The sequence below is a fragment of the Struthio camelus genome, chromosome 2 (genome assembly GCF_040807025.1).
Source record: "Struthio camelus isolate bStrCam1 chromosome 2, bStrCam1.hap1, whole genome shotgun sequence".
Classification (NCBI taxonomy): Eukaryota; Metazoa; Chordata; class Aves; order Struthioniformes; family Struthionidae; genus Struthio; species Struthio camelus.
The window spans coordinates 47,704,451-47,845,317 of record NC_090943.1 but is presented as its reverse complement, the minus strand read 5'-3'; the positions used below and the strand labels follow the sequence as shown (position 1 = coordinate 47,845,317).

At 43.5% G+C, this 140,867-nt stretch overlaps 2 protein-coding genes across 10 annotated transcripts; one reads left to right on the top strand and one right to left on the bottom strand.

Moving 5' to 3' along the window:
* The first annotated feature begins 34,175 nt into the window (after positions 1-34,175).
* Positions 34,176-96,348, top strand: TRIM71 (tripartite motif containing 71). The gene is made up of 6 exons (XM_068935527.1): positions 34,176-34,198; positions 34,347-34,465; positions 34,606-35,538; positions 75,000-75,167; positions 85,373-85,507; positions 88,456-96,348. Exons 3-6 carry the CDS (start codon positions 34,648-34,650, stop codon positions 89,905-89,907), a joined length of 2,646 nt encoding a protein of 881 aa, XP_068791628.1. The 5' UTR covers positions 34,176-34,198; positions 34,347-34,465; positions 34,606-34,647; the 3' UTR covers positions 89,908-96,348.
* Positions 96,349-100,596: 4,248 nt separating this feature from the next.
* On the bottom strand, positions 100,597-139,213 carry CNOT10 (CCR4-NOT transcription complex subunit 10). 9 transcript variants are annotated; one of them, XM_068935522.1, is made up of 21 exons: positions 138,481-138,726; positions 137,201-137,348; positions 136,827-137,038; positions 133,258-133,352; positions 130,408-130,569; positions 129,772-129,922; positions 128,657-128,802; positions 127,679-127,765; positions 126,958-127,041; positions 125,836-125,953; positions 124,152-124,301; positions 122,820-123,022; positions 118,861-118,982; positions 118,018-118,194; positions 115,365-115,445; positions 108,368-108,481; positions 106,329-106,459; positions 105,518-105,553; positions 105,304-105,431; positions 102,672-102,747; positions 100,597-100,889 (listed from the first exon to the last, which is right to left on the bottom strand). In XM_068935522.1, exons 6-21 carry the CDS (start codon positions 129,899-129,901, stop codon positions 100,735-100,737), a joined length of 1,938 nt encoding a protein of 645 aa, XP_068791623.1. In that variant the 5' UTR covers positions 129,902-129,922; positions 130,408-130,569; positions 133,258-133,352; positions 136,827-137,038; positions 137,201-137,348; positions 138,481-138,726; the 3' UTR covers positions 100,597-100,734. The 9 variants fall into 9 exon arrangements, with proteins under 9 accessions (XP_068791623.1, XP_068791622.1, XP_068791626.1 ...); XM_068935521.1 differs by having other exon boundaries at positions 136,827-137,041; positions 138,481-138,695; XM_068935525.1 differs by lacking the exons at positions 136,827-137,038; positions 138,481-138,726 and adding an exon at positions 138,999-139,114.
* Between the last annotated feature and the right edge of the window lie 1,654 nt (positions 139,214-140,867).

Sequence of the window (140,867 nt, the reverse complement as noted above, 5' to 3'; positions counted from 1 at the left end):
GCAGTCCCTGCCAGCCTGAAAGTACCTGAAGCGCTGGTGAAAGGGCTGCTTGCTCGAGTAGAGAGAGTAGTATCTATCTCATGGATGGACATCAAGAGGGCCATAGTCTGTTTCCAGCTCTGCTATTAACTAATCCCAGCCCAAGGCATATTATAAACAATTTACCCAGAAAATCTGTGTGCAGGGGCAGCACATAGGCAACTCATTAAGGCCATGGAGCGGGTCAGCGACAGAGACAGGAGCAATGCATGTCTTTTTCCCAGTACTATCTTCACTGCCCTTCACCAGCTCTCCTAACCAAAGCCCACAGGGGCTGCTCACCCCAGCTCGCCTGGCTGAAACCATGATGCAATTTCTCCTCACACTCTGCACCTTGAACCATTTTGTCTGGTACCTGAAGGCCTGCAGCTGCCAGTTGCTCCCCCTCGGGTGGGTACAAGCCTGCAAGGGGAAGTGGTTTCCCACTAGACACCCCTAGCCATGACTGTCCCCTGTGTTCACTCACACTTCATCTCTGTAGGTTTGCAGTTTCTCCAGGTCTTTTACAATTCATTTTCTACTACCAAGTAACAGCAGTGATATTCATGAAACAGCATCCCTAAAGCGCAGTAGTATTGGTGGAGGACAAAAGAAAATGTGTCATAGCAAGCAGTGAGGCTGACTGCAGAGACCCAGCTTTTCCTTAATACTCATCACCCTCTGAGAAGCCCCAATTTAGTATGTTCTCTGCACTGTCACTTTCTGGCATCCTTTCTGCAGACAGCTTTGGACAAGTTAGCTCCTCCTTTGCTTTTGTAGGTTTTTGACTTCTTTATATATGTTTCTATCCTTCGGCTCGCACCTGTCGGGGGCCTGTCAGGGCCGGCTGGCATAGCAAGGTGAGAGTCTCATTTGCTGAAACCAGCATTTTCTGCTATTGCCCTTCAGGCACTTTTCACACCTTTCTGCGGTCCTACAGGGAGCGCAGGGGAGACAGGGCTGTTTGGCGCAGAGGTGCCCACATAGTCAGTGAGGACACGTTCTCTGAAACGGCCATGCTGGAAGGACGGCCTCTGCTCCACAGGCGCGTGGTGCGGGGCAGTGTGAATATCCCATGTTACCATTAACCCAATGTGTTGCTTTCCTCAAATTAGAGCATGGCAAATGCGGCAGGACTGTTCCCATGGTCCAAACGTGAACGTTATTCCTCTTCAGTAACCATGGCAAAGCAAGGTGTTTATACACCCCTTCACTGGGGCTTTCCCCTTAGGACCATGGTGGGTCATGCTGGTGGGCTTCAGTGTGCTAAGTCACAGTTCAGGACTTACTGTTCAGGGACTGCTGTGCCTCCATTAACTAGTAAAATAAATTATATTCTGTCATTTTTTTTTGTAGTGCATTCAAAGAGAGAAATATCTGGGTTATCTGTATACGCTGATGATTGAGGCTTGCATTTAGTCTGTCCTGATGAACTCCTAGGGCTTTTTTTAAATACATAATAGAAAATGCCTATTTTTAACTTTTTAAAAAATTTATTTTAAAGGTAAATCTATTTAGAGGTGTGGTCTAATTCAGAATGAATCTCTAAAGCCTTTTAACAAAGGAAAACACGGTTGAGAGCTGAAGCTCTGTCCTCCTGGAGAAGCAGCCCAGCAAGTGTGATGAAAGATATTCCACTGGGGGATTTCTGACACACGCTGGCCATAGATTTCTGGTATTTATTATAGAGCGAAGGGAAGCAAAAGCTCAAGGGAAAACAAAAATCTAGGTCTGCCTCTGGTTATTATAAACTGAGAATTGATAGGCATTCTCAATTGCCTGTTGCTAAGCAGCCAAGAGAATTGGTTGACCATACTCGGGTCCTTTTTTCAAAAAAAAGCCAAGCTGAAAGCTGTGTGTGTGTGTGTGTGTGTGTGTGTGTGTGTGCGTGTGCGTGTGTGTTTTAGGAGTAAATGAAATAATGTGTGTATATTGTATTAGAGTACAGAGCCTCAATATTTCTTTTGATGAATGTGTTTCTGAGGTGTTATGATGTGAGTGGTAAGAATCAAGTTAGGTCTTAGATGGACAGAATAATCTCTGCTTTAAAATAGAAAGAAAGAAAGAGACAAAAGAGAGAGAGACTCTGTCATGTCAGCAAAGTCAAACAACTCTTTCTTGGTTTTCAAGGGTCCCTTTAGGACTTGATCCTGCATTCCCCGTCCAGGCCCTGAGAACTTCTGTGCTGATGGTCACAGGGGATCAATTTCCTGGGGGAACTAATTAGTTCCTCTCCCAGTCAGGGATGCTGAAGTGGTTTCGAGCATTTTGTCAAAATGCTGATTTGCAAAACAGCCGGAAAGACTGGAGACCCCACATGCCAAATTCCTACTGATGCTAATCCCAGCTTTCTTCTTCCCAGAGCTGTGGGAAAGGCAAGACACAAAACTCACTGGGTAAAGTAGAATATGCCCAAGTCTTGCCAGCCCCAGCTGCTGCCGCCGTCCTAGAGGAGAAAGCGCTGCCCGGCGAGGGGCTGAAGGCCAAGCCAGGGAGCCGGGCAGGGAGCTGGGCGGAAAGGACACCCCCAGCACTGAAACGACTTGCTGTCGCTCTGCTCTTTCCCCTCTAGCTCTCTTGACGGTTGGATTGCTGGAGTGTAAGAAAAACAGTGTTTGCTTGTCAAAAGAGTCAGCCTGAATGCTAGTTTTTTTCTTTTGCTTTTTCTATTGCTCAGCTAAACTAAAACGGTAGAAGAAAACAGACATTATGCACATTGTAGGGGCTTATCAGGCCAGATTTGGGAGCCAGCTTCGTTATAACCACCTATGATTATTTCACTCCCTTTTTGTTGTTTCTACAAACATGCTTAAATAGAAGGAAAACACAGCTTAGATTATTTTGAAATAATCATTCTCCAAATCGACCACTTCTTTGTTCCACCTCTGATATCCCCAAGCCACTCCTCTGCTTGGGTACCTTCCACATAGTCCAACATGAATCGAAAGTTTACACAGAATTATCTAAATAGGGGACAAACGCCCAGAAGTAACCATGCTCATTTCCAATCCGGTCTTGTCTTCTTTCTCCTGCGCCGCCAGGATCGAATCCCCTTGGAAGCTGCTCTCTGTTAAAGGCTGCTCCTGTATGAAGTGCACCTCAGCGGTGCATGTTGAAAACTCGAGGCCCGCGATCAAAGACAACAAGTGGCCACGGGGGTCGTCTCAGCTTATCGGTGCTCTGGCTGCATCTATTTGCTTGTCCCAAGCCTGCCGCCACAGCCTTCCCAGCGAGGCATCCAGCACCTGCAAAACCCCAAACAGCAGCATCAGCAAAATGGCTGCTGGCCCAGGAGCGGGTCTCATCCCGGGCAAGGTGGCCGCAACACAGCCCAGGTTTACGTGCATGCAAGCGGTATATACAGGGGGATGGAAAACAGGAGCCGCACTGTTGTGCAAGGTCAAGCCACCCCTGGCCCCGCTTCTTCCCCAAGAATGGGCCTAAAAATAGATGTAATCAGGTTTCAAAGAGGACAAGAAATGAAAAGGTCGAGTGTCACGACCTTAGACATATTCTGAGGCTGCTTTTCTCCCCAGCTTGGCTTTCCTTTGCTGGGCCTCCGGCAGCCGTTTCCGGTCCAGAAGTGGCTCGGCCGCGCACCCTCGGTCTTGGCCGTGAGCAGCCAGTCTCTTGCTGGGGGTTTTGTTTCTTTTTACTTCCCCTCTCCCCGTCTGTCTTCCTGCCGCCTGCGACCGGCTCCTTCCTCACTCAAGAAAAAAAAAAAAACCCCTGCGGCACGGGTGCCCTGGGCTGCCGAGGCTACACAGTCTCTCCATCCCTCACTTTTAGCAAAGACTGTCCATCCATCTGTCCATCCACCCCACCCTCCCCCCACAAGGCGGTGGGGCACTTTTCGCGGCTGACCCTCAGCACTCAGGCTCGCTCCAGAGCTGGTCTGGTTTTGGGGCGCTGGAGCTCCACTTTGTGCCCGATGGAGAGGCACAAAGTGGTTTTCTTTGGCGAGCCCACAAGGGTTAGGTTTCCGCGGACGGCCCGGGAGCCCTCTGGGCCAGACAGCTGAGCGGGCTCCTGCAGCCGTGCTGCCCCGTCTTATTTTGTTCAAATCACAAGATAATAAAGTGACGTGTTTCATGCAGGGAACTCAAGACCCACAGCTGGGAGTGTAGAGGATGTAGGGTCTTTGGAATTACCATTTCATTTTTCCCAGCTGGTGAAAAATGCTTCCATCCTCCTCCTTTTTTCACCCTGCTCAGATAACTTTTTAAAATTTTGCAATTTTTTTTTTTTTAACCTTATACGTGCTCTGTGCAGGCATGAGTTAGAATTCATGCCTTGCCCTGGGTTTCTTTCTGAAGCAGCACAGTGAAGGGCGTAACATCAGCCAGCTGGGTCCAACCAAAAAGCCACTCACACCCGCTCTCTGCCTCCACCCGCAGCCAGTCCCAGATGGCCAGAGACAGGGATAGGAGCAGGGCGAGGATGCGGTTATATGGCCCCAGAATAGTCTCCGGCCTCCAGCGTCTGTGGCTCATAAAAGTGGCAACAGAAGACAGCATATTTCACCGTTAATCAGTTTGCGGTGGGCTGGCGGGACAGCAAATACACGCGCTGTGTTTTCCATTTGCAGATCTTCACGTTTCCTCTTGAAAGCATCTCACTCAGTGATTTGATTTTGCTGCAGTAGGAGAATATAATAGTGCGAGAAGAAAATTCCTCAGGCACCAGCAGTTCGCTGCAGGGCTGAGGATCAGATAAAACCTCCGCCGCGTCCTGACCTCTGCCTGGAGACCGAGGGCCCCCAGTGCTCGCCGATGGGGATGGGTGAAGCTCCCTCGCTGCTGCTGACGCTATGATACAATGTTTGGTGATACAAAGAGCCAAGGAATGTACTTTGGGGGACTCCATCTCAAAGATGTGGAAAATCCACTGGAGCCAAAGAAAACACGAGAAAGCAGCTCTCTGCCGTGGTGGTGTCTCCAACAATGCAAATTGGTTGGTGGAGTTCCCAAAACCAGACCACAGGTTTAGCAAGTTTGATGCATCTGTAAATCCATCTCTTCTCTTTACTCTCCCTCCGTCTCACCGCTCTGGTGTTGCTTTCTCTGACTTTTCATGTTTCTCCCATGTAATCTCATTAATAGCTGATCTTGTGTCTTAAAAAGCCAGCCTCTAGAGTCCGATAATTATGTGGGAACGGTTTCTTTTTGTATGCTCGGGCTCTTTTTTTTTTTTTTTTTTTTGTACATTTCTAGCCAGGTGAAATGTCCTACTACTCTCTTCCCAAGATTGGAAACATCCAGCAATTTACCTTGGAAGGTAAAGATAGCCCCTGTGCTTTTCCACTGAAAAATAAAATGCATTTTAATTGCATTAACTGCTGCTTGTGAATATATACACATATTCTAAGGGCAAAACATGACATATTAAATAAACTAAAAGATTTTGGAGGCTGTTCTGACTGCTTGACACAGCCAGCAGCGTAGCGCTCTGTCTTTGGTGCTTTGCTGTCCCCCGAGGCTTTGTCCTAGTCCCCTCCTTTTATCCTAAAAAGCTCCAGCCTCCACGTACCCAGCGCTTCGCTCTCGCTTGCCGGTGCTGCAAACCAACTCCTGCGCCCTGCATGCCGGCACCGTAGCTTACAAAACGCAGCGGACGATTTCAAAGATGGGCGTCTCCATCCCAGTCCACCCGTTTTTGCCCAAAGTAACTGCGGCGCACGGCGCGGTGGTGGCCGTCGCAGAGGAAGGTTCTCCTTCGTTCTCCAGGACCACGAGGAGCCTGGTCCTGCCGCAGCAAGAGCGCTGGCCACGGGCCAAGGGCCCTCACCAATATTCCCCTTCGGCTGGATCCGGCCATGGCTGAGGTCCCCACAGAGCCCCCTTTTCCCCCGGAAGGCCTTGGCCCCGCTCTCACGCCCGCGGAAAGGCAGCCCTCTGCGCCTGCCTTTCCCTGCTGACCAGCGAGAGCTGCCAGCGGCGTTACCAACCAAGGTTAAAGCGGCTGCGATAGACAATAGCCAGAGGCCGGCCACGGCGGCCCACCACAGCCCTGCGCTTCTGGAGGAGAACGCGCAGAAACGGCAGCGCCGTACCGCCGGGAGGGAAACGGCGCTGGGTATAAAGGCAGAGTCTGCTGAAAGGGGAAAAAAAATCTTGATTTTAGTCAGTCTAGAGATTACATCGCACATTGGTTTCTTGCACATCCTTGAACAAACTTGCTCGTTCCCGGTGCCGTGATGGTTTGCTGGCTTAGCATATCCTGTGACAGCAGCCCTACGACACTGCTTAGCAGGAAATGCTGTTTTTGTGATTGAATTCTTGGAGCTGGGGGGGGGGGGATGTTATCACAAACTCTCCTTCTGACCAGTGTGGGGCCAACAGCAGCGCAATGTCTTGTCGGCCGCGTGACTGCCAAGCACATAGGGCTGAGTTAGCGCCGGGAGTCATGGGATTATCATGTGTCTGGTCTTGAACCAGATTGATGCAAGCATAAATCATGACTTCTCCTAAAAGTTACTAAAAAGTTTCCTGAAAGTCTGCTTGCTCATGCAAGTAAAACCTCTCCCTATGTCCTACTGAACAGAGCATCTTGTCCAGCTTGGCTGTGGACACAGAGCTCATGTGAGGAGTCCGGACTCAACCTCATGGTGCTTGGCATGACCTTGCCCAGCGGACAAAGAGCCATACGGGTGAGCCGAATGTGTGATGTTTTCCTCAAGGTTTTTTCCACAGCATTGACTGGCCTTGACCAGATGCTTGGAGCTACTTAGAGGCAGCAGCAAGAGCCTTGCGTAGCATACGGCAAGGGAATAAGAAAACAGCAGTGTGGTGCGGTGGATCCTGGTGTACAAAGCAGATGCCCATGGTGCGCACTGGTATAAACCCTGTGTCAGGGCTGCTGACAAATGCAGCAGAAGTTGCCCATGCCTGTGCCCCATCTGCTTCGAATTTGTGCTCCAAGTAGCACAATTACGCAGAGAGAGGATCGGTGGCCTGAGCGACAAATTGAATCGGCCTGTCCTGTCGCTCAGCCCAGGGCCTCTACCAAGAGGTTTTCCTACCTCCTCTTATTCTTCTAGTGAGTGCTGAAAATGAAAACTTTCCAAGAGCAGCCTGGTTTAGATAAGACTGAAAAAGCTGATGGTGCAGGATAAGGGATAAATTGTGCTGGCTCAAGGAGAATCCGGTGCACTTTTTCTGAAAGACTGGATTGTGAAAAACACTGATTCCTCACAGCATTTTGGCACGAACTCCTTAAGCTCCACCAGCTTCCCAAACTATTAGTTTTGCATCAGCTGTCCTTGAGAAATTTCATATTTCAGCAGCTGAGTGGTGCTGCACAGAGTGTGGCAGTTGCTGTGGCAGATGGAGTTAAATTAGTTGATCTGTCGTAACCGTGATTTTCAGACTCTTACTGCCTCCGACACTTCAAGCTGCGACTTGGGTCATGAGCTATCAGCCAGGGTGCCGTTTTTCCTACTGAACTGTTTGCATTTGTAGAACAGCAGATTAAAAGCAATGCCCTGGGGCCAGAGGCTTGTCTTCATAGGTTATGTCGCACAAAGAACATATGCCGGCTGAATTCCTCCTGGTTTTGCAATCACTCCACTTAAGTGAGCGCTAATGCCTGTATGTGTGGCTTTACCTATAGTAAAGATGAGGTATCCTTCTTCTTGGTCTCTGGCTAGATTGCTTTTCTCCTGGAAGGGTGTTTGAATCATGCCTGTGGGCAGTGACAAAGCAGCGATACCTGTCTAGGTAGTCTGCCCCTGTCTCCGTACCCTCCTGGAGGCAATTCAGCCTTCTCATGAGCACACACCCTTGCTAAGCAAATTAGAATGTGACTTGGTGAAGCTTAGTTGCTCACATTGGAAAAGAGGAATTGGGCAAAGGTTTCGTAGTGAATTGTGTTTAAGAGAAAGGGAGAAGCCAGAGAGAGATAAACATTTGGTACGAGTGACACATGCCAACACTTGATGGAGAGGTGTGATACCTCTGAAACCTGCAGCTCTTGTGTCTGCTGCTTTGCCATTTGACTTAGACATGAGGGGGCTTTCCTCCAGTCTGCAGAAGTGGGATTATCTCCCCTGATGTCGGGCACCTATAGAACAGCACTAGTTACCTGAGACCGTATAAGCAGTGGAGGAATCTGCTCTTTCCAGATATGATTCATCAGGACTTGGCAGCTTTGGTAAAACTGCCAGCAGGAGCAGGGTCAGTCATGCTGTGGTTTCTTGACATGGACACTTTTGTAATTCACAATGCAGCAAACTGATGCCTCCAAGATGTGCTCACTCCAGCAAGACAGACCTAACACTTTAACTTATGCTTTGGTGTATGCTGCTGAATTATCAGGAAAACTTCTTGCCTGGGTGTTCTCAGAAAGTGCAGAATACCTCCCAAGGAGGATGGCAGGCATGTGCCTTGCTGAGCTGTTCAAAGTGAACTGGGGGAGGGAAGAAAAATGTATAGCAGAAAGTAAAAGAAAGGCCATGGTGGGTCAGATCCAATATGTCTCCTCGTCCCAAACCTCCCTCTAGCAACAGCAAGTTGCAGATCTTTAAAGAAAGTTGAGAAACACCATAAATATAAAGTGCTCTTGTGTTTCAGCAAATCTATAAGTTGCAGGGGAAAATCATATATGAGATCTGTTCTAACTCTTATTTTTGGGATGCATGAATATGAGGAGATTTTTGTTTCAAATCCACGAGCTATTTAGCTGCTAAACGGGCTCTTTCAGCAAGATGGCGTTATCACCGTAGGCAGATCTTCTACGTGGCTTTCCAAGCGCCAGCCACGAAAGGGCAGCCTGCCAGCCCATCTGAATCCAGCCAGGAAGCCTACGAATTACCACTCGAGAAGTCGCACTAACTCTAGTTTCCTAGTGGTTACATTAATGGTTGCAACATTGACCACAGGGTGAGCGGCGCGTGTTCCTCTGTGGTGGGAAAGTCAGGTTACACCGGACCCCGGCCGGCTGTGCCGGGAGGGATGCTGCGATCCTCAAGAGACCCCAGGGAGCTTCAGCTTTGGCAGGGGCAGAGGCCACGTTTTGTTTTGTTTTGTTTTTAAATCCCACTTTCAGTGATATACAGGCAGGTAGCGACTCTTGCTGCCGTCAGCACAGGGGTTGTGCCCACTATTCGGCGGACTAGTTTTGTGTAAAATGCGCTCACCCACACAAGTGGGGAGGACCGCCTGGCAAAAACTCTCCGTTTCAGGCCCGGCTTTGGGAACCGTCGCGGGCGCCCCTCCGCGTTGGCCGCCTGCTGCCGCAACCCGTCCGCGGGTCAAGGGCAGGACGCGGCCGCCCTGCGGGGCCGGGGGCTGTAAACCACACCGGCGACCGCCTGCTTGCTTTAACTCGCTGAGCTGGTGGTAGGAGAGAAAGGGAGAACTTGGGGCAGCCTAATCCGGCATTAAAGTCCTCGCTAATTCTCTGCTTCCTGCGGATACCTGAGACGCGGGGCGGGCGCGCGTGGGGGCCGGCGGCTGCGCTCCCAGTTGGCTCCAACAGCTGCAGGGATCTTCTGTATTCGTCCCTGGCAAGGTACCGCTTGTGTGCGATGGACCCCGCCGTGCTGGATTTCGACTCCTCAGGAGCCAGCCCAGATGAGCAAAGGGTTTCTGGGTGGAATGAAAGGCGATATTTTGAGCAAACATCCCTCCTTCATGCCAGGTGGGAGATGCTAAATCTGTTTCCCTCCACTAGCTTTGTTTGGGAGGAGGGAGACATGGTTATAGGGAAACGTAGCCCCTGAGCTAGGAGTCAGGAGAAACACTCCTGTTGTCTGGAAAACCCTGCACTGGGGACGCAGGAAGAAGGCAGGTAAGTCCTGTCCCATGCAGGGACTGGAGCAGGGCTTATTTTTGGGCGGTTGATCAGGAGATTCTTTCCCTGGTTTCTGCCAATGACAAGGGAAACTGCTGAGACCATGAAATGATATAAAGAAACCCAAAGCCAATCTTAAATGTGTGATTATAAAGTAGTAGCGCTTTCTGGGTCACTGCTTTCTAGATTTAGATCCCTATAATGTGGGGACACACCTATCCAGACCAAAAATACCAGTAATATGAATTGATCGGAAAAAAAATCAAACAGATACAAAGCCTAAAAAGGAGAAAAGACATAGTAATAATGTGCTTTACCTTTCCCTGTTTTCTTGGGTTTATAGACCTACTGAGGCTAAAGCAGCTTTCAAAGTGCTTCAACAAATCAAAGGACTAAAAATAACACAAATGATTAACTCATCCAACTGTGTATTCACAGGTAATGCTTACGTTCAAAATAATAGGATCACGACTGGGTTTTTAAAATCCTTGCTGTGTTGTTTAAGTACACCATAGATTGTGGTTAGCATATATATCTATATACTTCATTAACTTTGCTTTCTACCCTTTGCATTGATTTTTTTTTCTATTTTTATTTTCTGCTGCTTGGAGAATGAAACCAGCCAGCCCAAATATGCTTTCCAGTTCTTCTGCCCCAGCACAAGGCAGCTGGGCCAGTCTTCAGTAGTGCATGTAGATGAAGTCAGGGGCTTTGCTCAGCCCAAGGGGCAGGCGTTCAGGTTTCAGCCTAGAAGACCCTTGTGAAGGGCAAGGAGCGGAGAGCAGAGTTTTAGCTTGACTCTCACGAGCTTCACTACCTGGCTCAAGTGCAGAGTTGCAGAGTGCCCTTGGGGAGACCATGTCCAAAGTCCTGGGCTACAGTTCCCCATCTGTGAAGTGGGGATAATGTTTCCGACACTCACGTGGCTGTTGGGAGGATGATGACTATTAATGGCCATGAGAAGCTCAACCGTTGCAGAGATGTGGCCCTTATAAGGGCTGCTGTCTCCCTCTTGAGAGAAAAGGCTTAAATAAAATCAGCTGTCTCCACTGGTATTAAATGTTACCGCCATTTGTCTTTTGGATGACTTGGTGTAATCTTTCTCCTTTTAGAACTAAAATTGCATTTTAAAGCTCTAAAATGAAATTCGACCTTCACAACTTGGCCAGACTCCTTGAAAATATGGGTTAGAGCTTGCATTTGATTTTCTTCTCACCATCCTAGCCACGACTGGATTTAAAAGCACAAATGCCAGCCATGAACATTCAAATAAAAGGGACTCTGGAATCCGACGTAAAATGGAGCTGTCATTTGGAAGCTGTACTACAAATTGCTGGTTACCCTGTTTCAAAGTAATAAAACACAGATAGTTTTAGTCAAGAAGTTAAATTAGTTCATGAGCTGCTGGCCCAACACAGCTAGTTTCGTACCCCTGGCTGCTATTCCAGACTGCAGCTTAACCCAACTGTTTATGTGAAGATGCCCTATTGGGATAACACAGTGAATCCAGCCAATGTTGCGGAGATGAATGCCTTTATTCTTCTTGAAATAAAAATGGTGTCATGGGATCTTTCATCCCTCCCTGCAGACAGAAGCTTGATTTTAAAATGCCATCTGAGGGATCACATCACTAGAAGCACATATTACTTCCTAACTCAGTGCTCGGGTGTTGACAGAACGCAATAAAGTGTCCTCAGCCGTGACATGCTGCTAGATGTCGTGTCCCTGAGGCAGATATAACGCTGAGCACCCAGGCGTCTGTGGCGCAGCACCAGAGAACTGGGCTGTGCACCCCCTCCACCGGCACGGCAGAATTGTGCCCCTTCGCTGGAGAGATTTTTCTACTTTATTTGATACAAATATTGTTTTATAAGGAGCTAATGAACTTGAAACTTCCCCACTGCAGCATATTACCGAGCTTGGTTTTTGACAGTGTAATTTAGTTTTTCCCTATACACAACGCTATTTTTCAGACACACTCAGTATTTCAAGTGTAAAGTTCCTTGTTAAGCAGAACGATCCCCATAATTTATCTACTATTTAAACTGTCTCTTGAAATATGTTTGCTTAATGGTGTCAGCAACCTCCAGCACTGGGATCCCCATTTAACAAATTTGGCATCGCATACCCAAGGAGGGCTGGAGCCTGGAGCAGCAGCAGAGCCTCAGACCCTGGCAAAGCCTGGCTGTTTGGTCCTGCTCTTCGCAGAGAAATGTGGGGCAGCGGATGCCACCACTGCCTTCATCCAGTGCTGGTGGCATGGTCGTGGCAGGACTGTCTCTCTAGCGCTCCTGCCCAAGCCCCAGCCTCCTCTGCCCCCTTGCCGTGCCAGGACCTGGTGTACCTGACTAACGGCATTTAATCCTGCATGATGCTGAGGAGCCTGAGCATTTGCTCAGCTTCACCTGGTGTTTGCAGTGAAGCCTCCTGTCGACTTCAGGTTAACCAAGAGCCTGCAGCTGTGGCAACACCATTGTTTAAGAAAAATCAAACAGAATGCTGAAACCAGTGTAGTGCTGCTGAGCCTTTCTGGGAGATTCTCCCCTGCTCATCCTTCTGCTCTACAAGTAGCCGTTTCTAACTAAGCTCTTCAGGTGCAGACCTTGTTGTCCTTGTTGTTGTGGGACGCCCTCCCACACGTGTGGACCTGTGAGGGCAGAGACAGCACTTGGTGTCCCAGGGGCCTGGCATCCCTACTTGATGCCACTCCAGTCACGGAGACCTCTGCCTTGGAGGGCAAGAAGACACATCCTGCCAGCGGGTTGCCTGTGGCTGCAGGATGGACCTCCAGGCAGTGGAAGGGGCAGGAAGATCTAGACTGGCTCCTCACTCAGCAGAGACCACAGAAATCTCCTGGGGTCACTCATTTTTGCTATGAGCTCCCACAGAGTTTCTTGATGGAGGAGAGAAGTGTTTTATGGTTAAGAAGAAGCTAAAAGGGGTTGCACAGGGAGTGAGAGGGGCTTAACTGGCTGGAGTGGGGTTGCCCTGAGGAGAGCTGATCTGGGATGGGTATCCAGAGTGGTGCCCCGAGGTGAACGGTCGCCCAGAGGTGGCCCACTTCAATAATAAGCACTTGGAGATGAGAAGTGCTAAGTGGGATTTAGTGGCTTGCGACTTCCTCATCTTTGGAAAATGGTCAGCTTGGAGGAATGAAGTGCGTGGCCAGTTACACTTGCAGCAGCAGGGACATTTTTCCCCGACGTTGATAAAACACATTTTTTGAGCCTGGCTCCATTTCCTTCCCCCTCTGTTGTCCAGTGAGTCTCAGAGATGGGTAACACAGTGCAGTGGGGACACTTGGGCACAAGGTAAAAGTGACTTCAGCCACGACATGGAAACTTCAACTGCATTCAAGATGTGTAGCAGTCCTCCCCACGCACACACACACATCGTTCCTGGTGTTTTGCCCTTGGAGCCCATGGCTCTTAGAGCAAATCCCTTTTCTGTTCCTGCATCCATACCCCAGCTCTTTGAGGGAATTCGTGGTTTTAACGTTAGCTCCAGGCTACTCTTTTAGCATGCAGCAGCCTGGCCTCGGCAGGCCTCAGGGGCAGCTGTGCTCTGTAAAGACTCTCTCAGGTGCCCGGGGAGATGATGTTTCATGACAATAAGGGAGCTGAGTAAGAAAATTCTCCATTAAAAAGCCACACTCTTCCCTGATTTGCTATCTTTACAAAGAAGATGGAAAAGTCAATAAAATAAGTAAACAGGCACATTTGTGAGGCACTGAATGGGGGGGGGGAGGAGCTGAGCTGAGTGGGGAGATGACTCTTCAGAGTATTACCATTGGAAAGGGTTTTTAATGACATGGCACAAGCTCCTCGAGAGCACATGAAATCAGGCGGGGTGAAGGGGATTTGGTTCAGAATAAAACAAATTGCTGTGTTCATAGGCCCTGGGCAGCACTTCTGTAAGCAGGGAAACCCACTGGGCAGGGAGCAATAAACCTGCACATTTTTGTGCACGGAGGCTGCAGGGACACTTTTCCATCGCCCGCTTGCTCCTGCGCAGCCTGGATTGGCCCGCAGGAGCCAAAGGGCAACTTTTGCTCCAGGTCTGGTCCCAGAAACAGCTCCGTGCAAAGCGTGCTGGCAGCAACCAAGGCTGCAGGCTCCCCTCCGCACTCCTACAACTGGTTTTGCTGAAACACAACCCTCATTTTAAATCAGCTGCAGTGAAACGGAAGGCTTTGAGAAAACAAACTCCCTCCAAACATATCCTTAACTTCATTTCCTCTGATGGCTCTCCATGTTTCTGTGCTAGGTTTCATGGGTCACTCTGTATTTTTTTTCTTCTTCTAATTTTAATTCTTGTCCCACCAGGGGTTGTTCTTTCATAGGATCCCAACCACGAATTCTCAGATGGCAATGCGAGCTGAGAGGGGAACTTGACTGTGCTCTCTCTTTCTTTTTCTTTTCTTCCTTTTCTCTTTTTTTAATTTTTCAGCTGACTTCTAACGTAGCCCATATTTTATTCATTTAGGAGGATTATTTTACACCACAAAGAAAAGTAGATTGGCTGGCTGGTTGGCTGGTCTGTAATCATGCTAAAAAGATTAGAAACAATAATAAATAGTTTTTCTTAAACTCTTTTTCCACCAAACTCCCCTTCTTTCGAAATATAGCCATTTGAACATCGTTTATTTATCATGTTTTCAAAAACACAGTCACTAACTCACTCATCTAACTTATCTCTTCTCTTCTCACAAAGGCAGCAACACTCAGTGTCCTAAATACAAGACAGGGATCCTCTTGCCCTAGTTCAGCCGGAGTAAGAAACGCAGAGCCTGGCGTTGTTTCTTTCAGAGTTGTCTTTGGGATCAGACTGGCAGGAGGAACCTGAGGGACAGGTCAGCCCCCGCTTTCTGGTTTCGGCTGTCCTTGCAAGGCCGAGCAGGCCGGGGGCTCCCACGGCTGCTTTTCCTGTCTCAGGCACTCACCCAGCAACGCTTCGGGGTCGGTGTACGGGAACATGCAACCCGTGGCTCGCTAGGCATCGTTAACAGGGTCGTCGTTACTCTAAGGCGAAGGATTAAATGATTCATTGCCAAAAATCTGTTCTCGGACATAGTAGTCAACCCGGATGCTCTGGTAGGATCGTCAGCTCCGCCGGCTGGAGTTGGTGTTTGGCCGTCCAGCCTTTCTTCACAGCGCTCTCCTCCTCCTTCCTCTCGCAGTCAAGCCCCAGAGGCTGACAAGGACTCTCTCAGAAGAAAGCAGCACAGAGAAACCCTGCTTTTCCATATTTGGAGTAACAAAAGGAAGGCCTGAAAGTGTGCTGCGCTCTTCCCCTGCCCCGACGCAGCAGTAGCAAGCCCAGACCTTCCTTGTGCCTTCTCCACCTCTCGACGTGAGGGACCACCGTAAAAAAACAACTCAGCCTACAAGTCCTTCCCAAGCCCAGGGCCACTGACCCTCCCGGGGCCTGACCGCAGACCGTTTACCAGCAAGTCCGAGTATCTCTGGCCAGCAAGAGTGCGCAGCAAAGCCAGCGCCCCCCAGCCTGTAGCAGAAGCAGGGTTTGGCCCTGCAGAAGTGGGCCCAGCCTCGGGCCAAGCGGCCGCAGCGCTCCCTCGCTCGCCCCCTTCACCGCCCAGCCCGCAGAAGGGCGAAGGAAACAGCTGTGTGATGAGGTAACCAGCCGCTGGGTGCCACTCTTGTCCTACCTAAACCCAGCTGACCCCGAAAGAGTTGCTGAGGTTGGTGGGGGTGGGGGGGAACAAACCCAAAAGCAGCTTTTGGGGACTGCAGTACATAGGCAGCCCCTCTCCGCTGGGCAAAGGCCGCCCTGCGTCCCCGCTGCCCTGGCCCGCCTTGCCGAAAGGGACCTCGCTCTCGTACAAACACGTCCCCCTGGGCATCGCCGAAGCCGAGAGCCGCGCGGCGGTGAAGAGCGTGCCAGCAAGCCACCGCGCAGCTGAGCGGCGTTGGTGTGACGGCCAGACGGACGGGAGCTCCCCTCCGGCTCTCCAGGCGCGAGTGAACGTGTTGGAGCTTCACACGTTAAGAGTTAACCCCGGCGTAATTTTCTCCGTGGGTCTGCCGACGCTTTGCCTCCACGTGGGCGAGTCTCCCCACGGAGCCGAGGAGACGGCTGAGCGAGGGGAAATGATTTTGGTCATCCCCCACGCGGCGCGCGGCGCCACGGGGCGACGTTTCCCTTACGGAGAGGTTCGCGCACGCCGTTGCTGTCCCTGGGGGCCATCGCGTGGTCGGGGCTGTGGGAGGAGGCAGGTATCAGCCAAGATGATTTCTGGCGGTCCACCCTTTTTGGTTGCGTTTTGTGGGACTGGGGATCGGTTACGGACCCTTGAGCGCCTTAGTGACATATGTACAAAACGGGTGTAAAAACAGCCCTTTACTACACGAGCGTTCACAGATTAGTGTTTGTGGTGCGCGTAGGTAGTCACGCTCGACATCCAGCTGTGCACAGATCCAGCTGCTCCGCGGCAGACACTGCCAGCCCCCATGCAAGCACCATCAGCTTCACACCTCGTATTTTCTGCGTGCAATTTGCATGTCTGTGTGTCTTCTGCCTTTTAAACGCATCCGAGCACTCTGCAGTCACTAACCTTCATCACCGCCACAGGGTACATGCTATCCCAGCCCTTCAGCCGTGGGAAGGGAGACTTGGAGAAAGTAGGCAACTTTGCCCAGGGATCTGTTGCAGTGGTCCAGGTTTTCCCATCTTTGCCCCATTAAAAATGTAGACTGCGACATGGGAAATGCTGGTCGAGAGTCCTAGCCAAACCGTGTGCCTAAACCCTGCCAGAGTTATGCACAAGGCAAAGCTGAAAGCCCTTAGCCCAAGCTCTATGTAGAGCATGTAGGTGCTTTACACCCATTGGTTGCAATAGGAGTTGGATACTGAAGTATCTTTGTGGATCTGAGTATTAGATTATATTTTAAAAAGAGGGAAGAGAAGGAGAAGGCGGCTAATGCAGATTTTGAAACTTTTAATTTGGTAGCATCATTTTTATGGTATATTTTCATAAACTGAGTTCATTTTGTTCCTCTGGTAATTGTAGCTATTGCATTTTTTCATATTTTTATTGGATGGAATGAACTTTTAAATGTAAAACACTGAATTGTGTAGCGTCAGGATAATAACGTCTTTCCATATTACTGTGGTTGTTTATTTTTAAGCTGACAAAAAACAGATTTTGGCAACTATTAGCAAGCACAGGATAGTGGCAGGAGCAGTTGGGCAATGTACTAGCTCATCTCTATTTAAAAATACATAATTGGGACTTCAAAATTAGAATCCACTGAAATATTGAGAAAGGAATTCATACTGCAAGTGTCAAACAATTTCACGTGAGAGTTGCTGGTGACGTCCAGCTGTATGCGTAGAAGTTTCCGATTATTTAGTACATTTACACTGACAGTTTCCAGAGAACAGAAGATACAAGACATGGGCCTGACTAAGTAAACACAGGCTTCAGATTTAACATCTACTGAAAAATTCATTAGGTACCCACCTACCTGTTTGACCCCCAGGCCCATTAACGCCAGAGTGAAAGCCCCACTAAGCACCTCTCCATGCAGACTTCAGAGGCAGCGTTTCTTCTTGTGCCACATGGTTCCCCTGTAAAGGAAGCCACATCCCACGTGCGCACAGCGGCAATGTCCTCGCAACCGGCAGTCACCAACATGGGCCCAGCGCTCCCTTCCTTGAAGATATTGCCCATCACCCAACTATGCATTGCTCTGGTGTGGGCCTACAGTTGCAATGATTCAAATTAGCCTGATCTCACACAGAAGCAGCGTCAGCAGACATAAATCCAGCATGAAGCCTACCTGTGCAAAATTAACCTGTTTTAAAGCTTTTTGGAAAAAAAAAAAAAGATCCACAAGATTGAGTTTATGGGAGACTGGAACTTTGCTGCAAGTGACTGCAGTGTTTTTGACGCAGTTTGAGGAGTCGGAAAGCTGGATTTACCATATAGTCCAAATACAGCCCAGGTGGGAGTTTTGCCATTTATTGCCCTGGGACTATAAATCAGACCATGGACTACCTCCAAATTGCTCATTCTTGTATGGTCATCATGAACCTGAAACAGGTTTATGTGCTTTAATACTGAGCAGCTAGTACTCTAGCAAGACAGGCCAAAGAGCATTTATTATCCAAAACCCAGGAACTATCTGTACAGATTTCAGTCATATTCAAAACACACAATTAGGCTTTCTATTGATTTTTGGTAATTAGAATCTTCCCAAATATCTCTGAGCATTTTCATTGCTTTGTAGATTTTCACCAAATAGTTTAGACAAATTATTTTCAGCAGATGGCTTGTTATGAATAGCTTGTGAATTTTTCACTTTGACATCTGTACTGTGTTTATTGGGTGCTTTAATCAGTTCTCGGGCTGAATGACTGAAATGTTTGCAAGGGGAAAAAAATGAACGCAGGATCCCAAATAAAAAACAGTGCATTGCAAGGACAAACATTTTAAGCTGACTGTACTCACAAACACTTTCAGAGACTCCCGGTGATCATTGACTGTTTTATGGATGCTGGATGTCTTGATGAATGTACATCTGCAAATCAAATTCATGTTGCTTATTCAAAAATGTAATTGTGAACCTCTTTTCATTATTTAGCAGCCGCATTATTTAGTCAGGACTCATTAGCAGAATTTTAGTTTCAATGAGTTGTATTTTAACCTTGTGCTCAATCCGTACTGTCTTGATGCTGATGTGAAGGTATTGTTAAGCAGAGCTGCACATCAAAAAGAGCTACTTTTATCTCCCTGCTTTGTCTTTCTCAAAGTAACATTGGAAGATAAGGTTATATATTCATTCTTTGATCAGTAATCTCCTTTGCTTGAATGGTGACCACAAAGGATAAGTATGCATTGAACAAAAGTTCAAATGATCAGCACATGATTACAGTTATGGAGTTAGATTTCAGAATGGAGAAATTTGAACAGAAAGCTAAAAACCCCAGAACAGTGTGGAGGGTGGAAAGGAGGGATAAAGGGCCAGTATAAAAAAACTTCAAACGTCTTCAATAGGGCAAAAACATGAAAGAAGCATATGCGTTTGCTGATGAGAACTAGCATATTCTTGCTTAGTTGCATCCTCTCCTACCTAAAAATAGTTTAGTAAGAAAATCACACTAATAGGTAGCAAACTGCTGGGACAGGGACGGTCTCTGTGGTACGTTCATGTGGCACCTGGCACAAAGGGGTCCTGGCAAAGAGTAAATAAAAACAGCATTGGGCAGAGCGGCAGGAGGCTTTCTCAGGACGCGCCTTTCTTGCACTGGCCGCCACCGCGCCACGCCAGAGCCCATCACCTCGGCCACTGCCGAGCCGAGGGGGTGTCCGTGAGCCACGGCCAGCCTCAGCTTCCTTGAAAGGCTTGGGATTTCCTATTCTGCACTGCCATCCCAGTGGTAAATAATAAACCCCTGAATAATTCATAACCAGTCAGTAATATCTTAAATAATTTAACGAACAATTTGTCGGCTTCCCTGGTGAGAGGAGATGCTGGCTCAAGCGCAGCTGAGAGCAGTTTCGCGTCTGCCCCCCTCCCCAAAGCACGCCACCGTTAGCCATCTCCTACTATAAACGCCTGGCACGCGGGGTCCCCTCTCCCGTGCGCTGACCTCGGCCACGAGGCCCCAGCTGCTCAGCTCACTAATGCTGCTTTCCTCCGACCTGGCCTCCTCGCAGAGCGGCGCGGGTCCCTCCGTCCCTGGGAGCCCGTCTCGCCGTCCAAGCTGCGGCACCGAAGGACGGCGGCAGCCTCAGGCGGCCGGCGAGTCAAAGGGCCACTCCTTCCCCGCGGTCCCCGCAGCAAGTCCCGACAGGACGGATGTTATCGGCCAGAGGCAGGGAGAAGTCCTGGGAGCAACGCTTAGTTCAGAGACCGGCATCAGAAGATAAAACTCCGAGAGATCAAACACGCTCGAGCCAAAAGCAGTAGCTGTACTCGGTTGGAGTCCGGGCGGTCTCGAACGTAATCCTGGCACCACGCACCCACAAACAGTGCCTGGGCGAAGTCAGCCAAGCCAAGCGCACCAGGGGCTTGAAATCACACGCGTACTTAAGATTGTAATTGAGCAAAGCACTTAAAGAAAACAGGGCTTAAAGAACACGTTAGGCATAAGGAATAAGTCAGAGAGAAGCACCGGTTTTATTATTATTAAATTTTAAAATAGGACCGTGCTCTTATCTGCAAGTCGTTCCATCCTGCTGAGCGATACAGTCCCCCATGCTCAGGCTTTTTCAGGAGAAGATATTGTATTGGCTTCAGTGAAGTTATTCCGGCAGAACATACGGTTCCTCACAGCATCACTGTTCCCCAAAAGGCCCTTCAGCTAAGGCATTTGCCACGTATAAACATGTATTTTAATTTAAGATGTGAATGTTGAACTGTGCGCTCGGGCTGTAGCATGTGCACACGCAGCTCTGACCACAGCCGATGCCCATGGAGAAGAAGCCAGAGGGTGCTGCCAGCTGCCCAGCTACCAGATGCCTTGCAGATGCCCTCAGCGTAGCTGAGGGCCTGGGGCTGGTGCCAGCACACAGCCCATTACTGCTGCCATGACGTCCAGGCTGCACTTTGGGGTAAGAGCCCAGGCGTTTTGCAGCACCTGCTCTCAGGGAACTGTCTAGCCCAGAAAAGCAGGTGAGACCTGAGCCGAGGCATTCACACTCTGCAAACACGGCTGCAGCTAATTGGCATGGCGTTGTGCTTTCAAAAGCGACCAGAGCAAGGCTTAGGAGCTTCACCTGTCCCCACACAGGTGTAAACTCCTGAGAATTAAATCACCTTGAAATTTCCCTCTCAGCTTAAAAGTTGCTTTGGCACTTTTGAGAATTTGACTCAGGACCAGAAGTGCCTATTCCCAGGCCTTGGTAACAACAAAGAGACAAGCCTTTCCTCATGCAGGAGGTGCTCATCCACAGCCTGTGGGGAGGTCTCTGAGACCTGACTTGTCCTGAGGATGCCCTGGACACTGGGCCTGACCCTCATGGGAAATGGCTGGAGCTGAAGCAGTTCCTGGAGCTTTCTTTGAAGCAAAGGACTTAGACTTTGTCCTGTAATGTTATGTTTTCTGTTAAGGGGTGACACCTAAATTCACAATAATTAGTATGTTTGTCAGCACAGGCTCAGTCTGTCATTTGCCAATGGAGGGGGTGAGCTCCTTCAGGAGCTTCTGAAGGATCTCAGAAATATATGCTCTTGCTCACCAGACTGCTCACCCACAAACACAAATGTGTTATTATCTTCATGGAAGTGCTCTTGCAGCCCTCAGTTCCTGCTGTCTCTCTCCAGTCTTGCTGAAGTTTCTTCTCTGATAGATTTTACTGTGCTTAGGAGGATCCCAACACTGCAAACACTGCATAACAGCAAGGCTGTCCCAAGACTCAGTCTTGTTTTGCAATTACAACAGTTTTTGTCTTCCTTGTTAAGTGGCCCTTCCTCATCCCTGTAGGTTTTTCCCTCTCAATAATCCCAGAGCCTTTTGCCAAAGATACCAGCTCATGCACTTGGTTGATGTCAGGAGAACTGTCAGTTATTGCATGGGCAGAACTCAGCCTTCTGGGAGACGCAATACATTATTCATCATCTTCTGAAGATCATCTAAAGGTCAGGCTATTTTGGCCTCAAGGTGGATAAGGTATGAATTCAGCCTCGTGTACTATCTACCGCAGTTTCTATACCCAAAAGCCTGAGGTGTTATGCAATCCACTTTTATCAGAAACCTGTAAAGCAGAGATGGCTTCATAGCTTTGCAGATCGCTGTTGTTGGGATCAGATAATTATTTATGGTTTTTCAGAGACACTCTCAGCCTATCAGGTCAGTAGAGAATCAGCACTTCAGGCTTTGCTAAAAGGTAATGCTCTTCAGTCTAGCTGCTGAGGAACTACTGTTGCTAGTTTTTCACCTACCATTTGGATATGCACAGTGAGAAAACAAAGGTTCAACGAAACTTCATCAAAAAAGACAAATATAAGAATTCAGTTCAGAGCAGCTACGCGCCAGGGCCATCATGGCAAGATACCTAAAGGCAGTCCAAGCAAGGCAGATATTGCCTAAACTCTCAGCTACTACAGTCAGGACCAGGTAATTTAATTTTCCTGAGATACCCAGGTTCCTGGAGGTGCTCAGTGTCCTGGGACTTCTGTTTTGACAGTCACATAGTTAATTGTCCCCCAATCATGCTTCTAACCAATATTCAAAGTATCTTTGGAAGGTATTTAATATTCTGGGAAGTTTAAAACATTTCCATCTTAAAAATAAAATGTAATTCCCCAGTTAGATGGAAGCTTTTAGGGTGCTGTGTCAAGTAATATCAAGACTTGATACAAAACCAATCCAAAAATATGAAGGCTTGCCGTATCTGTGATTTAAGAAGACAAAGACTGGAAGGAGATTGGTTCCGGTATATCTATTTTCAAGCAGAAATATTATTTGTATCCAGGAAATACAAAACACTCCCTGGTATCTTCATAAATACCACACTGTTCTCCATCTGCTCTGTCACTGCCTTTGTTTTTAGTAACAAAGGTAGTCACACTAGAAGAGCTTAGATTAGACCAAATTCTCATCCCAAATTGTTTCTCTCACTCACTCTGCAACATACATGCAAAAAAAAAAAAAAAAAGAATACGAGGTATGATAGAAACTGAAACACACCAGGGTACTAACTCTAGCAATGGTGTAGGATAATGTGTCTTTTCCTTCTGCCTGAGGAGCATCTGTAAGTAGTTGGTCTCGTTAGTCTCATATGTAGTGTTGGAAAAATAGATTATAACACCATGGATTGATCACGGAGAGTTCCCTGCAATGTTCTGTAATTTTAATTGCAGTCATTAATTCTCCCTGTCCTGTGTTGTCCTCTACAAGCAGTATTTGGAGCTTTGCTGCGTTGCCATTTTTCAGGCTGCGCAATGCTAGCTGTGATGCTGTGAGCAGTGGCTTCTCCAGTAGTAGCTATCACATTGCACAGGGATATTCACTTGCTCCTTTTATTTTACTTGAAGGCTGCTTTGTTCACACATCAACTTCAACCAGGTTTGTGTTTGATCTGTTCATTGATGCCTGACTTGAAGTGTGCTATTAGCCTCTTTCCATGTACTATCCTGTTCGGATTTGGCTGGTGAGACATAAACCATGATATCGTTTCCACTCTCTGCTTGGATAAGTGAAAAGTACACCTGGCCCTGCTGGAAAATGCAATACATATGCATGTACACCACTGCTGGTGAAGGGCATCAGTGTCTCCCACACCCTCTCTTAGAAACATACTGAATTGTATGCAATTATGCTGGGGACGGTTCTGCTGCCTCCAGCATCAGATGCGAGTGCAGGCTGGGTGCTGCGGGACATCCCAAGTCATGAATTACCTGGTGCCATCCTAACTCGCTGTGTGAGCGCTCTCAGTCTGTATAAACTGGGATGCTTTTACTCCACAGCAGCAACTGCAACTACCATTTGAGAGAAAGGCAGACTTCACCTGGTCTGGCAAGAACTGCAACACAGGTGCTCTGTATTTAACTGATGTCTCATTTCCTGGATTGTGTATGGGGACATGGCACCATCCGCCCAAGCTGTGATGTGCTCTGGCACACAGCTTCCTGCCAGCTGGCAGCTGAGGAGTGACCTACTGAAAATAGACTTGGAAAAGGCTCATCCATTGCCTTCTTTCCTCACTCTTGGCTGGCCAGGTCTGCTCTCAGGGTGCCTGGCTCACTGAGCCCAGTGGCATAGGCCGGGGGAGAGAGGTAATCCCCACCCTGGAGGAGGGTCAAGCTAGTGACCACATGGGAAAGCTGGATGTACACCAGTCCATGGGACCAGATGGGATGAGGAGGGGAACCTCACGGAGTTCAACAGGGATACAGTCAAAGTCCTGCACCTTGCCTGGTGCAGGTCCTCGCAGCAGGGGTAATCAACTAACTAGGCAGCAGCTGTGCTAAAGAAGGTCCTAGGGGTCGTGGTGAGCAACCAGCTGAACGTGAGCCAGCTGGGTGCCCTTGCAGGGAGGAAGGCTAACTCTGTGCCAGGTTGGATTAGCAAGAGTACAGCCAGCAGGTCAAGAGAAATGGTCCTTCCCCTCTGTTCAGCACTCGTGAGAGCATACCTGGAGTGTCCAGTGCTGGGCTCCCAGGACAAGGAAGATAGGGACAGACCGGAGCAAGTCCAGCAGATGGTCACTAAGATGGTTAGAGGACTGGAGCATGAAGAGAGGCTAAGGCAACTGGGTTTATTTAGCCTGGAGAAGATTGAAAGGCCAATAGGCAGCAGCCACAAGCTGCAGAAAGGGAAATCCTACCTGGACATAAGGAAAAAGCTCTTCACTGCAAGAGGAGAGTCAGATGTGGGAACAGGGGCACTGAAGAACCTCCATCCACAGAGATTTTCAAAACCCTCCTGGTAGCCTTTGCCCTGTCTGTTATAAATGCAGCAGCCACCCCTCCAGGGGCTGCAGGAGATAAACACTTTCACCTGGCTCATTCTTAAATGCCGAACGGGAGCCAGAGCAACAAAAAGTACCATTTACCGAGTGAAGACCTGACACCTGTTAGGAAAAGAGAAGCTGTGACCTGCCTGACAGCAGCGTAAGGCCAGGAAAAGCAGTGCCTGGGGATGAGGCAGCACGTGCTCTCATCACCTTGCTATGGGCTTTATGAAACGACTGAGAAAGCTGCTAGTGGCCACAGTCAAGTTGGAATTTGTCCTTGAGTGAAGTCAATAAGAAGGAAAAAAAAAACCTAACAGTGCTGCCCAGTTTACACCCTCAAATCGCCTGAGGCAGTCTAACAGCTCATTGCCAAACAGGAGAGGGTTTGTCCAGCTCCAAGGACCCAACTGTCTCCTGCTCTCCCGGCTCCCTGATCCAAATTATTTTTACCCAAAAGAAGCTAACAACATATGCAGGCCAAATTGGTCTCGGCTTTTTGCACCACAGCCTAGAAGGCTGCTTTCCTACCCCTGCAAAATAACTGCTGCAAATCAATCCTTCAAAAGTTTCCTAGTCCAGTCTCCAAGTCACTTACCTTTGATTATTTCTAGTTCCACCGCATAGTCCATCATGTCTCAAGGCTGTGGGACAAGAGCCAGGAGTCCTACAGTGCAACTGCTCACTTGATTCCTTGGGTGTCTTCCCTGCTGATACATAGCAGAGTTTGGCAACTAATCTATATATAGCCGAGCCCCACAGGCTAGACACAATGGCTGCATTCAGCGTGCATGCATGATGATGTCAGCAGTGGCTCTTTAATTGCATCATGGGAAGTGAGGGGAGAAAAGAATTGCAGGAGAAAGCAAGGGGGCCCCTTGCCCCTCCACTTTACATAATTTCCTTCGCCGCCAGATGGGAAGGCATGGGAATGCTGTCCCCGCATCTCGGCAGCTCCCTCGCCTCAGCCTGGCACGGCCACATCTGTTTCCCTGATTTCCTACGCCTCTGATCTTCTTTACCTGCCCGCACCCCACCATCTTGGGAGAGCTTCCTGAGATGCTGCTCCTGCCATTGGATTTGGCTTCCTGAGGCTCATTCCCTCCTTCCTTATTTTTACTTTGCCGGTTTGCAGCCGCATCCAAAGGGTGGTAGCTCTGAAACCCTGAGGAAGGGTAGGGTCTGCGCTGCCGAGCCTGCACAACCGCCTTAGCTGCCTTTCCTTTAAACAAATGCGCATCTGTACTGTGAGGCAGCGGTTCACAAAAGGGGCTGTCAGGCTCAGCGCAACGCCACAGCTCTGGGGCCAGCAAACAGAAGACGTACAAATTTCTCTTCCCAGTAGCCATCCGTCACAGTAAATGTATGTGGTTTTCGTTTGAAAGGAGAGACAACGCTCTGCTTTAGTAACTGGGAAAGAAATTCAGTGGCGCAGAGTTCCCCTGCTTGAGACCTACAAACATCAGGCAAATCTGGGTGTCCGGGCCCGACAGTTTTGAAATTTCCCTGACTCATTGCCTTCCCTTTAACGTTCTTGCTCTTGCAAACAGTATCTGTGGTATCCTCCATTTTAAGAAAGCTTCCCTTTGTCTTATTCCCTGGCCTGTTTATAGCCCCTGTGGCAGAGGTATACTGGAACAGATTTATACCAATAGGCGCACGGCACTTCTGCGCGCAGAAGCGAGGCGTGCTGCAAAGGGACATTTAATAGCTTCCAAGAAACATGAGGTTCCTTGGGGCACATTTTCTGGGAGGAGGCTCTAACCCAGGGGGATGCAGCCGTGTGTTTTCCCAGCGGCACGTGAGAGGGGCTTTGTGTTGTGACATGAGTAATTGGCTGCCTTTGTAAGTGCACTTTTACAAAGGGCTGCACGGGTGCCGCCGGGGTCCCACGTAGGAGAGATGACAGTCCCTGCGTAGCGCCGGGGACCTCCAGCCGCTCCCACCGCCGGGGGAGGCTGCCCAAGCAAGAGCTTCTCAGCTGCCTCGCGGAGCAGCGAGGAGGGGAAAGGCCCCTTCACGGGTCACGTCACGCTCCCAGAGACCTCGCAGAGGGGCCGGGATCGGAGACTCCGACCTCTCGCCTCTCTGGCGAGCATACGAATGCCTCATCCTGTAACCTGAGTCTGGAGCAACTCCATGGCACAAGGTAGCAAAAGCTTCCTCTGAGTCTGTCTGACAGCTTTGCCTACAGGAAAGGCAATTATAACCATAATAAACACTCAAGTGAACCAGAAGCTTCAGTTCTCACCCTGCGTGGCTGCTTGTTCGCTCTCATAAAGGAGCATATTACCACTGCATGTACTGTCACTGCCAGCATTCGTTTCAACATATAAAACCCCGCAAATTTCAGGTCCAGATTACCTCAAAGACTGTTTCCTCCTGAGGCCGTTGCAAAAATACCTCCTGTTTTCTCTCTTGGCATTGAAGTTACACCTCTGGAACCAACCTGCCTCGGTCAGAGCAGCTGCGGTGGAGAGTAGCACCTGAATGCAGGTCAAGATTAGCGCTACACTTGCTCCCACGTGACCCAAAATCACATGAAGGCCTGTCACACCGTCTCCGGGCTGTGGTTTGCCAATGCTCATGGAGTAACGTTGCACGGCCCTGAGGGAGAAGCGGTCTGCCTAGGTCCGCAGGGCGGTCACGAGGAGGCACAAGGCACTGGGCAGCACATAAACGCAGCCAGCCTTAAGATATCGATGATGTCTCCTTGCAAACAGCTGAAGGGCTTGAAGATACTAGCGTCCCTCTGGACAGACTATACAAGCACCTTATCCTTTCCCGCACAAGGTCAGCCATCATCGTGCCAGAGCGCGTTAGGGGACACTCACTTGTCCCATTTTAGGGGCTGTACCGGGGGTTGGTAATGAATAGCTGAGGGTGCCAAGGGCTTCCAGCCCCTGCAGCCAGATCTGGAGGGGAACAGCTGCCCGCTCCCTGAGTTTACACAGCTGTGGGGAAGCGTTAGCAGCTGACAAGTTATTCTCCCTTAAGCGTTAGCGTATACCACCTCTAGCAGTTAGAAGCACTCCCCCAACTGAGTAAAAGGATCTTGCGGATGTGAACAAGAACGAAGGTAAGGGTGACTTCTGAGTTACAGCTGAGTTAACAGTGCAGAGAGGATAAATGCTAACTGAGGTATGGGAGCAGCAGCAATGTCATGAAACAGGAGACTAATAACAAAACATTTGCAATTATTAGCCCATAATGTTGGCACCTGCTTTCCACCTCCAGCTGCTCAAAGAGCTTGCATTTCTTGACCTGCGGAGCATGTTTACAAGACATGTCTACTCTGCCAAGCCTTTTCCTGAAGGGAGAAGTGATCTAATGGGACATTTCTTTGAAGGTGAGCCTGAGAGCCTTTGATACTTTTCCAGCATTAGTTTTTACATGTGTTTTATGAAGTCCAACATCCAGTCACTGAAGTCACTTTCCTATGCCCCAAAACCTGGATTTAGACCATACTCAAGGATAGGCATCAAGTTTGAGAGCTGTGACAGGGTTTAGGGCAGAGTCAGGGTGAGAAGAACAGACATTTGCATCTTCTGGCTTTGAGCCTATCCTGGAAGGCAATAGTTGCACTCTCATCATCAGAAAGTAAAGCCAACACAAGTGCTTAGTTTAATGGGAGATTTGACTGAACAGATGATGAATGCAGAAGAGATTTGAGAAGTCTGGAAGAAGCAACTGTAGTTTTAGAGATAGCGCTATCGAGGACTAAAGGTGTCATAAGTCCTTGTTATACTAAATCACGCTAAACAGTTAGAACAGGACAATTTTCAGCCAGGATTTCTGAAAGGAGTAAGAATGAATCATGATGCACGGGGGGAAAAAAAAAAAAGTCACTTAGTTACCTCTCAGGTGAGTACCAAGTGGCAGGAGAGCTAGACGGAGACTAAAGCACAAGAGGTGCCCTGGGAGACTCCATAGTTATAAGCAACCCTGGGAGACTCCATAGTTATAAGCAAAACACCCTTTCTTTAGCACATCCAAAAATGATACCTCTGCATCAGCAGCCTTTAGAGCTCTGTGCAGCTGGGGAAAATGGTAGGGTTTTGCTTCTCTCTGGGAATGGAGAGTGGAAGACTGATCCCTAAACCTGTCTCCGGCCTTAAAAGCAATGTCAGCTGTTAGAGTGCAAGACCCCTGCTTCCCAAAGCCAGCCCTTGAGGGGAATAAGGCTTCAAAGTTGCATGCACACCAACAAGCTCTGTAGATTTCGCTTGTACATGTGTATCGGGGGAGGCTATCGCTGTTCCCCTCTGGATCCCATCACATCCTAACAAGCACATCTTTAAACTCAAGGTGACCCTGCTGTAGGGGAGATGGATGGGTGGAGGAGGGAGTGTCAAGAGCATGAATTAATATGCTGTGCAAGCTAGTTCCTGATGATTTATACCATAGGGACAACACTTACTGCTTCTTTGCTCCCCAGCCCTCCACCCTGCTCCAGATCCAACATACCATATAGGAGCAACAGAAAGCTCAGCAACACATGCAGAAAGTTTAACTTACTACTGTACTTACTAATGGATCCAATGACAGATATACGGTTGAGCGAGAGTCAGTATGCAAGAGCAGGCATGGCAAATTTGGAATCTGAGGCAAATTTAGAAGTTTGTGCTTGCAAGAGGAAAAATGAGAAAATCAAAAAAAAAAAAAAAAGGCACAAATCAGAGCTAAAGTGGCTGGACTTAAGTGGTGCAGTTGTCCACGTAGTCTAACTGTGCTGAAAGCCAAAGAAAAGATGGATATTCCTCTGAGTGTCGTGAATAAGTTGCTAACACTGAGCTAAAAAACAACAAAACCTTCCTGTCTTTCATTTATCTGGGACTATTTGACATATGCGAAATCCCCAAAGACTATGCCAGCATCAAGGTCTTGCCTAAGCCTTTGCCTGCAGAGAGCTCTGTTGGAAGTGCTCCCTTCAGACATCGACTGGCCAGATGAGTTTGTGAGCCTGGGAGACAACGATCCACACAGGATGCAGTACCATCCCTTGTCCCTCTTGGTAGCTATTAACAAATAAACATGGAAGAGGATTCCTGAGGAAAACAGGACAGGCTGAGCTGCAGGTCTTTATAATCACTAGAAAATACTATGCAGAAATGATGAACTACTGTCCTGGCTTTTTATGTCTGCAGACTTCTTTTGGGATAGCATGACTGGAGATGGGAGTACTTTCTGGGGCTTTACATGCAAAACAGCAACAATGACAACCAAAGTTCAGTCCTGTATGTTTATTATTATCAGTGTACGTTCAGGGACTTGAGTCACCAGCTACTCAGTTACTTCTGTTCACAAGCCCAACCTGCTTTGAGCTGGCACGCTGCCTTACTGCTGCACGTAACCGGGCAAAATTATCTGGCTGCTGGACCATTTTACACAGGTGGTATAAGGGAGAGCTCCTTATGTTTGCCTCTAAAATTACAGTAAAATATCCCCAAACCCACAATTACTGTACCTGGTTCTAGTTAACAAAGCTTTTAACCTTCAGACCCCGGGCTTTTCCAGCTGTATTGCTTTTGGCAGGAACACAGTTCGTTTGTCCTGTAGTGCTGCTGGCAGAAAGCAGATGCTTTCCTTCAAGTAAATGAAGCTTCTCAGTACGGACAGTGGAAAGCACATCCCGACATTTGAAGCAGATGCTAGAGAGTGACTCAGGTGCGGTCTTCTGTCCCAGTGTCCTATTTTCCACTGAAATAAAGGAGGCGGAAGGAGGGGAAAAAAAACCCACAAAAACCAGAAAAACATTTAAATGCACAGTTCACCTGCAGGGACTGGACAGTTAGTCAAGGACAGACAAACACAGATTTTTCCAACTAGATGGAAGTTGGCCCATATTGTCAGAGGTATTTTGGTGCTAGTTAGGTGTCTCTGAGGATCTGGACCATTGTGTCCAGGTTTTAACATTATCAAAATCTTTTAACATTCAATATTTTAACATAGCTGTATGATCGTGACACTGTTACGATTTTTAACACACTTTCAGTGATGTACTTGCATTTAGCAAAAACTGCATATGGTATCAAATTCAGACTAGCAACAGCATATGAATGGAGGACAAAAGAAAGATGAGAGAAATGGGAGGGAAAAACACTGGAGAGAAGGCAATAAATGAGAGAAATCTCACCAGAGTAACACAAAGGTGAATGAGCAGAGAACGCAGAGAGATGCCGCCAAAACTCACGTAAGCAGTAAGATTTCATTTATTTGACACTGAGAGACAATAGTCCTGCTAACCAGGATAGCTATTGTTCTTTTGTTTTTAAAAAACAAAAAGGGTAAATGCAAGGTACTAGCTTCCCAGGGAAAAATTACAAAAATAAGTTCTCACCCTGCTGTTTACCAAGGAACCTGAAGATTCTCATACTTCAGCTATCACCCTTGTGCTGTTACTCACCAGTGTGTTTGTTCGGTTAGAAAGCCAGTGAAATATATTGCAGCCTTGTTCTATCTGAGGAAAGCTAAGGGGTTTTGTTTGTTTGTTTGTTTGTTTTTTAACAGAATGGAGTTAATTCCATCAAGTCAATGCACCAAGCAGAAAACGCACAATGCTATCTGCTGTGCAGTTGAGCACGCAGGTGCTCCAGTGGCTAATGTTTCAGAACTGAGTGCGATATTGGTATATTCCCTTCAGCTGTAGTTCAGTTTTTTTTCACAATGAAGACGGAAAGCCATCCAGAATCGAAACAAGCCACTAAATGTTGCTTTCCTTCAGAGGTAGGTGGAAGGAGGAGAAAAGAAGACCCTAAACTTAGAAAGACAGAGGTGCTCAAATATGAGGATGATAGCTGGAGAATAAGGACCCACTGTTCAGAGACACTGACTTGCTTATAGGCTTTTACAAGCTCCAGGAGGTGTAAGCTGTGAGCTGTAAACAAGGTTCAGGAGCTTTGGCACAAATACAGTGGAGCCTGTCAGCAGCAAGGACCTTCCTCAGCATAGAGGTAGCCTCGTGAAGCCATTAGAGACATTCGAAGCATGGAAGCGCAGAATTTTCCTTTTCAGTCCGTTAGCTGAAAAGCAAACAGCTGTCACAGGGGAAGGCAGGGGTGACAGATACGCCCGGAGGTATGCATCTGGGGACTTCTGCCCAATTCCAATATTTCTGAACGCAGATGATGACAGTTTCTATTGAGGGAGCTGGTGGAAACCGTTATCTGGGGAACTCGAGCAGATCAACCTTGCATTTGTTGTCCAGGGAGTTACCGTTCTTTACAGCGAAGTGGCTTCATCTGGAAGAAAGACAAACTCTGCAGCATCATAATCCTCTGCAACAACCACAGTACAAAGAAATGGAGCCGAGTCAAGGCTCAATTATTTTTTTTAACCTTTGCTAGTCAAAGCTGTGGTGGGTTTCACCTGCCTGCTCAAATGTGGACATATGCATATGTACTATAAAGAACACTGCCCCAAGCCAAATCCTTTACTGATACATAAGGCAAGTTCCCAGCTTAATATACTACCACTGAAGGGCATAATAAATATTCACACTTGTTTATAACTTAATGTACATTAGGTGCCCCCCTCACTTCTTCACCTATTCCCATTGCTTGGTCTGGTGTAAGAACACTTGCACTCTTGAGTTTCTCCGTTCTCAGAAAGGCTTTTGGAGACATCCTCACTATTCAGTACCTGCCAGTAAAAGACAAAAGAGGTTTTTATTTTAAAAGTAGACAATTTAAGTCAGTGCATAATTATTTGTACATCTAAGGCCTAAGCAGAGGAGAAACATTATTCAGCATGTTTCAATAGCCTGCTTTTCTTTTCTGTGTTTTTCCTTGCTTATTATCATTTGCTGTTAGATCTTTATAAATACTCATTTGTTTTGAGTTTATTTTGCTTAGATACAATGCTTTCATTTACTGTTCTGAATGTACCCTTCCCTACTTTCAGTGTTCTCCTTTCCAATCCCTATGCCGGTTTCGTGTTTTTAAACTTTGCAGTATTTCCAGGCTCCTTGTTACGGGTAAAACGCCGTGCATCCTCGTTTGCTAGTACAACTCATACCAAAACAAGAGGTTGGCTATTCAGTCATTCTGAGCCACCGCTGCAGCTGCAACTTTGCTTTTAGCAGTTTCGGAGCGTTTAATTAAAACAAAATAATTGTTTTTTTTTTCCTTCTAAAAGTGTGGTTTTGCAACCAAACAATAGGATCGACGCTCATTTTTTGCTAACTTCACCGCGTCAGTTTAAAGGAGAGGAAACGCCTGTCCCTGGCTAGCAGCAACCACCCCTCCTGTGCAAAAGCAAAACCAGCAACAGCCAGAGCGGCACAGAGACGAGCGGGAGAAGGGGCGCGAGAAAACAATTAACCGAGCGAGTTAACGTTGAAAGCGCCAAGAGCGCCCCGGTGCTCCCGCCGCGCGGCCGGAAAGCGCCCCGGTGCTCGCGCCCCAAACCTCAAAAGCGCGGAAAAAACCCGGCTGGGAAGCGCCGGGGCGCGCCCAGCCGCGGGGGCTCCCGGCGCCGGGGGGGGGGGGGCGGGGGGGGCTGGTGTTTCCTGCCCGCGCCGCCCCGCCGCCCCGGCGGAAGTCAGCCCGCGCCGTCGGAGCTTAAAAGGCTCCGGCACGCCGCGCCGCCCCAGTGCCCGGCGGCCGCAGCGGGGCCAGAGCAGCGCCGCCGCCAGCCCCCGCGGGCCGCGCCGGGCCATGCGCTCCCCCGCGCCCTGAGGCCAGGGCCGGGCGGCCCGGCTCAGCCCAGTCCCGTCCCGTCCCAGTCCCGTCCCGTCCCGTCCCTCCGCGGCGCGATGGCTCTGCCCGGATCCCACGCCGCCCGGGACGGCGCTGCCGCATCAGTGAGTAATTCCTGCTAATTCACCCCCCGGGGGCCGGTGGGCTCCGGCTCGGCGGATCGCGGGGGAGGCGGGCGTTTTGCTTTTTTTTCCTGCCTTTTTTTTTTTCTTCTCCTCCTCCCTCCCCCTCTTTGGGTTTTATATTATTTTTGTTTTCTCAATAAAACACCACGCGAAGAGGCGAGATGACAAAGGAAATGTGATCCTAGGCGCTGCAGGGGCTCAGAGCGAGCGAGAACCGGAGAGGAGGAGGAGGAGGGGGCGAGCGTAGCGCTCTCGGATAGCATTGCACAGCGGCTCCAATTTGTGCGAGCGAATATAATACACCCCCCATGAATAATTCAGGGCGGCCGGCGGGGACCTGCCGCTGCTCCTCTGCTCGGCCGCAGCAGCGTGTGCGAGCCGGGCCGAGCCCGCGGCGCTGAACCGGGCCGAGCCGGGCACCGCGTGCGGCAGGGCCGCTGCCGGGCTCGGCGCTGCCCGCCGCAGCACGGCGTCCAGCAGGAGCCGGGACTCTTGAGCAGCGCCGGGGGCTGCCCTCGCTAGCCATCCCCGGAGCCGGATCCCTTTTCTTCCCTTCCCATCTCCTCCTCCTCTGTGTCCCGCCAGCGTGAGGCTCTGCCGCTGGGGTGGGCACCAACGCCGCCCTCCATCCCCACCCCCCAGTCATGCGGTGGTGGAGCAGGCGTCGGCGGGGGAGGACTGGAGCCGGAGAAGTCTGCCTGGCCACTGTGTTTCAGTGCCTCTCTCTCTCCTAGAGCTGCCCTGGATTGCAAAACCGGGGAGGGGGAACTGAGCCGAGATTTCCCCTTCCCCCCCGACAAGCACAGGTTTAAAGGCAAAGAGGAGGAGGAGGAGAGGGGGGGGGAAACGAAAAATCAAAAACCCAACGCCCCAAGAAGACAGAGTGAAACTTGAGTTTAAGCCGGCTTCCCCCGCCCGCGTCCTCGCCGCTCGGCCCCTCCGAGCCCGGCCGGGGACTTGCACTGCCGCCCCGACCCCTCCTCCGGCCCTGCTGCGACCCGGAGCCGAGCCCGGCGGACGGAGAGGTCCGGCCCCGCTGGATGCGATTGGCGCCCATGCACTTTCTGTTTAGGAAGAAGACAAGTAACCAAACCACGTTGTCAAACTGCTGACCCAAGGGGGAAATGAGAAGACTGTGTCAGGTATTGACTAATCTGGGAATCGATACAATTTGTCTAATGCAACGGGGGATCGGGGGTTAAGTACATGGAGGGGAAGAGGATCCATTTGCTGAGAGAGAACGGGACGGCTACACCTTGATACCAAAAATAAAATCCCCCACCCCCCCAGCAGCGAGGTACGAGGCGAGGACCCAGCTCCCTGCGGACCGCCGGATCGATGACACCGTATTTGCAAAACCGGCCAATCGATCCCACTTGGCAAAACGACTAATCGATGCCAGCTTGCTCGTAAGCCGTTTGCAAAACTACGTTCTCCCCTCTCGGCTCCGAGCACCCCCCCCCCGCCTCCTCCTTCCCCCCCTCCCCACTTTTTGGGGTGAGGGGGCCCATACATTTTCTTCCCCCCTCCTCCTCCTCCTCCTCCACAGCATCCTGCCTCCCCTCCACCCCCCGCGCCAGGCCCGTCGCAAATGGCTTCGTTTCCCGAGTCTGACTTCCAGATCTGCCCGCTGTGCAAGGAGATGTGCGGCTCGCCGGCCCCCCTCTCCTCCAACTCCTCCACCTCGTCGTCCTCCTCGCAGACCTCCGGCTCCTCGGGCGGCGGCGGCGGCGGCGGCTCCTCCTGCGGGGCCCCGCCGCGGCGGCTCCACGTCCTGCCCTGCCTGCACGCCTTCTGCCGCCAGTGCCTGGAGGCGCAGCGGCACCCCGGCGCGGGGGACGCGCTCAAGCTGCGCTGCCCCATCTGCGACCAGAAGGTGGTGATCTCGGAGCCCTCGGGCATGGACGCGTTGCCCTCTTCCAACTTCCTTCTCAGCAACCTGCTGGACGTCGTCGTCGTGGCCGCCGCCGCCGCCGACGAGCAGAAAAACGGCCGCGCCGCCGGTTCCGGCCCGGCCGCCGGCTCCGGTGGTAACAACCGCCACCACGGCCGCCCGCCGCCGCCGCACCGCGCCGGCTCCTCGCCCGCCGCCGCCGCCGCTGCCTCCGCGCCCTCCTCGACGTCGGCGTCGTCGGCGGGCGGCTCGGCGGCGGCGGCGCTGCTGCTGCGGCGGCCGCACAGCCGGCAGGGCGAGCCGCGCTGCAGCTCCTGCGACGAGGGCAACGCGGCCAGCTCCCGCTGCCTCGACTGCCAGGAGCACCTGTGCGACAACTGCGTGCGGGCGCACCAGCGCGTCCGCCTCACCAAGGACCACTTCATCGAGCGCTTCGCCGCCGCCGCCACCGCCGCCGCTGCCGCCGGCCCCGCCGTCGCCGGCCCGGCCGCGCCGCTCGCCCTCAGCCCGCCCTACCCCGCCTCGCCCTACAACATCCTCTCCGTCTTCCCCGACCGGGCCAGCTACTGCCAGCACCACGACGACGAGGTGAGTCCGCGCCGCGGACGGCGAGCGGTGACCGCCGACCCCCGCGGTGCAGCCGGGGCTTCTCGCCCGGGCGCCAGAGGGGCCCCCGCCCGCCCCGGCCCCCAGGGGCGGCGAGGCGAGGCGGCTCCCTCCGCCCGCCGAGCTCGCCGGCGGCGGCTTCTCCTCAGCCTGCCCGGGCGGGGGGAGGGGCTCCGCCTAGCGCCCCCCCCCCCCCCCCCGTAACGGCCGGTAACGGTCAGCGCGGGGCCGCCTCGGGTGAGGCCGCGGGCGGGTGTGCGGCGAGGCGGCGGCGCCCCCCGCGCTGCCTGGGAGGAGGAGGAGGTGGTGGTGGTGGTGAGTGGCCGCGGGGCCGCCTCCCGCTCGCCGGCGGGGTGGTGCTGGGCGGGGAAGGGGCGCTGGGGCGGCCCCGGGCCCGGGGGTGCCTTGGTCTGGCTGCCGCTGGGCTCGCCTCCCTCACGGAGGCAGTAAATCGGCAAAGAGCTTCCCCCCCCCCCCCCCCCCCCGTCCGTGCTGGCTGCATCCCCTGCTTTCGGCTAACGCTTCAGCCGCCCCTGTGGTACAAAGGAGAGCTTTAACATGAAAATAGGAACTTGGTGTCGGCAGCTTGTTTTGTTTTGTTCTGTTGCTTCCCTGTAGTCTTTATTTTAGAAATACGATTCTTGAGTATTGTTTCGCAGATCTAGAAGCGAGGCTGCTGCTGCTTCAAAATGTGCTGAAAGTGTCTTAAGTCTCACTGGGACGTAGTTTCTCGCTGTGGTCCTTAGGGACTTGGTTTTCATCCGAAACTGGTCAGTGGCGCTCTGCTTGTCCCCCTTTAGTTACGGGGGTCGAAACAGGGTGCCCTTGGTGGGATTTTTCGAGACCTTGGTTGTGCGGGGTGGTTTGCTCCCAGTATGGGATAGGACAGCAAACAAACTGCTTTAGAGGAGAAGCTCCTTGTCTGAAGATAGAACAGGAGAAGAAAACTTCCTGTCGGGTGGATGCTTAATTAGTACGTAAAACCACTTAACCTAGTGAAATGTACTGACATCTTTAATTTCAGTTTGCAAGGACAGTTTTCCTAACTCTTGTTATGCTACTGTAACAATTTTCTAGAAAACCTGCAAGAGCGGGGTTTTTTCCTCACTCGTTAGCAACAGAGAACAGAATGTGTGTATTTGGTGGGGGAAAAAAAAAACCCTTTAAAATAGGTTGGGGGAATGCTTGAGGGACAGGAATCGGGGGGGGGGAGGGGGAAATCTCATAAGCAGTTGGGTGGCTTACAGCCTTTTCCGCTTTAAGTATCTTTTTAGTAGTGGACCACCTAAAGAACACATGTAAAAGCGAGTGCTGGAATGGAATTAATTATGCCAAACAATTATATTTCTCCATTTTTGGTCTACAGTTTTGGACGTGTGGTATTGGCTAAGAAGCTTTGAGTTCTTTTGTTATCAGTGCAGTCTGTCATAAAACTTGCTATTGAAGTGTATCAAGTGAAATAAGGGGGAGAGGTTGCTAGCTGTACAGCTTCTCTAGAAGTAACTTGTAAAATAATTAAACAAGCTATTTTAGTTTTTTTTTTTTTCCCCGTTTCAAAAGGGTGCTTGGAAAAGGGGAAATGTCTTTTTAAGATTAGGTTGGGATGTCCTCTTAAAACTGCCTACTCTTAAAACAAGACTTGAGCCTTCCCCTGGGTTGAGAAAAGATTTTTATTGTGCAAATTAATGATCTACTGTTTTTTGCTTGGTGAGTTTTGGTGGTTCCTTAATGTGGGTGTGCCCGATCGGTATTTGCAAGTCTTTATTAACTCGGTGGGAGACTTTTGGGAAGAACTTATTGACTGTGATAGTTAGACTTACAGTAAACTGTTCCTAACTTTTGCTAAAAATCAGCAAGATGTGCAATTTTTGAGGAAAGGGTGGCTGCAAAACAGTGAGGGTTATTGCTTGTTTAATTCTAAATGCTATTTACAGCCTCGTAAAAGGAATACTAATAGAAAGGCAGCCTTCTGAGAGAGTGCTTAAATGATACACTAAATACTTTGCTTTTACACCATTAGACAGCTAAACTAACCTACAAAGCAAGGCTGGAGTGGCAGCTTGAAACCTTAATCACAGTAGTTACAAATGGTGAGTCTGTTCAATATAGAAGTGGAAAAAAAGCTGGTGTTTGGTCACAGAGCAGGACAGTCCATTCGTGTTATGAAGGTGAGTTGAAGCACAGGCAGATCTAAGCTATGAGTTGCTGCAACTACTTCTCAAATGCAGAGCTCTCCTTCCCCAGGATCTGTTCTGTTCCCCCACCCTGTCTGAGATAGGCTCCAAGGAGCTTGACTGACCCTGTTCCTAGGGCTTCTCTGAGCTGTAGCAGCCAGCTTCCTTCTGTTCTCTGCCTCTTCTTCTAGCACCCAATACTCTGTCCTTCAAACATTTGCCACCTTTCGGCTCTTGCCGATTCTCTGATTTTCCTGGGTCTTTACTCCCAACCTCCGGGGAAGCACTGTCCGCTCCCTCCTCTCCCCCCTCCTCTGCTCCCATTTTGAGACTCCCTTGGGTGAAAGAGAATAGCACTGTGGATGGTTAGGTTTTTGAGTATTTCAAGTCTCAAAACAAGCCTACAAGTACAGATTTGCAAAATCTGCATGGCTGCTCATCCTTTCAGTACAGAGAAAGGAAGATTTAAACTCTTTACTGGAATATATTGAGCCTTTTCTTTAGTTGAGTTGCTGTTGACTCATGTGAAGCAACACTAACCTGTTGTGTGCTATGAGTACGCGCACGTTCATCATTGACAACTTGGCAGCAATATTGGCTGATACTGTAATGGCAAGCATTAAAGAATATGGAACTCTGGGCACTGTTTTCAGGGTTGATAAGGTCTGGGCATACTACAGTGATCTGTGAAAGGAAAGAAGGTGAAGGCTGTATATTCCTGCAAAAAGGCAAAGGCCGGTCTTCCTATTCCTGTCGTAGAGCTACTGTTAAAACCTGGGTCATTTGCTTGCCATTTGAGACCTCACTGTCTGATGATAGTCTCCTCTCTTGGACTGGAAGAGAGAGCACCTCTATGTTTCTTTTCATAGAATTGTCAATAGCGACTGCAAGCCAAAATAAATGCCTAGAAAACATTGCAACTGCTGTAAGCTACTTACAGGTCCGATAGATGAAACTGCTTGCATTCAAATGACTGCTGTTACAAAAATGGAACAGACAACATGTCTTCAGTTAAATAATGTGGGGTTTCCCTTTATGCAGATTCTCATCTGCTAGATGTTTTAGTTAATATCGCTTTTTTGGTAGCAGTGGTGATGATAAAACGCTTTAGTAGCAGACTTCTAATCCTTTTTAGGGCAAGTGCCAGAGTTGCCAAATTGACAGTGAACTTACTGGCCTGTGATCCCTTAGTATGAGAACTAAGGACTGTGGCCTCACAGATTCCATTTTACAAGTAATTCAGGGACCACAAGGCAAAACGCAGTAACACAGAGGCTCACAGCCACTGCAAGAAAGGAGTTTTTGATTCTTTCTCTCCTTGCCCTTAGCAACACTTAACTTCTCCTTTGGTTGCTTCAGTTCCAGCTTTGGCCAGATTCTTTACTGATCGGATTGGATCACAAACTCATTATGAAGTTTCTTGTCAGATCAATAAGTTGAATTGGCTCATGGAGGTATCAGTGTGCATATGGGCAGAACTGGATGGAATTGCACAGAATGCTGTTGGTTTCATATTTTGATATCTATGCTAGTTCAGTTTCTGTGCACTAAAATGAAGATCCTACCCTCAGGTTACCTGGTAATCCGCTCTCCCATTTTGTCAGCGGTTTGCATGTGAGAGGCAATTCAACTTGGATGCAGAACTGTCAGTTGTGAAAACTCAACTTTTTCTACCTTCCTTCTCCCCCCCCCCCCCCCAAAAAAAAATGTTTAGAATCACCTATACTAAGTTACTGTTGAAAAGGAACGAATGAACTTGTTAAACTGATTTTTAAGAGTACCTGTTTCTAGCTATTTTGAATCCTAGTGTTGCAAATATTCTTCAACTTACTGTCTTTTTTGTAGTCTAAAAATCATACTTTGTCTTACAGACAGAAGACAACTTTTGAAAGTTAGCTCTGTCCCTTACACATACATAACTCAACTCTTAGCTCAACTGAAGGCTACTAATCAAATGCCTTGACTAAATTTGCTAATTGAATTTATGCCGAAGAGACTTTGATGTAGGGTAAAGCTCTCGTTTCACAATAGTCGTGAGCTGCTGTCCTAACATCTCATGGCTGCTGAAGGAAAGGGATATTGCTTCTTGCTGCCTTTTCCCTGGGCTTGATTATGTGCTACTCAGTCTGGTAGAAAGCAACTTATCTCCTTTCCCCTTCTTCTGGACTTAGTATAAACTTATTTAAATAAAATCTGGCCGAAATGGAACTGATATGAGGAAAAAGAAGGAACTGTGTGCCTAGGAATGAATCATAGTTATGGCTTGCCATTGCGGCCAAACTCTCAACTTTGCATGATGATGTTTTTGCATGGTCTACCTGAAAGTCTCACCAAGACGATTGGCTAGCATAAAGGGAATGTGTCTGTGTCCACGCTTGTCTGTCTTGTAGAGAAGATTTGTTTGTTTAACTGCAGTATGTGGTACATCATGCAGCATCTTGCTGCTCCTTTCTTCTAATGCTTAGATTTTTTTTTTTTTTTTCTCTGAACTAAATGATTAAAATCTTTAGGAGTGCATCCTGCAGACACCGGTCTTAATATACAACATTGTATTGTGTTGCAGTTGTTGTGGTTGCTATAGCTTCAGCTCAATAGGAGAACTTATACTGGAAATAAACATTTGTCTAGATCATGTATACTTAAGTTTTGCATATACTTTGTCAGTTAACTGTATGCAGATGCACCTTTCATGTATCATACTTGACTGTGTCTTGATATCAGAAGGCACGTGCAATTCCCAATCTGAAAACAAAACCTTGAATTCAGTTGCTGATGCTCCTTTGTAGGTGTCTCTTCTCCCCCCTCCCCCCCCCCGTCCCCCCCCAAATGAAGAAAGCAAGACTCTCGAGTTGCTTCCTACATGCATGGTCTGTATAAGATGAACTTAACATCTTCTGAGTGAGGAAGGGTTTTAATCTCTAATTTCACAGTACTTCTTGGTTCTTTTTGCTTCCCCACACAAAATCTTAAGATGTTTGGTGCTAAGCAGGTTACCTCCTAGAGTAGTCTGCCTTGCTGTCTTCTTCCCTGATACCCCTTTCCCTAGCATGCCATTGTAACTCCTGTCACTTCCCTGGATGTAAAGGCATCCTGCTTCTGTTCTGTAAGGCAGAACACAAATTTTACTGGTCTTGAAACAGAATTTTAATATCACAGTGGACAGAAGCAAACCTTTCCCTTCTCCCTCCAGCTCTGATATCACTGACATTCAAGTATTCTCAACATCTTAGGGTGAATATCACCAGGAAAAGCTTCACTGTAATCCAATATCATTATAGTATTGGCTTAATTAAGCATGGATTCAGACCGTATCAGCAAGTAAAAGTTGGAAGCAACAGAATTACCTTGGTTTTCCAGTTGACTTTTCTTTATGGTCTGTTTTACTTGGAGAATATTTTCTACTGTACTGATACTCTTGGTTTCTGAAATTTATATGCTGACTATAGTGCAAATTTTTGAGATTGTAATACTTTGTCTTGAGAAAGTAGGACCGGAGATGTGCATGCAATAAACATGAAGCTGCTGTATAATAAGAATTTAATTTTCCTTTCTTATTACTTCATTTTTGCCAATACCATAATGTCTTATATAAGATATGCTTCATCTTGTGGCTTTAAAAGAGGCTGACTTGTGAATTTTGTCTCACGCTTTGTGTAGGAGTTTATCCTTTCACCTTAGTCTTCGGAGCATATAAACGTGTCTGCTAGACCATGCTTCCTTAGAGGGAAAACTACTTAGTTCCACCCTCTTAAAGTTAAGAGGTATCGTTCCTCTTTCAAAACTGTCTTGACCTCATCTCTTCCTAGCTCTTCTCCCATACTCACTTACTGGAAAAGTTGCTGGTGTCTTTCCATCCGACAAAGAATTGTGCCACATTGGGAGTGCAGATCTTAAGCTGTAGGAACAATGCACTGAAGGCAAGGCTAATGTTACAACAGATAAGATTTCAGAGAAGGGGATTATTGTCTTTAGCCATAATCCACTTTCAATATAGCAGTTCCAAATGTAATCTTGGATCATAATTATGTAGTACATAATTTGTATTAACTTCTACACTATCACTCAGGTCCTCATAAAATGTAAAAATATTGGATGCAAAGGGGACTACTGGTTGACAGCGTAAATATTGGTTAATGTAACAATATCCTGGATTTCAAAAAATATTAGACCTATGTCCTTGTACTAGATGTTCTTGTGCATGGACTCAGCTGCAGCTCTTCTGTGGACTGTTCAGTGCTTTCCCTGACTGTTCAAGGGACACATGGGTGGGATGGGTATTGTCTGTCCTCCTCTAATGCATTGCATATGTGCATCCAAAATCAACTTAGAAACTCACAGGAATAGAACAAAAACGTATCAAAGGATTGGAGCACTTCTGTCTGCTGACTTTCGGTTTTCCATCTTGAGTTTAAAATCGTCTTTCCAGTGCAGTATTGTTTTGAATAACTTTATCTGTGTCCTCCTTTCCCCTTCCATCTTACAGAAGCAAAATTTTAAGTGGAAAGGAGTAAGAGTTCTTTATTTTTCTTTTCTTAACAGGCTTTTGACTTGGAACTATTTGTCCCTGCTCTACTACCCCTCAACAAAATAACAAGTTGCCAACACTGGAGTCTGTAGCTAATAATCTCTCGTTTAAGAATTAGAAATGGTAGTTGCTTTGAATGGTTTGGCTTTTCAGCATGGAAGGGAGTAAACTCTAGTAAACTTGCTCTGGAGATGTGGCTCGTTTATGTATGTGTCTTCTGTGTTGTCATGCTGTGGTTGTCTTCTGGATACGTGTACAATATTGACAGTTCTTCATAGAAATCAATTCATAGTTAAATGTTCAGCTGTAAGAAATGAGCTCCCAAGTCTTCTAACTGATTATTATTTCACCTGAGTGTATAACATGCATTTCTGAAAAATCAGACTGGGAGCTTGTTGGGGTGGTGTCTGATCAGAAGTTTTCCTATGCATGTAGGTGAAATTTTTGATATGACTAAGACTTTAGCCGAGAGATTTTGTTTGGGGGAGGGGGAGTCTCTAAATCGGAAGCTTTTCATTTTACAGTTCAGTATGCTGTGCTATGCCTTCACACTGGTGCTGACTTTGAGGAAAATGGCTTATCTTCTAGCGCTAGGAAAGCAGCTTGAGACAATCTCTAAACTTGTCTCACTAGCAGTGATGAAAATCAGTCTGAAGAGTTGTTTCAGAATTGAATATTTAAAATGGTGGAGGAGAGAGAACTATGCCGTGAATGCTATTGTGGAAATAGTCTGTAATGACAAAAGAGAAGTAGTCTCTGCTGACAGAAGACAAACATATGGAATACCTTAAAGTCACTTCTGAAAGGAACAAACTAATCCAACCAAAGGCTGCTGTCCTTCTATAATTACCTTGGTAGCTGCATCTCTTTCTCTGCTGTCAGTTACTATGGTATAATCCTCACTAACTAAGATCACATATAAGTAATCGCCAAGGCTGCTTGCAGTACCAGTATTTTCCAGGACTGTCGAAATCCAGACTGCCTGCTCTTGGATCAGAGTCCCTTTAGGGGGAGAAGGGTGAATGCTGTTCTCCGTGAGCTAAAGGTAATAGCTAAATTTCCTGTGTTGCGTCCTTTCTCCCCCTCTTCCCCCCCCCCCCCCCTCCTTTTAGCACTGGATTTCATATGTAGTCAAAATATCTAAAGGTGTCTGGTCAAGTTTGCTAAACCATATCTCTTCTAGTTGTTTGCTGGTATTACATATCCATCCGATACATTTTGTGGATAGCCAGTGTTTTTAAACTACCATCTACGGTAAATACTTCCTTTCCCTGCTTAAGGTTTACGATGTACATGATTTCTAAATGCTGCGTTCAGCTAGATTAAGGGGCTGGCAGGGACTTGTAAGACTCGGCATCCGAGAATCCTGTTTAAATTTGATTTCTGATGTCACAGCATGCTGCTGTATCTTCCCCTCATCTCCTGTTGTCTTGTGTGTTTTTTGGTTTTGTTTGGGGGTGGGTGGGGGGAGTAATTCTGTTTATATGATTAGATACTTGCTGTCCAGAGTGGCAAACACACTAGAAGAGTAATCTTATGCAGGCTTTTGTTCAGCTGCTCTTGGTTAACAAAAAGCAAACTATTGTTTAGGGAAAATGTCAGCTACCAGACTTCAAATGCCCCCTCCCCTTTCCATTCAGTGGTCTGACAACTGTCTGACAGTACAAGTGGCATGAGTAAAGCTTACAATATAAAAATCTCTAGCCTTAAATCTTTGGCGTAAGCAAAACTTGAAAGCTGTCTGCATTATAGATGCCTTTAAGCTTTGTAATCCAACTTCGTGCTGCGTCAAGGGGTTCGAGAATACTATTCTCTTATGAGGCTTGGTAGTACGGACTGTGAATAGGCAGTGAACTAGTAAGTACTGCTCCTTGTTAACCTGACAAGGTTACTACTCCTGATCTTCTGTAACTTTGAATAATGTCAGGTCAGGTGATTTCAGGGTATGAGAGATAAAGATCCCTTGGCTTCTAGGGTCTTGCTATTACTCTGTCTTTCTGTGGTTTGGAAGTCAACTGTGTAATTCTAAAACACTAAGTAGGGTGTATATATGTATGTGTACATGGGTATGTGTGTGTCTATATGAAGCTGTAGGAATCCCTTACTTTGAGGAAGGGTTTGTTACAGAACTAAAGGAATCATCATGCTTCCAAGCCTTTATTTTCCCTTTAAAAGTAATGTTGGTAAAGAGTTAAATTCCCCCCTGTAGCCCACCCCGCCCCCACTGCTATATATGGTGTGCCCAGAGGCACTGGAGATTTAATACATTGAAGTTGGAGCGTGAAGGGGGTCTGCAGGCTGCTAGACAAAGTCACTCAAATTTCAAGAATACTTGATCCATACAAGGATGTTACTTGAGAAAGGCATGACTTCTCTGTAAGAAGCTAGTTGCCAAATGAGCTGACTGAATGTATCCTAAACCAAAGGTTTTTTTTGCGGCTAGATGAGCAAATGAGAAACCAGATTTTCTTTAATTGATAACTGATAGGCAAGCTAGCCAAAGCTGTTGCCAGAACCATCTCTCTGCAGAGAACAATGTAACCATTTGTAGGGGAAAATTAAGTTGCACTTCTCACACTGGAGTGTTTTCAAGTTATGGAAACTGTTGTGCAGATGACTTAATTCTGTACTGAACTGTAGATTGAATATAAGGCTGAACAAATGGCAAATACCATTTTTCCCCCCTTCTAGTTAATATAGAAACAGCTGCAACATGACACAAAGGTGTCCCAACACAATGTATTTGGTATCAACTTCTGTTGAAAGCTTTTTTTAAGTGGAGAAGGAAAAATACCTTTTGGGCAGAAAGGAAGGGACTGTTTGTGGCTCTTTTGTTTTGTTTTTTTCTTTTTAATGCAGAGCTAGAGATGTTAGGCAATGGTATAGAGTGGATTCTACCCTGAAAGAAATAACCGAAATATTATTAATTAGCTAGAGAACTGCCGGAGATGTAGCGCAAAGGAACTATGGAAGTAGTGAAGTCCCAGAGTCCTCCCAGTGCTGCTCTTGTACTTAATACAGTGATAACTTTTTAATAAAAATACATATTTTCTTGAACTATCCTGGAACTCTTGATTAGTTTAGAACTAGAAATTAGGAGTTAGGTTAGGCTTAGAAATAGTGGCTACTGACCAAATGCCCAGGAAAGTAACAATGTGACCTTTCCTTGATTTCCTAAGGAAGAGAGCTGCTGCTCTTCTTTAGACAATATATATTTTAAACTGACAGTGCTGTTTCCTGATAGCTCTTGCTCTTTTAGCATTACCTGTTTTCTCAAGCACTTTGAGCCTCTTACTAAAGCAGAGATGGCCAACATAAGACCTTTTAGTTATCTGTTGCTGAAGCATGGCTCCTTTACTTGAGGTACACTGCATCACTGTTGGTGTGACTGTTAACGTGGAGGTCTGTGGGCAGTCTAAGCAGTTTGCAAGTAAGTGGAAGCAAGCCTGGAAGGTCTTGAGAGCAGATTTCCACTACGTGTCCAGCACGTTTGTCCTGGAAGGCCAGCTTCTCTGAGCTGTGGGCCACTCCTGAGAGGCCTTCTTGCCAGGAACAGCCCGCAAATGTATACAAACTTGATATACTTAATGGGAGAGTTTGTAGACGACCAAAGTCTGTAGTCTACAATCAAGTTTGTAGACTAGTCAAAACAAGCACTATTTTATCTTCGTGTTACTGCCTCTCTGGCAAAGGGGATACTGTCTTGTCTTTGCATCTTGTCAAAAAGTGGTTCAGTAAATACCTTTGAAAATCTGAACTATTCTCTAAACAGTAGCAGCTGTGTCAAGCCGGACTAATTTACTAGAGCACGTCTGATTCTGTATGTGTTTGTAGCAAAGAAAAAGGGAAAACCTCCCAGGCAAATGTTCATGTGAGCCTGAATGGGGGGGACTTGCATTCTCCTTGGAGGGGCTGCTTTGCTCTTAGGGTGAAGCAAGGTGACTGACTCTTTGGGGGGATTATTTGCAAAATACCTGTTTAAGCATTGACTGTAGACACCTTCTTTTCTCCTTCTTTAGCTCTTCTTGACCCTCCTTAATTAGGAGAGAGCCTGTTGTGCACAAAATGCTTAGCCACCTGAGAATTACCAGTGTTGACATCTTGCATTGTTGTCATTTAGCTTCAGAGCTGAACAGTTAGCTGAAATGGATGGGAGTGGTTTTAGTCTTAAAATAATACTTCTGAGGAGCAATTGTAGGCTTTGGTTGCATACAGTGATATTAGCTGTAACTGGCAAATTCCTTTATGATCTAGGAAGACAGCTGCTCTTTAGAAGAACTAGACAAAATCTGCAGGAAGTTCTGTGGCAGCGTAGTTAAAATTGACACGGTACGCACTCATCCCTTTGCATGAGCCTTTGGCATTGACTGGATATAGGTGAGGTCAGCGTGTCTTCGGAAAGACTTGCGGAGTAGTTGGGCTGGCTGGCTGCTTAAGGTTGTAGTGGCATACTGTACACTCGGACTTGGATTAGTGCCAAAGGCTGCTTTTACACCTGACTGCTTTCTTGTCAGTTCTTTCACTACTGCACCTATGCTTATGAATCAGTGACGCGAGTTCAAGTAGTACATGATTACTGATAGTATTTACTAGTGTTCTTGTCCTGGTCATGCCAAAAAAGCTTTGTAGGAATAGGAGAGCCTTAGTTTAAAAGTGCCAATGTTAACATGAAGCTTACTTTGTGCTGAAACAATTTCGCTTTGGTCTATGCTTTCAGTTTACAGCTTCATTTTCATATTTTTCAGTCCTTAGACACTGAACAGACTCTGTCCCTTTTCTGTTAAAAGGACCATAATTTTTACAGATGTCACTTATCTTGTTAAACTACTCCCTAGCTTTTTCATTGTAAATACAATTCAAGGTTAGTGTCTTCATTCTGTAAACAGTGTCACTTCTGAAACTGATTTTTTTTTTTTTTTCTTAAGGTCAGGCTACACCATTTAGTGAAGAATGAGGCTGCTACTAAGGAGCTCAAGCTGCTGAATGCGACTTTCTGTACCTGGATCCCACCTGGGGTCCTCACATCATTTGAGTGGATTCATTAGGGGGAAGCGGTGACACAAGTGTTTGTGCAGGCAAAGCAAGATGGAGAAAGCTTAAACAGAACCAGCCAGTTGCCTCTGTACCTTTAGCATGGACGTACAATATAGCTGTATTGGAAGAAAACACAAAGCTCTGTGGTATGCAGTTCTAGAGTTACTTGTGCACAAGGTGTCTTTCCATTTTAATTTATTTATGTCCTGAATTAGGACCTCTTTCAGGCTTTTCCATGCTGTCTTAAACTCTTCCTAACATTATTTTTTTAATATCAACATGACTAGAAGAGACGAAAAGCAAAACACATAAGTAAAATGGTGTCTGAAGTTTAAGTTTCCCTTAATGACATCCAAGGAGGGGAAAAAAATGGGAACTCTTCTAATAAGCTGGGGGTAGATGGGAAAGGAAGTGTTGTATGTAAAAGTGAAAACAAATGCTAAAAAAGAGGGTAGTGATGCTTGTCAGGTGAGGTTGCTATGTGCTATTCAAATATTTTAACACCAGATGAGAGATTCACTAGTTTGATAGGCTGTTTTGGGAATCTTGTTTACTTCAGATGTTCCTTAGCATGTGAAAGAACAGTTACCTTCTTTCAGAAATGCATATGCATTTGTGTATGGCTTACATTGGGATGAATCTGCTGAACCACTTACAATAAGTGTTTGATTCTGGTTGAAGTACTCAAATTTGAAGCAAGAATAGCTTTGGGGGAACTGACAGCGTTCAGTTTATTCCTTGCTTTGAGAACTAGCATCTCATTCCATGTTGTGGTTTATGGTTTCATTACAGGCAAAGCTTGTTGGTATAAATTTTCCCAAGTTGTGTGTAAAGAAATAGTTGCCAACTGTATTTAGTAGATTCTCGTTTTGGATATAGGTTGGCAATTCTTCCTTTTGGCTCCTGTGGCAGAGGTTCTTTGACCACTGGGTAGTCTCTCGCCGTAAGGACAGAAGGTAGGGGAAAATATTCAAGGTTAGTTCCACAGTAGTAGATCTGGTAACTTATTTGAGATGCACGTTTTTTGATGAACTAGCCCATGCCTTTTGTGCAGCATGACGTGGAAGGATGTAGAATGCTGAACTTGGGATCTCGAAAAGGAAATTCATCTCTTCGGAGACCTCTGTCTGACCTAGGCAAACTGCTGCCACCAGCTCACTAAGAGCAAATGGCTGTTGCTGAAAGATACTCTCCTAAAGAAGTGACTCTCAGTGTCCTGGTGTGGAGGTTGTTGTTCCCCCCCCCCCCCCCTCCCTTTTTATCCCTGTCTTGCTCTGGGTGAGGGAGAAATTCCTGCCAAATATGTATGGCACGGCTCTTTTTCTACAATTAGGTAGAAATGCTTTCAAAATGGAAGGTCTTATAAATCAAAGTTTAAACCAAAAAGAAACAACCAAACAAATTCTCCAAACACCCAGCTCTCATGTGGTCAAAGAAACCACTTCCCTGAGTAAGCTGACTTGTTTCACGTTTGATCCCATATGGAGTTACGGAGGGAAACCATTCCTTGAGTGCTTTTGTTAAATAAAGCTGTTGCCATGAATTAAGCAACACTGCCCTGGAATGTTTCTGATCATGGTCTTGCAGAGCTTGTGACCTTTGCACTGAACATGTGAACTGAAACTTCATCTTCTAGTGTTCAATAACCACGTTAAAAATTCAGAGGTGAGGCAGCCTTGGGATTTCCTTAGGATAGCTTAAATGCTGAGTGAAGTTTAAGTACTGATTGATACAGCTATTCCTTTTTTGTTGTAAATCTAAGTCAGAATGAAAAAGCTAAACTTTACACCTAGTAGGTGATGGACGGAGCATTGCACACTGCTCTTAGTTTTGACCAAATTCAAATTTAAAAAAAAAAAAGTTGATAGTGTTGAAATCTGAATTCTTTGGAATTGGGGAAAGAGGGTCAAGTTAGGTTATCGGTCTGTTTCTGATAACTCTTCATGCCAGCTTCCCTAAAGTTATTTCACATAATGCTGCTTCAGTGTTGCCTATGCTGTATGGGGTAGCTATGATTAAACCTTAATTCAGGAAGACTCCCTGACTGAGAGGGAAGTTATGCTTCTACCTGAATGCCTTTATTGCTGTAAGCCGCCTTGTCTCTTCCTGTAAACATTGTGTTGTGCTGGCACAAACATATGTCTGCACAGTGAACCTGATTTCTGAAAGTGGGTGGGAGAAAGGCGATTTCTTCAGCCAGTCAATCTGCCAAATATAAAACTAGCCTTGAGGAACATTCCTGATACTGGTTCTTACTGTAACAAGCCAATCCAAGTGGGAGCTGAAAAGACTTCATGATTAAAATCTGCCCAAGTGAGGGAGAAGTCTGTCTTCTGAGTCCACTAAACACAATTTCTGCAGGAATAGAAACTTGAGAAAGAGACAAAGTGCTTATGAGATTATTAAAGGACATCAGTGGTTGGGAGTGGGATTGCCCAGCATGTTGGCAAAAACATGCTGACCTCTACATTAGCTAATGGTATTAATTTCTTGATTTGTAACTTATACTCCATGATGAGAAATATCTGTTCAGAAATCACAGCTCAAAAACACTCTCCCAAAAGCAGTCGTCTCCCTTTTTCCTGACCTGTTCTCCTCCTCCCCCCCCCCCCCCAAAAAAAAAAAAGTATGGGGTGTAGGAGTGGAAGTCTGGGTGGAAAAGCAGCTTTGCCCTGTTGTATGCATCCCTATTGTATGCAATTTCAAAGCTGAGGCAGACATAAATCCCAATTTCTTGTTCCTTTGAATGGACTTTCAAGCCTGTAACTTGAGTTGGTGGTTTTGGGGGGAGTCTCTTGTGAGAGCTGTTGTAGAATAGAACCTGAGCCCAATAGAACCAGGGCCCAAGAGAGAATCAGGATAAGCCTGGCTTCCCTTCAGTAAGGAAAAGAAGGGAGCTCTGGGATGCTGGTCTGTGCTGCCATGGCTGTTATTTTGATATTGTGAAATTCTCTGTCCTGTAGAAAAAGAGAAACTGAGGATTCTCCTTATTATTCTGATAAAAAATTGGAGGGGAGAGAAAAAAGGTTTTCTGAAACCGCTTAGAAGTGTACTGTAGCCAATGCAAATGGGGTTTCACTGTGCAAGCTGTAATAATGGTCTTGCAGCTTCCTTTTTGCAGACTTAAAGTGAGGAAATGGAAAAGGCTGAAAGATGTTATATAAGTTTTACTAAGCTTTCCCTCACATCTTGACTTTTTGGAAGCACTGTTAATTGCCTAGCTTTATGAATCATACAAGGTTTAAAAGAGCTCTGAAATTTCCTTCTTGAATTGAAATGGCAATAGTTATGACAGTCCCAGAGGTTCCTAAAATTGCTATATTAAGTTTAATAGCAAAAAATCAAGGTATGTTGTGTTTAATTTTGGCATACACATTCAAGGCGTATTATGTAGAGCACTGATGCTGTGTCCTTAATGCAAGTGCTATTTAATGTCTATTCTCCAGGATCTTTAAGTATTATTGCAGAATCAATCAGATTGTGTAAGTGCTAGTAGTGACTGATTTTAAAATGGAGGTTTGCTGGAGGGGAAAGGATTGGCAAAGAGGGTGTATGAGAGATGTCTGAAAATTACTACTTTCTTCAGTATTTTCGTAGTGAAAGATTCATTGGGATAAATCTGAACTAAATAATTATGTTTTAATTTGTGATGAAAGTGAACAGATGACAAACTTCAAAATTGCTTACAGCTATTATGATGGCTAAGTATTTTGAATGGAGGAACAAACAAAAACCCCTACCTTAAGGTTTTTTGGTCTTTTTTTTTTTTTTTTTTTTTGAAAACACTTAAGAGTTTTTAACATCTCAAAACATGTTTGACCTCCCCACCCTTAAGCCATTTTGACACTCTTTACCATTGCATTTCAACAGGAAAGAAAGATCCTTTTTATAGCCAAATGGCTTCCTCTTCTCTTCTCCCTCTTTTCCCTTCCATCCCCCACCCAAGAGTGCCTTTCTAGTGTTCAGGCTTCAGCTGCTGCCTGGATACTGGCTACATCTGTCTTGTTTAGATGGTCCTGGGGAAAAACAGCACAAATGTGACCGGAGGGCCAACAGCGTGATATGTTTCTTCTCAAATGTGAAAGGAAGACCTACACTTGCTTCTGCCTATCTGTTTCCCTAAACCATTTTTTTAATCAATCATAGCCAGGGCTGGGAAATGCCTGCCTCCCTCCCTCCCACCCCCCCAAAGGAAGAAATGGGCTCTTCATTTTAGAGGTCTAACAAGTTAAACACAGTGGTGTTCACAGCATTGCTTCCACAACTTCTAAACTGATGAAATAAACCCCTTTATTGGCTATTGCTTGAAGAAAGCCACTGGGGGCCGTTACAAATGGAATAAAGTGTTGCTCTAGATAAACTTTGGAGGCTTGCTGCTCCATGAAATACTTGTGCTGAGAGCAAACTGGACTTCTTAACGCAAGTACAAAGGGTTAGGATTAAAACTGATTTTGATCTGAGCAGTGCTTGGTGTTTGGGGATCATGGTATAAGAAGATAGTGACTGTCAAGAAAAGAATAACTATGTGAGGCTGATAGAGGACAGTAGTTCCTTCCTGTTCTGGGAGGTGAATTTTCTGGTTTTAAGCGTAGGAATAAAATCTGGAACAACGATAATCTGCAGCAGTTAGGAATGCCGTTGTAATCCTGGGGGAAGGGTGGGTTTGTTTGTTTGTTTTTTAAGGTAATCTGCTTGGGTTTGGTAGGGTGGTTATGGGACTCAACTCTCTTTGTAAAACTCTGTGATAGCTGAAATTAACTTGCTCGCCTGAAAGTCATCTTGTTACATGCAAAACAGAAGAGAGCCAGTCTCGTACCTTGGCGTCTCAGCTTGCATGTTTCAGTCTAGGTGCTAGCATTTATGTAGCAGTCACTGCACTTCACCCTTTTTTCTCCTTTCCTCCCCCCCCCCCCCACCCTTCCCCTGGTAGTATGCATTATAATAAATAGCAGAGAACAGAAGAAGGCAATAGCAGCAGTTGAAATAGTTCTTATACAAGAACTAATGTTACTCCCTTCCTTTAAAAATGGTCACATAATACAGGGTTAGAGCCTTCCATATACATCCAACAACCTGTTCGTTGGCCTCATTTTTGAGTAGGGCCATAAACTATGGTTATAGCTGTCTGAAGTGTGTTGTTGTGTTTTAAAGCTTCATGGAATAAGGATGGAATAAGAACCTATGGTTAGGAGATGCAGCACTGACTAGTTTGCATCGTACTGGTGTGGCAGAGCTGCCTAAGAACTCAGTACTCTAAATATTGTGGAAACCATTGCTAGCATGAGACTTTCAGGTTTCATTTCAGCATTTCCTCTGCAGTAGCGGTGCTTGAACTTTGGAATCCACTTTCCCTGCTTTTGTGTAGGGAGCGGAGCAAAATGGATGTTTGCACTTAACTCAGCACGTGCACTGAGCTTCAGATAACAATTTGGCTTTTAAAACATCTTTGTATTTGGCATGTTGAATCAGCTTGACAGGGCTGTCCTGCGTATTAGCATACTAGAGGTACAGAAAGGGTTAGGGAGTCCTACTTACCTGTCCAACTAGCAGGTGCTTTGGCTTTCATTAACTGTATGTTGCTGAAAACTGTTTTGTGATTCATGGGGAGATGCGTAACCTAGCTCTGAGGATTTTCAGGCTTGCTTTTTAGGAACAAAGACTCAGAAATTTGTGACTAGGATGTATTAAGATAGACTGCACGTTAAGGAAACAGACTGACTGCCTTAAGTGTGTGTGTGTGGATGGTGTGGTGTTTTGTTTGTTTTTGAACATGTGCTGCAGAATTTGTCATAGAATGTGTAGCTTAGGCCTAAAGCTGAATTTTTTTTATTGGTTTCCCTAGGGAAACATGGATTAAATAGAGTCAAAAATACTAAATTCACCTTTTGTGAATCCAATTCCCTATCTCCGTAACTTGAAGGGGCAAACTGCAATTTCACATTCATTGATTTTAATAAACACTACTGTCTACTGAGTCTCAGCAGACCCGAAAGAGATCACAAGGCAGAATAGTCTGTGCCTGCTTAACTGTGCCTATACTGGTGGGATTTAAGTACTGGCATAAACTATAACATGTATGCTAGTTGGATTTTTATGTCTTAACCAGAAGAGCTGTGGAGTCCACTGAGTCTGAAGTTGCTTGTAAATAAACTGTAGTTTTTGTCTTGAGACTGTTCCTAAGAGGTGTGAATTTTCCTTGCCAAAATGAGCTGTTAATGCCAAAGACCTCCCCAGTTTTGAACCTGAATGCACTCTGCTTTACAAGCTGTGGCTCTCCCCTGCAGAAAAATAGTGGGACAGGAAAAAGGAGTGCAGATTAAAATAGTGCATATTAAAAGGATTAGCCCTGCGCTTCTATTCTCAATTTAATAGAAACTGAGAAAAGAGATCTTATTTGGAGCTTGTGACTTACTGAGATGTGCTATGAGGATTTGCCTCTTCTAATGGCGCTTTGCTGCACAAACCTGCATTCGGCTAGGCCTTTGCTCTGTGTGCAGCCCTCTCCTGCTCCCTTGGAGTAGGAGGAGGGGTTCAATGCCCAGGCTACCAGAGAAGTGGACCTGCGGGATAAAAGTGCTTTCAGGGTTAGTATATACAGAAGTCGCTCATGATTTGAAGGAACCCTGCTGGCATTACTGACTGCCTGTGTTGGGAAGCAGTAATATGAATCTGCCATTTTTACTTCTGGTCATTGGGAGCTGAGGTTTGGCCTCTCCAGACTGCCCTGAAAGCCTCTAATTCATCAAAATGGAGGCTGTTTGCTGGTACAAAGGCAGTCGGCAATGCTGCCGGAGGGCGTTCCCTCCCCACTGCTTGGCTCCTTCGGGCTGTGGTTCTGCAGTGGTCTCAGCGGGTGAAGCATGCGCTGCTGCAGGGAGGAGGGGCAAGCTGGCCCCTCTTACCCTTCCGCTGTCTGTTCCCACCACTTGCCTTTCGGTTGGTACCGATCTTTACACCTGTAGTAGTATTCCTTATTATTTTCCCACAATGATAAAGTGAGCCGTGTGGGGAAAGAGCTGACTTGGGAGCTTAACTTTGTTCTTTATGGATTATGGACAAGTTCAGGGTGGTTTTCAGCCAGATCAGGTCTCTGATGGCATTACAAGGTGCTAATGCTTGCATTAGGGAGGTCACCAGGAAGTTGGGGGGGCTGCTGCTGGGACAGCTGCTTTTTTCCTTAAGTATGAAGATTTGTTGGGTTAGCCTTGAACCAGTTCTGAAACCTCAACTGCCTATTTACAAATACGTATTTGTGAGGCCAATGTGTGAACTGCATTGAGACTAGATAAGTGTTTTGTGTAAGTTCTTCTGATCTCTTTCAAAGTAGAACTCATTTTCCCTGACTGCTTCCACAGTGCCACGCTAGGAACTATAACGCTGACTAAACTGGAGGGGAGAAACAGCATGGGATTGGGATAATTACCTGGAGTAGTCACTCAAGTTTGCGTTGCTGCTCTATTTGGTACAACGCAACCACAGCATTAAAAAGCTGATATTTTTACGTTGGACTGAGAGGTGTGTGAGGTTTAAAGTATTGCCTGCAGTGAATCTGCTCAGTTGTCTTGTGTTCTTCTCTGGGCTATTAAACTATGCAGTTTACAGAAGAGCCCTCTTTATCAAGAGGGAGCATTGGTGTACTGTATGAATTGAACACAAAGTCAGTGTTACAACTGAAACTTGTAGTGGTGGCTTCTTTCCTCCTTTCTGAGTTTACTGTGGCCTTCTATAAACGCTAAAAATGCAGCTCTTGTACATTTTTTGATTTGGTAGATTGCTTGTAATCTTTTACCTTTCAGATTTTCTGCTTGTGTGTGGCACCACGAGTTCTTTCACCTGTCTTCTAATTCAACTCTCCTCCTCCTGCCTCCAAATCTGGCTTTAGTGAACAAATGTAACTTTGGGCTAAGTGAAGAATATTAATGTACAGTGTAACTGGGGCTTCTGTTCACTGTAAGGGTCTTTTGACCTGCTTGTTAGTGGGGGCATTGTTCTGGTAAGCCATTCCAGGGCCCATCCTGCCAGTCTTCTGCACAGGATTAATCATTTCCTCTTGACCTCCTGCTCTCTTTTCCTAACATGTTGCATTGATCAGAATCCTTAACTTGCAAGTTTGCTCCTGTTTTAAAAAAAAAAAAAAAAAAATCAGGGGGGTGGGGAGGAAGGAATGCAAAGAAATTGGATATAATGTCTGCTGTTAACATTCTTAGTAAGTTTCCCCCCCCACACCCCCTTCTTGACTCCTCCCCTCTTCCCCCAAGAAAAGAAATCCCTTCCTGGTCTGTATTAGCTCCAGATCTCAAGCATCTTGAGTGCTTCTGTTTCACTGGAATTACTTTTTTTGAGCATGCAACTTCCTGCAAGATCAGCTTTGCTTATAAAGGTCACATTTGAAAGCCTCAGCTAGGGAGAGCTCTAGCTACTGATCTACTAGGTTATAGAACACTATATTCATCTTCTGTCTCTGCAGCACTTCCACTATAGGTAAGCCAGCATCAAGAATACCGCATGTAACTCTCATTTCAGTCCCTTATTTCAGTCCCTTTTTTTTTAATGCCGGTAGAGAAAGACATTTATGAGATTGTGTAGGGTACCTTTTAGTAGAGAAAACTCATGTTTGTTTTGCTGACAACATCTTTGTTACCCTTTTAAGGGAGCTGCAGACCTTAAGATGCAAAGGTCTGCTGGCAGCCAGCCCCAGGCTCTGGGGCAAAAAGGAATACTTGTTGTGTTTGGGTCATCAGAGGGTCCCTGTCCTTCCCATACTGCAAGCAGCTGGCAGTTCAACCAAACTTCTGAAGAGCAGACCCCTCAAAAGACTTCCAATTCACTTTCTGTCTATGAGCTAGTACTTCTGAATTACTGTGTCCCAGGGTGACCTGGCTTTTGAGAAGGTTGTTGCTACAGCTGTGCTTCCTCTTCTAATAGCAACTCTAGGGCTGAAGAAAGCCAGTGGGGTAAAATCGGAGGTCTCCTCCTCTCCTTGTCAAACCTCTTTCCAAGGGGCTGTACTTTATAGGTGGTCTTCTGCTCTCGGCCCTTTAGAGGGAAAGCATCTCGGTGCTTGCTTTCTACCAAGCAGGAAAGAAGGCATGGTAGAGTTTAAATGGTTTATTTGCAGGGTGTATCGGTCTGCCTTGTATCACTGAACAGTGATGCTACCTGATAAGTCTCTCATTCTAGTTTTATTGCCGAAGATCTCACTTGATTTAAGTGCTAGACACTTGTGTCTGATCCCAGGTTTTATTTGTACTCAGGTTTAGACCCTCTGGGGAAGTAGCTCCAAATGAGACTGAGCATGTGGCTGACATAACAGACCTGAATATGCACTTCTGGAATGGCGGAGATGACACTTAGAAGTGGATCAGGAGCTGGAAAGCATGGGATGTGGTTCTCCTAGCAAAAACAGTTTGGAAACTGTGCTTCTAGGGGAACTGTTACTTTCGTGAAGCAGGGGGAGGCAGCCTGATTAGAAAGTCCATCCACTAAGCTCATGGAGTCTGCTGTGGCTGAAATGACAATAGCTCTGTGTTCTTGAAACTGTGGGGGTTATTAGCTTTTGTTAGTTATTCACTTTAGAGGAATCTCCAAATTCCATTTTGCTTCCTGCCCTGAGGTAGGGTTATGGGATCATCCTCCTAGTAAGGAAACTACCACCGCGATGACTGGTGATGTGCCCTCTCGCTTCCCAGAGAGCAGTGTGTTAACACCAAAGCAAAAAGACCATGTTACGAAAATACTCGTTGCTTTGTGAACATACCCAAAGGAGTTGGGCACAAGAGAGCTTTGCACAAAAACACCTCTGTAGAGGAGGAAGTGGGCCTGCTGCATGCTTGGTACTAGACCAAGTAAAATAAAATCTACCTGCTCTGAAGGAGAGTTCAAGCTGATGGTTTCAGCACTATGCATACAAGGGCTAGGCTAGGGGAGCCATATACTTCTCCTGTTTGCTATCCTAGAAGGTGTTACTTTTAGCCCTGCCTAAGACCTTGCATTAACGAGTTGTTTTTGCTGCTGTTGGCCACCACACCCGAACATCCAGGCTATTGTCCCAGGGTTTTGCTGCTGGCTGTTGTGCTCCCCACCAGCTCCCCTAGCATCTGGCTCCAGTGATAAGAGGCACAGTAGCAAAGATGTGGAGGAACAAGCAGTCACGAAGGAGGGCCTCTTGGTCACCCCTGGTCTAACTCCCAAAGGTCTGCCTTCCTCTCTCCAGCCTCTGTTTTAGAAGGCTACAAAATCCCTTACTGTCCTTAGGTGATAGCAAATGGACCCCTTCAGTTAGGGTGTGGAGGGGGATAGTTGCATAACACCCTATGCCCTTTTCATGCATTATCTTGATTGAACTGTATTGGTAGTTATTGCCCTTCTCAATGCAAGAATTCCATGGCCTACTGCCTCCTTAAAAAAAACTTGCCCTTCTGTGTGTGCAAATATACATACTGTGTTTTCAAACTGAGACTAGATATTTGAGAAAATCATTACATCAGTGATTCTCTGGGGGTTTCTTCTGAACAGCTCAAAGTTTGGGAAAGGTTTTTTTCCTGTGAACTAAGAGTCCTGGCTCTGATCATGATCCACTCCTAGCAATGAGAATGGAGGCCATATGGAAAACACATTTTTTTCTAGAACAAGCAGAAGTTATTTTTCATGTGGCAGCCAGAGTAGGGCTGAGGCAAGATCAGGGCTAGTCAGTCACCTGTATGATTGCTGTCTTGTTCCCCTCCAGTGCCAGGTTCATGTTTGGGAGCAAATGGCCACCTGTAGTGCTGGTCAGGGTTAGGCCACTGGTTGTGGTCCAGAGGGCATGCTTCTGAGCCCCTGCAGAGATTTTGGGCGTAGGCTTGCCTTATTTGTAGCTCAAATGATAAACAGAACTCCCCATTCAGGAAAGGGGGTGTTGGGGTAGCTGGATTTCACAGGTTTTCATGGCAGAAGTTGGGTCAGTGTGATGCTGAAATCCAGAAATAGCCTTATTTATCCCATCCTAAGCTAACACGAGCTGGTGACTGACCTGTTTGTATGAGAAAACCATTAACAGGACTCCAAGTTTAGAAAACAGGAATGTGGAGAATGGCTATTTTTAGCAAGGCCTATTTCTAGCTTTAAGGCTTTGCACCTTTTGCACCCCTCTCAGGACTGTAAAAAAGGAAGGCAGAGCAGCAACAGCCATAAGCATTCACTTTTTCCGTTAAGTTGTAGCTTGCCGATCTAATGCAAACCCTGGGACCTTTCTTCTCCTTAGAAAGAAGTCTACAGTGGCAGAACTTGCCCTCCACCTAGGAGCCAGTGGCCTTAAGTAGGTTGCATGAAGCGAACGTAACACTTTGTGGTGTCTCAATAATGAATTTGAGGTTGTGCTGATGTAGATAAATTAGAATGCTGAACAAGCAAACAGCCCTTAATTTTTCTCTGAAGGGTCTTGATGAGGAAGTGTGAGTAGTTAAGCCTCTGTAACCTAAGGTTTCTGGCATGTTATTCAGCTTTTTCAATGCTACCCAAATTGGGTGCTCCCGGAAAGGGTTAAGATAAAGTTTAAGATAAACTACCCATCTGTATCTTTCACTGCTTGCTAACTGGACAAACTTGGAAGTTGATTCCGCTAAGACATTACTTACCCGTATTGCTATTCCGTGTTCTGTTTTGGTAGCATTCATTATTAAAGCAGGTCTAGGAAATACTCTTCCACTGATTTGAGCATTATGACATTAGGTCCTTTTAGAGTGTGCCAATCTGTATGTTCAGAATGGGTTTTATTGGGCTATCTGATCTTGAGTGGGAAGACCATTATTCTGCCCATTCTTAGTCACTAAGATACTTGTTTAGTACCATGTACTTTTCACCTTGGCAGTGAAAATCCTAACTGTGAAACAACCAGGTGGCTAGCCAGACCAGAGCTCAGCATGTTCAACTCTGATATTCAGCAGAGCTGTGTATAAGGACCGGCTCGGGAGCTATTGCCAGAGGGTAGTAGTAGATGAAACTTAAGACCATAGAGGCAAAAGGGACAAAATGACAAACTGGCCTTTGTGTTCTGTCTTTGCTACCTCTGCTGTGTGAAACTAATTAATAGGAAAACAAGCTGACTAAATGCAGTGTTCTGGTCTTTCCTATTCTGAGAAGATCTCTATCTCAAATATAGTGTTTAAAAACAAACAACTAAAACTCTTTAAAAATGTAATTTACTGAAAACTTAACTTATTCCCAGAAATATAGTATTCTAGTATTCTCTAAAACACACTCATTATGTTCTTAAACTCCACTTACTCTCCCTGCTAGATGAATAAGTTACCTAAAATGGTTCAAGTTTGCTTGAACCATTTTTGCTTTAAAGTCTGATAATTTCATATTCACTAATTACATTTTCAGCTTGTGCAGATTTTGGTCTGGAGAGATTGAAAGGCTAGTTTAATTTTTGCCTGCAAGATCTAGCCCCCCCCCCCCCCCCATCTCAAGGATAATATTCCACTGTGCCAGATTGCCCATATTGCTTGGACCACTTCTTACAAAATCAAAGGTCAACTCCATGCCTTGGTGGCAGCTGGGAAACTAATGATTTAATGCTGCTTTGACCTTTGGCTTCCTAGTCCGTTTGAGTCTGACCCAATGTTTTAATTTTCCAATACTGCTGGGCAGTTGGCTTTTGTCTGTTTCCAGATGTAACTTGCATATTGAGGCCTGTTACTGAAGTGAGAACAAAACAACAAAACCTCTTGGCCTAAAAGGGAAAGAAAAAAAAAAAACAGCACCTAAATTTTAAGCTACAAAATGCAGCTGTCCAGTTAATTTTTCAACAGCCATCAATGTTTGGTTTATAAGGGCAAAAATTTGAATATTTGTCTAGTGTTTAAATCTAGATTTGAAGTATTTGAACCAGTCTCTCTGAAATGCCGTTTTTCACAGGTCTATTTAAAAAAAAAAAAAAAAAAGGTAACTGAGTAAAAACAGTAGCTCTTTCCCCTTGTACCCTTGATCTCTCCAAATCAGTATTTTTTTTCTTGTATTTATTGGGGGAAAAAAGTCTATCCTGTTTTATCTGATACTGGGAAATATACGAGAAACATACCACGGTAGGTTTTGGAAAATGCATGTGCTTACTATAGATAGGGGAAAGAAGCAAAGTGGGGTGGAAGGCAGTGGTTGACTTAGCCTTTCAGTGCGATTAGGAGGGGTTTACAGTGCAACATTTGATCAAGGGCCAGAGTTCTTTGTCATGAGTTTTTGACATACGCAAGGTGAAAACTGCATCACGTTTCTTTAGAACCATTGCATCAGCTACAGTTTAAATTTGCTATTAATGGTGTGATAATGATGGGGTAAGTACCCTAAGGTGACTCGCCTTTGTTGAATGAAAAGATTACTGATGGTTTGTAAAGATCCCCCTTGAGTACTGATGTACATATGGAAACTCCTCGTGGGCTGAATGTGCAAATCTCTTGGTTTTTGTCTGGTGTGTCTGCCTATCAAGTACCCCTCTGACTTGATTCTTGCCTGAACTCCAGTGCAGCTCTGAAAGGTCAGCTCATACCCGGTCTTGTGTGCAAGAGGTTAGTTTTGCGGAGCAGATGGGCTCCTAAAACTTTTATGGTCTCCAGTCAAATCACCTCAAGCTGTAATCTCATTAAATCTTAAGTAAATCAGTGGGTCTGGTTATTACTTGAAAGGGGAGTCACAGGAAGCGATGTTCCTGATGCAGTAGGTCTGTCTTGGTACTGAGCTACCAGAGGTACTTGCCTGTGTGTGGTTCTTTAAGTTGCTCCATTAGCTCGATAGTAAGGGAGGGAGGAAGGGTGCAGCAAGTTAACCTTTTGGTAGAGGGCGAAGGTAGAAAGCTTTTCCACAAATCCTTATTGTGGGATTGTGTTAACAGATGGATTTTTAATTCTCCTTTGCACTTTGACTATACACACCCATGCTAATAGGCACTTGTGTTTTAGAACAAATTATCATAATACTTTATTTAGAAATGATATGCTTAACCCTATGCACACGGTTGCTGAAAGAACTGGATGACAACACTGACCAGAAGACTCTTGTGAAATCTGCCCTTCCTCCTCTCTCAGCTGTTTGTCATCTTTGGGAGCTCAGGAAGAATAGCCTAGAGGTAGAGGAAGACAGGTAGATTCCTTGAAGGTCTTTGACCAACACACAGGGCTCAATAAGTTAATACTTTCGTGCTTCAGTATCTGGTTAAACATGTTTTCTCTTTTCTGCTTGGATTGCAGAAAATGTTATTTTGTCCACCACCTCACTAAATTAAAAAAAAAAAAAACCCTCTATACCTTCTTCAAAAGTGTACCTTCTTGGCAAGCAGGAGAAATGTAGGACTAGCATAGCAATACATTAAAAATAAACAGAAGTTAAGCCACGATAATTTAACTTCTGTTTTAGAGATAGTTGCATTTGTCAAAACATTGGTAACTGAATACCAATTATGCCTTGCTAAAATGCAAGACTTATGTGTACATAAGAGCATTCATAAAAACTTCCTGCTGATTGTGCGGAGGTAGTAAAATTTCTTCTGCCTTGCCTACCTGCTTCCTCCCTCAGGGGGAAATCCCTACCTTGTGTAAACGTAGTCTTTTGGAAATTGTGTACCTAAACTGCAGTTGAACTCCTGCCAGCGCTTGTCAAAAACAGCTTACTTCTAATGTAGATGTTCAAGTTGCATTTTCACATGCTTTCACTGCTAGAAAGATCTCTTCCTTTAAGAATGTGTAATATATGCATAACGAGACAGCATTGTTTTTGTCATGGAATAGCCTCCTTTTCTTTTCTTTTTTTTTTTTTTGTAGTAAGACTAGTGCATCTCAAGGCTTTTGAGGCAAGGATTTAGGTTTTAGCCATCCCTTCCCCCTCTCCTTTTACTGAAGTGAGTCACATTTTACTCTTCCCCTCACCCCTTTAGCTCAGCCTGGATAGCCTTTGTTTTGTTCTTTATATTTACATTTGTCCTTATTTAAAAGCTCAAACAAAGCTACAGTTGAAGCTTTTAGTATAATGCCAACTTCCCAGCACAATACAGAAGCAATCTAAAAGTTACCTGGAACAACTGATGGTACTATTGAAAAGCGGGTCCTTTCACCTAAGGATGTAAGGTATTTAAGTATTTTAAGTCCAAAACCTTTTCAGATCCTTAAAAGGTCCTTGCATTGTGATGCTGAAGCATGACAGGGTGGCAACAAACCTGTTTTGGTTTGGTTAGGCCAAAACTATAAAGCTACACAAATGAATATGTCTGGCAGTATGAATACATATGTAGAATATTTGACCCCTGGGGGGGGCCTATGGAACAGGTTAAGATGACGAACATACGTATATGAATCTTATTTAAGTTAAGCTTTGTGGCTGGGATGAAGGATTGAATACCGTTACTCTCCCAAAACTGAACCTACTACTGAATAACTGTATCTATGGGCACAATAACAAAATGCAGTTATTAGTGTTCCTCGTGGATCGTTTGTAGGCACTTTGTTTCAAATGTACTCTGCAGGCTGAAGGCGTTATTCCAGTTCTCCTTCTATTGTCATTTAATTGAATGACTGTTCATCCTGGAACTCTTATCTCTTCCCTCCTTTCTTTTTCAAATTCAAATAGAAAGAAACAGCCTTAACCCTCCATGAGGAAAAGGGCTATTATGGTAGCACACTTAAAAAAAGATGATAATTATTGTTTGCCAAAAGTACACTTCACAGCACTTAAATCTGTGAAAGAAAATGTCTCCTGGGTACAAAATACTTTGTCAGGAAAGCCACAGGGTTTGAAATTTGGTAACTTCTGTTTTTCACCAGTTTGGAAACGGTGCAGAACGTGGTGAGTATGTAATTTAGTGCTCTGAAACTTCTGAGGTCCTACTTCTATTCTGTGACCACAGAAATAAGCAGATCTCCATCAGGGACAAACACTGAAGACTTGTCCTAAATCTCTAGGTGGAAATATAGATTTCTCTAGTTCTGTGTTAAGAGTGTACAAACAGATTTATCTGTTGTTCGTTCTTTTATATAATGAAGGTGATAGAATTATTCTGAGTAAACATTTCTGACTTCCAGGAACAGATCTCCTTATTGTTAGATCTGTTTTTCTTCTATGATTTACAGTACCTTTTTGGCAGCAATTGCAGAGCTGTCATTATATGATAGATGGACAAGAAATTTACTCATTGACTCGCAAGGGATTAAAGAGTAACCTGCAGTGATGTTTGTTATATGATTATTGAAATGCCCTGGGCCTGTTAAGACAGTTAGGTCTTCCAAAACAAACATTAAATGTTAGAGTTCAGTTAGAAGTAATGGTGCACCAGCGCGCATAGGAAAACACTTTCCTGAGGAGTCTTTCATAAAACATGATGGTATAATCCTCCTTAAAATTAAGAGGAATTGTAACAAGCATATTGATCTGATAAGTTTGGTCTTGATGCTCTATTACAAGGATTCTCAAGGAGAATGTTGCTTCTGTGAATAAAATGGATACTTGGGGCTATATGCTAAGAGCAGATAACAATTATTTGACATGGTACAACTTGATGTTGATAGTAAATTACTCCCATACAGTATCTCTATAGAATGCCTTTGGAAACTGCTGCCTTACTCTAGAGCGTAGCGCTTTTTTCTTTCAATGAAATCCAAATTGCTTTTTGCTTCACCAAGATTCCACAATTAATGATGAGGAATCCTAACTGAAACCTCAACATATCATAATTTTTATTTCTGCTCTGAAATGAGTACTTAGCTAGCAGAATTTTTATGCTAGCATTTTTAGCGTGTGGGTGTCTGACTTGGTGTGGAGGCAGCCCTTGAATACTTTTTGGGAAGGCTTCTTCCAGATGTCTGTTAGCCACTCTTGGGTTTAGCAAAGAAAACTAAGTTCCTTCAAAGGCCTTATCCAGTGAGGAGTTCATGTGTGGGTATATAACTGTTGTAAAAATAGCGAATGAGACAGCATGAGGCAAGACGAGCAGCTAAGGCAAAGAACAGAACTGTATGTGTGGCAGCAGGAGAAGCAAGCTCCTTACTGCATTTCAGAAGAGCAGGCCCATTCAGTGCTGCCTTTGTACTTTCCAGAAAACCTGCTCCATGCAAGCAGTAACTAAAAAATATTGCAATATAAAACACTTTGAATGGATTTATATGTCAGTTTTTCCAGACAACTGGCTTGCTTGTGTTGCCTAATAAAATGTTGTAGTTGGTCATATTTGCTGTGACCTGAGTTTGGTGCGCATATGGCACCAGTGGTATACTGGCTGTGTTTAATAGGCATGGGTTGTTTCACCTTCCCCCCCCCCCCCCACCCCAAACAGCTCCTGCTGCTGTGGGGGTCAGTATCGTGGCTGTTCTTGTTACAGTTTTCTTTTGAAGAGCAGAAGAGGTGAAAGGCAGAAGCAGGAGTAACATCTAGATTGCTGTTCCCTGCCTAATACTGAGTCTGTAGCAGCAGCCAATGTCTAACGCTTGGGGATGGGGGTGGTTCTGTCAATGTCCCCCCATACGCATACACTAAGTGGGCAGTTTCTCACTGGGAGGATTTCCTTCTTCATATCCCAGGTGATCACTTTATGCCCTAAAGCATGAACTTGCAGTACTGTTCTTTGTGTTTATTCTACATAGGTGCAACTTGCATAGGGTTATAATAAGGTTCTGTTTCTAAATCTAAATTGATAAAGGTATCTTATTTTTGTATGTGCAAGGGTATTTATGAGTCTTACCACAAGGCATCATTGCAAGCAGGCTAATCCCTTCAGTAATTGGTATCTGAGTGATATTAGCTTGTATAATACTAGGTAAGCCTCCGCTCTGAGGAACCGATACTGGAACTGGGGGAGGGACAGTGTCTTGTACAAATACATGTAGTGATATTGCCTACTAGGCTGTTACTCAAAGGGGAATTACCAGAGCCTAGTACTAGTGGTGCTGGATACACTTTAACTGCTTAATTTTGCTAAGTGTATGTCAGTAGTTCTCCTTTAGCAAGGGCTTTGAGATTGGTTAGCTGAGAAGTTGATGTCTTTTTTTTTTCTCCCCTTCCTAACACTAATCCTCCTTTAAAAAGGTGTCTAGATACCCTTTTATTCTGTGAAGATTATGTAATGTTACTAAAACCAATTTTTTCTAAATGAAGAAACCAGAATAGAGGGAAATCTTCCCCCAAATAGAGTATGTGCTTTCTAGGTAGAAATTAAAGATGTTATGCTACCGTATAATTGAAAGCTTTGAGAGAGAGATTTTCATATGGAATTGCAATTGATTTTAAAAGTATTGAATACTTTCAAGCACTGTTTTCTACTAATTGTTCTGGATTCTTGTCCTCTGCCTCTGTTGCTACAGGTAAGACCACAGAAGCAAGGGGAAACAACTGTATGATAAAGCTGTAAAGTGGGCTAGGAAGTCAAATAGGGATGGGAGTTTAATTTCTTCATTTTGTAGTAGTCTCTGGTTGCTACATGATTTTTAACCTGTAATTCAAACTGTAACACTTTAACTGTTGGATGTTTTCAAATGTGGAAATGCTTATTTACAACATTCTCTTCTGCCGTGCAACAAACAAGTACTAGATGCTGTGACCGAAGCAGTACACAGTGTGAAAGAGTGCAAGGGCTAAGTTCACAAGCAGGAAACGATTCATGTAGTAAAGGGTTCTTCTGAACAAAGATTTCTGGTATTCTGTCAGAAACAAAGACCTGAGGTGGAATCTGTTGGTGTTAAAATCCATGAGGCCACAGTTTCTCTGGGCAAACTTGTGAGATAAAGGAAGCTTAGGCTCCTTAGCAGAAAGAAAACAAGAAGAAATCTGTTCTTTGGTTTTTCTTCCCTAACAGATGAGTATTATACAAATTCAAGATATCTAGTCTGGTATACTCCCTGCCCCCCCCAGTGAAAGTGTTTAGGTTCTGATGCTCTCTAGAAATATTAATGGGAGTTTATTGCATAACTCGGACTTGGTTTGCCAAAGTAAATTTCTTAGGTAGTGATGGCTTGACTACAGACCAGCTCTAGAAGAAAATTAATCTTATGAGAGTTGTTTGTGCTGGGTTCAGCAAGTTGATCTGACAGTGCACAGTCCATCAGCTTAACCCAGTTGTGAAGCAACATCTCTGTTTTTGTCGCGTACCCATGTCAGTCCATTCCCTCACCTTTATCAAGTCCAGAGGAGTAAGGTTCACCTCCAGTATACTGGAGACAATGATATTTTCTAGATATTTGTTTGCAAGGCATGCAGTGGCATCCTTGCTGTCAGCTTTCCATATTAAGGTCAACAGTTGCCCAGGAGGTGAGCAGGTACAGCATCCTTTGCAGTGGTGTAGGAACAGGACAGAGCTGAGAAACACAGAGATGAGAGGTGAGGCCTGTACTAATGTTACCAGCAAGTGAGGAGCCTTAAGTGTCCCTGTTTCTCTTCTAACTCTTCCTGCGCATAGAGAGGAAAAAAAATATATTAAAAGCTCAAGTGTTGAGAGCTGTGCAGGAAATGGGAAAATGTGTTACAAAGAGTTGGTAGAGATGTTGAGATTGTGTTGTCTCTAAACAAAACTCTGCCATGTGGAATAACAAAATCATAATCAGTCCATTGACCCATTACAGCATCACTGAAATCATGGTCAGCCTTTGGCTCAGAACCACAAGACACTATATACTTCTGAGAGAGCTGAAGAGTTAGGGGAGCTCGGTGGATAGTTTGCTTGGGCTTAGACAGTGGCTTGGACAGGTTCGCCTGAAAGTAAATCAGGGTCCTGACACAATCTAATATTAGCTTCTACAGCAGACTGACCCGCTTCCTTGAACTGTTGAATGTTTAGATTGACCCACAAGCCTTTCTGCCAAGACCACCCTGCTGCTATTTGTGTCACATAGATTTGGCATAGAAGCTGCATTTAAACAGCTAGAGAGTTGCATTTTGAAGCACAGGCTGGTCTCCCCTGTTGAAAGCTCTATAATAGAGCCAACTTCTTATCATCGCTGGTCCTATTAGCTACTGATACTATTGCATCTTCCTATAGATAGGCTTTTTACCTACTTTAGCCCTGAAGCAGATGCTATGATTTTTAAAACAAAAAGAATATGGATTTTCTTCCCCCAAACCATTTGTTTAAAAGAAAATCACTAAATGTAGACTTAACAGTATGCCGTATCTACGTGATAGCCCATTGTGGAATAATTATACCTGTGCTGCCTCAGTATTAGCATTAGAAGTGTATTGGATCTTGCTTATATGTATTTGGGAAGAAGTGGAGCAATGGGTTTATAAGAGGAGGATGCAAATTGTGCTTTCCAGTCCATCAGCCACCAGAATCTTTGAGATAACTGGGCCATCTGATCTAATGTATTAAGTTGCACCCAAGAGCTTTAAGAAAGCAAGTTGATGAGGTGTTAATCGTCAAATGCCAGGTAAATTCCCGATGAGTTGTGCACTGCTAGACCTCTCCATTTCTGGAATAGATGAACTTCAGGTGGTGGAGATGCTGCTGAAAGAAATGCCGAGGATGCTGCAGTTCCAGGGCTTCAGGTGGGTGGCTGAAACCAGGAGCTATATATAGCCATTACGTGAAGTTCTCCTTTTGAGATTTCAATCCTAAACAAAGAGGGTGGAATTTCATAATATACTGCAGCTAGCAGCTCCTTAAACCAACTTTGTCCAAGCCATGACTTCCTGTCTTCTAGCCACAGTTCACAGCCTGTTGTCACACCATTAGAGTGATACTGTGTGGCCTTCACAGCAAGGTGGATCTCCCAAAGATTTGGATTAGAAGTGACACTGCAAAGTTGTAACTGCCTCTGCATTGGCAAAGATGATTGAAATGGTGTTTGTTGCACTCCCAGCTGTTACTAAATAGTGGGTTTTCTGAATTCTATTAATGAGAAGCTATCTTGAATTCTGTCAGTGCACTTAAAAATACACCTTCCAAAAAAGTTTGCTTTTAATCTAGATTATTTGGCTGATCCACATTGTCATGTCCCTACTCTCCAAAATGTGCAACTGTTCCTAATGTTTTATCGCAGCAGGATAATACAAGGTAAGAATCAAGAATCTTGAGGGTAATCTGGTTTAACAGCCTGTTCAGTTTACCAGGCTCGGCTCTGGTTAGGTATCATTCTCCCAGTTAGAACTTGAAGCAGACATCATCAACTGGAAGTAAGATAAAGATTTCTTACTGTGAAGTTGGCTAAGCACCAGAACTCGACCATGTGGCTTCATGTTGCAGCTCAGCTGATTTAATGGGTAGTCCTCATCTGAAAACCTCTCTCCCTGACCTCAGTTGAGGATTTCTATCTCGTCCCTTGTGCTGGCTCTACTGCTCTTCTGATCCCAGGGTCAGCTGATTGAGGTAACTCCTTTTCTAATGTTAGTCTCCTGCTGTTTGTAGAGACCCCCCAGTCTGCTTGTGGGAGCAGTGAAGGAGAGGAAGTGGGAATGGGCTGTGAAGGAGGAAGGCAGGAAGTGTAGAACTTCCCTTTAGAGTAGCTACCAGGTCAGTTTAGTTTTAAGGTGAAATCACAGCCTTGAGCTGTGGATTCACGTTTGGGGCAGTGCTGCTTACATTCAGGTCTTGTAAGTGAGCTTCCTCTCCCACTTCTCTGACTGTTCAGTCTTACCTTGATGTTACCACCTGTACTGGGCCAGGGCAACTACCTTTGTAGCTGAGAAATGGAAACAGTTCCATCTGGAATATCTGGAGAAGGACGGACATCAGCGTTAGCGCTGAAAAAAACCCAAAGCTTATGTAATGCACTACAACTTTATTTTCTGCTTGCATGAGTCTTGAAGGCATCCATTATCCAGGCTTTTTTTATTCAATATGGACTAAGGGAATGAAACTAAGCCTAATAGGACTGAATGATCCTCTTGCCCTTGAACGTATGAAAGGACCAAGAATCTTCTCGGTTCCTCCAAGTTGCTGCAGAGAGGGGATAAATAGCAAATTGGTGTCCATGAATTCCACTTGATAAACCTCATTCTGTGCACACTGCATACCCTGTAAGAAAGGGCTGTAATACTGAAAGGTGCCTGCATTCTTGTAGAAGTTTTGTTGGACAGACATTGACCCTAATTTCGGAATGAATTCTTTGGTCTGCTGTGGAGACCCTTCTGGAGCGGGTGTACTCTCTTCCATTACTGTTGAATGCAGTCGTGAGCATTTGGTATTAAGCCAGGCTCTTCTACACCAGAGCTTTTCATCCATGTGTACATTCAAAAAGAATAACTTCTTCGTTAACTGGGGGAAGAGGGGGAGAGGAGCTGGAATCCTAGGTTTTTAAGTATGCCTGAAAGCTAAAACAGTATTTTGGGTGCAGGGGGAAGTAGCCTGTAGTTCTGGTGTGTATCATATGGCTTGCTCAAGTCTTCAAGATCTATATTTAGAGTTAAAATTTTGAGTTATGTATCAGTGCAGGAGTTAAAGTTCCTAAAATGCTACTCTGATTATGGTGACAACTAAGTTAATTGTCACAAGTTGTCCTTAAAGTGGAAATTCAGGGCCAGCTTCCTACAGAGTAAAAATTACCTCTTTCCAATTAAACTCTGCAATGACCATCTGCCCCAGACACTGAACCAGTCATCTTGAGTGGTGCGTTTATATGTTGCTTGAAAAAGGGAAATGTGCTGCTTGAATGATGCAGGGAAGCAGGTTCTTCTCCCACTAGTTTAGAAAACAGTGGGGAGAAAGGGGGAGAGAAATTCATTAGAAAATGAGTTTATGCTAAATTCATAAAGAGTCTAAGCCTTTCAAACCTCAGCAGCTTTGTTTGGTAGTACGTGTTATTGTCAAGGGAATTAGATAATAAAACACCTTTGTTAGTAGAAAACTAGATTGGCTAGTGGTGGGTTTTTTGTTCGTTTGTTTTTTGCCATAAACTCAAAATAACTGACACAAGCCAAATTGAGATTCTTTTCTTTCAAAAACAAAACCTGGGAAGCTACTGTTCTGCTTTTTTCGGTTTATCCAAGACTCGTAGGTAGTTCTCAGAGAACTGGGCACTTCAAAATCTGTCTTTGTGTTACACACTATTAACACCGTAGGCTTAAATAAAATCTTTACAAGATACTGAAATGTCATGGCAGAAAATAAATGCTGGAACACTGCTTAGATTCCTTTTGTTTATTGACATCTGCATGCGTGTATGCTCTTAAATATGCTCTAAAGTGAGAAGAATCAAGTGTTTGCTGCAAGCTGAGAGGAGAAAAGGGCACTGTTAATACTGCTGAAAGGAGGTTTATTTAAACATAGGTTAAGGATAAGCCTCCTCAACTGCTGTTTTCCCTGAATTTTCTTCTGTCATGGTGCCTACTACATTCCATTGCTTTTGTCTGGGCTTGGTATTTGGGAAATTTTGGTGAGGGCTGGGAGGTGGGAGGGGGGTGTGCTAGAAGCTGGTCAGCAGTGCGGAGGGGAGCACTGGTGTGGGAATTGTGGAGTGGGGTCAGGGTTTAACTTTAGTGGCCATTCATCAGATGATGATTGATTGCTGTGCAGTCCCAGGGGACGTTTAACAACATCTCCACCCATCCCCCTGCCCCCTTTGAAAGCAGATGGACCAAAAAATGGGGAGAGCGACACCCAGGAATTCCTGCTGTTGTAAAATGTTTTTACGGTACACTGTACAGCCTTTCCTGAAGCAATCACATTTATGGCCTTGCTGTTGTATTTCTTGGGCTGCTGTGGCTGTAAAAGATGAATAGCCCTGTAATATGGTTCACTGATTCTGTTTAAATTGAAGTAGGCTCCCTTTATTGTTCAGTGTCTAAAATTGTATGCCACCAATTCAGGAAATATTTCCTGTTTGGGAAATAATCAACCTATAGCTGATTTATTTTAAAATAAATCATTTTTAAGTATCTCAAACTATTCCCCTTTTAATTTTGGTTGGAACTTATAATATACTAATTAATGTAATAAAGTAGTTTAAATAAAGGAACTTGCTTATCAATCGCTTTTTCTCCCTTACTTGAACGATACTGGCTACCAAAATGTATGTTGATGTGGTGTCATATTTTTTCTTAGAACAATCCTATCTTGGTGTAATTATTTATAGATTAATTACTATAGAAAAATCATTAAAACACAGTTTACACAGTTCTGAAATTCTTTGAAAGGAGAAATCCCTCTGCTGTCCTATTCTTCACTTCATTTCTCTCTCCATCCTCCTTCTCTATCAGAGTGTTTGTGCTGTTTGGAAAAACCAGCATGTTTGAAGGTTTTGTTCATGAAATGCTTGTTCAGACATTTGGGAAAACAGTGAATTACCTGGGTGTCAGTTAAATCACAGCTTGACTTCCACCCCCATGCCCACCCCCACCCTGCGATCACAATCCCTTCAGACAGGATAGGGTAAAAAAAAAAAAAAAAAGTTTCAGGACTTTTTAAGTATTGCTTTTTAAAGTTGAGCATCGCAAGCCAATCTGTTTTACGGAAGACTTGATATTACTTTTCCCTTCCTTCCTACTACCCTCACCCGTCCACAGTTCAAGACCGGTTCTCTTATTTTTAAAACGGTGAGATAACGAGCATAGAAGCAGCAGTATGTTGTTCTGTTAACTGTACTAACTAAAACTCAAGCGGTGGCCTCTCCTCCTTGCTGAAATTGGAGGAAGAAGAGGTTCTGCCACCTTTTTTAGGTAAACTGCGAATGTATTGAAACTGAGTTGCAAACAAACTTCTGTGTTTTCCCACTTCAAGAAAAATACGAAATCAGTGTATTGTTGGTGTGAGGGGTTTTGTGGAGGGGAGAGTTGTTCTTGTCGGGGGGGGGGGAAGGGGAGCCAGCGTATTTTCTCCCCCCTCTATTTAGAAGCAGGTATAGAAACTTCATCTAACAGTACATGACTGTCATGGCTGCAAGAAGGCTTGAGGGCGAAAAGTGCCTGGGGTGGCTGTGGGTGCAAGCACAGGCCAGCTGGGTGTGGGGCGTGAGCTCTGCTTTCCTCCCTGGCGTGGACCCTGTGCTCCCACACCTCGCTGTGGAGCTGAGGTTGCCCTTTGATTCCTGGGGAGCGTAGCTTGCTCTGGACCTGGCTAGCTGGCATAGCCCATGCACTGCCTGTTGGGCACTCTTGGCTGCAAAGATGTGGGACTGCCCACAGCAGGAGACTTGCTCTTCTTGCATTTCCTCCGAAGTCCGTTTTCTCAACTGAAGTAAGTTTGCATCCAGAAAGGAGTTTCTGGAAGGTTGCTACGTCATCTTGAAGTTGACTCACTCTTCCAGTTTACTTTTGGTGACTAGCTGCCTTCCCCACTGAGCGCAGCGGGGATTATGCATTGTGCTTTCTCACATGTGTATTTAAGATAACTTTTAAATAACAGTGTAATGATGGAGTATGCAAGATCACTCTTATTTGCTTCCTCCCTTTCCCTCCCCCAAGCTCATTAACTCCTTTTTGCTCTCAGATTTAAATCTAGGTTGTGAATTCTGTTTCACCATTTTCTGATTACTAAGAAACAATCGGGAAGCCTTGTCAATGGCTTTCTAGTGTGCTCAAGAGCTGTGTTTTTGGGTTGTGTGTGGTTGGGGTTTTTTCCCCCTTTTTTTTTTTTTTTTGCTTTTTTTGTTTTTATCCTATGTAATCTGCACTTCTGAAATATCTCTTCATTGTAAATTCAAAGGTGATATTTTCCACCACATTTTGGTGGGTGGCAAGAGGCAATTGAACACCTTGGATCTAGTTTCCTCTTTGGCTTGAACAGTTGCATAACTGTTTATCACAGTATGCAGTCACCTTGCAGCAGGAGTACCTGGGCCTAGGCAACAGGACTGTTTTCTGGTATTTACCCTAGCCTTTGCTTTTGGCATTAACTATTTTTGGGTAATGACAAGTTTAGCTTGCTTCTGGACTGCTGTTCATGTGGTCACCATTTTCCTTTCAGCTGCTCTGCTTGACTGAGGCCCCAAATCCCTACTGTATGTTTTTAAAGTATATCAAATTCATATGACTTAACTTGATACCCTGTCTTGGTTTTCATCCTCTCTAAACTTCTCAGTTGTTTAAGTGGAGTCATTCAGCAACATGTAATAAATGTTCCCTGTAATTTCAACAGTGAAATTACAGAGCTGCACGAGAAAGTGAACATTATATTCAGATTTAGGCAACTGCAGCATAAAGACAGGGAGCCCTCTAGTTGAGGTAGATGTTGTTATATTTGACTAGTGCGTTTGGGAACCAAGGCAGCACATCTTTCCAAAAGACTCTGAGAATCTCAGATACTGCTTGGGGATTTAGGATTTGAACAGAAACAAAAAAAGAATTCAGTTCAGATTTCCCTACAGCAAAACCTAACTTGCAAAAGAGGGATTTTAGTAAAACCTCTGACACGCACCACACGCACACCCTTTGAGAAATTAATCCGCATACTGCCTCAGCTGTTGCGCTCATAGGAATTTTGAACGTGGCTTTATGCGATGCAGGAAATCTGATGGGATCACCTGTCTTCCTTTTCCCCCTTTCTTAAGGGGGAGGAGGGGAAAGGGGATGTCGCATGCTGTACCGTAAACTATTAATTGGAACTGGAAGTTGTTGGGTGGCAACCATGAGACAAGCAAAATACCAAGTACTTGCCCAGGCTGTTTTGCTTTTGCTTCTTTCTGTCAAGGTAGATGTCAAACAGCTGGTGATGGAAAAACTACTTATACTGTGAAACCCGACTTGCCATTGTATAGCGGATTTTTAAATCTTGCATGGTAACCTGAGACTTTCTCACAATGCACTCTGGTTCTTACAAAAAAGAAAAAAAAAAGTACATAGCTAAGTGAGAAATTGATTGAATACAGATCTTTCTTGTGCTGAATTATTTTTGTACTCTTTCACTTGACTCTTACAAGGCCGCACAGCTGATTTCTGACTTTCCTAAGAAAACACACTTCCATGGAAGACATTATTTCTGTGTACCACTTCCCTCTACTGGGAGGAATGAAAATAGTTACTGCTTATGAATGGATCCAGCTTTCTTTTTCTAGGCTAGCATGTTGTGTAAGGCTTTCACTGTGAATTGAGTGTACGGTTTTTTTGTCCGAGTACTTTGTGAATAGCAAAGTGTTTTAGTGGTTCCTCAGAGTTCACTGTGGTATTAAAATGCTGTAACGGACAAGCTAATGTTCAGTTTTGGTCTCCAACTCCAGTGTCTCCAAGTGTCCCTAGCATATGAAACGCTACAGCGTAGTTAAGACTTGCTCTCCTGTTGGGAGTGGTAGAAGGGAGTTGTGCTTAATATTGTCACTGCCCTGAACATAAGGGATTTGCATGTTTTGAGAAAATAGAGGATGATTCTGAGCTTGGATAACTTCTCTTCCGCTTCTAAGGTGGGGGAGATGGGGATGGGACACTTCCAGTTCTACAGTGCCGTGATTAATTCATGACCCACCTAACAGAAAGTAATGTTTGTGTATGCAGGAAAAGTCTTCATCTGAAACTTGCCATAGATGACATCTCCAATCTGCAAGTGTTGGCAGATGGCTTCCGTTCTTAAGAGAAGGCTGATGTGGACATTCTTCCTAGTATTGTGTTGTAAAGAAAACAATGACACTTCCATCTAACTGTTAGAGTGTGAGCAGGAGCTTACTAGGAGGGATAGCTTTTCCTCTGTGGAGGAACTATTGTAAAGTCTTTGCCCATGATTATTGCCTGTAACATCTCCTTTTATAGCTGAGTGCTTGGGTTTGTGGGTTTTTGTTTTTGTTTTCCCCTGACGCTTAAACTCTTCATTATAAGTAGTGATACAGATTTTTCTCTTCTAGGTGTTGCATTTCTACTGTGATACCTGTTCTGTCCCCATATGTCGGGAATGTACCATGGGACGACATGTGGGTCACAGCTTTATCTACCTCCAAGATGCCCTCCAGGATTCCAGGACTCTCACCATCCAGCTCCTGGCAGATGCTCAGCAAGGACGACAAGCTATTCAAGTAAGATGCACCCACCTGGAGTATTTTATTTTTCTCCCTTTCCTGTCCCTTCCTCACACCCTCACCCACCCACCCCAAGCTGTGTCTGTTGCAGGGCAAGGTGTCAGGCAAAAAGCTCTGTCTGCTTCTGCTGTCAGTCTTTTCACTCCTTCTGCTCCCTCAGATTTTTTGACAGAATTGTCTCTGTAGCTGAAAACGAAATGCTGTTATGTGAATTTTGTATTCTCACTGCATCATCCTGTCTTGCAAATAGCAGTATGTTTAAAGCTCTGTACAAATTAACTTAGGCACGAAGCATTTTGAACAAAGTTCTGATCTTGTGTTGTAGCACCAAGCCAGTTCTTGTTTTTACAACTGAGACTTAACTTTCAGCTGTTCTTCACGTCTGTACAGCATCTAGCACTAGCACTAAAAGTATGGGCAACGCTCTGAGTGTGTTTTGCCACTAAATACAAAATGCTAATCAGTTGTTTAGATTAGTGTGACATTTCTAACCTGCATGTGTGGGGGATTGGAACTAGTCAAAAGTGTACCATTCTGTGGCTGAAACTGGCTGTGTAGCACCTCTCCATTAAAAGATTACTCTGCATGCACAAATGCATGTTGTAGCTGCTTATTATTGCATTCTACCTCAGCTGTGTCTTCCAGTGGAAGTATAAGTACTGGGTAAGGACTGGAAGGAGAATAGCACAGTGCTTAAATTACAGAAGGAATTTATGTAGGGAATTAACTTAGCTTGCAGGGGTACGTAGATTGTTACTTACGCTAAGTAATACCTAGTAGCAGCTATTATATGCTATTAGTCATAATTTTGCCTGTATGGAGATTTTTGGATGGGAAAAGCATGATGGGAAGCTAGACTTTTAAGTAGTGCATCTCTTGGGGCAAGTTAAAACAGTACTGCCCAGTTCCAGGCCTCTTCACTGATTTAGTTTTGCCAGCCTCAAACACCCCAGACTTGAGCTGGACGCTTTGCTGAAACTCAACACCCTTGATGAAATAGGGTCAATATCAGTAAGATGTTCTTTTGAGTAAACACCAGCAAAACCTCAGGTACAAAAAATAAGCTGTTTTTTTCCTGAAATATATATGTGCAAGTACTCCCAATTCTTTTCTTCCCTTTTCTGACAAACATACATGCTACAAATGAAAATTGCTGTCATCCCATCGTTGCTTTTCTCTAGTGGATGAGGATTTTGGTGGGCTTTTAGTTTTTTTTTTTTTTAATTATTATTATTACTTTTCAACTAAATAAAATGTTAGGTCTCTTCCTCCAGTGCTGTTGGCAGTGACCTCTCCTTTCAGTTTCTCCTAGCTCACTTCCCTGCTGCGCTACAGTACTTCTGTGTACTCAGGGCAGGTTACAAGGGATAAGGTTTGTGTGTCTTCATGGGTGGGGGGGATTGCTTGTTTTAAAGTTGGATCTCTTTCTGCAGTATGGGGTGACAATTTCCTGCTTTGCTGATAAGTGAGAATAAAACAGTTTGCAAGTTTGTTCAGTGGGACAGAGGCAGCTAATTTCTCTTTAATTTTAAGTCTCTGCACCCGTGACATGAAAAACACACTGTGATAGTATAGATATTAAACTGTTGTTGAGGTCACCCTTTAGCTTTTGACGTTAACTTGTTAGTTATGTACACCAGAACAGCAAACACACATGTTTTTGGAGCTGAGTGGCTAATTGGCCTCATGCTTACGTAGGACTCTCCTTCCAAGGTTTGTTTTTAAATTGTCAGCATGGATCATAAGGCTCTTCAGTAGAAGCCATCCTGAAACATTTAACATGTCCCCAGAATGAGCAAGAAGGAAGGGATTATACTACTTTAAAGAACCTCACTAGAGCAGTGTTTTGAATTTCTCCAAGCTGCCCTAAACAAGGGCTTGTCTGTTAGTAATTAAATTACTGCTTTTGACCTCCAGGGCTCTTAATCATCTAACTGGTGCAGATAGGCAGTCACTACTTAGATGATTTAAGCAGCAGAATGACACAGAATATCACTGTGCTAGCATTGGCATAAATGCTTTTGTGCCTGCATACTTCCTACTGGGTTTACTTTGCTTTGTCCCTAGTTCTCTTCTGCTTTTTACATTGGAGGCTCTTGTCACTGTGGTGAGCTGTCTACTTAGTGATGGTTCAGCTCCCGGGTAGGTGGTACAGACCTTGTTCATGTAACTCAAACAAATAGCTCAATTGAATTCACTTTGCCCTAGTCTAGCTACTGCCCATACAGACTAAGAGACCAACTTGGGTGCATTCAGTAGGTGGTTTGTGTGAAAGATTTTGTAAAAATGAACTAAGCTTTTCAAAAAAAAAAAAAAAAAACTTTTATGAGTACAGTAAGGTGTTGTTTGTTTGAACCTGGATCACTGTAGAAAACAGGCTTAGTGAGCAAACACAAGTGATAAAGCTGAGAAGGTGGTAACATCTGTGTGCATTCTTGAGAATGAGGAAGACTGTACAGCTCCAGACAGCTGCTACATAAGCAATGTCAGCAAAAACTAGATGAACTTGGGACATTGTTGAAAGAAAAGCAGAGAAGTTCAAGTGAAAAAGCAATGTAGTGAGCCTGCCATACAAAATGCTCTGTGAAGCTGTATGCTTATCCTAGGGAGGAGAGTATGTCAGCATGGATTTGAGACTAATTAGATTCTAAATTTAAGAGATTGGGTTGGGGACTTTTCTTAGAGGTTGGAAACAGTTAACACATGATTAAATGTCAATACCAGTCACAAGCTGCAATGTTAGGAATATAGAAGACTTCAGTTCTAAGGGAGTTGAAAAGTAATATGGTGCAGTAACAGTTCTTAGTGGGATTGATTCAAACGGCTTTGCTAGTAACTCTTGGTAGGCTATGAAAGTGATAGTTCTCTGACATGAGCTATTGAGGATGGGCAAGGAAGGGTAGCTGAGAGCAAAGGGTTTCTCCTGGGCTGCTCTGCTTTACTTGTCAGAAGAAAAGGAGGATTCTGCTGAAGGGCCTTGCAGGAGGGAGGAAACGAAGCCATGAGTCAACTTGCTGGAGAGTATCTGGTTAACCAAAGTTGAAGGCTTTTAGGAAGAAATGTTTATTTAAACTCTTCCTGCAGCTTTGGAAGAGATTGTTTTTCAGACTTAAAGGTGGGCGGGAAGCTGTGAGGGAGTTAGGACCCGTTTCAGGAGTGACGGACAAGATCAGGCTTCTGTAGCTCAAGCGACTGAAAAGGACAAACCTCACTTTGCAGGGGAGTTGAACTCTTTTATAACAAATAGCAAGCCTGGTAACCAGAGACTTGCTTTCCTCAGTGAGATTTTGCAGTAGCTTTCTACCGCTTGCCTGCGCTGCTCTGGTCCTGGCCTGGATCATGTGTGTTTCTAAGCCTGTCCCGAACTTGAGAATTGGTGCTTGTGCAACTGAGTGGTGAGCTGATCCAGCTGAAAGGATAGATTACTCTTTGGCTGGGTCAGCTCCCTGGGCTGGTTCACTGCACTGCTACAAGCACTGTTAGTGGTGCCAGGGAGTGGATCAGAAATAACCAGCTCTGGTCCTTGTAGGACCTCTTCTTTCTGAGCAGGTTAACGTCAATAGAAAGCTATCCTCCTAGCTGAAATAGTTTTTCTAGCATTTTCAGTGAAGTGAACTGACTCACAGATGGGTGTGAAAGCCAAAGTTGATATCAGATTAATGAGGTGGGGGCAGGATCCTTCCCCTTTGACACGGGAGTTTGTCATGCTGGCTTGTGTCTACGTCATGAAACTGCATACTTAGTTGTCGTCTTTCAGGCATCTTCCAAGGACTGGGCCACAAACTGAACATAAATCTGTTATCATGAAAGAGAGATGGCTTCTTCAAAATGTCATATTCTCAAAATACATGTATACATGTGTAATTGTATATGTACATATATGTGTGTGTGTGTAATCCAATGCACTTGTATAACAGCGAAGCCCTGAGCGCTCCCATTTAGGGTTAATTTGCAGGTGAGTATGTTAAAATACGATTTAATCTCTGTATGCCAGTTGTTTTAAGACAAACATGTTTTTGTTTTAACTGCTGTTCTAGCCCAAACCTCTAGTTGCTTTCACTGAGGTGTTTGATGCATTAACTTAAAAACTGAAGCCTGCAGCAGGGCTAAGTCATTAGCAGAACATGGAGGAAGCGACTCTTATCTTCCAGCACTCTGTTATCTTCCAGCATCAAAGGCTCACGAATTGTTAGTAAGGAGGGTCATGAAAGCAATGCTTCTTTGTCTTGCAGGAATACATTGTGGGGATTCCTGTGGGGAGGCGTAAGAAGCAGATGAATTGGAACCTGAACACCTTAACTTTAGAGAAGGGCGGTGCTATAAGAAACTTGGTCAGCTGGAGAAGGAGGCTGATCAGTTGGCATCAGCTTTTGCCCTTCAGTGAAGCTTCCCTACAGGTTTCAGCATGGAATCTGTGCTGCCAGGAGGCCAATACCTGAAAAGGATGGCACTGCTGTGCTGCAAGGCGTCAGTCTGGGGTTGTCACATCAGTTACTGGAAGGGGATGAAAATAGGGTCGTTTCAGGGTGCTTGGCTTTGCAGTCAGACTTTACAGGTTTGAGAATCTGAAATGAAGTTGAGTAAACAAAGTGGAAACTAAGTCAATTGTCCTTTTATAATGGCCCAGGTGGAAGGCTCAGTTAGGTCCTTAATCTAAATCTAGGTTTTATACCAATAGAGGCTGAATTTCTTTTAAGTATTTTTAGTTATTTCTTTGTGCTATATTTCAGTGAATTCTTTAGACTAGCATATGAGCCGATGTTAATCGGGGAAATGGGTTTTACATGCATCGCTGTCCAAACTATTCTTCTGCCTGAAACTTTTACAGGAAAAAGCCTGTTCTTGCAGTACAAACCAAAATGATTTAGCTTATCAGTTCATTACATTAGTTAACCTGGCCCTTAGCCCTTCCTGCATCAAAGCTTCTTTTCTTTTAATTCTGTTTACCCAACATAACTGAGATCTCTAGTTCTTCACTCTTTTTGTGCTGAAATGTTTTAAATTAGGCCAACTATTTTGATTTGTGCTAAAGCCACACCTGTGTTACTGCCAAGCCACCGATAGGCTGAAATCCTAACATCCTTTCTGTAACTGTACTTTGTATAAGATCTTCCAATTCATTTCTATAGTAGAAAAACCTGTATGGAATGTACACCCGGTTTTTGAGGCTGGTAGAAGCTAGCTATTGTCCTGATTATTTTAGCCTGCTCTGAAACGGTAAGTAATTGCAAAACTCTGTGAAACAGGCACTCTATATCTTTTTGTTACCATACAGTAACTGAAAATGAACAGTGTTATGGATGCTGCATGGACCACCTTTAGCATTTGGTGGAAGAGGGCTAACTTGAGACATTTAGAAAGATTTCCTTAAGGTTTTTGCATATAAAGTGCTTATATTTAACATGCCTTTAAAGTTGGAGAGGATCTGTCAGAATGTGTGTCTCAAGGGTTTGTTTCCCAGATGCCCTCTAACTTAGGGTAAAAGTTTCCTATTAAATTATTAGTGAAGATCTAAATCATTGCCATTGAGGCAGGGAAGCGTGTATTTAAGCCTCTTTACACAGTATCTGTGGTTCATTCATCCCTGAAATGCTGAAGGAGCCCTCAGAGGGGGGGAAAAAAAAAAGCACATGGTTTACTTTAAAGTTGAACTTGTTCTCCAGCAGTTTGCACCTTCATTGGAAAATTTAAAGGGTTTAGCAAATGCAAAAGTACTGAGATTAATGCTTGAAAATTATTCCCCCCCCCCCCCCCCCAATTTTGAGGGAAATTAAATAAAACTAAAACTGATGCTGGCATTAATGGATTGCAACAACCTTATTACATCTCATGGTGTTGCCACAGTTGTGTTCCACACCATTTTGTGTTGTGCCACTGTGTGTTCAAATGAATAACTTCCTGAACCGGTACAGCTCCAACATCATGACGTTGCATCCAGACCAACTGACTCTGCTGTTTCAGAGGCCTCTTTAAATAGCTGTTTTGTGCTATGCAGACATACCAGTTTGAGTACGAGACTGTAGAAACTGCATAGTGAGGGCATCAGCATCTGCTTTCCTTGTGTTGGTTTCTTGTGTTTGTACAGATGCTTTGTACTGATTTTTCTCTCTCTTCTTGAGTGGTACATGCTTCTAGCCATAATTTTGTATTAAAAAGTCCCAATAATGAAAGTGTGGAGTGGCGGTGTTTCTAGAATATTACCTGACTTAACATTTTCTAGGGAATCTTTGAATAGAAAGGTGGAATTGTATAAGGCTTTTTGTTAATCTATTGGATATTTGAAACTGAAGCCTCAGAAGAGAAGAAACTGGGAAAATTGTTGAAAGTGGCCATTTTATTTTACAGAGTGGGAACCATTTGTTTGTATTTCTGCAATCTGAGCTGACTATGAAGGTCTATGATGCTACTTTCATTTGAAATTGCTGCTCCCGAGGCTTGCAGTCAGCTTCTCTTAGCATTGTGCTACAGCATCAGTTGCCAGGTCACAGCCACTCTAACTGCAAGCCCATTACTTAAAGGGGAGGGGGGGCACTTGAGGTCTGATACAACTTGGCTGTTCACCTCTTACTCAAAGCTGGCTGCAGCATATAGGAGCTGGCTGGGCAGGTCTGGGTCTGACAGCTTGCCCTGCAAAGGAATGTTTGATTCACAGTGTTGTATGCAGGCCCTGGCACCCCGACCCTGCTGCCAGGGATGCTTGTTCATAGTGGGGTTTTCATGGGGTGCCAAGTCTTGAAGATGTAAAATGCTGTATGAAGGAATAGATAGCCTGGGGATTCAACAAGGTAGCTTTTTCAGTTTGTACGAAATGTCTGGAGAACAAAAGCGTGTTGTATGTTGCTATTTGGATAGGTTTATATAGAACAACCAGGAATTCTGAAATGTCCTGGTAGCAGTAGCTAGTGATAGATGTCTGCAGGGCTGAATTGCTTTCCATCATGAAAACATGCTTGCCTCTCTGCCCTGCTAGAGGCTTGAATTGCAAGGTTTCCGTTGTCATGTTCCTGCAGAGTATCTCATCACTTGCACAAACAATGTCATTGCTTAAATTTTAATCTGAGGAAGTGGAAGTACCAATATCAATCCTGAAGTTTGCAAGATGTGTTAGGAAGTCCTCTCTTAAAACAGCAGGACAAAAGGGTTTTTCTGTTGTCCGTCTTCCCACATACACGCACACTGACACCCTTAATAGAAGGGGGAGTGTCTTGGCCATCTTTGGGCTGCAGGGAAGTCATGCGAGTGAATATGTATAGCTGCAAATAAGCAATTTACTGTAGCAACCAACAGCAAGGGCCGGCATAGTTGGCATCCCTCTCCACTTCAGTAACTGAACCAGGTGATGCCCTGTTAAACCCAGCCCTTGTCTTCTGTTTCTCAAACATGTGAACTGGCTAACCATCTCATTCACAAGTACTGGAGTAGTTATTACCTGCCACTAGAGTTCATCGATACAAGGTGCTTCCCTTTTAATAAGGGTTTGCTGTAGATTGTGCCTGACCAGAACAAGAAGTCTTACTTCTTTATATAAGATAACTTGCCTGCCCTCCCTTCTCCTGCAGCCCCCTCCCCCCGCCAAGTCAGTACCTGCTACCATGTGTTTGATGCCTGGTCAGCCTTCCTAGACTGTTCTAGCCTGTTTTGGCATAGTAAGGGATTGTGTGATCTCGTGCAAAGCTTTGTCAGGATCTTGGGCAGTCCGAAAGTGGTTTATTAGAGCTTTAGTGTTTCAGGTGTCCTTCACTGCCCTTCTGCGAGCTATTCCAGCCTCAGATTTAGAGGGAATCAGGATGGCATCGTGAGTTGTTGGTAGACAGCCTTATGCTACAGAGTGCAGCTTCTAGAAGCTGGTGTGTGGGAATGCATTCATAGCTCAGTTAGTTACCCTGCTGTAACTGTAGTTTCTATCAATGGAAGATCACAAAATCTATAGGAATTAATACCTTTCCTGCTATTTCAGAGCTCTTGAGAAGTGGATTTTGGCTTTGATAAAGTACTATGAGGGCAGTTGAGATTGCTCTGAGCTATAAGGTATGAGAAAGCACACAGGCCACAGTCCTAATAGATACTGCTGTTTGGAAAGCTCAAACGAGTAAACCAAGACTTTCTGCCTCCACAGGCATTCTTGCTAGAATTAGAATATGCATGGGCAGTGTAGTTTCCCTAACACTTAAATATTTAAGGAGATACTGGCTTCCCTTTGCAAAAGCAGGAGGGTGTTTTGCTGTACTTGATAAGACTCCTTCAGGTCTGTTTTGAAGAAATACCCGCTTTCTCCCTGTAGTGGAAGCAATTTATGTATTTGACTCGTGAGACACATGAAATAGAAGCACAGTAATTCTTACATTTAGACTCCTTTCTGCAAGGATAGAGTTATTGACTTACATGAAGTCTTAATCTGTGGACAGTTGTGACTTTCATCAGTGCTTCGCTAACTGTTGTAATGGGATTTTCACTTTCTGTGGTCTTGAAACATGACGTCAGATTTGTCTGCCAGAAGTTTTGCATGATGACAGGTCAGGTCTGCCTCTGGTGGGAGTGGGGTATTTGGACTGTCCCTGAGTCTAAAGCCTTGTTAAAAATGCAGCCAAGGAGACAAGAGCTGGGAATTGCATGAAGAAGGAACAGGCTTCTCTTAATTAGCCTTGCTCTACAGAGGAATCTTGAAGCAGCGCTCCCACTTTCCTCTACCATACAATTTGCAGTTGGCTTCCTGGTGTTAAAGACCGGGAAAACTGTCATTGTCTTTGAGAGTTTTCTCAGGGCTGTCTTCATCTCATTGTCTCCAATCCTCTGACCAAGTTGCATGGTCTTTCTCTTTCCTTTCAGTCCTCTAGTCTCATGAGACTTGAAAATGCATTTAATTTATTTAACCTACTTTTAGAATAACTGCCTGAAATGAAAAATATCCAAGTGTCAGTACAGTCCTCCTTTTATGAAGATGTTCTATTGAGTGGTAATATTTCCATTATTGGTATCAATTAGCTACGATTTTATTTGCCAGATCAGATGCCAGAAATACCGATGACTAACTTCATAACAGATAAAGCCCTTGTCTGACTTTCTAGACAAAGTGGATCACATCAGATAGTTAGATTGTCGCATCAGGTTGCTTATTGATTAGTACATATGCATGTACAGAATTAAACTGAGGATATTTGCCAGAAGGCCTTAAATGTACTGCTGTTGTAAAGCCCTTAGCTAATTACTCTTCTGCCTGTAATTAATAAACTAATGCCTCCTGACTTCAAGGATTCACTACCTCATCTGCACACTTAATGGCAATTCACTCTGTGACAGAAGTATTCAAGGTTGTTTAGTTCTAAAGATCCAGTTAATTCTTGCTATCAAACTTTTTCCTTTGTGGTAGTATCAGACACTCGGATTTGCCTGCCCTGTTTGTTTTTTATGCCCTTTTCTGTAACATTTTGTGAAACTGAGAGCAGTTTGGGAAGAAAAATGTACAAAACTTGCAATTTTTTTCTGCCTCTCTTAGGTGAGAAGAGGTTTAGTGTACATGTTCCTTCCAAACACGTTCCGCATGTTTGCAGAGCGCTGCTACAGAATGCATTTCAATCCTAGTACTGCAAAGTATTAATAATAAAATTAGCAGTTTGGTCTCTATCCAAGTGTGGATAACTACATGAATGTGTTTTAGTGATCACTGTCTAGTCACTGTTTTGTGTGGACCTTCTCTCAATTATTTATATTCTGTTAAGGGTATTTTTGTGCAGCTTTGCTTAGATAAAAAGTCTATTCAATACAGTGCCATTTTTTACTAGAAGCAGTTAGCATTGTGTGCACTGCAGAACACCAGTCTGAACCATCTTGATGACCAAGAGAAACTTTTGACCCTCTGTATGCAATAGAAACTGAGCCTGAATGTCTGTGTACTCTTCGCTTATGTTTGAGTGCACATCAGCTGCTTCCCGGGATTGCACTGAAAACTTGGTCTGTGGCATTGAGGCGAGGTACCCTGAAGGCTTAAACCCTGTATAATGGAATTTTTAAATTACATCAGTTTCCAGGGTTTGACGTTTGAAGAAGGCTTGGTAGAACTTGGAGAGTCACTTTGTGCCTTCTGCTGCAGGCATAGGGTTAAATGTAAGAGCCGGTTCTCTGTTCTCTAATGCAGTTTTAATTGGTTTGACTGAACTGTAAGTGTGCCTTTTTTTTTTTTTTCCCCTCCTTCTTTCTCTCTCCAGCTGAGCATTGAACAGGCCCAGGCTGTGGCAGAGCAGGTTGAGATGAAAGCTAAGGTGGTACAGTCTGAAGTCAAAGCAGTGACAACAAGACATAAGAAGGCCCTGGAAGAGCGAGAGTGTGAGCTGCTCTGGAAGGTATGCACCTGTTACTTGTATTTTGTACACTTTAACTGCTGGCAGGTGACCTTTTAAACTGGAAACATGTTCTTTAACTGGTAAAGGGTCAGATTCTGATACCCATCCAAGGAACATTGAGTTCAAACACTGCAGTTTAAGATAAGCCAGCTTACAGCAGCTTACAGTTTAAGCTGCTGTTCTGTAGGGAGCAGGATGCTGGAATCTGGGCCCACATAGTTTTGTATTGTAGATATCTCTTAATATTAGAAACTGGAGGTGGGGGGGTTGTTTGCTTTTGTTTTTTTTTTTTGTTTGTTTTGTTTTTTTTTTTTAAAGAGGGACTACTGTGTCCTCAAATAAGCTCAGCCCCACAAGAAAGGTAGGCACTCCCCCTACTGGCTCAGCTGCAGTAACTCTCAGCCCTGGGGAAGGGGCTGTCTGCAGTATTGACAGCATGGGGAACTGTCTTTGATACCTTGTGTTCAGAGAAGATGCCTTTAAAAACTCTTTAATACATCGTTGTAGAATTAAGTACAGCTTATATGCTCCACTTTGCTCCTTTCCTTTGCATCTAAAGGAAACTTTTTTTTTGTTCCCTTGGAACAGACTAGTAGGAATTCTGCAAGACTTTCATTCTTCCCACATCCAAAAACACATTTTACTTTCAATAAAGGTAGTGTCCTTCTGTTTGTGGTGGAAGGGAGATAATGCAGTTTTCTACTAATAAAGTAAAAAATAGACTCCAGTGGGAACATCTACACATTCCCAGACCCTTGCACTCACTTCAGCCACCCTGTGTATGTGATACTTTGTTGTCTGCACCCCTGCAAGCCCCTGCCCTTCCACTCCAATGGGGACCATACCAGTGAAGTGCCTTACTCCAGAAAGGTAGCTTAGTGGTTGTGACTTTTTCCTGCTTACCTAGCAGAAGTTGGTTTGGATCAGGCCTTTGGTCCAACTTGTTGAGTTGAACAGAAATCCCCTTAGTCCTTTCAGATCAGCAGCGAGTCAAACTGACTTGTCCTATGGCCCCAGGATTGCTAAATTTGATACAGGGCAGGGAGCAGAAATGTGTGGTCAAGGTGGGAGAAGCTTAGTTAGGGGTGAGTAGCAATGCTCCTGTAATCTTCAGTTGCACTAGATGAAGTGCAATAGGAGACTAGACCCTGTGTGGCTGTTGCTGTGCTGGCAAAACCAGGCAGGATGGCTTATGGCACACTTGGCTTCATGGGCACACACTGCTGGGGAGCAGTGCCATCCAGCTAAACTGTTTCTCCCCTGCCTCTTCTCTAGGAACACTGACCGGCACACTGATTTTCTGGTTTAATGTTTGTTGCCACCAAAATGACCACTCTGTTAGTAAGAGCTTAGTCTCGCTGCAGCTAGAGTAGTTCCATGCAATACTCTCCTAAAGGAGATGTTTGTATGTTTTGCCAATTTTTTTATAGAGTGTGGACTGTAAGCTTAAAAATGTACTCTATAGTTACCGTACTTCTAATACTTCTTTCTTGAGACATTTAGATCGAGAGAGAAGTTCATTTTCCGTTCTTGGCTTTCCTAACAGGCCTGGCAGCCTTCTCTTTAAGTTCTTCTTAGTACAGGAGAAGAAGGAATTACCTCTAAGCCATTTGTATCTCCAAAGGTTCCATAAATGCACTTTATTCGGATGTCTGCACTGAGAGCAACTTCTCTTCAGATTATAAACAGACATTTTGAGAAGGAAAACCGGTTCTTCATAGTAAAAATAAATAAATAATAATCATAAAAAAAACTAGCCAGGGAAAAAAGGAAAGCTTAAGCCCTTACGTCAATACTGATGTTAGTGAATAATTTTAGATACCAAAGCAGAGACACTGAAAGTGCCCAAGTTTGCTAATCTCTTCTGAAAACTTGTGATTTTTAATGAGCTATTGAAGGAAGCTTCTCTTCAGTTTTTTTGACACACGTAGGTAGAACCTGCGTGCCTTGTATCTTTAGTGAAACAGCATGTTTATGTCTGTAGTGAATTTCTTCTTTCATATGCTCACTGCTGTGACAGGAGTCTTTAGACAGCGAATTGTCCCTCACTACAGTATTTTGCTGGTTGGTCTGAATATTTGCTTGGCTGCAGAACAATAATGAAATGCATTTTTGCAGCAACACAGTAATTGCATGTTTCATTAACTTTTGCAAAGCAGGTTTCTTTGCCAGATGGCCTGAACTTTTTCAGAAGCAAAGAACCGAATCACAGGCGCATATATAGAATAGTTGTAAACAAACTATTTTTGTTTGACCTTCAGTCCCCCAAGTAGGAGCTAGCAGCAACCTTTTGTATCCTTTTAAGTAACATTTTAAGGTGTCTTGTAAAGCAGTAGTTTAGCCTGATTGCCAGTATTTGCAATAATAAAACAACCAAATAATTGGACCCTTGGAGTAGGGTCAGCCTCTGCTCAGTTTTTTGGTGTGAGGGGAGGGAGGAGTTGGGGGAGGGATCTTCTTGAACCCACAAATTTAGATGCTGGAGAGTAGAGAAATAAGATGTGCCCTCTGATAATCTGAGTGCCTTATGACTAGAAGGTGCAATAGTAGTTTAGGAAGGATATCGTTATTAGTCGATAAGCAAACAATGATTCCTTTAAAATGGCATAGCAGTGCAGCAAGCCTGCAGAGCAAGAATGTATGTTAGGTTTTGTGGGGGGGGGGGTGTGTGTGGCTTTGTTTGGGGGAGGGAGGGAGGTGGTGGTGCTGTATGTTTTTGTTGCCCCCCAAAAGATGTGTGTCACAGGAGTGAATAGTAACCCTCAGATGATTATTTCTCTTTCTCCCCATCGTGGTTTCTGAAGAGCTTGTTCTGGTTATCATATCCTGTGACGACTGCATGACTTTCTTATGTGGAAGAGTCGCATTAGGAAATATTTCTGTCTTCCTGATATACACGTTGCACATGTTTCCTCTCTCGTCTTTTCCTCCCTTTCTTTCCCCATAAGGTGGAAAAGATCCGTCAAGTCAAGGCTAAGTCGCTCTACTTGCAAGTTGAAAAGTTACGTCAGAACCTAAATAAGCTGGACAACACTATTAGTGCTGTCCAGCAGGTCCTGGAGGAGGGTCGTACCATGGATATTCTTCTGGCTCGGGACCGCATGCTGGCTCAGGTGCAGGAGCTGAAGAACGTGAGGGGCCTTCTCCAGCCACAGGAAGATGACCGGATCATGTTTACTCCCCCTGATCAGGCATTGTATATGGCCATTAAATCAATGGGCTTTGTCAGCAGTGGGGCTTTTGCTCCTCTGACCAAAGCCACTGGGGAAGGCCTCAAGCGTGCACTGCAGGGCAAGGTAGCCTCTTTCACAGTGATAGGCTACGACCATGATGGTGAACCTCGCCTTTCTGGAGGCGACATGATCTCTGCAGTTGTGATGGGCCCGGATGGAAACCTGTTTGGGGCAGATGTCAGTGATCAGCAGAATGGGACCTACCTGGTCAGCTACCGCCCACAGCTTGAGGGGGAGCACCTGGTGTCTGTGATGATGTGCAACCAACACATCGAGAACAGCCCCTTCAAAGTCGTGGTGAAATCCGGCCGCAGCTACATTGGTATTGGGCTACCTGGGCTCTCGTTCGGCAGCGAGGGAGACAGCGATGGTAAACTCTGCCGCCCCTGGGGTGTTAGTGTAGACAAAGAAGGCTACATCATTGTTGCTGACCGCAGTAATAACCGTATACAGGTGTTCAAGCCCTGCGGGACTTTCCATCACAAGTTTGGCACGCTGGGCTCCCGGCCTGGCCAGTTCGATCGGCCCGCTGGTGTGGCTTGCGACATCTCACGTAGAATTGTTGTGGCTGACAAGGACAATCATCGTATCCAAATCTTCACGTTTGAGGGGCAATTCATTCTGAAATTTGGGGAGAAAGGAACCAAGAATGGGCAATTCAATTACCCATGGGATGTGGCTGTCAACACGGAGGGCAAAATCCTGGTCTCCGACACAAGAAACCATCGTGTTCAGCTGTTTGGGCCTGATGGTGTGTTTCTGAACAAGTATGGCTTTGAAGGGGCACTCTGGAAGCACTTTGATTCCCCCAGAGGTGTGACTTTCAATCACGAGGGCCACTTGGTAGTGACAGACTTCAACAACCATCGTCTTTTGGTCATCCATCCAGATTGCCAGTCAGCACGCTTTCTGGGCTCGGAGGGTACGGGGAACGGCCAGTTCCTGCGCCCACAGGGTGTGGCGGTGGATCAAGAAGGGCGCATCATTGTGGCTGATTCCAGGAACCACCGGGTGCAGATATTCGAGTCAAATGGTAGCTTTTTATGCAAGTTTGGCACTCAGGGAAGCGGCTTTGGTCAAATGGACCGTCCTTCAGGTATAGCCGTCACCCCTGATGGCATGATTGTTGTGGTCGACTTTGGAAACAATCGAATTCTCGTCTTCTAATCTGTGTTTGAATTAGGAAGAAACTGTCTCAGGGAAATTCTTCTAAGAGAAAATGAAAAAATACAACGTTAATTCAAACCTACCTCATCTTTAATTTTTTTACAGATGAATGTACTTATCTTTTCTGCAGGGAGTGAGCCTGTAAAGTTGAATTCTATCTACCTCATTGTCCTCCCTTCCCTCCCCGGTTTTTCTCCCCCCTTCCCCTCCCCACATACTCACAGTTCAGAAAGTTTTACCTCTTCCCCCGGATGGGGTTTCATGCACAAACATGTGTTGCTGTGCACATTAGGTGATTTGTGTGGTGAATTCTGTAGACTAAGCCAAAAAGGCTCTATATAGTGTTGTGTTTCTTTCTTTTTTTTTTTTTTTTGATGGAGGGGAAAAAAAAGTAGTAGATATTTGTAGCGAATTTGTGTTCTTGATCATACTGCAGTTCTGTGGGCTGGGGACATGGGAGGGGGGAATTTTTTTGAATTGCTGCTGCAGCAGAGAACTTTTTCCTGTTCTCCTTTTTATACCTCAGTGTGTTTGATTTACTGGTGAGCAGTGTCTCGTTTCCAGAAGACTAAATGATTTGTGAAAGTGAGTGGGATTCACTTGCCAGAAAGAGCAAGTTTGCATCTTTTTTTGGCATTTCTTTGTATTTTTCCTAAAATGCAGTAATCAAACAGCACAAAGCAAAGCTGATAAAAATGCACACTATTTCTTTAAGTTTAAACCAAATTATTCATTGTAGTGGCTTAGTACAGTCATTATAAAGTTTAGATAAAAAACGAGGCTTCCTTTAATGTATCCTGTCCTTTGAGTATTTCTTTTACCCCTTTCACCTGAAAGTTAAGTTAGTTTCTTGTTTTTGTTTCTCTTTAAGTTGCTATTGTTTTTTATCAGTACGTGCAACTAATCTGAATAACAGCAGAGGTTACAAGGAGCATCGAAATAGGGAAAATCAAACCCTTGATTTAAGGTCGTTTCTTGTGAAATGACTAGTTTTTGTTTGTTTTTTCTTCCCCTCCCTGTAGAGAGACTTTAAGGGAATAAAGTTGAATGGATTTGTCAAAACAAAGTGGTACCTTTTTCCAAAAATAAGAATAAGCACAGCTTTGGAGATTCAGGGTGCGTTTCAGAGAAGTCCACAGCTTTTGTCTTTTAAAGAGGATTTCAATACCTCAGTCAGTGACAAAATATAATTCATCTCATCCTCTGCTTCCCTTAAGAGCTGGATTGAAATGTTCAGGAAGCTTTATTTTAGGTTTTAGGATGGTGCAGGCCTGTGGCCCTGTGTACTGTTCTGCTACAGATCCAAATGAAAAGTTACCAGCATAAGGCAAACTCGATCCACATAAAGCTTTGCTTCTTTATTTCAGGGCAGTACCAAAGAATTCTGTGTAAAATAAATTGATCCGATTCTTTAAAGCTTGGAGGTGGAGGGGGAGGAAATTACCCCTTTCAGGGATATAAACTTTTTCTGAGAAGCAGAGACTTTTTGGGAGAGTTTTGGGAGAATGGAGATCATCTTAGAGAACGATGTGACTTTGAGTCCCTGGAAGTCTTTAGTTTAATCTTCAGTTTCTTGCCTTCCACTTTAGCTGTTGTTAGTACTGATGTGGTCTCTAGAGAGCTACTGCTTCACCCTCTGGGTAAGAGCTTTGGTGGCAAACCGGAATGGTTAAAGTAGGGAACAGAAGGCTTTTCTGTCACACAGCGATGGAAGAGTTCACACATCAGTACTCCTCTCGGTGGAAATGCTGCGAGATTCACGTTGTTGTTTGCGAGAGAAGATCTCTGAAACATGAGCAAGGTTATTATCAGAAAGGCTGAAGTGCCTTACTGCCCTCCAAGGAAAGGGTTCATCTCTTTGCCAGCCACCATGCACAAAAGTGACCTGAGATTGAAAGGCTCTTTACAAGTTTGTGAGATATCACAAGGTGCACTTTCCTTGTTGCTGCTTTCCCCTCCAAGGAGTGTTAACGTTCTGGGTTTTGTAGAAATCCTGATGCTGTGTGCAGGCAGATAGCTGCCACTTAGAAGGAGGCTTAAACTAAAGGGCCGGAGAGAGACAGAGACATTCAGTGAGATGGCAAAACCCCTTTTAAAAGAAGGGTGAGAAAAACACCTTAATTAAGTAGGATAAAATAACTGTGCTGCCTCTTAGCCAAAGCCTCAAGGAAGCAAACTCTTCAAAGCAGTATGTTTCAGCTAGGCTTAATCTTAGGATAGCATGGTTTAAAAATAATCTTTTAAAGGATAATCTTTTATGGAGATGTCTGTCATTAAACTTGTGTGTGGCCACTCAAATTATGGGTATATGAGAAAGCTAATTTACATTTAATTCTTTCAAGTTCTACTTCTGTATGTGCCTCCCTTCTTGGTGGTGGCCTGCAATTGTGACAGATGTCCATGTTTGTCTTGTATTATTCAGTCCAAGAATTTGTAACTTGGGCTGTGAAAACTAATAAGCCTGCAAGACCTAGATACCAAAGAAAACTGGTTTAAAAAGCTTTAATGTTTAGTTTGCAGTGTTCTTGCATTTATCCTAACATGTCTTAATAACACCTGGTCTCCTCATATCTTGACCAGAGTGGCTGTCAGTGCTGGAGTATGGCTAGAAATGCTCTTGTGCTTTAATGCTTATTGGGGGTCTCCCCCCCCCCCTTCTCTGGGGCTTGGAGAAGGGAATTTGTTAAGAGAGGAAGCTAAGCATATGTTTGGCATCTTTGTGCTGAACTGCAGAAACATTCTTGTCTTTCTCCAGCCTGCAGTGCTTAGATGACGACAGACACTGAAGTTGCCCTTTGCTATTTTGTGTGGAGCCATTGCCTAAACTGCCAGGCCCGTTCCTCTCTCAGGAAGAGGAATGACTTGATCCTTAAGTTACCGTCTACTTAATTTGGTGGATTTGCCTACAAACCAAACAATTAGGCCCCAAGTTTTTGACCTCACATGTTGGGGAGCTTTTTAGTTTTAAAAGCACTACTACTGAGCTACCCAAAATAATTTCTAATCTATTTGTCATAGATAGTGCTAAGCACGCTTGGTCTCATTGAAAAGTAGTGTAGCTTGTAAAATGGAGTGTTTTATATGCAATGAAAATAAGTAGCAAAAATATTATACAAGCTTAATGCCAACATCAAATACATACCCCATAGGGGCTTTTTAAAAATAAGACATGGTTCATAAACAAGATTCAAACCTGACTCTGTTTGTTTCCATGCATGTTCTCAGGCTATGTATGTTCTCAGGCTAATGCCCCAGTGTTGTAATACGCATGGTAAAACAGTGTACAGAGGAAAAGCAAAGGTTTGAAGCTGGATTGCAGACCTCAAGTGTTCAGAGGAGTCTGAACTAGTAGAAATGGCCGGGAGAAAGGTGTGAGGTGAGCTTGTTCCCCTCTCTCAGCTCTAGCATTGGGGATCAACAGATTTGGATTAACAGACTTGTCTACTTTGAACTCCCAAAGGAATTTAACTATGCCAGGTTAAACCAGTGGCTCTCAGTAAACTTTTTGCCTGGTGAAACATTATCAGCAGTCAGATTCTCGCTGTTTCGGGTTCAGCGTATGAAGCAATCCTGCCCTTTCTCAGAACTGCTTAAGCAGGAATTTCAGCAGCAAACGAGCTGAAACAGCCGCAGTGCTCACTGCAGGTCCTTCAGATAACTTCACTCCTTTTATTTAGTACCCTTTAAGTATAGTTTATTTGGGAAGCCCATAAACCTAAACTATAAATAAGATGAGGGAAGGATAGCACCTAAAAACTAATGCATGTTAGGGCCAGGCATAACCAGGATGGGAGAAAGAAGAACAAGGTGCTTGGATATGGCATTCCTGTGGAATTGCTGGAAAATGGGCCCAGTCTGTTTAGAGCTAAATTTAAATGAAAATAAATTAATTTCTGAAGACAGCAGGTTTATAGGCTTATCTGGCCATATCTTATTTTACTACTTCTAATGATCATGAGGCTTCTGTGTTCAGTTCTGGTTTAAAAAAAAAAAAAAGTGCCAAAGTGTTTTTTATTTTTTCCTTTTTCTTTAAGGAGTGTAAGCCAAATGGTGCCAAAAGAAAATAGGGTATTTAAAAATAGAGATGCTTAGACAAACAGTTAGGAGCTGTATAAAAAACGAACACTGGTACTTGCTTTAGACAAATATTGTACCTTTGGTCTTTGAGTCCTTGGGAGTTTGAAACCCACTTTGCTGTGGTACAAAATGCACAACTAGAGATGCCACTTTTTTTTTTTTCCTTGAAGTTCTACCTCACTTTGCAAAACTAAATCATCTACCTCAATCATCAGACAGGTTTGAGAAATAATTGAGAATCTGCCTGGGGGAAGGATTCATCCTGCCTGTTGGACAAGCATTTTTGAATTGAAACAGAGATACTAAGTGTGTACAATGTGGTGACTTGTTGCTTTTTTTATTTTTCCACTGCTTGCCCGTGGAAATATTAAACTGCCCTTGCTAGAGAAACTGTAAATAAAACCAAATGTTCATCTGTTCAGGCACACTGGGCTGAGCAAACAAACACTTTTGAGATTGTTCCGTTTTCACTACGAAGTATGGAAATGTAAACTCTTTTCAGTATTATGACACTACTAGCTGACATGACATACTTCATTTTCATTTGCAGAGTTCTTATGTCCTTCAGACCTTTAGGTCTCCTCTCTACAAGAGAAAAACTTACTTTTATGCATGCCTACAAATATGTCCTGTTTGGAAAGACAAAGGTTATGATTTCTGTAAGCAATGCTATACCAAATGCTTGAAGGGAATAAGATACAGATTTTCTTTTTTTTTTGACTTGGTGATTGTATTTGTAGTTTTCTTGACACAATGGGATTTTTTCCACCATGACAGAACAACCAAGTTCCTATTCCTGGAGAGCAGTTTAGGTTCTGATATTCTTCGGAGAGGCAGTTTAAAACCAGTATGTTGGGGTTTTTATGCGACTTTAATAGTGACATGCAACATGGCCTGTGTTTTACCTGTGGAGTGAAGTTGCAGAAGCACATTATCACAATATTGTATTGAAAAATCCTTTTCCTCCCCTAGTTGTATTTGGAGGTGACAGAAGTGGGTACAGGAAATCCCTACTAATGATAGACTGTGTTAGGTTTGGTAAATGTTATGGTGGAAAATGTACATTGATGTCTCTAAGTGATCTTACGGGTTAACAAGCCAGATTGGCATCTTTTTCCATCATTGTTTAACCAGTAATGGTTCTAAAAATGCTTTGTGTACCTGCATGGTCTTAGACCTTCTATTAATGATTGTATCAACTTACAAACTCAGGTAGATAATTTTTTTTAAGCTCTTTTCGTAGAGCCTTACTGACTGAATGTTAAGTGTCTGTGTAGTGATGTAGTTAAGTATCTTCCTTTTGAACTACCAGACTAGTTTAAAAAAAAAAAAGTCCTTTTATAGGTTTGTAGAGTACTTTTCAGACAGTGTAGTAGCTCTTCCTTCAGAGGAGAGATGTCTGTTCCTGGGTTTTGTTTTTAGTTTCTTTTCTAAAATGACTAAGAAGTTTTTAACTAGTTTGTAAGGTGTGCTTAGTCACCTTAGTTGGTGGGGGTTTCTTACTGTATGTGACTATTGTTTGTACTGTGCATTACCTGTCATGCCTTGCTTCGTTAGTGCACAACTCCTTGCAAGTAGTGAGGGTGTTGAACGCATCCCTGCAGTTTAATGTGGTCTTTCTTGTTCAGGCATCGAATGAGTAGAAACTGGAAGCCTTGAGAGCAAATGGAGGCTGTCCGAACGAAACCAGTGTGACAAACTTGCGTTTTTCTCACCTTGTTTAATTGACTGTAGATGTATGGCTCCATTTTATACAATAGTAATTAAGTTTTATAAGTATTGTTGCCTTGATGCAGGTTGGCATCAGGATCCAGAATGATTGTTGTGGTATTGGGCATCTTGAGCCAATTGGTTTTGTAGTTCCCTGTTCTGCTGCGGTTGTATTTCTCTTTCACTTTAGTAATTAATCATGCTGCTCTCCTAATAATAATAAAAATGTCTTGGCAGGACAGACAGTGCTCTGCTTTTAATGAGCTGCTCAGAGCATTTATATCTAATTGATAATGAAACAGGCTCTGACAACAATTCCCCTTCTCCAAAAAGGGGCATCACATTTCTACTTGGGCAAAAAGTGACGTTTTTAAACTTGGGATGTTGAGTACCACAGAGAAGGAAGCATGACAGGTTATGTGCAAATTTTTAGGTAGGATAAGTGAGCAAAATGTTAGAACTCTTGTGTTAATGGAGGCTTCTGAATGTATCTTTGTGGTCCATAGGGAAGGCTGAAGGATGTAGCAAGGAGATGATGTATCAGCTACTGGCAGCCTTAAAACAAAGTCAGTGTCTCTCTGGACTTTAAAATGTTCCTATGCAGTTTATTTTATTTTTGTTTAATCAAATAAATGTGAGGAGTTTTTTCATGGCAAGTTTGTGTATGTGTTTCAATGTGTGTATGACTCTGACAGCCAGAGTCATCTCTATTGTCAGGATGCAAAGGGGAGAAAATTCTTCAGGATCTGAACCTGGCTGCTTTCAGTTAATGACACTGTTAAATGCTCAAACCGGAGGCCCTTGCTTTGAAAGAGGAGTGGAGGAGGAATGTTAGGTACTACAGAGAAAAGTGTTTCAAAAAAAAACCCAAAACAGGTAATTTTGATGCAGTGTCAAACTTGCTTGGCTTGGCTGTTCTGCTCAAAACAACTGCCTTACTCCAGTCACGGAAGCAAGTGTTTTGTTACTAAGCTCCTCACCTTTACTCCATGTATCTTTTTTTTTTTCCCCCCACCCACCAACCAGTAATTTGCCAGAAAGTTCCTGTTCAACCTTGTTCAGTCCACCTGTGGAGTTCTGTTTATTCACCTTGGCCAACTGCAAGTAATGCTTTAGAAGTAACACCACACTAGCCCATTTAATAGCACATCAGACATCTTGTAGAGTGGATTACTGTGAATATCAGTTATCCTACCTGACAGGTATGTTTTAAGGAGCACCTTTTCTGCTTTACTGCTTTAGAAGAGGTGTTGAAGGGGAAGATGCTCCTCAGCGAATAAGATCTGAGAATTAAGGCTGCTGTCTACATGCCAAGTGGTGGCAGATAAACATTTCTCAAAAAATGTTGACTACGCTGGCTCTTGGGAACAGAACTGCACCCTGGTCCTGGCTGTGTGCAACAGTGGTGGGACAGCTCAGTATCCTTGTGTGCTCACTTCATCTTCCATGTCCTGGAGCAGAGCCCTCATCCCTCCTTCCTGCTGGGTGCCGTGCCTTCATAAGCTGGAAGGACAAAGGGTTGGAGACCTCCTGAGGGAGGAGGAGGGGGAAAAGGCTGCTCAGGTGAACTTCAGGACAAATGTGACCAGCTTTGCAGTAGAGAGGACTCTCTCCTTGTTCACTTGGCTTCTCTGCTTTCTCCCTAAAGAAAACTAGAACCTGGCTTTGATGCTATCTGCCTGAACTCACAGGGGCTGGTCCCTAAGCCGCCTGGGATGGTCCCGGCACTGCTTAACCCACCCCCTCTCCACCTTCTTGCCAAAGCCTTTAGTACTGAGTTTGGGGGCTGAAAGGGGCTGGGGTAGTGGCACAGGGCTACCCCCACACCTAGCAGGGAGCAGGGTGAAAGGAAGAGAGGGGAGCCCCTGGCTCTGCCTCCTGCCCTGGTGCAGGGGGGCGAGATCAGGGCTTGCTGGGCTCCTGGATGTCAGGGCAGGGGGCGGGCAGTGAGGAGAGGGACTGTGCCCGAGCCTGTGTAAGCACTGCTGACGCTTCTGCCTTAACACAGTACCAGCACTTGCAGTTTCATTTGCTCTTCACTTTAACATCAAAGCCTAAAAGAAACAGCAGGAAAAGACACCATTGGGATGCAACTCTATGGCAGGAAAGCACAGGGGTCCCTGAACATGCTCTTCCTATAATTTTTTTAAGTTGAAATACGAAGCAGCTCAACCAGCCACCAGCACTAACCCCTCAGGTATGCAGCAGTGTGGAGGAGCAGGGAAAAATAATCCCAAAGCAGCTGTGGGCCCTGCAGCCCTGGGGAGCAGTCTGGCAGCAAGGCGTTAGGGATGAGTGGGGCTGCTCACATGCAAATACAGCTGCGGGGAGATGTGCAGTAGCTGGGGACCAACAACTGCATCCTTGGTGGAGCCCCGAGGGCACTGTTGCCTGCCTCCTGGCAGAGCCGGGAAATGCTGAAAACACAGTATTAGATTTTTTTTTTTTTTTTTTTTTTTTGCATGTGAATACCCTGCATTCCTTGGGGGGGGGGGGAGAAGAAGCTTCCCTATTCAGGAGCCAAGACCACACAGCAAGTGTCTTTAACCTTTTTTGTATTTGATTAGTCAATCTACTTTGACTTGAACGATGTATCAGCTCTCTCCCGCAACCTCCAAAAGAAAATATATCAATGGCTCCTTCCTAAATATCAGACATTGTTAGAAATCGGACCGCATTGCTTGCTCCTGCCAGAGGGAGGGAAAAAAAAAACAAACCCACCACCCATGCCACTGCCTGCATCAACTGATTGGAAAGTCATTGAACTACTTAGAGCTGAGCTGTTCATTATGCCAAAAGCTTGGGGGGGGGGGTGGATTAGAGTAGCAATTCATTTGCTTTTCTTTTTTTTTTGGTTGGTTTGTTTTGGGTTACAGCGCCCTAGCTGTTTCAAGCCAACTAGTGCTCTGTTATGGGCTTACTAGTGGTCGGCTCATGGGCCAAAGAGCTGTAGTCATTCAGCACCTTGCAGCATAAATTTACTAGTGTGCTGCTGGCATCTGTGGGTTGTTCAGTCAAGCTCTTAGCAGAACCCACTTCTATATGACTCTGTGACAGGCCCTTGGGGGCCCGGGGGGGGGGGGGGGGGGGGCTCAAGTTAAGCACTGAGAGCAGAACTTGTCAGACCTGCAGCCCCTGTTGTCCTAATGCCATTTGGGTAAGTAAGTGACCTTCCCCGTCAAGGCACTCTGAGGGGCTGGAGGCAAAGTACAATGCCAGCAGTGAGGCAGCACAGCAAGATAAGGCCTTATCCCAGCTGCCCATAGGCGATTATCTGGACAAAGTCTCAGCCTAGCCGGGGGGGGGGGGGGGGGGGGGGGGGGGGAGCCACACACAAAACAGCCAGGGAGGGGAACGCCAGGAGACAGAGCCCTGCATTCCACCTGCACCCCAATAGCTCATGGCTAGATTAAGCCCCAAGGCAGGAAGGCTCATTTCTTTCATTGTTTGCATTAAGTAACCAGAGGGTCCTTGTAAATGCTGCTTACGCCTTTTGGGCTGAGCTGAGAAATGTTCCCAAGAATAAGGACCACCCTCTGCTCTGCCAATGCACATGCACAACCCCCCCCCCCCCCCCCAAAAAAAAAAAAAAAAATGCGTGCTACTCTACCTGCACCATTGCCTGTGTTCAGGAGGGTGCAATCAATAAAAATTACTCTAGCAGCGGCACCACCACTGCCTGAACCGTAGCACCCAGCACTGCTCCTGTCCATACAGCACCTCCCCCCTGCCCTGTTTGGCACTGATCCCATTGCAGCAGAAGCTGGCACACTTGGTTCAGGCCCTGTGGCCAGCCAGCTTCTTCCCTTCTCTCCCATTTCAGGAGGCTGCCTTTTGGCTATTACCACCCCTTTTTAAGACCCCCTTTTTTAAGGCAAGGGCCCTCTGGTTCACACTACAGGAGCATGAATGTCTGTAAGCAGAAGAGGCATGGGGGCTCTCTCCTGCTCCCTCTCTCTCACATATCCCTCCCACCCCCACCCCAGTTTCACACTCAAACTACATCATGTAAGGCTCCACACCCCCTTCAACACTTCTGAACTAGAAAGGGGCCTCGCTGGCTTGTAGTAATGCTATATAAACCCCTTATGCCAGGAGGGGGTATAGACCAAAACTGCTTGGCAGTGCACTGCAGCAAATGCTTGAGGTGAGTTAAGGGCCTCGGTTCCTTCCGACACCATACATAACCTGTTCAACCCTGCAAACTGGCACAGCTTTCAGGAGCGAGACCTCACCAGCAGAGCAGCTATAGCCTGTAGCACAACTTCCCTTTTTAAGGAAGATCGAACAATACTGCTACAGCCAGGCACGGCAAAGCAGGCTGCCTTGCAGAGGCTGACACAGTTTGGCTCATCTGCAGTACAAGGCACCAGGGCCTTGCATAGGAAGCCCTAGAACTGCACTCCTCAAGTTTAAAATGAGAGCCTAACATTGCCCCTCTTCCACTCAACAGCAAGCAGAAGAACAAGCTCAGCTTTAGATGAGCCAATAGGTTATTTGGTTTGTGTTCCCCAGCCCCAAGGCTGAAGGGGGTGGCAGGATTCAGCTTCACGTGCACCAAGAACAGACTCTGGGCTGCCGCAGGTTAGAGCACTAGAGCAAGGGCGCACAGCACCACAGGACAAGCAAAGCCAGGCAAAGACTCTCCTTTGAAGAATGAGTTTAACTTAGATAAAACACAAGGGCCATAGCCCCTCCACTGCAAAACACAGTGCAACAGAGTAATGTGGTTTGCCTTTCAGTTACTTGCCTCTCATCTACTCCCCTTCGAAAGGACAGAACTTACCCATTTCTTTCTTTAACTACTTTTTTTGCTAAGTAAACTGCCATTCATGTTTAAAAACAGATACTGACCTCTATTCCTTTTCAAAATAACTTTTACAAACACCTCCAAGCATGCCCTTTTGTTCAAGTGTTTTATTAAAAATTTACACAAATGAACACACTCCAGTAATCCTGGTATCCAGGTGTCCTAGGTTAAAAAAATATACAAAATCCCAGGCCCTCATGGGAAGGGCAGCAGCAGGCTCAAGCAGGACCTCACTTCCTTTGAACAGTAGTGAAAGCTGGCATCTGAATGGGCTGGATTGAGTGGACCGGCTGAAAAACAGGCTTCTTCCGCATGTCAGAGAGTGTTTTCACAGAAGGGAGAAGCTGGTTTCTCTTGATGATCTGCAATGCCAGCTGAGTGTTACCTACAAGACAACTTTCAGTTAAAAACAATACCTTTGTACATAACCGGTTCACAAATCACTGTCCTCAGAACACAGCTGAAGAGCTGGGGATTCAATTCCCTGCCAGTGCGGGGCCTGGCAATCTCCCTGGTCAGTGAAATGCTGGTATAGATGTTAAAAACACATTAAACAAAAAGTTAACTTGAAACAGCAGTATTGATTGATTCTACCTAGTTTTAGCTGTACTTCACAAGAGACATCAAGCTTTAACCTCAGAGCTAGAGGACACCACAGCACCTTCTGAACTCCTGAAGGGCACCTTTTCTCACTCCCATGCCCGCAGTGAGACTCTGGATCCACCAGTTCCTCACAACTTGACAGTACCAGCAGTATTGCAAGTTTCAAGCGTGAACACAAAACTGTTCTTAAAAGGAGAAAACCAACTTTGAACTGCATGGATCATCAAACAAGTAACAACATAATTGGAAAAAAACCAGCTCTCTTTTAAAAATTAAACCTATGAAATTGTAGGAGAAAAAGTGGCAAGTTCTGAAAAGAAAATCTCTTATCAAAGACTGCCCTTTCACAAAAACTTTGCTATCTGTGGAACAAAAAATAATGTCTTTAGCCCCTTTCAGTTTTACTTAGAGGGAAGGAAATCCCACTTCGTACTCTTTTCTGCTCCATACTTTTTGTTTAGAGGAACAGATTTTTCCAAAATTCCACTTAAAAACATCCGTGTAAGAGAATCTTTTTTTTTTTTTTAAATCTCAATTCTGAATCCAACTGCTCAAGTCCTCCCCTTGCTTGTAATGCAAGATAACTAAAGGGGAACAAGTACACTGAGCATTTCATAGCACCTGGATATTAAGGGACAGGCCCATGGCATCATCAGTGGCGCAGCTGTACCAGTCTCCTCACACACAGTTCAAGTGCAAAGTTTCCAGTTACCCATCATGTAGGTTTTTCATGAAAACAGGGTGACCCTTCAAGAAGGATTATGGAACAGGTAGTTACCACTGTTACGGGCTTGGCTTCTGTACTCGTCCCATAGCCTTTGACATGGCTCGTGAAGCTTGGATTTTAGCCACTGCCCTTTAATGAGAAGCCATTCAAGCCCCCTTTTTATTGTACAAACCTCATCAAGGAGGCAAAAACCCTTACTACTCAATCTTCAGTTTCCCACAACTCAGTAACTGATGGGGTTTTACTGGACCTTTCCAATGCCACTGATTTCTGGACAAAGATAAAAGTATGGAAGATTTTTGGCCCAGAAGATGAATGTTTAGAAAGTCAGGAGTGTACAAGGACTGCGATGTACCGTGTTTTACAGGCATAACAGTAGGAACTGCCAGGTGGCTACTACATTTGAGGCCAACTGCCTTGTACTAACATGCTCACTGTTAGGAAGCCATAAGAAACCAAACATTTGCAAATAACTGCTCTTCCAACGATTCCATGGAAGCAGGAGGCATGTACATGGAGCCACAGCAATGTAAAATGGTGACAAGGCCTAAAGGGTGTGATTCAAAATACCGGCACAGTGTAAAGACCATGAATGATAACACTACCCTCTTCCCCATGAATCCCAAATCTAAGTCTACAATACATTTCAAAACTTAAGTTCTAACATTTCCCTATGAATGTTAGTTGCAAACTTAAAAGAAAACAATGTATAATACCAAAAATGCCTGAATGTTGAACTGAATGTTGAACTGAATTCAACATTGCAGTTCACATACATTACAGTTCACATACATTACAGTTTAATAATGTTGAGGAAAAAACAATCAAGTTCTTTACCATTCTGTAATTCAAGATACACAGCCAGTAGAATAGCCTCTGGAGGGATCTCTTTGGGATGGATCAGTGAAGCAGCCTATTGTAAAAGAGAAGGATGAGGAGAACAAGCACTGAAGACACAAACATCCTGCTTAAAGAAAGAGCCCCTTGACAAGACTGTTAGCATCATCTTAGGTAGGAAGAAAAAAAAAAAGGCAAAAATTCATAAACTAAGATTCTTCCAAACTAATACACTCCCATCAGATTCATGCATGCAAGGAGAGATTGAAAGATTATCTGCCTTGTAAGATAGTTAGCAGCACCATCTGCTCTATACTTATGCCATTGCGAGTCAGACCCTCTTCACATTTTAGTCTTAGTGGAAGTGGGAAGGAGAAAGAAAAAAGGAGAGTGCTACCAGCACTCTGAAAGGAAAATGTTACTCCCCTCCTCCTCATCCTTTGCATTCCCTCTTGTTAGGTCACTGACCATCATCATCATATTTGTGGTTAAGTATCACAGTGTTTCTGCTGGGAAATGCCCAGCCATGAACAGAAGCAAAAGACAAGATAAAGCAGGGAGGGTGAGATTGTGTTAGAACTCATTTCTCTCCCCCACCTCTGAAACTTGCTGTTTTCAACTACATTTCAAATGAGTACATTTGCTATTGCCAGTACAAGGATGACTCATGAACTCAGCAAGATTTAATCCTGCAAGTACAACTTTTCCGTAAGTGCCCAGTCCAGCAAGCAGGGGCCAAAAAAAAGTTAAGCAAACCACCCCACATTTGTCTCTATTAATATATACACATAAATTGTGTTTGAGACTGACCCAGCTTCTGAGAAAGAGAGAACACATCTACACAAATGGCAAAAAGGTAACAGGACTGATTCCATATTAAAAACAGGTCCAAGATGATGATTTGCTACAGGGATACTTGGTGCTTGCACCTACATCTTTCCACAAGAAGCTGATGGCAGAGCTGTTCACTTTTTAATACCCAAAGAAGCCATTTAGTTACCAAGCCAAATAACTATCAACTGATCTGGCCATCCACTTAAACCTGTTAGGGAAAAGTGATCACCACATTCTTTCACATCTGGCAGTTGAAGATTAACACCCATAGACACAGATCTACTCTACTTAAGGAGAGAGAATGAGCAGGGCCTGACAGACCTGATCTTAGCAGATCTTACTGGGGACACAATTTGACCATTGACAACAGGATCTTTTTCATCCCTCCAAAATCTCAACTCTTCTTAGGGGATAGTGGGAATTATGGGAGTATAAGAATTAGGAAAACTGCAATCCAAAAGCCAATCACTTTCCTCAATTCTAAAAAACATCCTCCAGGCACGTAAGTTCTACAAACTTAGGCAATCACCGCTTTCTGTCTCAAAATAATTTCCATGCAAAGGTTAATATCTGCAAGCATTCAGGACCTGACCTGCGGTACCACCCTGGCTTAAGAAATCCGAACCAGACAGTCTTTCTCAGGTGGTTTTCAGAACGAACAACTGGTAAGTAAACAAATTTAAAACTACCCTTACAGACAGTTTTAGACAAATACTGATGAGTATAAGCCTAAAGTCCCACTCATAACTGACCTATAACTTTATAATAATTCCTTTGGCTTTTATTTTGTAGCTCATCATAGCCCAACTTTACCTGCCAGGTGAGTCACGAACCTCCTTCTAGCAATGGATGTGCGCTCTCCACTGTGCTCCCTCATACAATACAGCTGTGTCCACTGTGCATGCGCAACAGAATTAGTGTGAGCATGCAGAACAGAACTGACACTTCCCAAATGCACTGGATTTATTGTAGACGCAGAGACCAACTATGCTGCACATGCACTGATGGCCTTACATTCGTCTGCGCTTTACAGCCCAAGCACAAACACCTGCCCAACCCTAAAAAGCCTTGGGAGGAAAAAAAGTAAGAAGGCTGCCTTAAGCTGTTGAGAAGAGCTTCAGAGAACGTGAGCCTGTTCAGCTATACTACTATAAAGTAATCTGGAAGACCACTGTTGCAATTTACAGCTTAATAATGTATTTGAGTAGTCTTCTTGACAGACAAGAATGACTGCAAAAAGAGATGGACACGTTGAAAGAGATCAGTCCCAGCCACGGGAAGAACTGAATGCACAGAGCAAGTTAAAATGGTGAGTTTCAAAAGCAGTAAGTACCTCAAAATTCTTGAAAAAAAGGTAGGTAAGAACTCTACCTCCAGCAGAATTCTAGTTTGTTCTCACAGCCCTGAAGTTAATAACTTAGACTAGCTGATTAAAGAAAAGTACACTCAAGGCCCTCAAGAACTTCCTTCCCTGAAATATGATGATTACTATTGGATCTTTAAAAAAAGGATAGAAAAAGTGAAATGGCTTCTTAGTCACATTCCACTGTTTTGATATGATCTAGTGGGGGGAAAACCCTCCCATTGTCATATTCAACTCTTCACACAACTAAGAAGTTTGAAACACCCTGAAGTTATTTAATATAGACTGGTCATAAAGACAGAAGAGAGCTGCCATCACAGCCAAATCAGCAAATAAAACTGACCTATGAAATGAACAGTACTGGCAGTGACGTGAAGGGCACTTTGAAGGAAGTGCATTTGTCCGTTAAGCTGTCATGAGGTTTGTTTTACGTACCTGATGGAGACACTTTCGGGCTTTGTCATATTCACTCCTCAGGCAGTAAGCACTTCCAAGGTTAAACAACATCATCGTTCGTGCAGATGTGACTGAACTGGGATAACACTGGGGGGTCTGCTTGCCAGCTACAATTAAAAAAAATTCACACTTTCATTCTGAACTGGCCAAGGTCAGTTCCAGTACGCTGCTGAATATGATGGCTGGTACTTACAAGATTCCATCGCTTCATTTTCGCCTTTGTCAGACCCTAAAAATAAACAAACAAAAAACCCACAAAAACCATTATGTTCTGTGAGCTTCTTTTTGTAAAGCTTATTACAAAAATTATAGTTTCATGACAGCAGATACAAATTTGATTCTCCCTTCAGGGTCTGACATTGAAGGAGGAGAATCTATCAGTTTGTTCTGAAGTCTACATTACTCAAGGCTTCCTATCCTTAACGTTTTTGTTCCTCTAAGAACTTTTTAGATCTGCAGATGGGTATTGAAGCTTAAACTGCAGACGCATCACTCGGATCACAGCTGCTGTAGAACTAATTATCCAGATGAGCTCTGAAATACTTTTCTGTTACAGAATACACACTCCCAACTGGAAGTGTTGCAAAAAGATTAAGATACAGATTAACTATGTTCTACCCATTCCTATCTCTCAATAACACAGTAAGTGGACTTGACTCATACTCCAAAGCCTGGTTTAGAGACTAAAGAGCTGGATGAGATAAGGTAGGAAGCCCAGGCTTAACTGTAATTGCATATTTAACAAAAGAAGCTTTCAAAAATGATGCTTAAACAAGCCAGAACACTACAATATACAGGCCTATTTATATTAGAGCATTAGCCACTTCAAAGGAATGACGAACATGCAAAAGACAAACCCAAAACAAAGAACTGAAGAAAGCCTGGAAAAAAACTAAGCTTTTACAACAAGATGTCTTAAACATCATTATATTTGTGTATAGAAAGTTACAGCAGGAAGGCAGCTGAAAGCACAACCAGTTGTAATCAAGTGTGGCTTCACTAACCTTGATCCTGCTCGTTTGAAGAGATCCCCAGGGAAACATCAGTGACGTTCTCGGGGTTCAAGTGAGTGATGGCATCAGATATTCTGTCTAGAGAGATGAGAGCTTCTGCTGCATACAAATGCCCAAGAAACCTGCAAAACCAAAGGATCAGCTACAGATGTCAGTGCAACGACCCCCTGATTCACTGCTATGTAAGAGACATTGAATGCAATTTTTAATTCTAAATTTAAATTCAAATTTAAATCACAGAAACTGATACTTGGGACATCAGCATGGAAGTTAGCTTACTTACAGAAGTATTGCCATAATACCTAATTCTGCCATTTGCTGATTTTAGGCCCAAACTTTGCAAAACTTCTGCACCTGAATAATGACAAGTAATTCATGCACAGGAACCACCATTCCAGAAAGACAGCACCTTGGGATGGCTTTATATCAGAGAAGTAAAAAGTAATTCCTACGGGAACACCCCTGGGATATTGATACATGTATAAATTGAGATGTTAAGTGACATTACATTCAATAATAACTAAATTAATGCTGTAAGATAAGATAGCTGCATTATAAATTTCTAAGGACAGCAGCTACACAGGCTTGTCCATAGGGCACAAATGCCTTTCCAGTTGCAGCTTTTCCAAAAGAATCAGACAAGTTTGACATTTCTAGTTCAGCTAATCAGCAACTTTCCTTTCCAACTTAGGAACAGGAGGATTCCCGGTTGATTGAGGACACAGTTTGCAAATATTTAATCTGAAACAAAAGTTGAGTAGAAAAAGTTCACGCTCGTTCTATGCAGCTGTATGTAGTACATTTCAAATGAACTGTATAGCTAGTTGTGATGAATTACTAAACATCAGGCAAAATGAGTTACCTATGCCACATACAGAGAGGCAAAAGGATTTTTATATCAATCAACCAACCATCCAAAACAACTTTTCCCTTTAGATCTGTTACAGCGTGCATGACTTCCTAGATACAATTTTTTTCACTTAAAAAAAAAAAAACAACAGGAATCCCTGATCTGCAGTATTCCTGTATTCCTGATCTGCACAAAAGTTAGTTTTCTGGGACTAAGATACGTAGCTGTCTTTGCCTTTACAAATAATGTTACGTAGCACTAATATTGCCTTCACAAAATTGTGTGTTACCTTCCAACCTCCTCTAAAATCTTGCTTACAGAATGACCGTGCAAAAAGATGATCTCCTGCAGCAGTCTCAAGCAAGGAAGTCAAATAAATTGATTGACATGGATCATTTTAGAGTATATGCTGCCAGCATAGAGCAATAAGTATGTGTTACAGCTTGCTCTCTGTGCGGTACCTGCTTTGAAATATATCATTACTGTCATAAAAACCTCTCAGTTATTTCATCCTGTGTACGACCTAAGAATTGAATGCACAAACAAGGTGAAAAGGATGGGGCTAAAGTTCCCTTTTTGGAATTCTCAGAGATATCTGGGAACTGGTGAGCAGAAGCAGAACAAGTTTTGAACGTCTTCCCAAAAATACAGAACGTCAAACGAGAACTGAAAAAGTGAAACCTGAAGAACAGAACCTGTATCAGCAGCAGCAGCAACGGGCGCACCCAAGCTCTAGGGCCCTACTGCCTGAACAAGCCCAACCCTCTCAGGAGGCAGTTTTCACGAGCAAGTTTCCAGCAGCACGCTGGCTTATGCGGTTGTCCACACCCAGCTGTGGATTCCTGCCCCCTGTGCCGGACCAGCTCAAGCACGTGCAGCCCCACAGCGAATCAGGTCCTGCCACTGAATGGGAACCACGGCTGAAGATTAACAAACAGCAACAAAAGCTGTGGTAGAATCCAAATTACATGGAATTCATATACAAACAAGAGGACTCACGTTCCTGTGGGTCAATAAACATTTTGGCAGAGCTTCAACAAGAACAGAAGCAGGCCAAGCAATTCAACTCTTTGCATCAGATATAGAATTGGCAAGCAGTTACAGACACTGGAAACTTCAACTCAGCTCTCTCCAGCAGAAAACAGGGCTGAGAAAGAAGAAATGGTTATGTCAGACTTACTTAAGGGACCCTGACAACTTTGGCTGCTGAAGAAGCTTATCCGCATGATTCAATGCCATAAGGTTATCACCCAAAGCCAGAGCAACGTAAGCACTACAGGCAAGTATTGAGCACCTGGAAGGGGGAAAAAAAAAAAAAAAAAAAAACACACACACACAAGGGGGGGAGGGGGAAAAAAAGTCAATATGTTAAATGGAGAAGTCTACGATCCCAAATGCAACTGTGCAATTTCTTCTTAAACAAGTGTCCAGCAAAGCCAGATAAAGCCATCCTAATGGTATTTACCTATAGAGTTAAAAAAAAGGATAGAAGCAAGAGCAAACTGCACACAGTCCTCTGCTACACTATTGATATGACTAAAACCATTTTAAATATTTTATTTCATTTTCATGCAGCAACATTTCAGACTTACAGATTTATGCAGAAGATAATGTGAGCAGCATTTTTATTATCTATGGAGTTAATATGAAGTTAGGTTGTTAAATAAATGGAAGGAATATCCACATACAAATGTAAAGTGCCATACAGCATCACTACATTTACATTTAGTTCTCAGTGGAAGTTATTTTACATTCAAGAAAAGCAGCATTTGGAATTACTGAACCATTATGCCTCTCAGAAAAAAGCACCTTTGAACTATGCTCCATGAGCCAGCAACAGCAAACATGTAAGAGATTTAGTCAGGTTTAAACACATTTCACTCTAAAAGTGGTCACTGAACGGAATATAGGTTTTCGCGAAAACAAAATGCAACAATTTTCACTCATCAGCAACCATCCAAAAACTCACTCACTCAATTCCACTTTGGTTTGGGGAAAGTGAAAGACATTTAAGAGTTAACGTAATAAATCATAAACTTTCAGTAATGCCTTTATATCAAACTACAAAAGAAAAGAGCTAGTCTTTATCTGTGACCTAAATCACATTCTCCGAATTAGGAGATACATACAACATGCTATACAGGTATAAACCAAGGACCACCAGTGTGTGCTCACTAAGACTTTGAAATTCTGATCATTAAAAAAGTGATAAACAGGTAGACCTCACCACAAATGACCTATTTTTCCCCCCCATGAACGGTCTCCCTGTCCCATCCCTTTTTTTTTTTGCCTTTGATTTTTGTTTGTAGTTCTCTGCCATCCCCTTCTGATGCAAGTAAGGGTAACAGACTGTGGATTCTGGTAACACACAATCCTAAAGATCTCCTTGAACTACAGATACATTGCAACAATCGATTACATTGTAACATATTTCACACTGATAATTTTACAATGTTTGTACACAAGGAGACAATAAAGCCTACAGAACTGTAGTTACAATTTGAAGTTTCCAGATTTGTGGTAAATTGAGAGCTGTACTCCTCCGCCAGGAGTCCGACTGATAGGTGGCATTTTGTTGCTGTCAGACTTCTGTATGCTTCCAAAAGCACAAAGTCTTTGACCGCTCTTGTAATGAAATCTTAACTACTCACATCTTCCATCTTCAAACAATAATCTCACCTCAGGATGTCATCATTAGGCCAAGCTTTACAGCTTGTAATAATTTCCCCTCCATATCCCTTCCCTCCCCCTTAACAAAGCGCTTGGGGATATTTTCCACTTCGTAAGACATCATTCACGCAGGCTGCCTTGTCCTCAGGGCATAAACCTCTGCTTGCCTTGCCCCGGGACTCCTCGCTGCGCGCACGGACTCTGCTCTGCTCCGGGGAGGACAAGGGGATCCTCTTAGCGAGGTCTCACGTTGGGAGACTTGCAAGGAGAGCGTTCAGCTCCCCTGCCAGTAGGTGGGCTATTACAGCACCAACCTTCTGGCAACTGTCAAGCCCACTTTTGGTCCAGCAGTAAGTCATGTAATTCATGGCAGGACCTGGGGTGCCTTTATTCCTGTTTCCCAGGAGGCATGCACTTTAATTATGCACAAGCAGGATAAGAAACTTCTCCAGTGTTTCTCCCTACCCCCCACTTCCTCTTTACCATGCCCAGATGTCACATCAAATCTGAACACATACAAAAGCTTTCAAGAAAGAGAGAAAAGCTTCCCCCCAGCTCAAGTCCTGAACCTAAAATATTTCTGAAAGATTGCTACTGTGGAAAGGGGGAGGGGGGGAGGAAAAAAAAAAAAAATCAGTATAACGGACTACTTCCAACTGGCCTCTTTTCTTCTCTGCCTCAAGGAAGCACAACTTTTAAACAAGCAGAGATGCTAAGTTTCATCAGTTAAATACCTTTATACACAAGTCTACGCCTGTAAAGGTAGTTGCTACTGCCCTTTAAGTCAGTATTTGTCTTCTACTCATTACAACTTTTTAAAAGCTTGTTTTTATTTTTGAGAGTGCAAATTCAAACAAAAGACGCACTCGAATAATACAAGAAATAGCCCAGCGAAACTGAAACCCATTACCTCCCCTCAAAGGGCTCATCACCAGTTAAGATCCCAAAAGATTCTCTGATTGTAGTCATCTAACGAAGAAGAAAACATTCACGTTTTCTTACTCGCAGTATTATTCTTATCACACACTTGGATTCTTTGTTGAACCAGCTAAACCAAACGCTCAGGAGATCTGACAGTTAATCGGAGCAGAAGAATTGCACCACAAGGGAAAAGACAAACTAGTTTTTCACTCCAGTCAGGATTCTGACAAAACTCCACAGGTTGCCTTTAAGCACAGGAGACTTCCAGCATTACTGAGCCTCTGCGCTCCCGAAATAAAACTGCCTTTGCACTAGGAAAAAGAAAAATGTTTTTTTAAGCTGCCAGATTATGTCAAACCACCTCTCGTATAAGTCTAGGCAATAAGATTTGTCAGCCCACACTGACTGCAAGTTTACAGAAACTGAACTAGACGTTTGAATTAGCTTAATCCACAGGAAAAAGGCTAACCAAGGCAAACCCAGTTGCTTTACATTTATTACAGAAGATACAAAAAAAGGCACTTCTAAACCATTTGGAGACTGTCACATCTGAAATAAATTTAGAATACCTAATTAAGCACTACAGCTGATATAAACTGCCTACTTTTGATACAGACATGCAAACCAAAAGCATTCAGAGGCAAAAGAACGTAGACGGAGCTTATATGAAGGGGAAATTCAGCATCACTGAATGGGAGATGGGAGGAGAACCAGGCAGCGGCTGGCAGCGAGGACGAAGAGGGTGAAGTAGTGACGGATGATAACCGTGACAAGCTTCTAGAACTGTGCCAGGGCCAAACAGACCGCTGCAGCCTTTAAACGGGTCAGTGAGGCAATGCCGGGCAGGTGGGGAGACAAGATTAGACAAAACGGTGATGGTGGTTATTATAACATTACTCGTGGGTTTGGCAGCAACGTCACCGCTCCTGAAATAGCGCATTCAACACGAGGGCACACACACACACACTAAAAACAGCAACAACAAAAACCACAACGATGGGCTGGTGATGGTCAAGGGAAGCGTCAACAAGCAAGAAAATAAGAAAGATGGTAAAAGTGGATCACGCGCCTTACAGCAAGGGCTCATAATTCACATCTATTGCCAATAAAGAGGCTAATCAAACAGTTCCTTTACCTCTGCCTGCTTCAAAGGGGAAAATTAACATGTGCATATGAAGGTACTCAACCTGGGCAGAAAGAGGCCGTACCAGGGTCTGCTGCCGTCTGTCTCACCTCTTGCAATGAACTTTCCACATGCAGCACTGTGGTCTACAAGAACTCCTTCGCTCTTGACGTATCCCAACAGAAATGGGTTGTTCAAGCATATTAAAACATATTAAGGGCTTTTTGAAAGCAAAACGGTTGAAGTGGTTTCTCAGAGAAGAACAGTTTATAAGCAACTCAAGGGAAAAAAAAAATCAGTATTTCTACTTCATATGCAAAAATTTAAGCAACAACATTTCTTGTCACCTTTAAAATCTTTCAGCTAAAGTACTTCATATTATGAGAATAGTCTGTTCAAATAATGCATGTGCAAGTACCAAACAAATGGCCTACAAATGTGGACAATTACCAAGTAGCATAGACAAGAGAGATGACATATAAAACTTGTCTAGATGGTATTTTTACTTTGCCCCTAAATGGTTCTTAAAAATATAATCGGTCATTTTAAACTCTCATTACTCTATGCAACTGTACAAAAACATCCAAAAAAGAGCATTTAAAATTCCCCATATCAGTACTGGAAACAATGGCAATTCTTCAGTCGAGTAATCATTACCAGGATAAAAATCTGAAGGATGTGTTATTTATCCTTCAGAATAATCCTTGTCAATATTTTTAATTTTGCCTGCCCGGACAAGAGTTTGTCTCATTTAGCTCCTCAACGAGCAAGACTGCAGGAAATACACTGACATTTGAGCCTCCCAAACATAGTTTTCCATAACTATCTGCAGAAACCTAGAAATAGTTTTAGTGAAATCATTCTTAGGGATGCCTAGTCCTGTGGATTTAACCACTGGTCAAAGCAAGTATCACAAGAAGTAAATCAACGCTTTTCCTTTCCTTTTATGACGTTTTTTTACCAGAAGCAGTGTAATTCTTGCTAAACTGACAAGTTTTTCCTGACACATTGTCAGGTTTCATCAGTAGATCACAATAGCCAATTGTGAAAGAAAAGATTACATACTTTAAAAAACCACAGTGTGACACCACGTAATTTTGACATGTGGCAACCACATTTTCAACAATCGGAGAAGGAAAAAAAACCAACTGTTTTTAACTCAATGCCTTCCATTTCAAGTACCATACTTTCGCAGCACTTCAGAAAAAATAATCGAGGTCCCAGAAAAGTCCCCTCACAGATTCCTGCTAAAGTGCCTTTAAACGAACACAAGCAGATCTCACACACACATCGGCACAAAGTAAAGGTTACGCTGGTCATTATAAAACACAGGTTACCCAGAGTTAGGCTGGAATAGAGTGTTTACCCAAGAGTTTAAGTGGGAAATTGCTGTATGCTTTGGCCATAATGGAAACTTAAAACAGATTTCTTTTGTAACAGGTGCAAGCTTTACAGTAAGAGAGATTTTCAACAGGCTGGCAGCCACGTGAAACAATTAGCACTGTCAGTAAGTGATCATCTTGCTGCGGAAGGTAAAGAGGTTCCAGATAACATGATGCTCATTTGGACACATGGGAGTTGTTCTGTTTGGAGAGCACTTAGACCGCTGAACAAGTAGTTTAAGGATCTTTGCGAACAGGAAAAATACTAGAGTCACATTTTTATCATCGTTCTTCCTTGGCAGGAAATCAAGTACCAGGAAAGAGGCAATTTTTGCTTCTATTCTATGAAAACTACAAACTTGTTTCAGGTAGAAAGGCTACCTGCGGAAAGGAATACCTCTGTTTTGCCATCATTGTCCCATGTCACCTCTTCTAGAAGGAATTTCACATTACGTGTGGAATAAGAGTTTAAAAACAATGAAAAGAAACAAATCAAGTAACAGAACAGATGCTCACATTACTGTGATGCCAAGAAACTTGAGGCTCAGAGGCACAATCGAGCTGCAGCACAAGGTACTTTATACCCTGCTCAGCAGTGGAAGCATCTATGTACTACCAGCCTGCTGCAAAAGCAAAACCAGAAAAACCAGCTTAGTCCCACTTTTCCTAATTAGCCCTGTCATCTGCTGTCACCCTCACATTTGTCTTGGACCTATTTTCAGTCGTCTATGCAGTACTGCAGCAAATCAAGAATAATTTAACAACTGTGAAGACTTCACAGTAACTTTGGGTTTCCGAGGCGAGAAGGCATTTTTTCCAAGATCAGAAATAATACATCAGTAACAAAATAACAAAACTTTGACAAATGAATTTGAACATATTAGGTGAAAAAACCCAAACTGTAATATACTCACTGCAAACTTTCTTGCTCTAAGTATCCCTCTCAAAATGCAAAATCAAAGGAGACTGAGAACGAGATATGACAAACCAAGCATGTCTAGGGTATTTTGCCAGCTTTCAGTACTTCATAATCACCCATGGAAGAACTATATTGAGAACCAGAACATCTTCAAGGCACATCTAAAAACTGCCATCACCTCCTATTCATTAACTAAGCTGATACTGTAGTATTCCTAGAGCATTTATTATCTTAATATCCAAGTAACGTATGTAGAATTGATAAAGATAAATTAATAAAACTTTTAGTCTTGAACATGCTGGGGAGAAGGAAAAAAGGAAAAAACAGAGATGGGGAGGGAAAAGGAAATATTAAAAATTGTGCCCCTTGGCCAGATGAGCATTAAGTGGGGAAAAAAAGGGGGAAAAACAAAACAAAATACAACCCCCCCCACATACAGCCATCTCCCCTCCCCCCTACATATGCTAGCACCATATTTAAATCCTAGTCTAGACAAGGCTTTAGAAATCCTATCTTAACAAACACAGTAAAGGGGAAAAAATAGTCACCAATGAGATTATTTTAATAGGTTTTAGTTGTCTTAACCTTTCAGTGGTATGCATATTTCTTTTTTTTTTTTTTTTTTTTAAACATTATGGCAGTTTTAAGTAATGCAAAAAAAATTGGCTTTTGATTCAGTTTCTTTTTGAGCACCAATCTGACGTGAAAGTAGCATAGCTGCTTTTACCCCTTCTGATTTTTGCTCCATCCAGGAAGCATGCGATGGGGCAAACATCCAAATTAACTTTACCAGGGCTTTAAATGGAAAAAGGTACCATACTGTAATTTCTGTCCGTTGCACCAATTACAAAACCTATCATCAGATTTTTAGCTTTGTCATTTATGGTACCTGATTTTTTGTTTTTGGCAGGCATGTAAGAGTGGGACCAAACAGTCTGCTCTACCATCTGCATTAAAATTCCGGCTGGTATCTTCTGATTCAAAGCCTTGAGAAAGGGAAGCACATACATGTAAAAAATAACTTATCCTTAGATTAACAACCAATGCAACTTTGAAAGTCCCGTACTTTAAGAAAAGCAGTAACAGAAAGCTAACAATGACTCCAGAATATCGTACCACAGCTTGAAAGGTTCATTTACTTGTGAATATATTGTTTACTTGCCTTAAGTTTTCTAATTCCTGTTTCTTCAAAGGTGAAGAAGGTGGAGCTGCAATGAATTTATCCCCTTCATGACTTTTATTGCTAGAATAAAAACAGTATGTTAGTTACAAGGAATGACCATGAAGACTTACACTGAGAGTTCTTTTGTTAATAACCACCAATATTAACTCACTCCATTTAAAAGGGCCACAACAACTCTGCTGAGAAACAGACAACTGAAGCTATGTAAAAACTGAGGCTAATGCTCTTCTCCTAACCTTGCTATTTGAGAGGCAAGGGGGGGAATGCTTGTTTGTCAGTCAAATCCTTCCCAGCAAACAATCTTCTACTTCCCACAGCCTCAAGCTACTTCTGAAGTTTCATGTAGGACAAGTACTTATAACTCAAGAGATACAGAACTCACTGTTCTTGCAGACTACAGCCTCTCTTCCTGTAAGAAAACCAGAAAACTAGCCACTCTCCCTAGATTCGTAACAAATTACACAAGTATTCTAGGAAGATACAGATGTATCTAACCCACAACATGCTATAGCTTCCTTTAGACCTCTAGCCGCTTTTTTTTTTTCTCCACAAACACTTTGCTTTTTAATAGACATCCCAACCTCCCCCAAAAGAAACCTAAATTGTAACCTTCTGTTTTACCCATCTGAACAAGCACTAAACTTTTCCAAAGCACAGTTTCATTTCTGTATTGCAAACAGGTAAGGCAATTCCAATTTATATCTTAGCAGGAGAACCCAAGAAACTTGTACTTGACACTTTGTAGTATATACATCTCATGGCTTTGTTGAAAATCAGATCAAAAAATAGCCCTAAGCTACTCGCTTTATTAACTGTTTTCTTGTGAATAATAGAGGAATCTGCTTCCAAGTCAGCCTGTCCAATTAGTGGGATTTGCTCCAAGACCCCTTTGCTCAATTAGTGTGATTTTCTTCAAACGTCTTATATCTTTTACTGCTCTACCCCCAATACAGGGTCCCTTGTTAGAAGGGACACATCCTTTTAGGACCTTTCAGAACGTAACACACAAGATCAAGAACGGTCTGCCTAGTTGTTTTGTATTTTTAAGTTAGCAATGACCACTGGGAGATACGAGGGAGGTTTGTTTTTTTTTTTTTGTTGCTTTAGTTTAAAAAACAACATCTGCTTGTGAAACCAGAAGGCAATAACATACCTTCCCGTACAGTACCTACTTTCCTTCCCTCACTCCTACACACACACACACCTCCCCAACAACAAAACCACCACACAATGGTTAATAAAAGTCAGAAGGTTGGGGCTGAGTAAGGGCCACTGTTTTTTCTTCACTGCCTCTCACTGCAAGTAAAGAAAAAAAGCTTAGAATTGAAGTTTCATTTAAAGCAGAGGTGCTCCACCTCGACCGGCTCCATGCAGCTTGCGAGGGGAATTCAGCCAGTTCACAACGACCACCCTCAGTACGCAAAAAACCCACAGGCTCAATCACTGCAGACAAGGAAACCATTTATTCCTGATCCGTCATTCCTGGTAATGGGGGTAGCAGAGATACCACATAGTGTGTTGGTCACTTGACAGGGAAGAAGTGTCATTGGGGGAAAAAGGGTTATGGAGAACAGCCTTCCCAAATTGCTGTAGCAGCAGCAGCCGCCACCTCTTCCCAGCGGCAGTGTAGCCCAGGGCAACCTCACGGTGTACAGGGATGCACCTTGTGCCAGTGCAACGTAGCACATGCGCAGTAAATCCTGTCATGTGACAAATGGTTCTCCTATCTTCTTAAAAATCTACCTGTACTTCGGTCTGACATAAAACGTTGCATTTTTTCCCCATTATTCTTCTCCAGTACTTCAAGTTCTAGCATGCCCACTTTTTCCAGATTTGTTACAACTATTTTCTTCTCAAAACAGTCATTCCTGAAAGTGCACACAATAACCAAAGCTCCTCTCAAAGAAGGTCAAAACAGTCTCTAAGCCCAAGTCCAATGAAAAAAAACTAAACACCTTCCTGCTATTTAATATTTGACAAATTGTCTTTTTTTCCCCTCCCCCTTTGGTGGGGAGGAGGAAGAGAAGACTTTTTGCCTTAGACTCCTTTTGGTAAAATGCAGTTTATTAAACAACAACTCTATACTACTGTCCTGCATATCTATTAAACCTAGCTTTCCATTTTCACTCTAAAGCAAACACAGCAAACAGCACACTAGGGCTGAACGCCACGTCTGATCATGGGGAAATATTTACAACTGAGTTGCTAGACACTTGTATATTGAATCGACTAGATGGAACAAAGAAAAAAAAACAATCACTGTAACCAGTGAAACTTCACTGAGAATTAGAGAAATACCAACATGCACTGCAGGGGCGTGTGGGAAAACAAAACATTCACAGCACAGAAAAATACAGCCAGTGAAAAAAGGAATTTCACTGTCTAGTTTATTAAAGTGGTTTCATGGTGGAAACCAATTCAGTATTTTTTTTTCCCCTTAAATTAGCATATCAGCAATCAAAATAACAATCGGTTTAACAGTTTCCTTGGATAACCACACTGCGGAGAGAACTTTCGCATCCGTTACTTTTTCTGCTGGCCAAACATGATAGGTAGCAGACACGGACGCTCAGCCTAGAGTTAAAGAAAAAGAAGTGTTTATATAAAATTCAAACTATACTATTCTGTTTACCTGCACGCTTCACTGCTTTCACTGTTTTCTGCATTTCCCCCTAGCTGGTTACTAGTTTTTGACCCATTTTCCTGCTTTGGCTCCTGCTGATCTTCTGGCAGTAACAACAAGGCATTTCTTAGACAGATCGCTGCAAATTCCATACTGGCTACAGGGATTGCTGAGGACTGACCATCACTGAAAAGGGACACAGAAGTTAATCAGTGAGTAACAATCCTACTAAATTAAGACAGTAAAAGCAGAACTCTAGAAAGATCTGAACGCAGAAGGAACTTTGTCCTAAAATAACTGAAAACCATGTTTTAATAAAAAAACATGCTTTTAAAATACTTAATTTATGAAGCAAGGTGTATATATATCCCGCTATGCTAACACAGAAAGTACACCAGGATGCCCAAGTGGAACGGGTAGATTCCACTACATGAGAATTACATGAAGTTATCTTGTTTTTCTTGACTTCACTTCTTGATGTCTTATGGCAGAGCAATTGGATTCTTCCTCCACTTTTCTACAATGGATTACTGAAAATTTATTTTTAAGTGATAAAAAGAGGGTTATATTCCTCTGAAATACAACTTTAAGAGAAATTAATTTTAAGTTTTAATATCTCTCTAAGTTTCAGTGAATACACAATTAAGCCCTCTGCTGGCCATCATAAAGGAGGCACCCAAATGATGTTTAAGTAAGACTCACCAAGCACTAACATCGCTCTGCACTACAAGAATAAAAGCCCTAAATGAACACAGTTTTTCCATGATAGTTTAGAAGATTCCTGATACACACATACATACCCCTAACAAAGCTATGATAATGAATCAAAGAGCCCACGGAAAACATACTTACTTATAAACGACATTCTGTATTGACTGGGATGCTAGGACTATCTTACGGTGGTAGCCTTGACCTACTATAGATTGCACAATTCCCTTTTTGCTGGGAAGGCCTTTAGTTTCTTGTTCTGATGTCTTAAAAAAAAAAAAAAGCAAAAGAGGATTAAAATATTAAAGTGGCTGAATGAGAGATTGACAAAATAACTGCAAAGTTGGAAGAACACTTCGAACCCAGCTAAAACTAAGGATTAATAGTTTATATGGGTACTGTTTTAGAACCTAAGTACCACGAAGGATCAGGCACCTTCTTTTGTCTTTGCATTGCAGAGGGATTTTACTGCACACAGCGTAACCATGGTTAAGTCATAGATTATTTCTGAGAGCTTGTCTGATAGCCTACTGACCTAGTTACTCCTGTTTTGAAAGAGAAAGAAGAGTGAACCAAGGCATATTAAAGAACTGCTAGGACATCTAAAGAGAAACTAGATGATCAGCCAAATAACATTCCGAACGGGCACCATAACTCATCATCTTCCCTTCATGCTTACACAGAATTCAAATCATTCCATGCAGAGCAAATTGCAACATATTCAAACTTACATTAATTCATTTAAAAGACATTTGGTACATAGATATTTTGGAAGCCAAATGAACTTAAAGACCCCTAATTAGTCCTGCAAATTATCTCCACACCATATTCACTCTGATTTTGGCCATGAGCTATCTTAATAACATCGTTGGTAAGTAAAGTTAGTGGAGAAGAATCACAGTTGTAAGGAAAAACAGCGGGTATATATTTTGATAATTTAAATAGGTATCACTTTCCGGAAAGTTTATCACAATCTATTGTGAAGAAGAATACTGGCATGATAGTGGCATTTACTGATGAAATAAAACACATACGTACATTAAGTTTGGATACAAAGCATGTATTTTGAAAAAAAAATTTTAAGCCTGCAGAAAGGGGACTGCATCATCCATCTGTATTTTGCATGCTAAAATACTAAAGCGGATGAAAACTTACTTCAGTGAAATTACTGTTCTGTATGAGGTTCAGCACATAAAAATGAATCCATATTTAGATACTCAGGAATATTATTGCAAATTGAGTTGCAAGGTCAAATTAAACACCTTACTGATTTTAGGGCCTCACTTGTCATGTTGTAAATCCATTTTTTAACTCCAAAGACACTGTTCCTTCTCTTTAATATTACAGCATCCAAAATTTTATTTTTTTCTCTTAAGATTACAGAGTTAGGAAACACCAAGCTGCTTCTACGACCCAAATTCAAGCTCCCTGGTATATCACAATCATCAATATTATGACTCTAGCATAACGAAAGCTAGGTTACAGGAGCCTAACATCTACTGCTTTAGCTGGTCTGCAGTAAATGAAGAAATGCTCCGTGAGGGATGGTCCTTCCCTTCTCCAGACTGTGAGGCACTGTCCCTGTAAACAGGATCTCAGCTTTTCTACCACAAATCATATACTAATCAAACCTCTCATACTAAACATCACAGTAGGGATGATCAGTTGTGTCCTCTTTATTACATGTACTTTGTAATCAGTAGGATGTACACCTAATATTGTAAAACGAGTAGGAAGAAAGCTGTTCCTCATGCATTCGCTGTGGTCTACGCTTTGGAAACAAAGTACCTAGATCTATGAGACAGCAGTTAACACTGCACAAAGTCAGTGCATTTTTTTTTTTTAATCCAAAACTCATTAATCTTCAACGCTCCACGTGTAAAACGGGGGCAACAACAATCCTCATCTACAGAATTGTTGTGAATAGCTTTCTTAATGTTTCTGAAGCACACAGATCCCCCAAAATAATGAGCATCACTGAAGAGCCCAAGGGAGAATTATGAATTTCATGTTTACAAGGATTTGTGTAGTGTGCAGCAAATAAAGGCACGGGAGCCACCCGCAGAGGGAAAACAGTGACTTCAGAGAAAAATGGAATGAATATAGCTGTTTGTTCTATTAATTCCACCCATCCTGTGCACTAAGTGAAATGGGCATACTGTGGAAATAACCGAAGGGAGCATGTTCATTATAGATTACATCATTATACCCACTCACCAGGGGCACGAATTATAGTTTCACAAGGAATCAAGTATGACATCTCCTAATTTCACCAACTGACTTGACTATTTTTGTGCAGTTTTCTGTCCAAAAGAAAGAGCAATCCCTTTCCCCATCCCTCTGAATTTTAACACATGGGCTTATCCTAAACTGACACTGATCAATGTGCTGAAAGCAACATACCCTAAAGGGTATGCAACACATCTAATGTCCGCAGGTTTCCACAAACTTTGCCAAAGGAGGAGGAACAAACCTCAGCAACTGTGGATTCACTTCCCCAGTGGTTGCAACCAGAGAGAGAATATTGGTCTCGGCCTCCTCAGCCTCTGCCCCTTTTAGGCTAGCCACACTACAGCCCTATCCCTATCTCCAGCAGCAACTGAGAGAAGAAATAATGAAAGCTTAAATGAGAGACTTGGCTGCATGAAAAGAAGGAAGAACGCATGAGAAGATCTCGGTGAGAATCAGAATGCATCTTGTTACTTACATCTAGTCCTACAAAATGAAGCTATATTTGAATTTGGATGGTGTATTTATTGTAGACAAAATTAAACAAAAAGTTTATATTACTTGCTTTTAAACAAGACTGACTACCAGTCTGATCCCATAGCCATAAAAACATTAAAAAGTTAACCTTAATGAGTGCTAAAACAGAAACAATGTATTTTCAGTCATACCTTATATCCTAGTATCTGGCCTTAAACTAGGCATAATGGATCTCTACTGGATAGGCATGTGCTTTCTCCCATTACTCTAACTAAATTTCAAGGTAGGACCTCATCATTTCAGAAGCTGTAATGCAATTCCTGGAGACTAAACATAAAAATCCAAGGTATTTCAGTCAAACATTTTCCAAGAAAGAAGAAAAATCCTTCCTTATCAGACAGGCAGCAACAAAAGCTATTACAGTTGTTTCTGTGCATCAAACCTGCAAGAGCAGCCATGAAAATTCTCCTTCCTTGGGTACTAGTCAAATTGGTCACTGACTCCAATCTCATCTCACTATTTCTACAATCCAATAACAGAAATGCTTGGAAGGGCAGAATTTAGTACAGAGAAGAGAATAGATCTCATACAAGTTCAATTCATTTGTTCACACCAAAAAGACACAACTTATATCCAATATACACAAGCCAGGATTTGGCTATATATGCAAAATGAGTGTGGAAAGCTAAGACATCATTAAATACCCACAAATAACAGGTCACACTATTAATGTTAATATCTACATTTTAAGCAGAAAGCATTCACTCCAGAGAAAGAAACATGTTGCTTCCTGTTAAAAGGTGAAGTCTCTTTAGAGAATAAGACAAGTTTCTCTCCAAATAGTATCTTCATTTTTATTTCTAAAAATTATTTCAAGACAAAAGTTATATCGTCAGATGATTTGGAGAAATCTAACATGCTTAAAACTAATTCAGGACTACTCATTCAAATTATGAGTTGGAATAGCCTAAAGGGAGTGATGGTAAATTGCCAAAGAAAAATCATGTTAAACCAGTCTCTCCAGCAAAAAACCTGTAACTTAGAGGAAGAGCTACAACAGCCACTTACGTGCTTTTGTTTTATCTCATGCTAATCTTTAGAATAGCCCCCTCAAATTCTTCTGATCTTAGAAAAGTCGATTAAACACTGGGCCTCAAGTCACTGTTTCTATGGAACAAAGAGACATTGTTTTTCTTCCACCTCTGTTGGAGCTTCAGATTAAACACACGCACACACACACACATGTAAAGACTTAATCTAGACTTACATAGAGGTGTTGCAGCATCAGGCCTATAAAATACAGAGATCAACTCAATGTATTATTCCTTCTCTTTTGTGATCACAAGCATTTCAAAACCACCATGGTACCAACACAAGGAATTTGTAAACCTACTTACCCCTTTATTGGCAGCAATGCAGCATTCTGCTATTCTCAGCCAAAGACGAGGGTTTGAGTGATAAACCTGAACTGCCTCTATCAAGCATTCAAAGGCAGCTAAGGGCCTCCCAATATGTAAAAGCTGTATTCCACAATTGTAGAGCAACTCATACCGTTTGTTAGTCAGTAGTGTACACATAGGTCTTCCTGAAAATTTTTTACCTGTGGAAAAGGATTAGATAGTTTTGGATATGTAGCTCGGGAGGGCTCAAAACAACCCCCTGTTAGGGGTGAAATACACTCAAAAAACTACAAAATCCCTTCTTTCTTTATAGGAATTCAGCAGCCTCCCTCTGTAAATACATTCCTTCAAGCATCAAAGCTGATCCTCAAGACAAATTCATATTATTAAGAAAAGTTAAAGTAAATTAAATACTAACTACTTGTGTACCTTGTCACTCAAGCTATATGTTATAAACACTATTCATAGCACGCACATCTTTGCTATTCTTATAAATTCTGTAAGAAATCTGTTTTAATGTTAACAAGTACAAAACACCTTCCGTCTTTGCACTGGTATCCAAGATTGCGCTACAAGGGCAGGGCGGGTGGGGAAACAGTAAAAACAAAGTAGTGTGATAGCAATTAGATTTTAAAGAAAATTAAAAATTGAACAAATTATCACTTCATAATGAAATCCCTTACTTGGGAGGGAAAGAACTGAAGTATTACTAGTCAAAGCAAGAAAGTTTTTTCTAATATTTATTTCTTGTCTTTGGCTTAATCTAAGGCAATAGTAGATGGATAAAGTCAAACAGTAGATGGATAACTAAACAGTGGGTGAACTTTTCTCATACACGCCTGGGAATTGTTCAGTAAGAAAGTTTCACATAACCAATTAGTATTTGGAAGATGATGTAACAGAACTGCATATCAAATCTTCCACATCCAAGTTTAAAAAAAAAAAAAAAAAAAAGTGTCCCGCAAGCTTCATGTCCTGGTGATTCCATCTACTGTAAGCAGGAGTGCAAGTAATGCCTTTAACGGTGTGTTAATAGGCCACAGAAAGTTCCTTTTGGTCCAGTCTCCCTGACTGACAGTTAAGTGTTATAAACAAGACAGAAATAATTGCCCTAGCCCCATAGCTTGCCAAAGAAAGCAAAGAGGGACACATTTTATTTTTATCCATTTCTCACAGCAGCAACTCTACGCTGAAATCAAGTTTTATTCAGTCAGAGTCATCATCCTCTTTATCCTGTCCTCTGCAAACAAACGGAACAGCATTTTTTCTAGTAATTACTGAAAGCTTGTATCACCTGTTTTCTGGATTTGCCCACCCTTAAAGTCTTACCTGGATCTGAACTACCTGTTCCTAGTTGTGCACACGCATTATCATTTTCTTGCAAGGCTTTTTTGAAGTAAAAAATTCCTAAGTTGTGCTTTCCCATAGCAAAGTGGATGCAACCAAGATTGTTCCAAAACATGCACCTTAAGCATTCACCTGAGAGAACAGCAAAAGATCATTTTCATAAACCGAATCAGAAAATGCCACTGCACCCACAAAACACACCTTAATATACCAACTCATGAGAGAAGGGAAGGAATCTAATTAAACCTGCTCTTCAGTGAGATGTTCAAGGATTATGAAGTTACTGTCCTACAAATATTTTAATAATCTACATTTCTGTATCTCATTCTATTTCTCTTGAATAGTTCATTTGAAACGACTTAACAGGTAAGCAGTCATTATCTGTCTAAGTCTTATAAAATAAAGAAATATGTAAATACAAGTATACGAGTAGGAAAGAATGAGCTTCTCGCGACTGAAAATGCACTCTCCTCCTTAAACATATCATATCCAGGCAACTGGGCAGTTTCTTCTAAATAATACAAGATAAAAATTAAACTTTTGACCTAGGTACTGGTGGTAATTGAAGTTCCTCAGGGTTACCTGAGAATAAACTAACCCAGCGTTACTTTAACTGCGACATAGGTGACGAAGTGAACGTTCCATCGTAGCTCATGCAAAAAAGTTACATGAAAATATAACTTTCCACAGTATGTTAAGCTATAAAAAGAACTTTTTACAGCATAAAACATGATAAGAGAGATAAGTTACAGAACATTCCAAAAGAAGTTTCAAAATATGGCATAATTTGCATTAGGATAAATATTTTGAATTAGTGTTTTCTAAATCAAAAAGACTAATCTGTAAATACAGAAGTTTCTGAAAATATTTACTCAGTCTTGTCATATTCCCAGGGCAAATTCTATGAGTGCCATCATCTAGTTTCAGTCTATCTAGCAGTGCCTATTAGATAAAAAGTTCTCACGGCACAAGAAACTTAAAGAGTACTATTGTTAAAGCAGAAAGCATTGAACCAGCTGAAGTAAAGAAATTCAGTAGCTTCTTAAGTATTTTTTAGAAAGTTTAACTCTCTACTGACAAAAGAAATAGCTTTCTCTCTAGATTTTTCAGCATTTTTCTACTGATGTTTTTAACAGTCAACTACAATCTCAAATGTATTTAAATAAGAGCATACAAAAAAATATATAAACCCACATACAACACTTTGAGCATAAAAATAATTGAAGTGGTGTATAGCAGAAGTCAATCCTCAACACTTCATGAAATATTTGAGTTTCCTCACAATCATTACAATCGCTATAATATCCTCTCTGGGTACAACTTGGAATTTCATTCGTAGAGCTAGGAGGCTGCCTTTTTTTTTTAAAACGTGTCTTGATTAACTAACCCAAGTAATAAGACCTGCAAATATTACATTTACACCTTCATAAAGCCATTTTCCAAGAGAGCCTATGTTGTGAAAAAAACATTCAAAAAATCCCACCTCACAATCATGTAGCTGAAGAAGAATGACAAGAATGAAGAAAACATATGCAGGATATAAAACCATGACACTTTGGGCGTATTCCTTTCGGTAATCATTCATATGCTTTAACGTATTAATGAGTAGTCCCATTTGTACCACACTTTCACATGCTTGCAGGATGAAAGTTTTCTCTTATTTTACCTGTTTTCATGAAGCCTGGATGTTCAGCAATATTTGCACTGTTCAAAAGTTTGACCGCTTTCCGATAATTCCCTCTCAAATATTCAAAATTGCTCTTTAGAAAGAGAGAAGGAGCTGACTGTGAGGGAGAAAACAAAAGTTCTCTTATTTTTATGATTTCTGCTGTTAGCATTAAATCACTGCATAGTCAGCTTGGCCCCTGCTGCCACTCCAAAAATACATGGGGCTTAGGCCCTAACTGTTTCATGAAGTAGCATTTCTTTGTTGAGCACATGATTAACACTCATCTCCCTCAAGCTTCAAATCTATACATTTTTTTTATTGCTCTAAAACTAAACATTTTGCTAGAGAACTCTGTCATAGCAATGCCTGCGTGCAAAGGATCTCCTTTTTGTTTAATAGGATCTTTCTCCAACCTGTCTTCTAGTACACTCCTCCCCATGCTTCCCTCCCTGCGGAGTTCAACAACTTCCTCCTGGGCTGTGATCTTCCTGGTCTGCCCACAGAGACCTCGCGATCCAGAAGGATTTTTGTCAAACTAGTAGCTGTTGAAACTGGCAACAAAAGGGAAGCGCTCTCCTCCCATTCCCTGCTGCTCAGTTAAATGCAGAATATATCTGGGATGCTGGACGTAATGACATAATTCTCTGAGTTGAGAACTCCTATATAAAAAAAAAAAAGGAATTGCTTTCTAGCAAGAGATAAGCTTCCAAAAGATTCGAACAAAAAAAGGAGGGGGGGAAAAAAACCACACATGGAGTACCCCAAAATAAGTCTTCCATCGAGTGGAGTAAGATTTTTAATTCCCAATGCACAACATTTCTAGTACACTAAGTTTGGTTACTTGGTTCAAGTTGCTTACTTTTAAGCTATAAAGCAAACTTAACCTTCTTAGTATAGTATTCAATGATATAAAAATAACAATGAAAGTGCAATTTTCTAGAATTTCATTTGTTTTTTGCAATTTCTCATATTATTTACACTCACAGAAGTCAGATTACAAACTCAATTGAAAACATAAAGCACTCGAGACATCCATCCTCAAGAAGACTTTTCTTTACAGATGAAGCTAGCAAATGTAGTTTTAAGATAAGACCTAGATTACAAAAACAGAATACCTACATTCCCAGCTGTATTCATAACAGACTTGATCTCCCTTTTGCATGCTTTTAGTGACTTCATCTGGATATAGGCTCTCACCTTATACTGTTAAAAAAAAAAAGTTTGTTAAATAAACTTCTCAGCTCTGCAAGATGAACCATAGCTAGATTTATTACAGAACATTATACATAACTTTTTAAAAAGTTAAAAAAGCTGTTTAAAACCCATTCTAAAGAATAAATTCTATTCATATTCATAGAATATATTTTGTTTAATGGCAAACAACTCTATACTCACACTCCAAAATACTGGCATCTAAAATTACAAATTAGTTAAAATAATCTAACTTCCTCTCCCATATATTTGCCTTCTAAACTGATAATACCAATAGGTGAAAGATGATAGAGAAGGGTGTTTGTTTACATTTTTTCCACAGAACAGTGAAATAGACCTCCAACAGTTTAAATCAGCTGAGGCTTTAACAAGTAAAACAGTGGAACTAACCACAATTTAACAAAATTACAGTAGGTTGCAACAACTTATATTGAGCTTTTTCATGTTAAGCCAGTTTCTCCTGTACACAGATCTTACAAAAGAGATAGATAAATCCATTTCTTGTTTTACAAAATGAAATTCGAGGACAGTATCACAATCCATGCTGAACTACATTTGAAGCAGGTTGTACCTGGTTTTAAGACAGACTGAACTAATGTTCTTGTATAAATCACATGCAGACACGTACCTGATGTATCTTAGACTTGGCAACTTCTATTAAAGCTCCACTTTCAGCCTTCTGGTTAGAGGAATCTTTATTTGTATTATTAGCTGACTGAGGTTTAAAAAAATAATAATAAAAAAGGAAGAGTTAATCACCTTTACACTTTTTTTGTCATGGATTCTTTTTTAGTCTCTTTTTAGACTATGAGGAAGAAAAATAAGTATCCAGTAGTCCAAAAGAATATGTACCAACCACATATTTTAACTTGAGATTAACAATCAAAATCCAGGATCAACCATATCAGTCTATGAAGAATGAAGTTCCACATTAACTCTAGTGTTACGCTATATCCCTCCAGCATTGATATATTTTAAGAGTTCTCTTACCTGGGAGGACACTATGCACATTCTTTTCTCCCTCACTATGATTTTCTTCAGTAGAATTACCTACCCTACATTTTATCTTAAATGTTTTATCTTAAAGATGACATTTCATCAACAGGGAACAATGAAAGACTCCCCTTTTCATTTATAAACTATTACTCATTCTATTAATATTTCAAGAGATGCATACAAAAGATTTCAAAAGTATGCATCAATCGGGCGCTATGTAAAACAGATCCTTGACTTCTCATGCCATGGCATGGTTGCAGTTCCTCTGACATTGAGTTTCCCTCCAAACTTGAGGTTTCACATGGTCATAATCCAAGACAAACAAGAAAGACTAGGCATATTTGACCATGAAGACAAACTGTCTTCCTAATGCAGCGCTCAGAATTAAGACACACTTAGCTCCCTGACAGTAAGAGACAGGGTGGAACAGAAGGACTACACATCTGCCATATATAACTAATTCAGTTACTAACATGTAAGTTGCTGTCTAAAACTACAGATGTTGCAATACAGATTTACAGTTCAGAGGTATCTAAAAAGAGTAATTTTCAATCAAGTTAAACCATACTGCTGCAAAGACTTCAATACATTCATAAGGTTTTAAGCTTACCTCATTTTTTCCATTCTTGCTGTTATTGTTGCCCTGTGAAATCATTTTTTCTAAAACAGCAAGGAGATGCAAGGCTTTCTCAGCTTGGTAAGTTAGCAGGTACAAGTCTATAAGCAAGAAGCACACAGCCTGGGCAAACTTCTCTTCTATATAAAGCAAAGAAGGGAAAAATGATTTTGCAGTATTAATATTAATCCTTCCAAACCTGACCAAAGGAGGAAAAAAAAAAGTATCTATGCAACATTATGAGAAAAACATTAGCAAAAAAAATGCAGACATCTACATAATTCAGACAACTACTTATACACAAAAAAGCAATTAATCCAAATGCCATTAGTATAATAGCGTAGACTAAAGACAAAGACAGTTTAACATCTATTTCAACTCTAAAATTTTATTTTCAAAAGTACTGAAAATTCAGTGTCTAAAAAGACAGATGGAGCTACGTGCCTAGACAGAATCCCATGGAAGTTAGGAGGATTTCCATACAAACACATCTCTGCATGGCTGCCTTGGCAGACTAAGTTCCAAACTGGCATACCAAAATTTGGGAGGAATTAAGGAAGAAACACAGTAAGATTAATTGGATTTACACTGTGAGCCCACACACACACACAGATACAAGCACGCTTCAGTAAACAGCCCTGTCACTTCTAACATTCAAAGATTATGAAGCTGTTTAACGCGAATATGACAACCACCACACAGGGTGCCACAGCTCATAAAAGCTGGAAACTTCATATTTAGAGATGACTACATACAGTTACATGCAACCTAATGCAGGCATTTAAAAACGCGAGCTCACTGACAAATTTGCATCCACCAACGTAGTTATATGATCACTTAAAATATGAAAATGTACATCATTTGCTTTGTAAATACTTTTTTCATAACACATTAGGTTGTCAAATATCCGTCGTATTTGTCTTCTAAGCATCTCTGAAGTACCCCCACCCCAATTCAATTGTCCCCGATATAAATAAAGGAAATGAAGAATATACAAGCCTAACCACTGCTTTAGAATTGTATTAGGCAGATTTAAAACTCACTTTTGTGAAAATAAGACAAATAATCTTTTTTCAGTTTTTATATGAAGACAACTTCTGTCTACATACCAAAAGGTTCTATAAATTGATACAGCTTCTCTCCAACTGATATAGCTTCAGCATACTGACGCAGATGATACAAAATAACAGCTTGATTGTAGTAAAGCATACTGTTTTCAACGTCATCTAAACCATCCATTTCTTCAACAGCAGAGTGAACCTTTAAAAAAAAACCCACTCATTTGTTTCATTAAACTTTCAATATTACAATTTTAAAAAGTGTCAAATATTTTTCAGAAATAATCTAAAGGTAGAAATTGGCCTAAAAGTAGGTCAATAGAATTTTGTTCACTAGTTACAAGCTAATAAACTTTCGCGTTGTTCAATATTAACCCAGCAAAGGATTTAAACGATGTCACAAACTATTCCAAGTTAAGAAACTTTCTACTGAAAGAAAGTCAGTTTTTCCTACAGCTATAGTTCCTGGAAGAGCTAAGCTTTAGATTCATTTCAATAATAACTAAAAATATAGAAGTAACGTCCTAAATGGCTAAACGGACTCAGAGGTTTAAAAGTAATGTTACCTTCCTGTTCATTTATTATAACAGGAGAGGAAGGCATGGAATTTTTCCCCCTATTTCACCAGGAAATCTAATCACCATTAATAGTACTTGAAATCAAGTAGCATACCAATGCTTGCATTACCTGATTCTTCAGCTGGTTAAGAGTTTGTTTCAAATTGTCTGTTGTAGTCTGATTACTTTTACAGAACTCTGCAACAGCAGTGTTCAAGGTTATTTTGTAGTCATCTTTGTTTATGTCTTGAAGGGTATTTAGGTGCTGTAAACAAGCATCGTAATTCCCAGCCTGGAAATTGCACACACATCAGAAACACGCGTTAGAAGATACAAAGTCTAAGTTAACAGGTTAATCAATTTTAATGAAAGTATCCTCTATAAGTTCACAGAACAAAGTAGTACTTCCATTATCAACAGGAAGTGAAGTTAACTAAAACTAAATGGCTACATGTGTATTAGTAATGAAGTATAAGAAGAAAGTCTAAAAGCTGTGATCAGAACCAAAATTCAGGAAAAATTCTGCAGAAGACAGACAAATGGAGTAGTCTATTATAAACAGATGATTCTATGAACAGTGTTCTGCTTTATCTTCATTGCATAGAATCTTGAAACTCAAAATAGTATGTCCTTAGTTTTCATAATCCTTCCCCATCACATGTACATGGGGCAACTGGAACTGCTTATGGAACCCCCAAGACCATCATTTTGCATTCATTCTTCACTCCTCTTGCATAGTTGTGAGTTACAATTTAGTCTGCAGAAGTCAACTTAAGACATGCTGGCAAAAGAGGGTCTCATTTTCCCAGTAAAGGTTTAAGTAACATCTTTACAAGCTGTTTTAGTTGTTGAATGAAGCATTCAAGCATTTGGTGATCTAGGCATGTCAAAAGAGAAACCAAGACCTAGGCATGATGCTTCTCAGTGGTAGAGTTTAATCAAGAAACCACTCCCTCTGATCCCAGGAAAAAGGAGGACTATTTTTAAGGACTTCCAAACAGCTCACCTTCTTCTGCTTTCAGTTTTTGTCTTTTCTGCGTTTAGGCAGGAAGAGTTTAGCAGCAAACTTTTTCAACTGGATCAAGTCGAAATAAGTGATTCTTTGCTCTCTACTGTTCAACACTTACACAGGAATAATCACCTTCACCTCTTCCATATCAGGGTTACTTCCCGTCTGGCCAGTCAGATATGCAGATTCATTTCTACCTCTGTCACCACCAGTTCACAGACGATCAAAAACTATTCTTTTAAGTACCGCTACCATTCTTCACTGACTCTCACTCCTCTTATTTTAGATGCTAGCGCACTGAGCTTCTCCCGGGCTCCTGCCTAAATTCCTCTGCTAAGGCAAGGATCACAACAGAGATTACAACTCTGTGGTCCTTTGCTGGAACCGCAACCTTATGCTTTCCATAGACAGTTGCCATTCTGCAGCTTCTCTCAACAGAGCCAGCCCAGTCCCTTAGCTCTACTAAGGAAGAGTGGTCATACAAGTTACAGAGAGATGTAGCAGGATGTTCACACACAGTATTTCCACAGCTCTGTGGAAGCATCATCACAATGGGTTGCCTATTCATCACACACACAAACATGGGGATTTACAGCTCAACTGCTGACATCCTCTCTAAGTGACACAGTTCACCTCCCAACAGCTTTCTTCATGTGTTGGCACTCAGCGCTCCCCTTTAACAAAAGTAGCCTTCAGGTTACAGCCACAGGCCTCTAATCAGGGTTAGACTGAAAACTAAACAATCCTTTCCTCTACTCCATTAAACAGGATTTAGAATATAACATACACATATTTTCTAGCAATTCTACAACACATAAATTGAAAGTGCAATGTGATAAAGCAGCATGAGAAGAAAGACCAAAGAAACAGTCCACAAGGCTATTCACAGCAACTCAATACTTTGCAAAACTGACAGCCTAAACACCAGATTAATTCTCCTCACACCTGTTACCTTGTCAGAACATTATAAACTTACAGTTCTTAATGCAAGAGAAAGATCATGAGATAAGCAAGGTACATCAGACCAATGTTAGAACTAAAGACGGAGTTATCAGCAGGCCAAAAGTCTTTCAGTCATGAATAACTGTGCACAAGCAAGAAAGCAGGCAACCCTTTCCTGTACCTTTAGTTCTCAAATGGAACGTCAGCAAGCAAAGAGATATTGAAGGAGAACAACCGGACCAGAAAGCACTCAAGAAGGCATCAGTGAACACTATCAGCTGTAGTCAGGTTAAGGCACAACTACATGCACTTCATGCAGCAAGAGTGCAGGAAGAATAAAGTAATAATGACTGAAACACAAATGAAGAAGTATCAAAGGATAATATTTAAATTCTTTCCCATAGTCTATTTAACACATCCAAAACAAGCTTATGCAAGTCATCGCGAAGACAGAAATACAACAATTAAGAGGCAAAGCAGTCATACTTCCAGCCACATGGTACATTAAATAAAATCATTAAGAAAAAAGAAAAGACATTAAGAAAAAAGAAGTAAACAACTGAAAGACCTACTGCCTGAATTTTACCACATAAGAAGTCTTCCAACAAACATAAAGCTGGTAGTTAACACCACCTGTAGGTATTATGTGTTGAAAAATACGTCTTAAAGTAACAGAACAGTCTACAAGATTTGTCGGTTATCTTGCTATGTTTTTTTCCATAAAGTGAAAAATGGCTTGGTCGATGTTTTCCTTTTAATACACATAGCTCCTTTAAGCCCTTTAAAATCACAGTTTTAGCTTTACATGATTAACTCTTCAAAGAGTTTGTGCGTTCCAATACTGCCACAGAACAGCAGCCTGCTTCTTTTATATATGTGCTGGCTTTACCATACAATTAGTACTACTTTTGACCTAATATCCTGTTAACACATTTGCAACTACGCTAAGAAAACAGGAAAAATAATGTGCTATATAACTGCTAAGCTAGCTTATATAAGTAGAAGTCTCACAATTTGTCTTTTTCTTACCAGAAAGGCTTGTAATGCACTGCTTGACAATTCCTTTTCCTGATCAGTAATCCCAGAAGAAGTACCTGCTCCTTCATGTTTCTCAGTACCTTGATCTGTAAAACAAAGAGGTTTACAAGAAAGTTTGCAATTGTGACGAAAGCTAGTCAGCTTAAAAGTTTCTTCCATCTCTCAAGATCCTCCTGGCAGTACAATGAATAATTTTCCATGCCACTGCAACACTGCCTCCCTGCTACACTAACACCTCTCAAATTATCCTATGCTCCTTGTGAATTCCTCTCCATAAAATGTAAGTGTAATAATCCTACATATCCAAGGATCTTGGATAATACTTTAAAAATGTGCTTGCAATCAATAACCAAAGTCCTGAAAGTTAACTGACAACATTTTAGATTTCTCCTAAGTTGCAACTATATACTAAGGAAGAGCTTTTGTTTTCACAAAAGTTAGCAGTGAAAGCTTCATAACAAGGCTTCATAAAACAAATACAAGTGCCACACTTGTTAGACCAAAAGTTCACGCATCCCGTATGCTACTTCCTAAATAGCGAGTAAGAGATGATTCAGGGAACAACACAAAAAGCAGAGTAAATATTGCAACTTCTGCCCAGGTATCCTGCTTTGGAAGAGTAGCTCTCCCGAAATGAGAGGCCGCAACTGAACCATCATTTTTTAAAAATCTTTATATCCCACCAAATGCTATCTAGTGATTATGTTGCCAGACACAATGAACAAGTGCTGCCTATTCACTTTTGCGACCTCAGTCTTGATCTTACAGATCTTTCTTTGAATTATCTCTCTTCCCAGGTAAGCAGCCACGGTTTACTTAGTGTCTTCTTCACATATGCCTTTTTCAGCAACTTCTCCAGTTCTACTACATCCGTTTCCAGATTGCAACAACAAGAAGATCGTGTAACATTTATGATGGTGACCCCTCTGAGGATTTTTATAGCAACACAACAAAGTTTTAATTGTCTTCAATGTCTTTTACATATAATTCCCACCATGTTTTTACCTTTGGGTAACAGTTGAGACAATTTTTTAAAAAGCAGGCTCACTAAACCCTTTTGACATGTAGTCAAGAATGCAGTGAAATGACACTAAGAACTACAGTACAGAGGTTCCATATTAAAGATGTAAAAAAAACAAACAGACAAAAAAAACACACAAGAAAATCCACACCTCTGCCTTGTACCAAACACAAATTAATGGGTCAAAAAAACCATTCAGCTCTTATGAGGAAAATAACACCAGCTTATTTCTAGAAGCTTTAGCTCCAGAAGCATTAACTCGTGTGCTGGAACATACATAAGTCATTGATATGTTTTTGAAACAAAGACTTTATAAACTAGCAGTACTTTCCAGTTTGGAGACAACCGTTTCTCGAATTTCACAATTGCAGTTTTGGGCTAACCTATGTTTTGCTATTTCAATAGGCTAGGTGGACTCTGCATATTTAAAGTCTTCTTTCTCTTCCTAGAGCTCAAGGATCTAATGCAAGCTCTACTAATTTCGCTTTCACTTCAATCAAACCAAAAAACTCATCTGCAAGCCCCACTGCAAAGTCCACTCCCATCATCACCAATATATCTTGATCACCTGCTACTGATCAACTACCAAGCCATGAAAAGCTATGAATACATAAAGATAGACAACAGCTAGGGGTAGCCAACCTCAGAAGATTCATCAGTTAATATCCGTACTAGGAATAAAGCATACTTATTTATTTATAGTTTGTATTTCCTGCTAGAAAGATAGCGAGATCCCTTTCGTTGTCCTAACGACACATTTGCACAAGAACTGTAACTGTTCAGTTGTGACCTTCAACCTGCATCAAGATGCTGGCAGTGTTGAGGTTTAAAACCTCAGTAGTCTAATACCAGCAGAGAAATCTTAACTCACCACAATTTCAACAGAATTCAGGGTTACTCAGCACTCGTAGAGGGAATCCTTAGCAGGCTGAAGAACTACATGCACCTGCTACAAAATCTGACCAAGACACTGATCAACCCCACTCGCATCGCCTTTTCCTTAAGAAGGAAAGGCAGAAGGGGAGCCTTCGACAAGCCAAGGCTTTCTATAATTAAAGAAAAAGGGAACAAAAGGTACCTCTTCTTCAAGCTTAGAATACAACAGATCCAATTCCTGCTCTAAATCTTGTGGTTGTACAGCCAAACAGAAAGCTAGCACTCTGAGGAACTCCAGCATGGCAGTTAATTAAGTAAATGTATTTGCTCTCTAACTTTCATGCTGAAAATTGTATTGTCTGCTTTACTTCCTCAGTACGCCTTTCAGATTACGCTAGTAAAAATAACAGTAAAGCAAAGAGTTGAGAATCTGAAACATCTGAGCGTTGATAACTGTCAGTCAGGTCAAGAAGTCCCCCACAGTTTTAATCAAGACAAAAGTTCCGTACTGTCTCAGAACTAGGTACTGAATGCACCCGTATGAAAAGGGAGGTTCTAGTTTTCAGAAACCACTACATGCAATAAAAACATGTTTACGCAATGTTCCATGGAGTCAGGGTTCACACAGCGAGTTGAATAATGCTGAAGATGTCATTGACAGCTACTTGTCACATCACTATAAGCACTTTCACAAACCTGTTATAGTGCCATGAAAACCCACATAAGTAATTATGGTATGCAAGTTCACAAAACAGGCATCTCAAAGAAACTGGGCTTATGAAAGTCTGATTCCCGAAGCAAAGCGCCTTTTCTTCAATTAAGAGAAAGTTAGGTCAAAGAGACTGCAAGCTAGTTGTCTAAGAAAAGCACTCCTGAATATCTGCTTTACACCTATTTCCTAGGAAAGAACACAACAGGTCTACAAATAGATTTCACTATACCTCTTAAGTCTCCTAGTATGAAATTGGAGACTATTTTAAGCAAAAACAGGCCTTCCCTTTCTCCCATAAGGTTAGTTTTATGGCTCCAAACTGATCGACTTCCTCTAATCTACTGTAATCCTCCCAAACTTGTTTAAACCAGGATCTATTGCTTTGGTTGATCTTAATTATTGAGATACCTCACAAACAAGACATCTAAAGTAAGGCTGCCCCAGATACCAGAAAGAACCCTCCAATCCCACTTATAAATTTAGGAGAAAAAGTACTCTTATTATCCTGACTGCAAACGTCTATCAACTGCTTGCAAATAATTATGTCAATACTTCCGGAGGCGTTTGAAAACGAAAGTACATGGTTCACTGGCAAAACATACAGCATGCTACTTAGATCTAGTGATCTTTGGCGTTCTTGTAGAAGCACGTGGTCCGTGAGGTACAAGGCATGCTAGTCATTATCAACATGCTCCTATTTGTAGAGCAGCTACAAATGTCAGCCGAACTATTTGAAACAGTGTAGATTCTCTGTTTTACAAACGACAGGACACAATTTATCTATGCAAACTTTATCTACACGTGGAGCTGTTTTGTTTGTTTTTACACTTTTCACGTTGTCTAACCTTCTCAAGTACAAAGCATCTCTAAAACTCATAGTTCTCAGACTAGTGGCGAGGAGCAGAAATGACATCCAGGAAAAGGGAAAGGATGTAAAAATTATCTGCTCACATTTTGATCTGGAGAAAGCTGCTGCACTGGGTTGGATGTAAAAGAAAGCAAGTCAGGAAACTATCTTCTTGGTTAGCAACCTGTATCACATGGGGCTGAGCAGCAGAAACACTGTGTCAGGGAGACATTTCTTTTTGCATCAGCAGGTAGTTGCTCCTCCTGGAGAAGTTGCACCAGGTGGACAGCAGAATCTGCTTTGTGGGGAACTCGTTCTACTAGAGGAGAACAAGGAAGAGCATGAGATTGCCACCTGCAAAGGGAGATTGTCCTCCTCTTTGGCCTGCTGACACAACATCATATAAGCAATGAGAAGTCACATCTCCCACATACACAGACCCAAAGGACAGTGACTGCAATCGTTATCCTTCTCCTACCTGTTATCTCCAAGGATTGCTGCTCTTGAGCCCTCTCGTTTCCAGGCCCTTTAAATTACACCTTGTATAAACTGTGCTGTTGAATGCCAGAGCATCTCTCGAATTATTTTATATTTCCAAACTCTAGAGGCAGGGGGATAATCTCCTCCTGGGAAAGAGAGGAATCTATCACAGGTGTCTCACTCCAACAACATTTTGATGGCTATGAAGAGCAGCCAAAGCATTCAGCCCTTCTAAGGAGACAACAACAGTTTGTGGCTCAGAAAGTACATTTTTCTATGAAGCATTGTGCTACTAATCTCAACATATTAGATTTAACACTGCACACTAAGAAGGAAACATTTTTCACTCAGAAGTTATTCATAACTCACTCTGCTATAGGCACATACATGCAGATATGCAGACTATCTAGCCAATGTGTTTGCTTCATTTGGACAAGTATTTTTCTTCTAACCTAGTACAACAGACAAGTTCCTGACTTCACCATTTCCAAGAAAGGGGAAATATATAATCTCCTAACGCCAAACTTTCCTGGTAGTTTATAATCACAGTGAGCTTCTTTTAAATAAATGCAGGACGGTTTAATACGCATCACTTAGCAAGGTACACTAATCTTTCCCACGGTGGTCTTCAGATACTGAGAGCAAGTGTGACACTTAGCATATTGAAAGACAATTTTCAGAGGCAATTCCAAGAAACGCTCCCACGGCAGAAGCCCAGCTGAAGGACTCGAGGACACAAGCAGATCCTTTTGGCTTTCCCTCACATTGCCCACTTCATCCCCACCCAGCCACCACCTGAGGGAAGGAACCTCGCAGCCAGGAGGGCTTCCTGCATCAAGCGCAGTCTTACGGGAGAGGAAGAGCAGTAGCTATCAGCGCCAGCAAGTCATACAGTAATTGTAAGTCTGGTTTATTGTGGTCGCCTTCTTCGAAATCGCCCCCCAACGCCGTCGGAAGGCCCCCGTTGAACAGACTAAGCCAGCCGCAACTTCTGTTGCGGTTACTCAGCCCCGGGGGAAGCCCCGTCCCCCCGCCGCCCTCGGGTTAGTAACCGCCGAGGCCTCGGGGCGCCGCCGCGACCCCGGCAGGCAGCCCCGCCGGCGGAGCAAGCCCGCCAGCCGGCCGCCCCGCCGCCGCCGCCGCCGCCCGCGCGCTACTTCCCTCGGCGGAAGGACACGGGGACGAGACGCCGCGGCCTTGGCCGCGTCTCCTTCCGCCCCGCGCGGCCCAGGTGCCCCGCGCGCGGAGCGGCCCGACGGCGGCTCGCCCCGCACTCACCCGCGGCCTTGTCCGCGGCCATCTCCGCCGCCTCCGAGCTCCGTCCGAGAGCGCTGGTGCGGGGCCGAGGCTCCCCCACCCCGTCCCAGCAGCACTAGCCGCGCTCGCGGACCACCCCCCCCTCCTCCCCCGGGACTACTTTTCCGCCGCGGACTCTCAGCGCCCCGCGCCGCGCCTCCGCCCCGCTAACTGCGCCACTCGCTCCCTATTCGCCCGCCGCTTCCGGGTTCCCGGCGGCCTCGCGACGTCCGCCCGTTGCTGGGGTTCGCGCCTCTGACGTCAGGACGCCGTGCAGCGCCCCGCCCCCACGCCGCGAGGGGAGGCCGCGGGGCGGGGTGGCGCATGCGCATCACGTCGCGGCACTCACTGCCACCCCCCCCCAACACACTCCCCCCCCCCCCCCCCGGCGCTGCCGGGCTGCGTCGGGGCGCCATGTTACGGCTGGCGGCCGTTGGGGGGTGACGGGGGCGCTCCAGGGACGGACGCGGGCCTGGAAAACAGCCCGGCCTGTTTCTTACCCCAGCGGGGCGGAGGGGGGCCCTGGCGGCCGTTGGGACCCGGCTCGGCCTCGCTAACGCGCCGTCTAACGGTCCCCGCAAGGCCCAAACGGGGGACGTCTCCTTGCGTTAGAGGGACAGCGTTTCAACAGGCTGCTTCGGTTTTGCAGCTGCTTTTTCCGCAGCCGTCCGTGGGTGTATTGGCTGCTGCGTCTTAAACCTCCCCCCCGCCCCCCGCCCTTGGTCTAGACATGTTAGGATCGTTTCCTGAGCAGCCAATCCCGATAACAGTGTAAGGCTTGGACTTTTCAAATGTCACTGATCTGGTATGAAGAAAAGATGTTCCTTATTAGGAAAGCAAAGTAATTTTTAAAAAAGTACCTGTTAATTCCCTTCCCGGCCTCTTCCTCAGCAGAGCGCCGTCCTTCAGAGTAAAATTTTTGAGATGCTGGGACGGAAACATACTACACGGCCCTCTAAAACTGAGGGTTTGGGTCTGAGCTCAAATACATCTGTTTTGAGAAGCGGTAGATCCTGTTCAACAACAGCAAACTACCTTGGAGGTAGAAGGCAAACCCCAACCCTGGCTGGTTTCCATGTAGATGATGGGGAGCACACTAAAGGGATTTTCCCCTCAGCATCCCAGCATGAAACTCCACTTTGATAATTCCCATTATTTACTTGTAACTCATGCTGCATTTTCATTCTTTTCCTAAAAGTGCATCAAATAACCAGATTTTCCTGAAATAATCTATCTTGACTTTCAGTTTGTCTTCGAATTAATCACTTCAAAATATTGACTACTTTATATGGTCTTATATGGATTATCAGCCTATCTTAAGTGTTGTTAAAGTGCTCATCACCATAGTAATTAAGGTAGATAAGGTGCCATTGTGTCTGCATCCTAAATTCCTTTGTAAACTGATGTTTGAGTACCAGTTTAATCCAGCCGGGAGTCTTCCCTCCCTCTACACCCCAGGGAAGCCTTGTTTCACACAATGAATCTGAAGTGTCCTTGAAATTCAGTGTGCTGTGCTGCAAAGTAACCCCCCCTCGGATTTAAAAGACTCCAATTAGCATTTTTTATTGTTACCATTATCTTTGTAATTAAAGTACGAGACATGGGATAAATGACGTTTGCAGCATCCAAAATAGTTATACAGATTTTTAAATATTTATTAATGAGTTGTGAATACTCTGTGTAGTATGTAAGCATTCATCTCTGCTAAGGTACATCTTTGTAAGCTCAGCAGTCATGTGTTGTCCTGCCTCTCAGGTAGGGCTGTCCTGTGGATAGGCCTAGGGGAACCGCTTCCACTTCTGAACCCCCACTATATACGTTCGTGGGAGCTGGGATGGGGTTAGGAAAACGGAGGGGGGGTGCTGTCTCAGGCACCAAAAGGCTCACTGTGTTTCTGTACCTAGGAGTCAAATTCCTGAGACACGGGGACAGCTAGCCTTAATTGCCCCTCTGTGAATGTCACTTTGCATCATTATGTTGTGTGCTTTCCCTGTGTCGCAGTGGGGTTCCTGAAAAACACTGCTTCAAATACTTTTCTCATTGGTTAATATGGGTATAATTTCCTGTATTTTTCCATATTATTTCTCCAGATGTAGCTCTCCAAGACCTCTCCCCCCCCTTCCCCAATTTTATTCCTGTTAAACATCTACTTGCATTTCTGTTTGGGACAGTCAGTGTGGATATACCTGATTCTGCTTAATATATTCTACCTTACATGGTTGTGACCCTGTTACCAGCTGGCAGCATTTGTCAAGAGACACCAGACTGTCTAAAACATACTGCACCTGTTGTATGTCTCTTGCACATTAGATTAAGGTTTGAGGATGAAGTTTGTCCTTGGAGAAGTCGATGGCAAAACTAGTTTAGTG

Excerpts from the sequence above, each read along its gene's own strand:
- CNOT10 (XM_068935517.1), bottom strand. The coding sequence starts at position 138,502 with ATGGCCGCGGACAAGGCCGCGG. Across the intron at positions 125,954-126,957 it reads TTATGAATACAGCTGGGAAT|TCAGCTCCTTCTCTCTTTCT; the intron begins GTAGGTATTCTG and ends TCTCCCTCACAG. Across the intron at positions 105,554-106,328 it reads TTCAAACGAGCAGGATCAAG|GGTCTGACAAAGGCGAAAAT; the intron begins GTTAGTGAAGCC and ends GTTTATTTTTAG.
- TRIM71 (XM_068935527.1), top strand. The coding sequence starts at position 34,648 with ATGGCTTCGTTTCCCGAGTCTGACTTCCAGATCTGCCCGCTGTGCAAG. Across the intron at positions 35,539-74,999 it reads GCCAGCACCACGACGACGAG|GTGTTGCATTTCTACTGTGA; the intron begins GTGAGTCCGCGC and ends TTTCTCTTCTAG. Across the intron at positions 85,508-88,455 it reads AGTGTGAGCTGCTCTGGAAG|GTGGAAAAGATCCGTCAAGT; the intron begins GTATGCACCTGT and ends TTTCCCCATAAG.